Source organism: Syngnathus typhle, linkage group LG20 (assembly GCF_033458585.1).
Source record: "Syngnathus typhle isolate RoL2023-S1 ecotype Sweden linkage group LG20, RoL_Styp_1.0, whole genome shotgun sequence".
NCBI lineage: Eukaryota > Metazoa > Chordata > Actinopteri > Syngnathiformes > Syngnathidae > Syngnathus > Syngnathus typhle.
In genome coordinates this window covers 846876-975728 of record NC_083757.1, presented here as the reverse complement: position 1 = coordinate 975728, position 128853 = coordinate 846876, and the positions used below count along the sequence as shown (strand labels likewise).

Here is a 128853-nt window from a genome sequence, read left to right as displayed (position 1 = left end):
TCTCCTTCAACTTGAATGAATTCTAATTAAAATATCTCTTGATTCTAATTTTAACGAGGCAATATTTTTTAACCAACCTTTGACGGACAGGCCAACGAGTTTAAAAGTACAGATGCGTCCTCACTTTTTCTTCCCTGGCTGTTTGTCTGATTTAGCACACGGAGCTCACACTCGGAGGCCATTAGATTTTCCAGAGGCTAGAGTTTTTTTATTTGATGGCCTTACAAATCTATAGCAGTGTTCCCTTCACAGTTTCACAAATCTGCACGAGCGGCGTGCCAGGTCAGCCCCCGGAGCATGTTGAGTCTCCTGTGTTTTATTACGGAACTATTTACTGGCTTCTCATTGTTGCCGTAGCTCACATCACTTTCACCCGGTGGTGGCCGTGAACTATTTGAAACATCTGATGGACTACGTCCAACCTATTGTGAGGAATGAAATTCACACAAGCAGCTAACATTTCGAATTGGATTTTTTCCTGCACTACAAGTTCAACTCTGCAGCTATCAAAAGCGATAATGCAAATAAAGAAATTCTTTTATTTCAAAAAGCCAAACCGCGACCATGCCAGCTAGTAACTTCATTTATTGTTGAATACATTCATGGTGCTCCCTCGCCTCTCAATTTCAAATTTAGAAACAATGGCGACGCTATTATTATCGTTTCCTGTTTCAGCTTGATGGGAAAGAGACAAAAGGTCCGTGTATGTATGTGGATCTGCTGGAATAGTAGCATCAAGTTTACGCACTTTGCTATTGTTTTTTTTTAGCTCAACCGATGATTTACCCAGCTTCAGAAGACAATTCCGTAAAGAATGGAGTCTGAAGTGTGCATGGTGACATTTCAAACCATATCTTTTGAGCAAGTCCAATCGGTTACAAAGCAGTGGCCGACAGAAAGTGGAAGGTCAAAGTCACGAGGTGTCGCTTTCATGATCACCTCGCTGAGCTTTTGGCACACTCTGCCACCTGGGGAACAACAATACCTCCCGTGCTGCCTCCTGGGAAACAATTCTTCCACTAATGTCAGGATACCATTCAATACGCACTTGGCCGTGCTCCTGATCCCTGCGACGCAACGTCACTAATCCGTCGAAATGGTGAATGGAGCTGAGATTTGAGCCAGTGCGTTGCCACAGGCAATGCATTGTTGATGGGGGCCACCACGTGTCTTGTCCTTTGTCGTCTTGAGAAGTGGAGACGGACAGACAAGCAGAAAAAAACCCCCACTTTGGACTCTCCACTTCAACAAAAACTTCCAAAATACTATTTTATAGGGTGTGTGTCAGTCATGGTACCTTGGAATCATCATCACTCCCTTATGGCAGCGCTAACAGATGGACAGAGCATATAGTATAGATATATACGTATAGTATACATATCTACATATATCCACATATACGTATGTACTTATATATCCCCACACCTGGCATTATTCATTTATTTAGAGTGTTTGTGTGTGAGAAAGCGCAATAGCTATAACTCATTGTGCTCTGGTAAAATTGACAGTTGCCCAGACTTGCAAATTTTACAAGCATTCATTTTATCTGTGAAAGCATATCATTCACCAGTTGTTGTTTTTTTTTCTGCTCTCAAAAAGCACTGCCTGATGTGAACCAGGGGCTCTCAGAATATTCCGTCAAATATTGTAGACGTGCACGAGGCTCACAGAGATGTTTCTGAAAGACTGAAAATGGAGACCATTCACCTCTGCATATATACTTTAAATATAATACACGCATATTGAGGTGATTCAGAAACCAGGCCTGTGCGTTTCATTTCATTATAGTATGTCGAGCACGGCAATGCCGGCAGAGTCCCACTTGGGTTAATTAGGACTCTTTTAGTGCTGTATAAGCTAATAAGGGAGCACCAGGTGTCTGTTTGCTTGCTGACTAGCGCAGATTGTTGATTGAATCCCAAAAAGTGCTTACACGGCGTACACGGACGTTCCACAAATACACGCATATATAGTAAACATACATGCACTTATAGTATACGTATGTATTTACATATAGAATGTATACGGTACACTACATGTGCATGAATAATCAATATTATATATAACCAGCAAGCTCAGGCAAGTATGGGATGTAGTTGTCTTCATATACTGGTATAAGCTTCGGCCAAGATTTGCCATCAACTAACACCAGGTTCTCGCTTTGTTAATCCTACACACGAACAAGTCGATTGTCGTATTTGTACAGCAAGGAAGGAGGGTATATACTACGTATGTACACATGCTTGCTTCTCAATCAATATACGGAAGCATTCAGCAGATGGCAAACGCTGGACGTGGAGATGTTCTGGATCGGTACCCAGCTGTGGTTGGAGTGTTCTGTTTTCAGCTCGACCCAAAGATAACATCAGTGTTGGTATGCTGCACCCTTGTGGTGCTCTGCTCTGCTACAGCTCTCCAACCTGATAAAACAGCTATTAGGCTCCAGAGGAGTGAGACGGAATTTGGGGAATTTATCTCACATTGGAAAGCCATGTCGTTGAGAAGACGGCAAGAAGGGGATATGGAAAGATTAGGAGGAGTTGACAAGGGCATGAGACGGACAGATACGGGCTCTTGCTGATGATCGATGCATTTCGTAGCCTCTTCAACATAACATGTTTCATACATTTCAAAAAGAGAACATTCAGAAGACAGTAATAGACGGTAAAAGACCGTTGGATATACGTATCGTATTACATGAGGTGTGATCTGTTTATTTTAAGTGGGACTTCAGTAGTCACTATAGTATGAGAAATATCTATATCTCGTATATATTGCTATAGACGTAGATATAGAGTTATTAGAGGCGTGCATCTCTCGAATAAAACACCATATGATCCCTTGATGTACCGTATTTTCCGGACTATAAGGCGCACCTAAAAGCCTAAAATTTTCTCAAAAGCCGACAGTGCCCCGTATAGTCCAGTGCGGCTTATATATGGACCAAATTCCTCAATTTAAACTGGCCCGAAGCATTGTGTCATGAAATCAATCATAAGTGGCCCGCTGAAGACTATGAATCATGAATCGAAAAGACTATGGATCACTATTTTGTGATTATAAAGTAATTGGTTGCATCTGAAGTTGAAATAAAAAAGATAAAATGGAGAATGATTTGATTTGGATTAAAAATGATGACATGATGCATTAATGGTGCGCCTTATAGTCCGGTGCGCCTTATAGTCCGGAAAATACGGTACTTGAAAGGGTTTAAATTGCTGATCGGTAGTTATTGCCGCACGTTTCTGGTCTCAAGAATATACATACGTACATAGTATATCTACCTCGAGGAGGTTGTTTGGCTTCAAAGAGCTCTAAGAACCAGATGGTGGCATCACTATTGGGTTGGCTCAAGATACGTCTTCCTTCCATCCTGACACGTTTGAGAGCATGTACGCATTCATTCAATCCATCCATTTCAAGGAGTCAATTGTTCCCTATTAAGATGTCCTTCGTCCCCCTCATTACGTTCATCTTGCTGGGGGAAGACGCTCTCAGGCAAGCGGCGACTGCATCCGCCCGTATCGACTGTACAGGCGGTGACAAGGACGCCGATTGATTGGGTTTAAATAAGAGCCAAGAGGAAGATTGATCGCCATCGATCGGCTCGCCAACCACCGGGATGCTCCTCCATCTTTGATCATGACCACTTTACGCCCAATCAAGTACGCTTGAGCTGTGATCGGGGGTAATCCCATCAAGGGGGAGGTTCTCCATTTGCCGAGGCTCTAATTATGAGTCGGATGTTGAGATACAAGGTCAAGCGTGTAGCAGGTGCCATCAAGCACGGCCATAATAACGGGGCTTCCACTGCAGATATGGAAAAGATAACACGTGGTCCTCTGAGATGAGAATGACGGGAGTTGTTGCATCACGAACGCTTCCATAAATACCCACATGATGCAAATTGAATGATAACAGCAGTCTTTGGTGCTTTTTGACAGGTTTTTTTTTTAATTGAAAGCTTCATCAGAGAGAGGAAAAAAAAAGACTCATTAAATCCAAGTTCACATCCACAGATGTACAGATAGCTTCTCAAAGATCACACACACTGAGCAGCATGTGCGAGGCGTGAACACGTCCTGCTTGCCTTCCTGCCTGGTGCTGAAGACAAGTGAAGTAAAAAAATAAACGTAAAAAAAAAAAAGCAATAGAAAGCAACAGAAAAGAAAAGTCACTCTGCTGTCCAAGTAGCACTTTTCTTTTTTCCCTCTTCTACCTACGGCGGGCGCTTCATAACAACAACAACAACAACCTGGTCAGCCTTTTTTCTAGTGATTGATGCATGGTGTATTTCACAAGGAGCTGATTTAACTCATGACTGCGCTCTGAGCCCTGTGTGGCCAATCAATAGCTTTCATCAAAAGTCAACCAAAGCATCAATTAAAAAGCAGGAGGTCCCTGTTCTTGCTGGGTTTTGTTTGTGTGTGTGTGTTTTGGCCAGGGCACTCGGAGCAATTTTCTTGCTGCATTATGCGAGTGTGTGTGTGTGTGTGTGTTAGCCTGGCATGTGATGAGCTATTGAACCACGTCTCTCGCTTCCACCCGATGGTGAAAGTAAGTGAACCAATAGGAGCAGCCTCGTTCGTGTGCATTGAGAGTGACGCACTTAACGCACTTAAGGAGAGCTGAAGAGATTCTGAGAGAGGACTGACAGACTGAAAAGAAGAAAAAAATAGCACATTATTTTAAAACTGTGAGGGGAAAACAGAATGATGATACAAAACCTTTTATGTCATTTTTTTTGGTTCTAATCAAATCTCTCAGTATATACGTACATGCGCAAAACATCCAGTTAGGGTTGTCCTAGATTTCATTTCGGTAGTATCGTTCGAAAATATGAAAAGGCTTGATGTGACAAACAAATGAGGGTCATTACTGCAGGATATTGTCAACAAACTGACCAAATTCACCCCAATGGCGGAGCTAGAAGAGGGTCTGTGGGGGCACTGACCCCCCCCCCCCCCTCTTAAATATGCTTGGACTGAAAAGTGTTTTTTTTTTTTTTTTTACTTGTCACTACATTAGAGTACCAGGAAAATTACAAAGCGTCACGATCAACAGTGAACTGCAAAAAATGTTGTCATTGTCCTGGCTGCTCAGTACAATCTGGCTAATTTTGTAATTTTTTTTTCCCCCTGGAGCCATCGTGTGTGGCAACCTTCCAGCACTTCAATTTAGTGTTACTTTTATTTGAATGTAAGACTAACATACAAGACAAACAATTGCACTGAGATTCTTTTTGGACCCAGCCACACTCCCTTGAATGCAAAATGGTCCACCTGCAGAGGGCAGTGAGTGAACACATTTCAAAGCCAAGCCAGCGACTCCAGCGTCAATTGCCTGGGTTCAAACGATGCACCAATGATGCTGCTGATGGTGCCACAAACGGATGGAAATGAGACACAATTTGCAGCAAGCACCCGGACGGCGCGCCATTACGAAAACTCCACTTCTGTTGGTTTAGCTCGCTCATATTTCAGATCTATGGGGAACTATAATAAATGTGTACTAGGAGCAAACCCATGCCTCTTTCCCCGCATTGATTCTCCATTAGCAAAAATGATGCATGTCTTCCTATTTGTGGTGTTTTTCTTCCCTCTCTCATAATTCCATTACTATTGAATCTCAGGCCATTTCTGGGAATGGCTACAGTCGCCAACGTGCACATTCTGCATTATGAGTTCTATTTGGATAATTAATGTCAGGAGAACTTTATAGCTACGCGCGTTGAGAAACAGAATTGCTCCGTAAAACAACCCCTTGCGCGTACAGGGGATGAAGAAATGACAGGAAGGAAATAAAAGTGGGACCAGACCAGGCAGTTGTAATGTGCCAGAATTTTAGAAGCTGCAAAGCCCGGGTAGGGTCGGCTGAGTGGCAGGTCAAAGTCAAGAGAGCGCCGGTTGATTTGATTGAACGTTACGAGGATGACTGTCGTGAAGGAAGCTCTTACAGGTTGGACCTCTGGAGCTATTAAAAGTCAGCACGGGGGGAAATAAAATGGTGATTGTTTCAAATATGGCTGGGGCATATATGAAACGGGGTTGAAGGCACAAGCCAGTGACAGCCAATCCTTTAGCACCATATCGAAGCCATCATGTTAGGTTTTCAAGCAAGCTCCTTAATGTGCTTTACTTCTTAAATACAGAATGATATGAAAGCTCAGTTAAAAGGCACTACATGCACCGTTTGATTGTGAGAACATAAGCCAAACATAACCATCACAGTCCAAGTCAACCTGGATTAAATCCCGTTCCAATGCTATCGCACAATGGTGAATTAGGTTCACCGCCTCATGTTGTGCAAAGGAGAAGCAAGTAGCACCCTTCCGCCTGTGGCCCATTTTGATGCGCCTGGGCCAGGTTAGCTGTGGCTTTTAACGCAGTGTCAAGCATGTGGAGGAGCTACCAAGCTAGCAGACCAGGAAGGCAACAACGTAGCAGAATAGAAGGACCTGGATATCTTGAGCACTGCCAATGACTCCTTGCGGTCCACTCAAGTGCATGCGTGTGCTTAAACGGTCAGGAACAGACTCCATGAGGGTGGCGTATTCATCCAAAATCCACAAGTGGGGCTTGTGCTCACAGCCTGGCACCAAGCAGAGAGCATCAGATAGCCCTGTTTGCTTTGCAAACGAGAGCAGGCTGGCACAGAATAGAACACAGACAAGAGGGAGTCTGGAAAAGCTGTGGAGAACACCAACTGCTCCAGGAGGAGATTCTCAGATCCAATGTCAGATCATGTGCTGGTGGATGGTCTGTCCCCCAGACTTCAACCCAATCAAGGACCTCGGATTTCATTTCTTGATTTTTCCATTGCCATCAGGCAGTAACACTGGACTTGGATTTGCATGCTTTGGTGACCAACTCCATCTTAATTACAATCATCACAGAACACAAAGCTTTCCCTTTTTCTGGAAGAAATAGTTATCGTGAGGGACACAGGAGTGGAGACTATCGTCCCACAGGGAGACGAATTGGAGCCGTCAAGCCTCATTGGGAGGATGACTGAAATTGGTTTGTGGTTCTGCTTCTGCACTACCAACTTACCGTTTCACACCGGTCGCAGGTTCGGCAGCTCGTGTAACAACATACGATGATAAATAGGTCAACCGTGCGTGGGCTTTCGATCTCTGAAATTTCTATTTCAAATATAATTGACCTAAAGAATTCACTAATAACCCTCATTTGTTTTATTTTGGTCACAAATCACTTCGGAGTGTCTTTAAAACACGACAGACAAGTTCATCATTTTGTATACAAAGAGAGAGTTGATTTAGAGCAAAAAAAATAAAAAATAGAAGCTAAAAAATAAGAGCAGGGCTTAGTAAGCAACATTCCTTGATCACTTTACACAAATTCCCCCCTGTGTGATGTTATTAAAAAAAAAAGGTGTAAATTTCACTCGGGCTGTTTGATCAACAATGGGACATGAAAAGAAAATAAGGAAACTGCCACTGGTGCCACATCATGCATCAAAGTACGGTTTGACGTGTGCGTGTGTGTGCGTGTCTAATGAAGGATCCTTAAGGACTGGTCCGGCCGTCAAGGTCAAATAAAAGAAAAAACAACAACGAGAGCAACAACATCAACAACGAGAACAACAGCAATATCAACATCAACACCATCATCAACATCAACAACAACCAACAGAAAGTAAAAATGAGACGGGGAAAAGAAAAACAACAACAACAACAACCTCTGGTTCAGAGTGTATCTTCATCTTTGGTATAAAAATGGCCGTCCATGGGCTGCATTTGATCCACAACTAGGAAAGACTACAGAAATTGTCAACAATTTCCTCTATTGCTTTTGCACTGATTGATCTCAACCATAAGCTCCTATACTCTACTGTTTTTGTTTCACTGCCATTTTTTGTTGTTGTATTTTTGTACGTTTTATACTTTTTTTTTTTTTTTTTTTCTCGTGGTTTTTTCTTTTTAAGATTTGCAGTGTGACAAGCAAAGCGGGCTAAAAACATCTTAAAGCTCATAAAAAAATGTAAAATGTGGCAGATAAAAAGCTGTAATGTCATTGACAGCAACATTGCTTGGTAAATAATATTGATGACCATAAAAAAAAGCGAGTTCAGCGTTTTGCTGACAGACTGCATCCGAGACGCAGGACGTTTCCTTATAGTTTTCTTTTTTTTTTCTTCTTCTTCTTCTTCCTCCTCATGGTGAAAAAATCTCTTCAGAGCTCAAGTCTTTCCGCAACAGGCATTTAGTTCTTTTAACACATTGTTACATCTGACATAATCATTATCAAAGCATTCTTCTTGTGAAGAAAAGAAAAGAAAAGAAAAAAAAAGCTCTTCTCTATTAAATCTGTACAGCTTATGTGATAGATTCTGTTTCCTCTTTAAATGACACATCCAGTTTCTCCAACCTTCCAAGTGGTCCAAAATACTGATTGGTTTCTGTTTCTGTTGTGTGTTGCCCCCCCCCCCGACCAGACGTCAGACTTGAACTTGGAAAAAAGTCACTGGCGCCCTTCAAATTAAGGCCATGAAGATTCAAGAAAGAAACAACAAAAAACAAACAAACACTTTTTTTCTCATATATATCTAGAAAAGTAAAATTTAACACTAGAACATAAAAAATATTGAAAACAACGTTTAGCTTAGTATCTGAGGAAGACAATCTCTGTGTGTATCTCAAACACGACTCCCTCTTTCTAATTACAAAATAAACTTCACATTCAACCTTTTTTTTGTCTTTATCTGTCTTTTTTTGTTGTTTTTGCTTTTTTTGTTGTTGTTAAATTGGATGAGAATTTTCTTTGAGAAAATTCCCTTCCTTCCTTCCTTCCTTCCTTCCTTCCTTCCTTCCTTCCTTCCTTCCTTCCTTCCTTCCTTCCTTCCTTCCTTCCTTCCTTCCTTCCTTCCTTCCTTCCTTCCTTCCTTCCTTCCGGCCCTTTGGGCAGGTAAAATTCCATTTCTTTGCACTGTGCCCCCACAATATCCCAAAGCCTTTTTCTCAGCATCCAATGCTTCCTTGTTTTTTTTTGTTTTTTCTCCTAGTTGACCAGGTAGAAAATGAAAAAAGTGTCTCTTTTTGGTGCCTGGGCAATCTGGAAGCAATCTCCTCTTTTCTTTTTTTTCTTTTTTTCTTCTCTTTCCTTCCCCTACATTCGCCCCTCACATTCACAGTGCAGCCACCTTATGTCTCAAGGCAACGCTGTCACAGGAACATTCTCTCAGGCCGTTGCTATCTGATGGGAAAGGAGAAGACATGGAGAGAGAAAAGATACAGTTGCAATCAAAATAGAGCAAGCCAAAAAGCAATAAAGATGACCTTCCAGGCTGGGGACTAAGAACAGAATCAGAAAAGTTCCAAATGCTGCTGCCAGAGGCATGCAAGTCGCAAGCAAGTCTCAACTCGTAACCTTCACGTGTCACTAAAGTCCGAACTGAAGCATGTTGGAATGTCCTCCAGCAAGATACTGAACCCCAAGTTGCTCCTGACCTTGTGTCATCACTATGTGAAGACGTAGTAGCTCAAAGTTCAAATAGAGCTAGTCAATTTCATAGAGTAATAATTAAGTCGAGCTTAATCCACTTTAATAATACATACTATCTGTGTTATTGTATTATTGTAATTTGAGTCAGTATATTAAATTCAAATAAAAGCCATTTCCCTTTATAGTCACAATAAATAAATAAGACAACCAAATTCAAATGCTTTGGGCCATATCAAAAAGATCTTTTTTTGGCCCTAAATTCTCAGTTTAAAATGACATCAATAACAACCATTGATCATAGTCACACATGCATTCCACAAGCCTATACGATATTGCGACTCATTATTTCTGTTACACAACATCATCTGGCCGATTGAGTCGTGCAGCGGTCGGAAACGACAAACAGAAGGAATACAGTAACTGCCCTTTCCACATTCGACTTACTTGGACTGGTACGAGTAAGCAGAAATGTGGTCGGCGCCGCCGTCCACTTGAATCTGTTGCTGCTGGCCGCTCACCTCCTGTGATGAGGGAGTCTGAGGGGAGCCATCCGTCACCACTCCCTGAGAACCCACATTGAGGTCAAGGGTCAACTTCAGAATAATAATATATATTATATACATATATATAATATATATATATAATGATAATAAATATGGGATTAAAGTGGCCATCGAGCTTTAGAATTTGATTGGGTGCTTCATAAGCAGGTATGGCTGTCTTGAATTTGAACATTTCATTGGCAGCGGAAGCCAGTTCATTTAAGCAGTGAACAACATTTCCATTTCCAAATGCCATTTATCTTATAATGAAGCTAATAAGGAAATTGGGACGACAAACAGACATAATGGAAAAACGTACAGTGCAGACGCACCAGTGTGCATATCGTTATTTGGAAAACAAATGGAAATAACACACAGACTCTGGCCATTCATTTTCCGGCGAGCGAGTGAGCCATCAGATTTTCTTTTTAATAAATGCACAAAGCTAAAGAGGATATTTCCCCCCCCCCCCTCACTGAATTGTTCACAACAACCTGTTTTATATTCCAACTATGTTTGGCCGCATCATGCCAATCACTTTTAACAAGCTCTCAAAGATACTGTCTATATATCAGCCCCCCAGACACCACATGATGCATGGATATCCGCTGGGACGCTAATGCCGCCACTGAGTGGACACTGGTGAGGAAGATGGAAACGGTAAACAGGGGCCCGAGGCGACGCTACGACTACATCTCTCTGCCGCCCGCTTTCGGAGAAGAGAGGAGAAACTAATGTGTCTGTCAAGGGGAAACTGTCATTGTCTGTGCTTGCGGCGCTAGCCAGAGCGCTGTGGCTGATAGATGTGTGTGTTTCGGCTACCTACAATCCCTAAGCATGTGTGTGCGTGTGTGCGTGTGTAGGGAGACAGCGGCGGCTGCACTGCATCTCACTTGAGCTCCTGTCATCTGACACACGACTGATAGTCCATCTAAATACGACCACAGTGTCAGCTGCCAGACAGCTTTCCCACTCTTCCGTGTTCATGATTTGTCATATGCTCCACAAGCTACTTAAATGTAAAATACTAGGGAGTAGGGTGTTTTGGATATTATATGCCGAGATAGCAATTCTATTTGCTGCCCCTAGATTCCATCCTAGGAAAACTCTGATTTACTATGTCCCGCTAAGTATAAAAGGATGTCACGGAATTTTTGAAATCTCAAAGAAAACTGAAATGATGGTTTTGGGTCCTAAAGATGGTCTCTATAAGAGAAATAAATAAATAAAATGCATTGGAAAATTGCATGCCAGCCAAATGAATGAATACTAAGTTATTTCAAAGTCCAGGCAAAAGAGGACATCAGGTAAAAGTTTTTGCCTTAGTCAGCACGCTGAGTAAGGTAATAACATCCTGGACAATTTTAAAGTTATGGCGATAGAGGGTTTCTCGTAAAACCTCTGAGTCAGCTCGCTTGGCTTGTGCTTTTTTATTTTTATTTATTGGTAGTGGGCCAGCGCATTTATTTGTAAAAGAAGAGCAATTGAAAGTCCGCTTTCAAAAATGTGTTTGTTAAGAGGCTATTTGTGAGTTGGTTCAGAAATGGTTCATGTTATGGCAGCGTAAGTGATTGGCCTGTCAGGAGTAATGAAGTAAGTCTTTTGGTAAATTGTCTGGCCATTATTGATTCTAAGCACACGCTGCCTGGAAGTCTTACTTCGACAGGGACGGCTGTTGGAGGCACAGGAGTGTACTGGGGAATGTAGGTCCCTTGCATAGGCGCTGCTGCGGCGGCGGCGGCGGCGGCAGTCATATACTGAAACACACACACAAATGACATGCATTAGCATCCCTGCAAACAATCACTCAAAAAATGATCTGAAGAGTCAAGAGGACTCTATTTTTAGTTTCCTACCACCAACATGTGGCTTAAAAGCAAAGAGTCAAGAGGACTACCGTAATTTTCGGACTATAAATCGCGTTTCTTTTCATAGTTTGGGTGGAGGGGGGGCGATTTATACTCAGGAGCAACTTATATACATATATATGTTTTTTTTTTCGCTTTTTTGGGCATTTTACGGCTGGTGCGACTTATACTCCGGTGCGACTTATAGTCTGAAAATTACGGTATATTTTTCGTTTCACACTAACATGTGGCTAAAAGGCCAAGAGTCTCTGTTGTCTTTGCGTTCTTATTTTATAGCCACAATTGTGGAGGTGGATTTTGGCGAGCTGCATAAAAGTCCCGTTTTAATTGTCACAAGGAAATGACCGGAGACAAGGAAATGCAGAATTGAAAGGTGCTTTGTCATAGTTGATTTTGTTATCAATGATTTGTTTTTATTCCTATTCATGCACTGTGTATTATATGTTATGAGCAATATATGTATATGAAGGTAATGATAAAACCGCTGTCGGAATATTGATGATTGCTTTTTTATTGTGGCTCATAATGATGGTACTTGTGTGTTACTGTGAACTCAATTTTGTTCACCCAATGTCCTTTGGAGGGCGCCAAAAGAATACCAGTGCACTCTAGATGAGAGCCAAACGGAGGAGCATGTGAGGTAAACTAGCAAAAAAGGAGACGGCGGAGGAGGAGGAGGAGGAGGAAGAGGAAATGCCCCGCTGTATCATCAAGACTTCACAGGCAGGCAAATATGCAAGGCCACAACTGAGAAAAAGACGGAAAATAGAAAAAAGCCGCTGCTACAGGGAATGAAAGGAGGAGCAAAAAGAGAAGAAAGGGAAGGCCCCCTTACTTGTGGCGTCCATTCCTTTCGTCACGCTTCTTCCCCCATGCCCCTTTTAACTGGCTCTTAGCTCGCACCATGATGGACGTTTTACAGATGTGCCACAGGTTTGGTTACACTTTCACATGCAACATGACAGGCATGATTTGTCTGTGTGTTTTAATGACAACATGCCTGCATCTAAAGAATGCCTTGTCTGCTGTGTGGCCTCGATTATTTTTATGATGGACTATTTGGACCTCCCCCACCAATGCATAATAATTGTTCCTATTGTGTAAGACAAGGAAGCGTGGATGATAACACTGCTGCAATACAGTCCAAACGGATGTGGAATCAGATAAAAGCCACCGGGCTTCCTCTTTACCTCCGCACTCTAGCTCAGAAAAAGGAAGTGTAATTCTTTGCTTAATTCTCCCCCCTCCCCCTTACCGATGGTAAGAATTTGTGACAGCAGTCCAATGGAGGATGTAGTAATAGCATTATTTGGCTGCAGGCCCGGCGGTGCCGGTGAAGTGTCATTACGAGCGGTGTTGCTAATGGATCGGGTATGGCTCCACCGCTCGCTGCTAATGAGAGAAGCGAAAGGCCATAGACATGGATGATTAACTCCCCCCTCACCCCCACCCCCCCAACGTAGCTGCTATACACGGCCAGGAGGATGCCCCGAGACGGGAAGTTGTTATGCGAGAGTGACTCTCGGTGACTTTAAGGTTATCTCACTGTCTCCATTGTCCCGCTCACAAAGGGCTGAGGTGGAATAGCCAGACTTGGTGACACATTACCACGAGCCTTCTTCTCGTGCACCTTCCTGTCACTTCCTCTCATCCTGCCATCATCTAAAAGGGCCTCCTATGAGATTGTTCAAGTGACCTTCTCCTTGGCAAATCAGAATCATGCATACCAATTTCTCCCTCTCTCTCTCTCGCTCTCTCTCTCAGTCTCTTTTTTTATCTCCTCCTTCCCATTTACCCATTCAGCCGACTCACTTGTGAAGGCTGCATGAAAGCAAATGAAGTGAAGGAAGAGGTAATTAGCAATATCGGAATGTACCTGTCAAAAGGGGACTGTCCGTTTGAAACGTTATATTTGGCCGCAGAACTCCATATTGAATTTAATTTCGCTTTAACAAGAAGATTCAATACAATTATCCCTTTAACCATAAGCATTAGTTAAGCTATTTAAGCAGCACTAACAATATAATATAATATAATATAATATAATATAATATAATATAATATAATATAATATAATATAATATAATATAATATAATATAATATAATATAATATAATATAATATAATATAATATAATATAATATAATATAATCAATAAAGGAACCTGGCCGGTACCTCACACAAATCTGTCTTCTGTGGACATTGAAGCTGTCAATTACCAGTGTCACCATGACAACAGAAACATGGCTTGTATATAGGATGACAGAAAAAGGATAGATAGATACGGTGGATGGAGTGAAGGTCACCTCTTGTCATGTCAAACACTGTCGCCTCCACTCAAACACGCACGCAAAGCCAAACAAAAGAGAATGGAGCGAATAAGCGCCATCCACTCTGTAATCCAAACGCATGACTGATAGACTCTTGCTAAGTGTTGAGACCTCGCTGGCGGTAAATAAATGAGCGAGGGAATAGGCGACACAATGAATCACCCAGATCTTTGTCATCCATAACTAGCGCGTGCGCCTAAGGTGCCTTAGTATTCCGCAATCATCTTGCTCAAAATGAGCAAAGAAAATGGAGTTGTTGTTTGAGGCCATACTGGTTAAGAAGTAACTGACAGTCAACACACACAACTCATGCAGGTTGTGTTTTGGCAACTATTTGATTGAGCGCGACCCGACACCGACCGGCCAGGGAGCGCCGTTTTGCATCTATATGAGATTTAGTGAGCTGTGAAAAAACTAACAGACGCTCGGGCGACATTGTTCTTTTATCGTTTACAAGCAATAAAGCCTGGTGTGAACACATTAAGGGAGGAAGTCAGAAGAAATGACATTCACACCGACGGTGTTCTAAAGAGAACGTTTTTTGATATTTGACACTTTTAAAGTCTTTCAATATACCAAGGGAAGACAATGCGATTCAATTTCCTGGCCCCAAATTACACACAGATCATGACAATGAGCGTACGTCCATATTCTCTTCAATACGTAACTGGGGGTGTCGTTTGCAATCCATCAGATATTTCCACCATCTTGAGGTGGGTTAAAAAAAAAAAAAAAAAAAGCCACATTCCAACGCAGTGACCAACAGACGAGCACTGAGTCACACTTTCTTGACGTTTTCCTTACTTGTCCTTCACAACAGAGCAAACAACAACAAGACAGGTTTCTCGGAAAGCTCCGCTCACCAAACCAGGGCCGTCGGATTCTTTTCTCCACGGGAGGAGGAAAGCCGCAACCATACACAGTTTGCGGATCAGCCAAGAGTATTCTGAGGTGTGGCGCCTGGCCTTCACAGTTCAACCACATTTTCACCAAGCGCTACGGTTCAATGATCAACTGATTTCGTTTACACCACTGCCTGTGTTTTCCAGATAAGGTGCTTGCCTTATATGGTTGCTGGATGATCCCCCAGATTTCACCTCTAATATTCACCGATGGAGCAGACAGAAAAGTGGTGAAGCAAAGACAATTCAAGACTGCCTTTACCTTGTTCCTCTTGTACAAATGATCAGATATCAAAAGCCATCATTGTGGATGAGCTTCGAGTATGTCTAATCCTGGCTGTTAGCACAGCTGGGGCAGATTATGCTTGGTCATTCGGGACAGGACAGGACCATCACGATCACGGACACGTCGCTAAACGCTCAGTATTGTTTCACTCGCACGTTGTGGTTCAACGTTAAGGCCTTTGTACCTCCTACGGTTCATTTTTTTTCTCATCTAATGAGATTCAATACAAACATTTGACACTCATTTCAAAGTCATAGGAACACAATATTGTCACCTCTCTGACAATGTCAACCAATATTGACCAAGGATATATTTCACGGAAAGATTGAAATCGAATTCTTTTTCAAATCCTAATAGAAGATATAGATTCCAGTCTATCCGCAATTTAATAATGTAAAAGAAGATGATCAGTCCACATGCAAGGGCTACTCACACTTCCTGTAGTGCCCAGGGACAGATGGTTCATCTGTTGGGTGAGGGGACCCATCATGCTGGCAGGCTGCATGGACATAGTGTGGTCCATGGCTGGCGTGATCACTGCACCCTGGATCAACAAACCAAACGGAGCACAACGTCTTAGTGCATGCAAGAAATTGAAAGGAAGAAAGACAAGGTACTGCAGATGCAGAACTAATACTAGCCGGTGCGGCTCATTGATTGCTAAGCAGCTATCTTTTCTTGGATGCTCGGCATATCTTTCCCTAATGGATGGGTGAGAATGCTGGAAGCGTTCGCACTGCCAAGGAACACAAGGGAAACATGTTGCTCTTTCTTTCCCTGTCACCGGAGTACTTCATTCCAAATGCCGATGCTCCGTGAGGAACGTAAAGCCTTCAAGCCATTTTCCACAGCTCAGCTTGTGTCGCTTCTCACTTTGTGTGTGGGCAAATTCAACACAATGGAGGATTTTCAGCAGAGTGGCGTCTAATAGTACAAGGGGGGCCTCGCTTTCCGACTGAGTTTTGGAGCTACACTAACCTACACTTGAGTAAATATGCGAATGAACGATATATAAAATGATGTCAATGATATTGTAACGTATGTTGACACGGCTAGCAGATGAATGCACACTACGGGCCTCGGGTTTGACACCTATGATTATCTGATTTTCCAGGTCCCCGGTAAAAAGCCTCATAGAAGCGATTGAAGGACTCGTACCCGGCGGTACATTTGAAACGCTGTACAACCTTCCTATTTATTTCTTGTTTTGATTTGGACATCAATGATTATGGGCAGCACAAGAAAGTCAAGATGGAGAGGAGGAGAGCTGGGAAGGAAGGAAGGAAGTAGCACCTGTAACCGATTCAGCCGCTGACAATGCCTTCATAACGGCGATGGGAGAGCAACGGAAGGGCTTAATTCACCGCCGTGTCAGGGTAGAGTTAATCCGATTTGTGATTTCGATTTCCCGTGTTTGTGAGAGGGAGTGTCTGAGCGAGAGAGAAAATGGTGGTGGCGTCACTTTGTGTGCGTGCATGTGTCTGTATGGTTTTATGTCCCTGAACAGACAGACTATAAAAGAAAAGACATGAATGCCAAGGTACATTTCGACGTCTCTCTTTTGTGTGCGTACATATGTGCCTTTCGGGGGGGAAAAGCTGTCACCATTAAGATGATATTGATCACCGCCGTAGCGGGCCCTGGGCTCTTACAAGCACTGATACACTCAAGCGCCCAAGACAATGTACAGTAAATAAGACATTTTACAACCCGCAGTGTTTTTTCTAATGGGCGCCAATTAAAAGTGAAAAGCGTTTTCAAGGACTGATGGATTGCTGATCAGTATCGGATGCTTTGCACACTCTGTCACCGCACGCTCAATAGAGCAGATAAATGTCACGCACACAGCAGGTGTTTTGCCTGACTGATTCATTTATGAGCACGAGCTCTACCTACACCTCGTGAAAAAGACTCGCCGCCGTATGTTACTTAGAGAAGTGCTTCTCAATTATTTTCTCTCATGCCCTCCTAGGAAGAAGAGGATATTTCACGACGCCCCCCCAACTCTCCTCACTGACTATAAATAGTATCATTTGTCTATAAAATAAGTAGAGCTCTGCATGATATTGTAGTCTAATTAACATTATCTTGCAAATATGATTAAAGGACAGTAAATGGGAAAAAAGAAAAAAGCTATCTATGCAAAACATTCCTAATAACTCCAATTATACCTCAAGAAAATGTCAGAGCGGTGACCTCATAAAAAATACATCTTGTTCTCATTCGATCCTATTTGATCACTATCTAAAATGCTGGAGGTGAGCATCCAATCATTTTGATCTATCTGCTCCTTTGCTGTAGGTGAACACATCCAACATGATGCCTTGGGCATATCTACTCTATCATGGCTTCAAATGTTTCCTGGCATCTTGCTGCTTGCTAGAGGTGATCATTTCCTCACACTCGCTTCGATCGCCCGAGGCAACGGAGACCGGACACCGGTCTTCAGACAGGAAAAACAAATTGACCCGCAGAGGCAGCTGGAAAATCTTTCACAACACATGCGAGGAATGCGTTACAGTCAAATCCTCCCAAACGTCGAGTCTTAGTCAAACAATGCGTCACTTGTAATCGACATGAAAGAGAAGCCTGACTTCTCTCAACACGTTTTTCTGAATGACTTTTTCAGCGTGCGCTTCGGAGCCCGATGTCGGCGGATGGGTGCGTGTGAAGGTGGCACGCACATGTCTGCAAACATCACTCCCTCAGAACCAATGTCTACTTGATTCCTCTAACTGATTGATTATTAAATATTTTGCCAGATTGGATGCCAAGAGTGCAATGTTGTCTACCTGAAAGCTTCATCATATTTGCCAAAACAACTCGTGTGTGTGTGTACATTCACATCCTTTGTGTGTTTTATTCATGCAGTGTTAAAAAAAAAAAGAAATCGCTCATAACCACCTTTGTCTGCTGACTGTGGACAGAGAAACCACCCTCAGGCGCATTTCTATTCATGTAAGTCCCGAAAAAAGAAGCAGCATGTGGGGGGCTTTTCACTCTAATCCGCAGCATGAATCCCCCCTCGGAGCAAATGGCTGTTCCACGACGAGCAACGTTGTAGGAGACACACACACACAAGTTATTTCCAAATCGCTCCACTGACACTTGAGAAATTGAGGGTTCACATCAAATAGCTCATGACTGCTTGGAAGGTGGCCTGCAATATACTGGGGAGAAGTCAAAAATAGGACAAATAGATCATTTGTGGACGATGAGATGTACGTATACCATATGTCTGCTATGTACTACGTCGCAGTTTTTTAAATTCCCTTTTAAGGGGATTTCGCCTTTGGTGGTTTTTTTAGCTTTTGGTCAAGGTGAGACAACGTCTTTTCTGTGGAAAAACATCTAAGAGTAACAATAAGCCAGGCTGAATAATAACATCAAGCGAGACCTTCAAACTGTATTTTCCAAACCTTGTCATTTCAATTTGAATATTTGAAGAAAAAGCACATTTGAAGCAGACCGACATTTTACAATGACTAATTGGATCAGATTAAAAGATATCATCGGCTCAGTCTGAACCTGCCTGCTCAAAAAAGGCCAAGACAGTCCGAAGTCGACATTTGACGACTGTCCAGGTATTTGTCCTCAACAAATTTGAAAGAGATCAGTCGCCACCCATTGATTCGGCAATATCTCAGGGAATGCAATTTCAAATCGCGCAACATTGTCAATTGTAACGTACTGCTGGCTACAATTCCAATTCCGGTGACATATTGCAGTTGGAAGCAATAGCTTAACGGTGATAGTTTGTGTTCAAACACATTCCATTAATCAAACCAAAGTGCTCATGGTAATGAGGTCATTATCAAAGCCCTCTTACTGGGGAGAATACGCCATTTGGATGGATGCATAGTCATGTGTGCGTGTGAGAGGATCAAGGTGTTATGCATGCAAGATGAAGCGTGTAACACTATGTCTTTGCAGGAGGATCTATTTCTCCACGGGCTTCGACTCTCTGATGGAAGTTTTCCTCCAACTTCCATATATGGACAAAAAGCAGATTCAGACACAATAAGCCAATGGTGGGTGATTTTATAGAAGGGTCATTGAACCATGCGCACTTTTTGGGTTGGTAGCCTAATGGGCGGAGTCTTAAGCCGTGCAAAATGAACGATGAAATGATGGATGGCTCCCACTCGTGCCGCCCTTTTTTGGTATCGTGTCAGATCTTGTGCGGAATGATCAAAAAAAAAAAAAAGTCAGCTTTATTGTCAATCTCTCCACATGTCACAACACACAAAGAGACCGAAATTACGTTTTTCTCTATCCCACGGTGACGAGACACCTAACACGATAGACATACATGTACGCGACACAATATAAAAACAAGAAGGCAAAAATTCTAACAATCAATAGTAAGAGTGATGAATAAATAATAAATAAACAGATAACACAATAAATAACATGAAGATGATCAAGATTATAGCGCTGAGGTTATTTATTGATAGTCATGCAATAGCTGCACTTGAAATAGTGATGAGAGAGAAGCAGAGTAGTCAAATCCTCCAGCAATGTTCCTCCCTCTATCCCCGCGGTGTCTTTTTAATGTCAAGCACCGAGAGGGGTCTCTCACAGTGCACTGATTCTCTCCGTCTGATTAGAGGAGATAGTTACGGTCTGATTCCAAGAGGCCCCGGCAAGCATCTAACTGGCACTGAGAACTGGTCGGGGCGGGGCGGAGGAATTCAATACTTCACCTAGGGCATGTAAGGGCCGATGCACTCCAGCAAATGCGCAAACGCTTCTTAGAGATGGGGAAGGAAAAAAAACAAGAAAAAAAACGGGGTCCGGCTAAGTCATGGGGAAAGACAGCGATGCTGCGCTTGGTTGGCGTCGTGGCTACGCTTTGCTCTTTGGAAGTGGGAGAATTTGTGTGTGACTGCTGATCTGGACGGAATGGAGATTTAGCCCTATGGATGCGTTTCGAGCAGTATGTGTGTTTTGTGCACTCCATTTGTCTTTTTTTGCTTGCAAGTTCTGCTGACTGACAACAACAACAACAAAACACATGTTACAAAAAGGGAGACAAGTGGAGCAGTGGCGTAGACAAGCCGGGGCGAGCCGGGGCCCCGGTTAGGACTCCCTGCGCCCCGGTGGAAAAAAAAAAAATCGAGCTTTTTCGCTTCTTCATTTTCATGCCGTTTTTTTCTTTCGGTCTCGCGCCAATGTGCTTGCGCTATTGGATGTGGGCGATGTTATCCATTCACCGTTTGCCTCCCGGACCCGGATGTTGTTTTAACGATCAGCCAACGGCGTGGGTGATGTTCGATTTTTTTTTTCCTGTGGCCCCTACTGGAAAACTTCCTGGCTACGCCACTGAACCCTAACCCAAAAGTCGTACAATGAAGAATTGAACCTTATTGTTACAGTTACTACCGCCTGTAGAATGCGGTGGGTGTATTTGTCAAAACAAAAATGCCCATTTAAAAGCATCATCGCAAAAGAACAACGGTTCCGGTTGTCATGCAAAACAAAACTAAACCTAATCTTCCCCGTGTTATTTTGATTTAAAAAACAAACCATTTAACACAATACAATAGAACCTGAGCAGAAGCTAATTAGCAAGGTTTTTAATTCATGAATTACCTTTCCTTCCTTCGGGTAAACAACCAACCTGCTAAGCTTAATTTAATAGACACGTTTAATGAAAGTAAATGATGCTTATTTGGGCCGAGATAATTTATTCATTAAGATGAAATGAAAACAAAGACCTTTAGCGGACGTTTTAAATGTTCGTCTAACAATTGTATATATTTAAGGCTTTTCAACATTGCAGCCCGGTCAAGTCAGGAGGAAATACTTTGAGTAGCCCTGTGAGCTCCAATGCTCGGCTAATTTGCTGTGATTCAATGAGATGCTGGCAAGCTTTGTGTGTAAGGGGCCTTTCACAGTTCAGGGGGCTGGGAGCAGACATACTGTAAAGCCTGGGCCATAAAGCCAGACAGCTTGCTAGCTATCATGCACTGATGCTTCGCGATAGCCAGGGTGAGCGCCGAGCAGCCGTTTGGTGTCGGCGAAGTCATAGCAACACAATGGGGGAGTGGCCATGGGGACGGATATGGACACATGGCTGTTTTCCTGCTGGCACAAAAAGCGGTGCAGAAGATGCAACATGCCAATGTGCCAACGCTTTCAGGAGGTCTCACGACATATTGTTGGATGATGGACAACAGACAGTCAAACAGGCTGGATGGGAATAACTGGCATGTGATGAATCACGCATATGGTCATGCATCAACACAACAATAAAAATGACGACGTCATCAATCAATGGAGGGCTTTTTTTAAATTCATGGCTGAGTGGCCGGCTGATAAATTGCACTGCATCGCTCGTGACTGTCAACACGTGGGTCGGGACCTAAAAGCCCATTTTGGGTAGGTTGTTGAGAGCTCATAGAAAAATACATGGCAGTATTTGAGTGCGCTGTACCAAGTTAGCCACATAAAAGATGCAATATTATTGGAGGTAAACTTCACCTATAAAACAGCCCTTCAAAATTTACTCTACATGTATTTTCAGAGGTACGTAGTTTCATTGTTCTTCTCTTCTATTAAATGGGTTGCTACTTTGCAGTGACAAAAAAATACGGGTCCCAGAGTGGCAATTGTTGAGACCTGACCTAGAAATCATTTTGGTTGTATTTTTGATCTGGTGCACATGAACGCAAGCCACTGACTAGAGTTGTTGGGATTTTCCAAATTTGGAGCTACATGGCGGTTAGAGGAAAAAGCCACTTAACGTGATTGTGACACACCGATGGTCTATCCTCATCTGGGTCATGTACTAAGTGCTATTCCAATCTTCAAAACAAGCACATTTTGCAACGGTAGCTCTCTGCTGACTACAATAATTGTCCAAAAAAAAAAACCAGAGCATGATGCAAGCAGGCTCAGACGCTCTGACGCAGCGGAGACAGAGTGAGTTAAGACAAAGAAGTCAGGAGTTCATGCGCATTGAAGGTAGCGAGAGAGCGGATTGGAGGGCAGCGGCTGCTGAGAGTATGTTGGTCGGCCGGCCGCTTTGGTGACATGCTGGGTCCAGATTACATGTTCACTGTCCCACAGCAGGAGTGGGAGTGAGAAGGATAGGTCTGAGTGGTAAATGACCACAGCAGGCAGCATCATGTGACTGCTTGAAAGCACTCATGGACTTAGTGCTGGACCAGCAACCCATTTTCTCGGAGGCTTTGCTAACATTGAATGCGATTGACACATTGAATCAATGCCCAGGTTTAAAAAGAGAGTCATTCAAGTCAAAAAACGAGTTTTACTCATAAAACATGTCATCTGATCTGCTAAGCATGACTGGAAACTACAATTTAGACCAACTAAAAACAGGTCTATATTGTGGCGCGTGGGGTGTATTTTTAAAAAAAAAAAAAGATTGACTACATGTATTCTTTTGACATAATGTATGTGGGAAAAAATCCTGAAGCGTCATTGTTCATTGCCAGGGTAAGTAACCCTAACCTTGAACATCTACACCGCAGACTGACAAAGTTTCTGCCAAAACCAAACGATCCTGCACCACTGCTTGGACAAAAGACTGCAGTTGATAAGGGAGGTCCTTCAAAATGAGCCACGCGACGTTTACGTTCACACTGCTAAAAGTTTATCGGCATAGCGGGGCTCTCCGAAGTGTGATGGTTTGCATCTGTACTTAAAATCAAGGAAGTCAAAGAGGGGTGACTCAGGTAGAAGTTGAGGAGCGGAGAGCTCCTCTGAGGAACGTTTCCTTCAATACCGCTAGCTCCACACTGCGCTTTAACAAAGGCATCTATTATGGTAATCATTTTCTGTGATAGAGTTAAGAGGATATTAAGGAATCAAACGTGAAGCTATTACTGATTCCCACTCACATTCAATGAATGAAGTGAGAGAAGAGGAGAACAAAGTGCACTAGATGTGCTTCAGGGGACACAAAAAGCCCCAAGCAAAGCCTCTGGCAGAAGGATTTAAAACCTTTATCGAGCTAAACAACAACACTTATGCCGCTAGGATCAATTAAAAGGTGCAACCTAAAAATACTTTGCCGCTGAGGTCTTATTTTCTTCACCATTAGCAATCTTGCGTGACCTCCAAGTGACCTTACACTCTTGACCCAAAGTTGAATGTTCATTTAAATCGACCCCGGTGGCCATTCATGGGAAGCTACTGAATACAAATAAATCATTGATGACTTACTGTAGGTTGCATAACATATTGGTGATGAGGCATCCATGATGTACTCTGGACCTAGAGAGAGGAACATACAGTTTACAATGAGACACTATAAGTACCTAAACCGAGATTCAGAAATTGTCTGGGGATTAAACAATTCAATTGCTTAAAAGTTGAAATGACTCACAACAGTACCTCAGGTGGTTGAGACAATAGACCTCATTATTATGAACGTTGTGACTGGTGCATAGACTTCATTAATTAGAGCCTTTCTCTATTATGATAATACCATGAATTCCAAATGAAGTCATGGGACAACACTCCATGATGGAAAAGACCATTTTCTTCTTTTCCAGATAAAGTTTTAAAGAGATGCCAAGCATCACAACATGCAATGTCACCAATATACGGCCACTGACAGCAACAAGCACATTTTGAGATGCACTGCAGAGAATTAGACAGCTTGGAGCAGACAAACACACAGGCGGGCCACTGATCCTGCTAAAATGATTTGATTAAACAAAGACAAACACAGAATAATCTGCTCCAAGAGCAATAAATCCTCTGAGTCAACCCAAAATCGTGATTTGGACTGGCATCTAAACAAGCATGATGCTCAACAAAATTAAGCCAAATCTATTGATTTAGAGAGGCAATGTTTGTTCTCCACGGCTCTACCTAACTAAGACAGGCAGAGTTCATTTGAAAATGGAAATGTCGGGATATTTCTGACAATATATGTCAGGCAGTAGACAACAAAAACAAACAAAATAATTTTGGAAGATTTCCACCACTCTAGGGTAAAAGATGGCTTTAAACAATTACTCGATTATTTTGATAATCAATTATTTGTCGATGAATTGATTCTTTTGACACCTCTAAGGCTTTAGATCAATTGTTAGACGTTGATCTAAAGCGGATGGACGGAACAAATATCAGGTTATGCACTTCCATGCAATCTTCCTTTGATAGTCCATCTGCAAATGTCCACTCCAAGATTGGCTTTCTACGTGTCCACATTCAATCACTTGAGGTCAACAAAAAGCAGCTTATAAAAGAAAAAGCTTATCAATGACCCTGATGAGTAATAGCTCCTCACAGAAAATTGTGGCAGGGAGCGGGGAAAAAAAAAAAACAGCAAGAAAGAAAATTTAGTGTCAGAAATGGAGGCGCTTAGGGGTGAGGAGGAGATTAGAAGTTATTGTTTGGTGTTCAAAGGATTGATGTATAAAAATAAAATAACAACGCCTGTGGCAACATGTCGCTGATAAAGTGCTTGGATATAAAGCTGGAAGGAAAAACACTTGTATCACTTAGATGAAAGCATATGTGTCACCGGCAGGGGTAATGACACTTCATTTTTTTTTCGTAGGGAAACACAATGCATGGACTATTAATGGCATCCAAGATGGCTGGCACCACTGTGCTTATGAACAGACCACAAAACACAATTGTTCCCCAAATGACTGCATTTATTAATTCCTGCCGTATCCCTCGAATGTAAACTAGAGTGCGATATTGCCGAGAAGGTTTTTATTCAAGGATTTCCGAGATTAATGCTGATGACAATGATGAGGAGAAATTTCCCAGTCTGCGGTGGCTGGGGACTGCGAGAATTGATTCAATATTGAGCTGACTCATCTATTTAGGTCAGGAGATGGCTGGTGTCTTCTTTTAAAATGGAATGATTGGTTGGAGCTCATCTTTGCTAGCCACCTGCTATGAAAAGTGATGGACAAATAAAGAGGGATTGATTATGTGCTAGCATGACATGTCTGCTTTTCTTGTGATGGGGATCAATGATTTATTTAGGTTTGATATGATTACATTTACAGTCAGTGAGTCATTTGGTTTCATTTGATCAGGTACGAGGTGAGGTTGTGTCCGTGGATGAACCTCCTTCAACCATCTTGGATGGATGGATGGATGGATGGATGGATGGATGGATGGATGGATGGATGGATGGATGGATGGATGATGGATGGATTGGTGGGTGGATGGAGGATTGATAGACGGACTGATGGATGGATGGATGGATTGGTAGGTGGATGGAGGATAGACGGACTGATGGATGGATGGATGGATGGATGGATGGATGGATGGATGGATGGATGAATGATGGATGGATTGGTGGGTGGATGGAGGATAGATAGACGGACTGATGGAGGGACTGATGCATGTCAGATGAATAAATGGACATTTTTGTACTCCTTCAACTAATCATTAGAGAGTATCATTGATCTTGCGGGGTGCGTATAAGGCAGCTTGAAATGTCTTTGTCTTTCCTTTCTGTCTGGCTTTTCAGAAGATGAAGGAGCCGCCGTGACTGGCTGAAGGGCAAAACCACTGGCGAGGTGGCGGAGCCGCCGCAAGGATTAATATTCCTCAAAAGCCCGGCCATTGTTTTTGATAAATCAATTTGGGAAGCCTTCCGATGGCGGATTACAGACGCGCACTGGCCCACTTTTCTCCTCCCCCTCCCGTCTCCCCATCCTTCTACCGCAGACCCTTGACGGGTTTTAATCAAGTGAGCCGCCGCCGCCGCAAAGACGGAGGGGGCGCAGCAACCTTCAGCAACACCATCCCGCCGACTTGTAGCACTGGAGCTCCCGCCGCCACTGCCGCAACCACCGGCCGGCCGGCTGCCCCCGACGTTCCTGTCTCTCCATCTGTCGCCCCCGTTGTTCCACCTATCCTTCATCCCCTTCTCTCTGTCGCACTATTCTCGCGCATACCAAGCAGCACTAATGTTAAGCGATAGTGGCGATGGCGCTGCATGTTTAGATTTTGCTAAGGCTGTTGCGTGAAATGCGGGCTGACAGAAAACTGTTAACACTCCTGACATCTTAGCGAGGCAATTTTCACGATCCTGTTCTGTTCTGTTTCATTAGCCTCACAGATCACAGCGATGAGGAATATGGAGCTTCACCGTGCAAGTGCTCGCAATTGTACTGCTGTGCAAAATGAACAAATCCTTCACCGTATTAACTTAGAGAGTGCGGAAGAGGTCACGCAACGAGATGGGAGGAGAGTTTGTTTTTCCGCGCTACTTGATAGGTGATTTTCTCTCCTTTTCTCTCCTTTTTTTGTTTAGACGCCTGTTGTGCTTTGCGCCTATGAAACAGATGTCATTGTGCACAGCTGGAGCAGGCAAAGAAATAATCAGAGAACGCACGCTGTTTTGCAACCTGTCCCCTTTTCCCTATCTCCACAGACAAATAAAGCCCCGGCAATTTCACGTACATACAATCTGCGGCCATTTTCCGTAATGCAGTGTAGTATTAAGGCCCACCTGATATGTGGAAACGGGCGAAGCAGCGATGAAGGGCGTGATGGAGGTCTGTGCGATCATGCGGTTGGTGGCGATGCTGTAAGGCGAGGAGTAGAACCTGACAAGAGTCAAAGAGGGATGTTAAGAAGAGTGCAGCACCACAAAAGCAAACAGGATCTGCAAGGTTCAAATAAACTTCACTTGACTGGATGGCAAACTGGATTATAAATCAGTATTGCTGGGTGGAAACACACACAGTGTAGTTTAACCCTGGATATAGTCAACATATTTTAGATTACGCTTCACACTGTCCCTTGAAGTGCCTTATGGTGTTTGCCAGCGATTTCTTTTCTTTTTTTCCCGACATCAAATGGAGCTTTGTCATTGGAGAACGATTTTTTCTTTAACACGCCATAGCACCATGCTGCGGCTGTCTGGATTAAGGAGCAAGCTTGGAGAAAAGTCCATGCATTTAAAGGAGACAAGGTTTAGCTTCAGAGAAGGGTGGGGAGGGGGGGCACTGATATGCTGCTTTATTTCATTCCTAAGATTCGGAGACTTTGTGATTCCAGTCCAACAGTCTCCATTCGCCTAACCTGAAGTCTGCACTGTATTCCGTAGCCCTCTTTGTAGCCAGGTAAAAAAAAAAAAGAAGAAAGCTTCGGTGCTCTCTTTCTGGTTGAAAGTATGATAGGGTACATTTCAACATGTTGCTGGGACATTCCTTTATCCAAGAGCATTATATCTTGGCAGGGTGACAAAGTGAGAACACGCACGCACGACGCAAACCTATTTAAACACCTTCTCCTTCCGTGCCCCTCTGCCATTCTTTAGTTGACCCTTTCAAAGAAAAACTTACTATATTACAGCTGGGTATTGATTACCTTAATCAAACAAGCAGTTGGAGGCACTACATTAATCTTTATGTATGGCAGGAGTATTGATTTGGCTCCCATTTGGAAGAACGTGAGTGTATTAAAAGATGCCAAGGTCAGACTCTTACCCATTCTGCATTGCAGCAGGATCATATGTTAACGCCATGCCAGTCTAGAAGAGAACACAAAGGAGAAGTGACAAATGGATCACAAATAGATGGCCCATTGAAACGGAGCGCTGCACTGAATGATGTCATCATTATGGTCAATTACTCGTTTGTCTTTTCAATAACGAGCTCTTTCATACACGCTATCTTCTGATCATTTCTATTCTGTATACCAAAGATATGTTTGTCTAAAGCAAACGGTCCTTTGCACAAGAAACAAGACAAAAAACAGTTGCATGAGCATCAACGCAACGTAGCAGCGGCTGCTACAGTTTGCAAGACTTGCTGCAGATTCTGCTGCAGGATTTATTTCACACAAATCTTTTCCAGACCTGACCGAGTGGGACCAAAATAGCGAGTCTGTACAGGTCTTTGAAATAGCTCAAATATATATCGATATTTCATGAATGAATTTATTTATTTTTCCATCATGTACAATTCACTTTTTATGAATGAAATAATAAAATGCCCTTGGGTGGCTAACAAAACCGTGTGTGTGTGTGTGTGTGTTTGTGTATGCAAGGCTCTCTGTGAGGCCGGTTGAGAAACCTGCACAGCGCAATCCGTCATCTGCATTCCTGAAGGTTCTCTCCCAGAGGAGAGCTAATCCGATTTCTTTTTAACCAGAGGTTGCTGAGGACGGCACATTTCATCAACATAAACACACACACATCACAGGTGAACTCGCACACGTTGACTTCCTCCAGTTCTGTTTTTTTTTTTTCTTCTTCTCAACTATTTCTCCCATCTTTCTGTACAAATCTTTTGGCCTTTTTCTCACTCAGCTATAGTGGTTGAGGGAATAGTTGCAGCGAGGGGGCGGGATTAGCCAACCAGGACCAATTCCACAAGTGAGGGGATCTTGAACACCTAAGTATGCCTTTGGAGTACTTGCCCCACCCACCATTGTCAACAACATCTAACGCCTTCAGCCCATTATTATTTAGCGTGGCAGCTTCAGCTACAAGCAAATTCGCAATCCATGCGTATCTTTCTGCTTCTTGTGTGTTCACATGCTCACTAATAGCAGCGGGAGAACATGAGCAGCTGTCTGGCGCACACGAAGCCTCCCCTAAGTGCTGCCCTTGGTTTGATGTGCTGATGAATTCCACAGCAAAGCATCTCCTGACCAGGGACTCAGCATGGCCAATGAGGGATTACCGATGCAGTCAGCTTCTGGCTCTGCTGCCGCAATGAGGATAAAGGGAGGGAGGGAGGGAGGCACCATGACAGGCTGCGTATGCTGCGGTTTGACCCCCAAAACTTTCAAAAGTGAACTGTTGAAAAAAAGTGATTTAATACTAACGACGCAATTCCTCTTAAGGTAGTCAGGAGTGGTTGACGTTTTATTTCACTTGTGTGACTGCTGAGACGGGATGTGTGAAGCAATTGTCAATCAAGTAAGGACAGCTTATCAGAAGACAGGAGATGAATGAATTAGAATAGTATTGAGTTGAATGGGCATTTGTTTGAGAAGGCCACAGCCAGAGGTTGAGTCCATTCATTCCTGTAGTGGCGGGCAAGCCGGGAATTAGAGCTGATGTGCAGCTGCTATCCCCGACTTTAGCCCTCAAGAAGCAGACACAGATTGGTCTGGAGCCTCAAGCAGGAATTACCAACGACTGGATAAAGTGCTCCAGTTGAAAAGGCACTTTAAAAGTTCAAATGAATTTGAATTTAGAAGTTTGAGTCTTGGGAATAGTGCCAGCTCAAAATGCGGAGAAATGTGGCACTTGGTTCAAATTAGCATTGATTTGAAATAGTAGCCTGATGGGAAAATTTGGAGTAATATTGTGATAAAAGCGAAAATCCTGATCATTGTGGTCATAAAGTGGACTTTTATCTTGGGGGCCAATCGTATAAAAATCTCCAGAAAAACCCAAACATCAAAAAAGTCTTTTTTTGGAAAATGAGAAACAATCTGGCCTTGCACCTTAGGGGCCTTGCACCTTAGGGGCAGTGCCCCCACTGACCCCCCTCTAGCTCTGCCAGTGCATAAGAATCCTGAGTCAACTCATGGAAAGCTTTGCAAACCCACAAATTGATCACGTTGTCCTTTTTTTGAGGTGTAAGCATTTTACACAAAGACAAAGACATCCACTGTCAGCTTTGTTTGTTGTTTTTTTGTTTGGGGAAAATTATATGTGGCAGAACAAATCTGTAGCAAATAAACTGGGCTCAGACCGTAAGAAGCTGTTTTCATCTCACGGATGACAGAAAGGGTGGGGGATAAATACAGAAAAATGACAGTGGGGTTATTTTTCTTCCCCATTTGGCCACTGCTGGGTGCCTGATTGCACACCGCCTGGGCGAGTCCACACTCGGGCCTGACCCTGTCAATGTATAGAGCCGGAAGCTTTGGGCTGGGAGCGATGTGATTTACGTTAAACACGCTTCAGCGGTGTTCGAGGGCTGCTAAGCATATGATTGATGGATAGACACGCGCACGCACACACATTCAAAGAGCCTGCTGGAGAAATCATCTCCCCAAGTCCCCACCTTGCTGTTTGATGGCAAGTGTGACACTCACCTCGCCTTCTCTGTGCCATGGCCTCCCATTCTGAGGGTACTTGCTCTGACTCTGCCGCTTCTTTTGGCCTCCGTCGGCAAATTTACACAGCAACGGCTCGCTGGGAGCTGCAGAAGCACAAAGAGAGAGGACAAAGGCACGTTAGAGAAGATCCTGTGACCCCAGCGTGGCCCTTTGAACTGCACTCCAAATCTCTTCCTCCTCCTCCTCCTCCTCCTCTCTGGCCTTGTACGGAGCTCTCAGGCAAAATTCCCAGATGGCTGATGTTGGCAGGCTCAGCCGACCGAGCCCATCCCAAGCTGGCTGGCAGCGCATGAAGGCACGTTGGCGGCGGCTATTGTTGAAATAATATAGTAATCGCTCCTGTAAATACCTCTGAGATGGTTATGTGGGACCGATCTGTCAGTGGAAGCTTATTTCGACAAGGCGTTCCTCTTTGCTGTAATCCCGTTGTGTTTTACTTAAACAGCCACGGTGTCTTTTATTTGAAACGTGATGCCTTTTCTTTCTCCCTCGCTGAGAAGCCATCATAGCAATCATCTGACTGAGCTGTGTCATTAATGTGAAATGAGCGTGTTACGTGATTTAAAAAAAAAACAATGCTTCCATCTACCCTTTATAATTACTCGGCATTAAAGAAAAATGATTTGCACAGTGATTCGAAATGGTCATGATTCGTCACAATTGCTTATTGTATCTGCAGCCTAAAGGGCCTTCCATATGTTGTGGAAATAAAGAACACACGAGCCAAGCAAACGTTTCTGTAGAACCTTTTTAAATGATTAGGTGCAATATATCTTTTCAGAAATTCAATTCACCCAGTTTTCCCAAATGAAGGATTAAATCATTACTCTTTCAATTATGGTATATATACATATATATAATGATATGTGTAACATTAAATCAATATTAAAATGTTGAGTCAATAAATATCCTTAAATAGCATTTTTCTATGCATTATAAAAAAATACAGGATAGTATATGATTGTTTTTCAAATGTTCTCTTCCTCAGTGGAGTTATAAAAACACACCTATGAGTAAAATTGTATACAACTGCAAACCACAAGCACAATAATAAACATTTTGTCAAGACTTTCTAAAATACTGCAATAGCTTTTACTGGATGATTTCGACCACTACATGAGAGCACCTGAGCTCCAGGCCAGCACACATTGAGTCAGTGATCTTATCCAAACAGTCCTGCGGTGCACCTGTTGGCCTGTAAGGGACCTGACAGCTCTCCTGTCATCACATTCGCATTACGAGCCTGGCGACTCGTGACAACGCGGCCTGCCTGCCTGCGGGCCGGGCCGGCCAGGTGACACGGCTGCCAGGAGACGTTTTATTGTGCTTGTGCCACAGATGACACCAACAAAAAGAACTGCTGACTCTTTAATCTCCACTCGCAGACGTTACGAGGCCTTCATAGTCATAACGTATCACATTTCTGAAGCTAAAAATGATGCCGTATAAATTGAGGACAATAAATCACCAATAAAAGCCATGAGAGCACATGACAAGGGACCGGTGCAGCTTAATGAAATGATTTGGGCATTAATGAGCTAACGTGATTTGTGCATGAATTCATTTTTCCTGACGTCATTTCGGCTCGTGCAGACTGTATTGAACTGCTGCAAGCCGTTGATTTAAATTGGTTAACCCTGATCAAGTTTGATCGAGCAGGTGAAGTGAAGCTTCGTCGTACGGCAACACTCACAGAGTTGGATATATCATCTTTCTCAATGTCTCGTTAGAGTCAATAATTAGGATTCGGGAAGATCTGAGATGGTTTGTCTAACCCCCGATTAATTAAGGAATTGATTAAGAGGCATGTCTCGTTACCTTTGTCCATGTAATGTATTTCACACGCGCATTGCGGCTGTTTAAAAGGTTGAGCTAAGAATCAATCTGCAAAAATGTCAACAACATCCACTAACAAGGTTGTCAAGAGGAGAGAGAGAGAAAAAACAGTTTTCAAGTTGATGCCAAAGATAACACGTGCAGATGTGTGTGTGTGTGTGTGCTGAGATGAAGCCATGCAAAACAACACATGGTTCAATACTGAAGATACAGCAATGGATTTTGGCTCATTAGCAGACACTTTAGCTCACAGTAAATTGCGCCAATAAATACGTGCGGATGTACTAAAGATGAGTCTTTGAAATGAAAACTTTGCAAATGTCACTTATTAGCGCTGTTTTTTTCTTTTAACTAAAGCAGAAGACTTTTTCCAAAATCAATTCCAATCATATTTTGAAGCTTATTTTTCAATAAGCAATGCACTTGATTCATTTTCAAGCGGAGGAAATCCAGGTATTACTTGACTTCTCAAATTCGCTCACGTAAGTTCTACGAGGCAATTAAGTCAAAAGCTGTCGTTAAAAAATCTAGCTCGGTTCCGTTAAAGGTGTCTAGCGGTCCTTGGCTCAAATTGATACCAGTTAAGCATCTCCGAGAAGCCAGCCGCTTGGACATCTTGAGGCGTCTTTATTGCGAGGACGTGTTGGAGAGCACAAGGAGAAGACATTGTTTGATTGGAATTCAGATGTTCTCTGACGCTGCTCCGGGGTATCTCTAATTGGATCAACAACTGTCTGATTCCCATCAGCCAGCTTGACCTGTCTGCCCACATTGGGAAGGCAGTATTTATGGGAAAGAAGGAGGGAGGGAGGGCGAGCGAGCGAGACGGGCGGATGGGCGGACCAAAGAAGAAACAACACATTTCGAGAAATAGCTTCTAATCCAGCAAGTAGCTTACACCAGAGCGGTCACGCACGGCGGCCTTTTAAACGAAAATTAACACGGCACCAAACCACTAACAATAAACGACGGTACACTTGCTAAGTGTCTAATGTGTTTTTATTACAGCCAATATCCTTTACAGAATCAATATACTAAACCACTCGGACGGCAAATAGTCAACATGATTCATTAAAAAAAAAAAATCACAATTAAATTGAAATGGCTTGAAATAGCAGCGGCAGCATTTCCCGCCTGGCAGTGTTGGAGAAGCACAATCGTTAGTGCCCCGGAGGCAGATTAATAAATTGCACATGGCAACCATGCCAAGTCCACTGTTTGACTGCGCAGACAGCATTGTTCTCCAAGACAGAACAAGATGAAACACATGGGATTTTTGCTCTGAAGAATTACGACCTGTTTATTTAGACATCCGCTTCTGTGGCAATATTTTCTGCATTTTTACATTGCTGCAATGAACAAAGGGGGAAAGAAAGAAAAAAAGAGGAGACACAGCACACAACGTGGTATACTCGCTCGCTCTTCTGACTAACACAGCAGCTGCTGCTGTCCCACTTGGAGCAAACATCAAGCGCAAACATGAAATTGTTTCCACTTGCTTGGAGAGTGACATATTTATATTTCTGCACGCATACTAAGTTCACTCAATTTGTCATTGGACATTTTCATCCCAAGGTATAGCAGAACAAATGGAACCAAAATGAAAGCGCTGCCATCATTCGGTCGCAATGCCGTGATCTGTTTAAAAGGACAGAACAGTTCCCAAGTAGGGAAGGAAGGAAGGAAGGAAGACAACAGCCGGAGCCCTAAAGGTGCACCACTGACAGATCACAGTCGATACTGCTCACAAGGGCCGCACTGTCCTCGCATCCTTCAGCATGGAAATTAAAAGAGTCCGCAAGAGGTTTTGCTGACGGGGATGGCATGGCGCGCAAGGCCTGATAAATGGAATGCGGCGCTGAGAGGAGAGCATGGCAAAAAAAACGAGAGATGCTGAGACTATATCGATGGGAGTCGTGGTCTGCCTCACAGCGGAAAGATCTTGCTTCAAATCCCATGTTGGGTTTTCTCGAATAGAAGTGTCGTTTGTGTCTACGCTACGCTGCCGCCTGCCGACCAATCAAACGCGTACTTGTCGCCCAGAGTCGGCCGTGCTAGGCTCGGGCTCACCGTAATGAGGACAAAACGACGGAGTCTATTGATCTGCCATTACGCCGCATTTCCCATAGAGGGCCCCTACACCACTCCAAGCCTGAGATGAGATTATGGATTAGAGCCAGGGAAGAGCCGTGAACGTGGGTGGCAGAGGCCTGATCGATGAGCTGTTGCAACACTTGAAGAGTGATGTGATGTAGGTTACCGCTGACGTGCTAATCCATCTATACTGAAGTCTCTTTTCGGTCTCCCACAATTGCATCCGTCCAGAGCCATATAGTATACAAAAAAAAAAAAAAAAAAAACGATTTGGTGACTACCGTAATTTTCGGACTATAAGTCGCGTTTTTTTTTCATCGTTTGGGTGGGGGGGCGACTTATACTCAGGAGCGATTTATATACATATATATGTTTTATTTCACTTTTTTGGGCATTTTATGGCTGGTGTGACTTATACTCCGGTGCGACTCATAGTCCGAAAATTACGGTATCTCTTCCATGTGTGGTCAACTGGATTTTTTCCCATTCAGCATGTCACACTCCCATGGCGATGACACACAAACAAGAGTTATGTGAATGTTCATGGCCACCAATCCGGAAAATGTGATGTACAAATGAACATTTCGAGCAGAATGTGCCAAGGCCATTTCATTCAACAGAGCAGTTTGGTGTAGTTTGATGGTTTTCTGTTGTCAGTTGCTCTTTTTAAAAGGGGGCATAATTTATGGCTAGCGCCACACGCGGTGGCCCATAACACTAACATCTTGTTTCCAGTCAAATGACACAACTGCCCAGTGCGGCAATTACATGTGACCACAATGTACTTGGCTCAACATTAGCATACGATGAGAATGGTGGAGACAAAATAACATCCTGGTTAAAGAAAACAACAACAACGCAATTGACATCCAGCATTTAAACATGAATCTGGTGGAGCTTTGCCAGTAAACCCGGGATTACTCCTTGAAAGGTGTCACACTAATGCATTTGAATATTTCTTAGCAGCAAAATCTTGGCTTCTCTTACACACACACATTAAGTGTCAAGTTCTCCTAAAAAGTCCACAATTTAATTTGAAATGATGCCATAACACTTTCAAAAAATCTCACGCTACTGGTCTTGTTTTTCTTTGCTCCTTTAAGTCGAAAAGTGCACTCTTTTTTTGCTTCTCAGACACTTTTAGCTGTGGTGAACAGACTCCGCCTGTGGGCTTCTCTCCCGTCCGTCTGTGTCACTGTCTGTGTGGGTTGACGCTGAAACTAACCCTGTCCCTGTTAGCCCGGTATTCTAAGAGTGCCAACGCCTCCGGTGACCTGCGAAAGCACAGACCGATGAATCAGACCCATTGTAATTCAGTGGAACTGCCCATCCACCTGACCCACAGCAAACATTTATCACATTATTGATGGCATCGTTGCAGAAAGAGAAGAAATCCGTTTTGCAGGTAAACCATACAAATGAGCTTGACACTTAAACGGCAGAAGACCGAGACGGATTCCTTTTCTGTATTTCCATCCAACATGTCTGTTTTGAGGGTCAGGGTTCAAATCTCGGCAGGCAAGAAAGTCAAGCGGGATAAGGCCTTTTGATGAGACAACGAGGTCCAGGATAAGGAAGCTGATTGGTCGGCTCCATGGGTGTATTGAAAGAGCGTCATCCGTGCTATTTTCGGGGCGCCGCTGCTTGACCTTTAAAGAGTTACGCAAATTCACACCCAAGGTGCATTTCAAACAGCCCACTATTGTTGGCCAAAGAGGAAATCAAACGAAACATTGGATTTTAGGGCCCTATCTAAATGGTACCGTGCTTCCCATTTATTATGGGTGCTGGTCCAGGGATTTAAAAGGACTTTTCACTTAACCTTTAGGCTACCACTGCCTGTAAATTGATTATGACAGCTCAACAGGCAGGAAATATGCTTGAAAAGGGAATGGGAGAAGAAGCAGGAGAATGGTGTATTCAAAAAAGAAAAAATCAGAAAGGCCCTGCGGGATAACTCCGTTTCCTTCCATTCTGCGTCCAGTAAGAATGATATACTACGTAGAGAGTCAAGAAAATGAAATTACAGTCTGATAAATGAATTTCCAATAAAGATCCCTCAAAACAAAATCCAGAAGTGATCAATAAACCAGAGTCAGACACCAGCGCGGGCTGAAGCCGCCGCACAAGCAGTCGGATCAATTAGGATACTGCTGATTGACGGTCAATACCGAGCGTGTCGTTGATTTACGGAAAGCCGAATATTAAAACGGGAACATTCTGGATGTGTGCGCACAGGTCACCCCTTTATTAGAAGGATCGGGGATCGATGGAGTTGCGGCGTGGCTGATTGGGGATCAGGTGACTTTGTGACAAGCCGCAAGAGAAGATTTGCTTGGCTGCACTCACACTGTCCCAGCTGGCAGAGCCCGTCATTAAAATCCACCAGTTGAGAGAAGCTGCAGATACATCTTCTAAAAGGCGAAACAAAATGAACCTCGACACAGACGTCTCCGATCTGGATCCGATCGATATTTTGCATTTCGTGCACATTTGATGTGTCTTTCATTTGTCGCTGATCAATGACATCGTTGAATCAAGCATTTCAGGTGCTATGTTTCACGTTCATCTGCGACGGACGGGCCCACCACAAATGAATTTTGGCCGTGACTAAAAGACTTTGGCGCACCCTGTCAATAAGTAATTGTTGTAATAAATTGCATTGCTGCGCCTTGCTGCCAAAGCTATACTACCACTCTTTGATCATAGTTCCCTGTCAAAAAGCAAATCATCAATCCATCTTTGGTTCGAAAACACGCAAAAGAGTCGAGAGAGCACGGCCCTCTCCCATTCGACGTAAAGCCTTGGAAACGGCGTGGCATACCCGGCCTTATCAGTCAATGAAAGGTGTGGCTTAGCTTTAGAAGAATACATCTACTCCCCTGTCCCATCTGGAAAGTGTGTTCCACCCTATTACGTACTGTCAGCCTGAGTTATGTCCGCAAATGCCGACAAGGTTTCTTATCCGCACCGTGACTGGCGTGGCAGATGTTTTGACAACTTAAGCAAAGGTCCGGGCACACGCGGTAATCACAGCTTGGCCCATCGCATCCCGAGCGGTCTCTCATGACTTTCCTGTTTTATCCAGAGTGGCCTGAAATGGCCTGAGTGTAAACATAGCCTCAAACGGCGTTTCATTTATGAAGTGTATTGAGCGAGTAAGGAAAAATCGTTGCAAATCTGAACTAGGCGTAGAGACGTGTTCTAGAAGACATCGTGTTCAAACTTGGAGGTTCCATGCTTAAATGACAAAAAGAGTGGGGCTCATCAACAGAGAAACAAGGAGGTGGGAGTAACGTCACGAGGTGTCAAGAAGTTGGAAAGCATCCACTTTGTCCTCCTTTTGTCAGCTAGAAGATGTGCTTCTCAACTTCAAACAGTGCATTAGAAATCCTCAAGAGTAATCATTTATTCATTTTGAGGTATTCTCTTTGTTCTAAAAACAAAAAAAACACTTGACACCAAGCTCACTTTCCAAAATCCACATAGCTCTTGTGTCAGACATTCATCACCAGATGATTACACCGCCATCCCATATTTGCACGTCAGTCTTAGGAAACATGATGCCGAGTCGGCCATCTTAATTCCACAATATCACGAGTTTTGCCGGTTGATTAGAAGCACCTGTGGCTAAAAGCAAACAGTCACACGCTTTCTACTTTTTGGATTTCAATTTAAAGACCATAGGAACATATTCATGCGGGAGATTAGGGCAAAATCTCCCATTGTCTCCTCTTCTACTCCTGTTATTCGTTTGACTATATTAAAACAACTCAAACATACGGGGCTGTGCATTTCCATTCCAAGATTTCAGTAGCATTTATTTATCCATCAGCTTTAGCAGCCACGCATCACGATAAAAATACAAATCAGGGCAGGTTTCACAGACAGAAAAGCTTATTTTGAGTCTGCCTGAATCTCTCAGACGTAATGAAAGGCTTTGTTTTTCTCAGCCGGCATTGATGGAGGCTAATCAATATGGAAGAGCCATGTTCTCCACGTGTCCTGACCCTTGGGAAAACACTGAGCGCTAATGCAACATCGATATCTCGCGTAGCTTCCCAAACCCCGAGCCCAAGCGTAGCCTCTGCATCTTCCTGCAAAGTTGAAGGGAATGAAGCTCGGGAATTGTCAAAGCGGGCTTCGCTTTCATGATCGTGCACTCCCACATCTGAATGCGATGGTGAGCGCACGGCGGAATCGGCTCTCATCTGTCACCAACGGCAACCGACCCAGCAGCCGCGGCGACGAGCAGCCTAATTGGGGGAGCTGATGAGGTCTGATGAGGCCGGTACTTATTGAATTCCCCGGCCTGTTATTTAGATAATGCTGAAGAGGAACGCTCTCCTCTCATCTTTCCCATTCGCCGTCTCAGCAGGGGTCTCTTGGCTAATCCACTCTTGTTTGTAATGGCTGTGGGAACACTGAGGATTTGGACATGCTTTCTCCTTTCCAGCAAATACATATCTAACACTCCCCACGGTTGATTTTACCCCATTATGCGCCAATTTCCCCTTACTAGATCTCAACACTCGCCGGAATCCCTTTTATCCAGTCGATTTTGTGTGGGGGAATTGGTGATTGAAAAAAAATCAACTCAACTAGAAATAGAAGGTAGGTAGGAAGGGATTACCTCAGAGTTACGTTTGATGTGACCAGCAGTTGGCAGTCTGAAATATCCATCCATCCATCCATCCATCCATCCATCCATCCATCCATCCATCCATCCATCCATCCATCCACTTTTTGGACCCTATACAGTAGTGTTTGAGTTCCCATGTAAGAACATAGAAAGTCCATCCAAGGTCACGGTCAGACGTGGAAGAACAGATGGCTGAATAACAGGACACAAACTAATTTGCTGGGAAGGGAGAAGGAGAGAATGCATGCAAGCAAGCACAGAGGGGTGCCAAGAATCGGACTGGGCTACTACAGAAGATCAAAAAGTGATCAAATATAATATTGCTTCTGCTGGCTGATGACCAATTGTACGGGTAAAATGTTGATGAAGGAAACGGTTTGAATGGTTGACACGAAGAAGGACAAAAGGGTCATTTAGCGTGGCGCTGCGGCTTTCAAGCGGGGTGGGTGGATACTTCCGTTTAAAAGCTTACATGAAGAAGCTACAATGAGGAGTTCACCAGGGGCAGCGTGAATCAATAGCAGCTCGACTTGGAAATCTGCTGCATAATCCTTGATCTCCAAGGCCATTTACTTTGCAGCATGAAATTGGATACACCCTGACGACATGGCTCCTCAGCCCCTCCTAACCAGAGCCGGCCGGCAGCTCACTCAACAAATAAGACATCCTGAAAAATTGATCTGGATGAATCTGCGGTTAGATTATGTCTGTGGCTAAAAAGATATGACTGGCTCCATGTTGGTCTTAAATCTGTTTGTGCATGCCTAACAGCATCAGGAGCGGCTCTGTTGAACGGGGTAACATATTGCCTCTCAAATCAAAACTGCGTGTTTGGGGAAGAGAAGAGTCAAATGGAATTAGGGCACCGCCAAGTGTTGAATATCACTGGCGAGACATTTCAATTGAACAATTCTACTAGCATAGAGTCATGCTTACTTGACATCCCGCCCAAGCAATATTGCAATATGTCAACCTATGTATTATTTTGTGACTGACCTTGTTTTACAAAACGGACATCACTGAAGAAAATCTCGAGATCAATGAATATTGCGTAGCAACTATATTTGGACTTGGCTTTGCGCCCTTAACTGGTGCCTGATTGGGGCCGGACGGTTGTAGTCAGATTCATACTTTCCACCTGGCTGGCGCACAGGCGAGTAGTGGCAATTACCAGACTTCTCCGCCTAGATGCTGCAAACTGGGCCAGCTCTGCTCTGCTGTACTTCACTCCGAAGGCTGTCTTAGGGCCAAACCGGAGGTAATGAAAGCAACACACTTCTAATGGACTATTGATGTGTGCCTGTGTGTGTGTGTGTGTGTGTGTGTGTGTGTGTGTGTGTGTGTGTGAAAGTGCTACAAAGCAAGTAGCAAGGGACAAATATTTTTCTTCTGCTGCTGCTGGGATTTTTAGATTTTCTCTGCTTTTTGCAACACATCAGTGATGGATAGATGGATGGATGGATGGATGGATGGATGGATGGATGGATGGATGGATGGATGGATGGATGGATGGATGGATGGATGGATGGATGGATGGATGGATGGATGGATGGATGGACGGACGGACGGACGGACGGACGGATGGATGGGGAGCTTAATGATAACGAGAGCCACATATGCTTTATACAACAGCAGCCTCCACGAGCTGAGCAAAAACAAGGGAAATGATACCGCAGTCTCCACGAGGCTACTTATCAATAACATACTGAAGATTTATCCTCTAAAACCGGTGGACTGCTCCGATATTACTCCAGCCGTAAAGAACAGTAAAAACTCATCTTTATGCATCGTCTTCATGTGGTGCCATGTTGCTCTGCTAAATAAAGTCTGTCTAAGTCTAAGTCTAAATAGTGAGCCGGCCATATTTAAAGGGAATGACAGGAAGCGCTTTAATTAGCAGTGAGCCGTGTTGGCCGTAAAAACCCCCACAGTGGCGCAGCCCGCCCACTGTCAGATCCCCCAACCTACCAAACGATCAATATTGATCGAACCTACGTCGCAAATTTGCACCGCCCACTCCAAAGAATTAACGCCACGCTATCGGCCACAGATGCGCTCAACTAGTCCTCCATGCTTATATTATGCTGAAGCTGTATCAGATATATTGCCTTTTTTGCTTCCTACTATTATAGTCATAGTTTGCAATTTCTAATCTGATCAAAGCGCACAACAGTGTTTTGAGAAACAGCAATTATTGAGCCACGCTATACTAGATTTAGTGCGAGTAGACCTGCAGCTGTGCTGAGAGAGAAAATGACAAAAATAGCCTTAGGTGAGAAGAAAACAAAACGTTGACAAAGCAGGTGTCATTTCCGTCCTCATATGTGAAACTTCCTCGCCTCACGGTTTGGTTCATACACACCTTTCTGTGTGTGTGTGTGTTTGCCTCCTACCATGCTGGCAGAGTGTCGGATGAATGAATGGCTGTCCGTTCCTGCAGGTCTGTTGATGCGACGGAAATAACTCGGCTGACTAGCGTGACCTCTGCTTGTTCCCACACCGCCTGTGTCCCGTTCTAATGGAGGTTTGCACGCTATTTTTGGGGAGGAAGCAGCTTGATTTATCTCACTGCCCTCTGCCATCCTCGCACGCTGACATTGACATGGCCAAGTGCAACTGATACCTGCCTCTTTTTTTTTTTTTCTTCCCGATACGCACGACAGGATACAATCTGTCTTGAGGTCATTATTTCTCCTAGCTTTATATATATATATAAAAAAAAAAAAGTTGACATCTTCAGAGTCATAACTGTATATCAAATTGCATCTGTGTCTATGAGTGGTCATAAAACAAAGAAATGGAAAAATACAAGGCCCTCCAGATCAAACTTTGTGACAAGTTTGACAAGTGCAATGGCATGGAAATATCTCAATAGTTTCAATCATATAATGAACTCTGACCAATCCCGTACGGTTTACCGTCTCCGCCTCCCATGTAATGTGCTCAAATAGCACGGCCAAGACCAACTTCGCCTGACTCACATTCATTCAACAAGCCTTATACACAGCGACATTTGCAAAAGAAATGCATTATTAATCAGATTTATTATGAATTTATGGACATTTTACATTCCGTGGCCTTGTTGCACTCGACCCGACCTCATAACTGCATCACTTGAAAGTCTAACGGCTTCTTGAAAACGGAGTACGTGAAAGTAAGAGAAAAAGAAAATGGAAGTTGTTGAGAAATAAGAGCAGCCTCCGGTTGCTTGCGCTGAAATTGAGGGCACTCAACGTCTCAATAGCGAGAAAAGCTTCAGGCCACGGCAGTTGTTTCATTCACTTGCAGCGCTACTTTTATTACATGACACCTTTGTATCAAGTCAGTTAGTGAATATTTGGCCCTCCTTCCACAAGAAACTTTTGTTATTGCAAACTTTTCGGAAAGCGAGCAAGGTACTGTGAAATAGAGCGCCAGTCAGGGGAAATAAAACGACATGGGGGGAAAAAAAAACATATCGAACATTTCATAGATCAATGTGAAGATGGGTTGGACATTTAGTTACGGTAAAGAAAAAAAAGGCTTCATTTTAATTTTTAATAAGAATAATAATATTATTTTGGGTTCCATTTTTGTGTGTGTGTGAATATTTCAAAAGCAGTCGTGATGCAAGTATGCAGAGAGAAAGAGTCGGCGATGAAAGACAACAGCAGCAGAAGATAAGAGAGGGAGCGACAGATGAGAAGGAAAAGCTAGGACAACAAAAGGTGCTAAGAGAATCGCTACAGCAGGCGGAGAGATAAAGGGGATCAACGGCGGCAGACAGCTGGGCCAGCGGCACGCGGGTCAAGCTCAGGAAGCAGCTGAAAAGTCAATGTCACGCTTTTCATCTCGCCTGCTGCAGATGCAACGGGCCTAAACTTTCCTCAAACGTAACCTTGCGAAAGCACGGCTCCATCCAACTTTCTCCTCTGTTTCGCAACAGCGCCCATCACTTCTTCCCCCCTCGTTGCCCTTTCCCATCTGTTCTCGCTGGCCTTCCTCTCCTCTCCTCTCCAGTCCCGTCACGTTTATTCATCTCGGTCCGCCCCAACACACCATCTTTCTCATTTACTCAACTTTATGTATCTTGCGCTCACGTTCATCCTGCCTTTCTCTTCATTAGATGTGGATGAGTGGAGAGTCAAGTCCATCATAAGAGCCAAAACCTGGCAAAGCATCTCCTCTCCTCTCCTCTCCTCTCCTCTCCTCTCCTCTCCTCTCCTCTCCTCTCCTCTCCTCTCCTCTCCTCTCCTCTCCTCTCCTCTCCTCTCCTCTCCTCTCCTCTCCTCGTTCATATTCCATTCTGTGGTGAAAAGTTTTCCCATTTGAGTGACACATCCTCACACGGCCGCTCAATTTCTTTCCTTCTGCTCTTCTCCCGGCTAATTCACGACTTCCGTGGCGAAACAAACAAAGCGTGACAAATCCAGATTATTGTCTGCGGCCGAGATAAGGTTATAATGAGAAAGTGCATCAAGGGAAATTGATCGTTTTTCAGGAAGCCGTCTGACTTACTAGGGTTGCCAATAATAACTTCTCGTGTCCCCCGACTCTTAATGGGGGAGCCTGGGGAAATGCTTGAAAGGACGCTATTCATTCGAATATTTTTATCCATGGAGGTTAAGTGTCTTACCTGTGGCAATAATCCACAAGGAAATGAAGGAATGGATTCATTCTATTCAATTATATGATTTGAAAACCATGCTTATTTTATTTTATTTATTGAATGTATTTATTTTGTGCTATATATATATATATATATATATACCGTATTTTCCACCCTATAAGGCGCTCCTAAAAACCTAAAATTTTCTCAAAAACCAACAGTGCGCCTTATAGCCCGGTGCGCCTTATATATGGACCAAATTCCTAAATTTAAACTGGGCCAAAGCATTGTGTCATGAAATCAATCATAAGTGGCCCGCTGAAGACTATGAATCATGACTCAAAAAGACTATGGATCATTATTTTATGATTATAAAGTAATTTGTTTCCGTCTGAAGTTGAAATAAAAAAGATAAAATGGAGAATGATTTGATTTGGATTAAAAATCTGACATGATGCATTAAGGGTGCGCTTTATAGTCCGGTGCGCCTTATATAAGGATAAAGTTTTAAAATGGGCCATTCATTGAAGGTGCGCCTTATAGTCCGGTGCGCCTTATAGGCCGGAAAATACGGTACTATATTTTTCTTTTTTTCTAGTTGTTCTTCTTAAATCACACCTAGTTTAGCTGTTGCTTGACTGTTGACAGCAACACCTATAGATTAAAGATTAAAGATTAAAGTCCCAATGATCGTCACACACACACCTGGGTGTGGTGAAATTTGTCCTCTGCATTTAACCCATCCCCGTGTGATTTTAATCCATCCCCTGGGGGAGAGGGGAGCAGTGAGCAGCAGCGGTGCCGCGCTCGGGAATCAGTTGGTGATCTAACCCCCCAATTCCAACCCTTAATGCTGAGTGCCAAGCAGGGAGGCAATGGGTCCCATTTTTATAGTCTTTGGTATGACCCGGCCAGGGTTTGAACCCACATGCTATAGAGCATATTTTCAATTTCCTCTCCGCCAACGTCGGACAATGGCAGGAGATGCACAAGCGATTAGTCCCTGCCAAAACACGGCAAGGGCTAATGTATCTCCGGTTTGAATTACATTAAGCGTAAGGTGTCGTCTCTAAGCTGTTTAATGCATTGTGGGATGACAGGCTTTAATCAGGCTCAGCGGAGCAGGCGGATTAAATCACTTTTATCTGCACTTCCTTTGACTTTCCCATTGCTCAGGGTTGCAATGTAAATCATAATGTGTCCCTGTTGGTCTCACTTCACTGTGGTTTATTGCTGTCGTCACATTTCATAGATTTCATTTATTTTGTCTATTGAGTAAATCCGCATGCTCGGGAAAAACAAGAATAACTCTTTGTGCTCACCTTAAAATAACAAATGGATCATTTTTCGAAACAGAGATTGTTCCGTCTGCATGAGACCATCAATCAGTTTACAATGCAAGCCAGTATTAGGAGCATACATGCTCAAGAGATTGAATCTGTGGGAAAGTAGATGCACCATCATGGTTGGACAACGGCGACGGCGGCGGCTGCCGGATTGCACGGAATTGCTAAACAGCTGTAGCGCTCCATCGCGGCTATCGATCATGTCCCTCTCTCGGAATCCAAATCAGACGTGGGCAGAGCAGAGCAGAGCAGAGCTGCCGGCGTGGGGCGACGCAGTGCTCATATCAACCAGGCATCGGTGAACAAAGCCGACCTGGATAGCTGATTACATGCACCTACACGTGAGCGACGTTCAACTTGAATGTACGTATGGGCAACTATTTAGAGGAGACCCTTTTTTTTTTTTAGCAGTAGCTTGTATGGCCTTGTATACAAAACACATACTATTGTATATCACTTTCCCTTCTTCTTTTATATTATTATTATGATTAATAATTAAATGATATAGACTTATTTATAATTAAATGAAACAATTAAATCAAAGAACGAAAAATTGTATATCACTTTCCCTTCTTCTTTTATATTATTATTATGATTAATAATTAAATTATATAGACTTATTTATAATTAAATGAAACAATTAAATCAAAGAAGGAAAAACAGACATCCAGTATTTTGCTGACTGCACACAATTTCAGCGGTGAACTCATATTTTAACAAATGTATTGATTTCAAATGAGATTGATTATGTGTATGAGCAAACGTGTGCAGCAGTTCTGCATCTACTTTTTGCTCTTTCGAATGCTAAATGGTGGCAAAAGCATTTCTATTACAGCGTGAGCCACATTGACATTCCAGCGGAGTCAACGTTAGCGGAGCTTGACTGTATTTATGCCGGTGCGGTTTCTATGCTGGTCCAGACCAGCGGTCTTGGCTGTCACACAAGTTGGTGTCGTGCTACGGCCTTCTCAGGACTTGCAATGGACTTGTCAGAAGACAATGGCTGAAGGAGCTGCCTTGTGGAGCAAGGGGAAACACCACCACTGCCAAAACACACACACACAAATGCCGTATGTGACAGTAGGCGTTCCAAATAGGAAGAAGCTGAAGGTGCAAATTACGAGACCGCGCGCAAACATTGCGGCGAAGCCACTTGCGCAATACTCTTGACAAAACTATTGGAAGCAGCTGCAGCAGCAGCAGCAGCAGCAGCGTGAGAAGTCCAGTCACAGTGGGATGTCAACACACCAGGAGAGACAATAAAGTGAATTACATTTACTTTGCCAACTATCAGGAACCTTGTAACCCCAAATAAAAAACAACCCAATGTCAGTGACAGTAATTGTAATTCCACCAAACGGCTTCCTTAAATCAAGACGGTCGTATCCATCCGAACCATCCATTAACAATCATAAAGTCTGAGCCGCTGACAGATGAAGCCTTAAAGGCGAAGGTCAGTGTGATATTACAGCTTTAAAGGTTCCCTATTATGGCTCAACTTCAATGTAACTACTCACCTTGCCTTTAATAGCTGCTGGCTATGCAGCGGCTGAGCATATATGGAGATTTGAAATTCCAGACTGGCGGATATTACTGGCGAGTGGAAAGCAATTTATGGATGGGTGTGTTTCTGTGATACTGGTTGGAGCTGTGAGTATTCTTAATGAAATTGCCCCAGGGGTGAAGGAGAGCTTCTCGCTGAGGCCTTGTGCGGCTGCCACTTCATGCTGGGATGCACAAGAGACTTTAAGCACAGCAGTACCTGGCAACCAAACTGCTTAGGCAGCACTTTTATCCCTTCCTTGAGGCCTTGGCCTCTGCTTCTTCCTTCTTCTACCTTGACTCGGTCTTCGCTTAGTCCATCATTGCTGTCGTTTTGCTTCCAGCATATTGAGTAGTAATGATGACTTTGAACAGAGAAGGCCACTTCACACACACAAAAACTACCAAAAGGTAGCCATATTTGAGCTTTTTTTTCTTTTCTCTCTTGTCTGCTCTTCCCTTGCTCAGCTTGAGAGAGGACATGGCAATGGTAAGCAGGGGAGAAAAGAGAAGAGAGTGCAAGCTCTTAGGAAGATTGCAAAGAACATCACAAAGGCATGAGGGGGAATATTAAGTGCTCTCTCTCTCACACGCACATTTGAGAAGTTGCAGTCTACAGAAGTAGCCAAACCAAAGAAGAAGAGAGATGGTGACAGAGAAAAGATGAGAGGAATGATCGAAGGTACGTATGTATCTTCAGCTATTTAAAGAGCTACGTAGCCATGGAGAATGCCGTCCAGCCAATCAGACATGAGGAATGATCATAAGTCAATTAGGATGAAGGGGCAAAAAGGTCTCACTTGGAATTCCTGGTGGGGTCTTCAGGTATTTCCCATTGAAGTGCTGGATCACTACTTCACATTTCTCTGTGGACTCCATCCTGTAATGAAAAGGATACATTCAAAAAGAAATCGTTTCACTCAACACATTTTATTGAAATGAAAATTGGAGTACAGTGCGTCAAATAATTGCAGGTTAGATCAATTCTACACTCAATTGGTGTTTTGTAGGTGGTCATTGATTGGCTGGCACCAAGTCCAAGGTGTCTCCCTAGTTAGCTGTGACCCTGAACAGGATAAAATGCATCGATCGTAGAGCACAGTGTGCCGTTCAGGAACCCCCGCTCATTGTGTTTGTACTGCCACGGTTCCATTACGCAACAAGCGTCAAGCCAAGTGAGCATTGGCGGCAGGTCAAAGCCAAAATGCTCATCGATCGTGACTTTAGCATAATAAATGTGGATAATTGTCTTATTTGCAATCAGCAGAGTGTCTTAATTGTAAGTTGAACTTGGCCGTTGTCAAGGGAGTGCCTGAGCAAAACAATTAGAAGAGCAATTACTTCTTGCTGCTATACTTTGGTTTTCCCCGCAGAAAAAGTTGCAACCAAAGTGTGTCATCTAAAATGATCTGAGAGATTAGCAGAGATTACAACCAATTGGGTTTGATTCACCAAGTGAGAAGTTCAGAGAGAAACTCGGGGTTTAATAAAAAATATTTTTATGACATTCACCCTGCCAAACAGAAAACGAGAGCCTCCAAATGCAAGCAGGAGTGAGACATTCATGGTAATATACTTTTGCAAAATTCATTGCTTTGTAGATTCTCGTGCTTTATTCGCTCTCCCTGCCGAGAATACTCTTATCATTCTGTCAGCCGCCCACTTCTCTGTCCTCTTTCTCTCATATCTCTCCCGTCATCCCTCTTTTCTCTTTTTAACAGAGCTTCTTTATCGCTCTCTCCGTCCCATCCATCTTACTCCCGGCCCGTCTGAACCTCTTCCTTTTGACGGCTCTCTCATTCCTCCCTGTCTTTCAACCTTGCTTATTTCCAACATCTCTTACCGTTTCACCGCTCAGTCCTTGCCCTCCTTTCTTTGCCTCGCCGCTCGCTCGTCCCTTTTGTTTCTCTGCTCCGGCGTACATCATCTGCCATTTGGCTACAGCTCTTTCTCTACATTTAGAATATGTCATCTTTCACACTTGCTCGCGCCGTCCGTCTTTAGCTTATCGGCGGCATCCATTATTTCATGCCGCTGTAATGACACTTCGGCAGATAGGGCAAAAGTGCTTTCGTTGTCCTCGAATGCACTTTTAGCAGCGTTGAGTCCGATTTAGTTATTAGCGTGTAAAAAAAAACATGATCGTTTTATAAGATTCGAATGACAGTCATCGGTCGTAAATGACTGGTTGGGATCACAAAGTAAGACAATGGATGAGAACATAATCGCAAAATCAAAAGGGAGGTCATCAGTATTTAACAGGAATAAATAAAGTCACAACTGAGTCGTGATTACGGTTTACGTCCTCTCGTCGGTATCCATTTTTCGCCCGGGATTGAAATCTTAACATTGAACACTCTACTCTGTGTGTTGCTCGTGTCTGGAGAGAGACGTTCTTATAAAGCAATGATTTATGTGGTGGAGTCTCTCCCATTTCATAAAAACAAATTCCCTTTCGCGTATCGCTGTGTGGGATGTGTTCAGTGCCCATGAAAATGTGTCTGCATCCATTACTTTTCACTCCAATTTTCAGTGATTTTCTCAGCCAGCGCGGGCTATTCCCGTGCATTCTTTTATTCATGGTCGTTCTCCGCCTCCGCTTCTCGTTTTACAGCAGCAGAGCACGCAGGTAGACAGAAAACAGGTGGGTAGATGTGGAGTCAATGAGGCCGACAGGTGCTTTTGTTTCATGGGGCCAGACAGTGTCTGGCGGCCGCTAAGGATGTCGAGCTAGCCACCTCGCCTGCTCGCTGGCCTCACGGTAGGCCGACGGGCCGTGAGGCGGGCGGCCGCTTCCCTGTGTGCTGCTGGTTAATGGCATCAAGTGCTGCTGTCTGCAGTGATTAGTGCTCAGGCTGGAGTAATGGGCTCTGATAACAGTAATGGATCAGCCCACAAACACTTAGCTCAGTTTACTCTCTAATGCCCCTCGTGGTCCAACCTCCAGCAGCTGGCTGTTGACACGGTGGATCGCAAATGTATATATAGTGGAGACGCCAAAGGAGAATGCTCCAAAGGTTTTTAGGAGAAAAATGATGTCCCTCTGTGAGAGGTCAGCGTATCCTGCAGGACTGGCTCGGTTTAGCAAATGGACATCAAAGATATGAAGAGTTAAGGGCAGACGGTGAGAACGCTGATTTCGCATATCGCAGTGTTTCTCAAAGTCCGCTACTCACGCCACTAGTAGAAATTCAGATTATCGTAGTCGCCGTCAACTTAAACTGCAGACGCAATGACGGATATCGGATTTCTATCCGCATATAATAGAGGCCCGACTCAGCACAATCTGCATTTATAGTATGCATTATCCTGTCTATATCGTATGTATTATTCATATACAATTGCCATATATGGCTCTGCTCTGATTCCGCTCAGTCTCTGATGTTGTAAATATGTGCATACACCTTTTCGGTTTTCGGCTCTTCAATATTCTTTTTTTTCGACAATCTTTGCAGCAGAAACAAATCTGCTACTTCTATTTTATCCCGTTTATGTGTGCATACGCTTCGATTCACATTTAATTGCCCGTTAGGTAAAGCAAGTGATTATATCAATAAAATAAAATCAAAATCTCAGACACTGGGCTCCCCCGTTGGCTGCAATTGATAACCATGGCAGAGAGGTTGCTGGAGGCAAAGTGACAAGCATAGGACAGCTATTAAACTACTTTGGGAGGTGCTATGGCGATGATGCAATAGGACCTTTTCTTCCACAGATGTGCAATCTGAGAAGCATGAGATGTTGTACGTGTATTCCAAACATTCAGGTCTTGAATCAATTCAGATTTCACACAGATGAACCGCTGTGTACCTGGCAAAGCCGACTCCCCTGCTGACTCCGTTGGCATCCCTCAATATCCTGGTGGAGATGACGTGACCCAGAGGTTTCAACATGTTCTCCAGCTCCTGCTCGTCCATGGAGATGGGCAGATTGGAGATGTACAGGTTGGTGGGGTCCTGCTCTTGTTGCTGCGGGGCCAGAAAGCCAGGCGCAAAATAGAAAAGAGAGAAGAATGTGGATGAGAAGTATGGAACGACACAATCACGTGCGGAAAGCGTCAAATATCCATCTGTGTCACCAGCAATCTGTAGTAAAAATGATTTCAGATTCACCAGCCGTCTTTGTGTTGAGAGACACTTTTTGTCCAACTTCAACTAATAGCTCAGTCCACATGTTCTACTTTGCTGCGCCGTGACTCGGAACCTTTTAATTACCGCTTTCCTTCACGGTCTGATTGGACTGTCATGGGATGGCTTATGAGGCGCTGTTAATGCAATCATTGGTTGGCCTCAGACACACAGTGTTTTTGTATGAATCAATATTGCCGTGGGCTGATCCAAAGTGCTCCCTTACCCGCGGTAGGATTAAGTCACTTTTGACTTTTTGACATCTCAAGTACAGTAAAAACTGTATTCAAGGACTAGAAAGAGGTCATTTGTCATCGTTACAGATTGTTTCATTAATTGGAACTTGAGATCTGTTGGATCGATAATGTAAATGTAGTTTTAAGTGCAGTGCCTGGAGGTTGCTGCGAGCTCGGTAAAAGTGCACAGCTGGTTGAGGCTTGGGCCCGAGGAAACAGAGGGCCCGGTGAGTCCGACTGCTGAACAGCTGGGCCCTGCAGTGCAGCCAGACAAGTCAATCAGTTACCCAGCCCTCAAGACCAAAGTCCCAAAGACAGTCAAGTCAGTCAAACTGACTACAAACTTGAACTAAACAAGGGAAAGTGAACTTTCGATACGTCTTGAGATTATTAACAGTGAAAAAGAGGAGATCATGTGATCATGTGAGACTTAAAATGGTTGAAGGTTATAAAATGGTGCCAAAAAATGGCAATGAAGGAGAGTTGAGCGAGTACTAATCACATCAGAATAAAGCCAGCAGTAGACAGCTTGCACCTTTTCGTTTCACCGGGTGTCTTCTTCTGTTTGTGGACCTTTTAAGATTTATTGTCGTGATGATTACAATAGCGCAGATCATATACAGTTATTTTGTCCATTTGTTTCGACTTCCTAATTCCACTCTCACAAGCAGCTTCTCACTTTGCAGCAATACTGAGGGCAAATTTAGAAAGAAAAACTTTCCAGGGTCTTCTTTCACCATCACATACACAATATCAGATGTTGACTTCTCCAGAGTTGTTGGAAAAGACATCTGAAACTTTTGACAGCACAAGAAGAGGTTACGCAGGAGAGAAAGTCCCTCCATCAGACACATGAGAAAAGTGGCCCCTCTCCTGATTAATGAGACGTTTTATGTGACAGGACACGTTTGATCAGATTAAAGTCCTGCCTGTCACTGCCTGTTGTGAAAATGGGGGCTGCTCCTTTTGTCTTCAGCAGATTTATCACATTTATGCAGAATCCCAAAAACCTCGAGTTTGTACGACACCCGATTCGGGCACTGAATGATGCCACATTTCTACTTGGTTTCGTTTTCCAGTTGTGTTTTTTTCAAGATGATGTCAATCCAATGTTGGGTTAAGATTGGCTATATCACAGTTTAGGTGCATTTGAATGAATCATATGCAGGGAAAAGCATGCTTTGACCAAAATGCCTTAATAGCGCTGCTCGTCTTCCGGGTGGAGCGAGCCTGCTCTAAGCACGGCCGCCGCGCTCAAGTCTCCCTTTGATGACGTTCCCTCGTCACCGTGGGATGGAGGAAACGGAATTTGGGTTTCTTTGTGTGTCTTGACATATGAAGGGATTGACAATAAAGCTGACTTTGACTTTGACAAAGCCCTTAACACCCAGATGAGTCGATTATGGGTGGCGCTGGTGGAAATGGGAGCGTCTTAACCGGAGGTGAGACGGGCTGGCACATTCCACCAGGAGATTTCATTTCCTTTAATGTCAGCCTTGCTGTCAGGCTATGAATGAAACAGTAATTGAGGTGTGTGTGTGTGTGTGTGTGTGTGTGTGTGCGCCAATGTGAAAGTAATTATGCATTATGCCTATTCTACCGAATGTATATAAAGAGGCATTTGCGTCTATTCCTTCCTTCTCCCCGAAGGAGCTCATCCCTTGTCTGGCCCCTTGCCATTGACCACCATTGTAGAAGGTTAATGGAAAGGCTCTAGGCTGAACTGGGCCTTTGATGGGCATAATTCCGTCACCTTGCCATCAGGAGAAGAACGGGCGCTTGTGGAGATGTGTCATTTAACGCTGACGAATAGCCCCCCCACCAAAGAGCTCATTTCGACACCCTGCGCTCTTTAGACCTGGCTGCAAGGCCTAGTGGTTTTTGTCCTATAAGGCAGACTTAGAATCTTTTCATCATCTCAAAACTTGAGATGCATGATGCAGTCTTTTCTTCTTTTTTTTTTAAGACTCCCATGTCCATGGTATACGTACTGTAAAACGCAAAACGATATGCTTTATATTGAGTTTTGAAGCTTTGAGGCGATGGTGAAGTTGGTCCATATTGACTGGTTAGAAGTGTACATGAAAAGAATGACAAACCAAGGAGGCGGTTGACATGACAGGCAGACAGAAGACATTAAAGGAATCCATTGTTGCTTTTGCTTTGCTTGAGGGAGTCGGTCGGCTTCAGTTGTGTGAAGTCTCCTGTTCTGCCAACGGGGATGTCGAGCCGGTATCCGCTCAGCTGATAAAAGCTAGATGGAAATAAGTCATGACGAGGGCACGCATTGAATGCTGCATTCAAACTCTTGCTCTTCAGCTTGCTCTTCATACCACTGACCTTTCACTTTTCAACTTTCCTTGCTGTCAACAATTTGACTAGACACTTCTCCCCATCCCGTGATCAATCCACGACCTCCATTCGTTCCATTTTTCTCGTCTGTTCTCTCACTTCCATCAATACAGATTAGCTGGATGTATAATTAGCTCTACAGGGCTGCGAGTACACGCGTCGGATGTTCAACCTATGGACTCGCTTCAAGTGCGTTAAAGAAAAGATCATTCGTTTTTGTAGATTTGTACATCCTTGCACAGACCAGTCATATGATTCAATGGATGGCGGGAATTGTTTTTGGGCCAAATGTCCTTGACTGACCATGAGCAAACACTTCAAATACTCTAAAGCAAATGTGGTCATTCAGTACGCAAAAAAAACGAAGGTGTGCATTTTGTTTTTGTTTTTTAATCGAGCAGACACATTACCTTAAAGACTCGATGATACAATTTTACACACGGCAGCGTAAGGAAATTGTATATGGGCTCTTTAGCTGCTCCCGTGGCGGCTGAAAACATTAACATTCCTGATAGCAATCTTCTGCTGTGAGATGAAGATGTAGTCGATCACTTTTAATATACTCTGCTTCATATTATATTGTCATTGTGACATTGCTTGAACAGTAAATTCATTAGTGACTACTAGCAGGAATTTATGACAGGACAATTAAGAGGTTTTAACAAATGTGTTTTTTTTTTCCTATATTTTTCCAATCAACTAGGCAGACACCAAAATGGGTGAAGTGGTCTTTTTGGGAGTCCTTTTTGTCAAAAAAATGAGAAGATAAGGCTCCCCTGAAAATCCGCTGCCCCAAAATGTACGTAAATAGGTCATAAAAAGAACTGGTACTTTTACTATTACTCATGTCGATGACTTGCTTTTGTCAAAACATCGCAGAAAATATGAGAAATACATCCCAGGGATCTGTACTTGGCCCTCTACTGTTGCGCTCCTTCCCTTAAGCTCGATAAAGTTGTGCATATGAACCACAAGTTTGTCCTCATCAAAGTGCCTTGTGGAAAGGTAGAATTGAATGACAAGCAATTTCTTCAACTTGTACTCAAAGTGACATGCCAGTCAGTCCTTGGCTCTCAGGGCTTGTGAGGCAAGCTTTCCAATGACACAGCAGCTCAGAAGTGCTTTGTGCTCACCTCCAGCAGGAACGTCGGCGTGCCCTTTTTGTCAGGATTTATCATTCGACGCCCATGTCTGACAAATGTCAAGGACATCATTTTTTCCAACAAAAATATCATACATTACTTCCCACTCGCTGATGCTGGGAAACTATGACATGCTTTATGTGACCTCCAGGCTGGATTAGGTTCTAAAGACTGTCTTTTCATTTTTTGCCAGCTGTTGCTACACCGCATATAGAAATGTGGGTTGTTTCCCTTTATTTTGTGTTAAGAGTTGTTTCATTGCGGTGTTCTTGCGACACACCCAAAGGCGCCAGAAACAACCAGGATTCCACTTTTGGGCGGATTCTAGTCAAGAAATGCCATTTTAAACTTCAAAAAAATCTAATGTTTTCATTGAAGGGGAGAATCTGTTGACATCCCTCCAAAGCATGACACCATGCAGTTGATGTCACCCTTGGTCGTGCTCTTCATGTTCGCAAATTCCCATCTCCATTTCCAACTTGTTTGTGCAGCAACCAACTACCGGTCCCTCAAAGGTCATATTTGTCGAAATGATTGGTCGACACTTAATTGAAAGCCGCGACACGGATCAAGGATGATGAATCTTTGTCGCTGCAACAAGGTCAGACACTCCTCTCTTTATGAATAGCTCCTAGCGCAGATGGTGGCTGAGTCGGTTCACCAAGTAACCTTCCTGCCACTCTCTAACACTTTGTCAAAGGCATTCGTCACAATTTTAAAAAGACACCTATCTGACGCTCCGCTCAAATACAATGATTAAATAAAAATGGTACAAATGGCCAGATGTTGCTGCGGAGCGATAAACATTATGCATCGCTTTATCCGGCAACAGCATTCTCCCCAGGAGTGCAATAGACGTATGCTAATGGCAACGACTAGAAGTGTGTCTTTGCAGTCCAGAGGCACTGAGGCTCTCTGGCTATCAACATTCACACTCATTCACTTGCATAATGACACGGCACCTCACAAGCTCACTTGATGTTGTGTTTTTGTACACACATTGGAATAATCACTCACCCGGTGTCATATTACGGCTTAAGGAAAAAGACTTTTCGGAGTAGCTCTGCATTATGCTGTGATGATAGATGCAACATAAGGGACAATTACAGATGATGCATTATTGAGCCCGGGGCTTTTCCAACATGCTTATACTGCATCGTTGCTTTTTTGTCCTGATATTTGGGTCTGCAGTCTGCTGACGTACTTTGTCAAATTTTGAAGGATGACTTTAATATGCAGATGCTACTGCGCTCGTCATTTGTCGCGAATGGCATCGGGTCATTTCGTATTGTGGTGATAGCTCTCAATGGAGTAGAAGTGCATTTGCTAAGGCGCTGGATGTAAATAAATATATATGAGGAATTCATTCTTTAACTAATTAACTCGGTGTGGAAGCGACTTTTTTTTAACATTACTTCATGAAGGTATGTTTCACAGGAACTATTCATGAATTTCAACAAACATTTGTTGCATTGGAAGTTTTTTTTGTAACTTTAACATTTAAATAATATTTTAAATGACATTTTAAATACGTTTATCGAGCAGTAATAATTTTCTCAGTCGAGCATGAGGTCAAGGGCATGCAAATATAGGAGCCTTTTTTATAGAGACAATTGCTATTTAATGGTACATTAAACTTACTACATGAGGTTAGAAGTTAATTGCATTGTTTTTATTCGTAGTAACTTTACAAGCGCATGTTTTTTTTTCTTTTCATGTCTTTTGACATTTACAATCGAGGTAATTGTCTCATTCACTTTGTTGAATGTGCGGAAACAATCCTGTCGTTACTTAGTAAAACAGACACAAGAGCAATAAATTAGGGTGCCATCAATGTCACGGCTCATACATTTTGATGCGGGGTTAATGTGAATTTAAATGGGTTGATATGCGCTTCGGCCGATTAATCACGACCCCCCTGATTTGATTTTCTATCTCCCTTGGTGAGCTAATATTCCAAAGATTAAAGTTTCATGTGGCGCTATAATAAAAATGTATTATTAACGTTGAAAACGGGGATGCTGGCCTTACCTCTGTTCCCGAGTAAGCTTTTCGCCTCGCATATATAATATGCGTAGCGTACATGCGGAGCTTTATATTAGAGGTGCAAAGAAAAAAAAAATCATCAAAGCAGCTGCCTCAGTGAAGACAACATTCACAAATGTCTTCCCACTTTCATAATCCATTTTCATCTCCCTAACCTTTGTATTTTTCCATTAGTCTGTTTGCATCAACTGCTCATTGTATTGTTGCTGGGGTAAATGTGTTTTTCTCTCTTATAAATCATTCATGATATAATTTCTGAGATGGAATCTTTTTTTCTTTCCTCCCCTGACTGAGATCATGGCATGGCACATAGTACTGCTGAGAGTTCTGAGGAGGAGGAGGAAGGGAAGCATTAAAAAGAAATGCTGATGAGCAATTGGATTTCCACTTTGAACCTATGTGGAAACTCTCATAGACTGAATCGAAACTAGATTGTATCATCAACACATCATTTAAATACTCAATGGGAAGGCTGAAAACGCAAAGAAATTCCAACAGATCACTCTGCTGGATGATTTGGACATAATCATTGCAGGTTTACTTCAATGTGGGTAGTTGATGTAGTGATTTTTGAGCCAGGACTGTATCAAATGGTTTCATAAAGGCTCTTAAGAATCTCTTTGTGCAAAAAGTTGTCCTTGTTTAGCTTGCATCTTGTATTGTATTGGCTTACTCTGCCGAAAACTATAGTACGTGAGGTCTTACGTAAGTAACTTTATGAAAGAGGTCATGTCGGGGGTAAAGGAACTTGGCAGTATTGTATTTGTCAAAATCCAGATGGCTTTAGGAATTGTTTGTATTCATTTTAGAGCTTCATTTGCATACCATCGTGCAGGGCAAAAAAATAATAATGCCGCTATCAGGGATTGGCCGGCATCCAGACCAGGTTGTATCGCTGCTGGATGATGGAGAAGTGTGTCTAGGAAGAAAATCTGCACCAGCAGCATTTGAATCTTTTCTCTTCAGAGATGTGTCCTTTTCAAAAGTCATCCACCATGAGTTCAGCACATCATCAATTCACCATGCAAGCTCAGTTCGTGGTCCATGGGTCAGATGAGCCATAGCAGTGACTCCGCTCATATGAGGAATTTGCTCAGACAACTTGCATTGAAGTCAAACTTGACGGTCACACGCGTCGGCTCGAATCTACATTGGGCAATCTACATTATTGTCAACGATAAGGCCACGAGAAGCGGGAACTCGGTTTCCTCGACGTCACTCGCTGTCCAAATAAAAGCACGATGCAATTTTCACTTGTGCGTCGAGTGCAAAGTAAATAGCGTAGGCTGTCTGCGTGCTTCACAAACACACTAGGAATAACTACCCGAGGCCACAGACTCATTTGTTATTCCTTAATGTGCCACTGCTCGCCAGGGAACAGTAAGCCCGCTGTGTTTTCCAAACGACACCGCGATGTGAGCGTGGCAGCAGGAATACTTGGCCCCGGTTCTGTCACATCAGCGCAGAGAAATAAAGCACCGAAAGGCGAGTGCGGCGGAAATATTGAAATACATATTAAAGAATTATTTCTCAATGGGAAACCGCAACAACAAAAGTAATAAAAAAGCAATATTGGAAGGAAGCATTGTGCAGGGAAAGCAACTCTGAGCAAATCAACATTTATGTGGCATCAGTCAAGTTCAGTGGCGGAAGGAAGCCAGACAATGATTTTCAATTACCAAATGTTGAGGTAGAGTATTAGTCCGCAATTCAATAACACAAACTACTAACAAACAAAACACAATCACACTGTGTATGCATACAAATGAAAATTCTGTACACTATTATCTTTTGTAGACTGCATTGGATATAGAAGTCTTATATATTTATCTTTTACAGTTATGCATTTGCAGTTCTTTGTATCTTTCTGCTGCTCATTTCCTTTGAAATCTATTTATACAACACCAGCATACTCAATGTACTATGGACACCTACGCCGTTACTATAGCAACATATCCAGACAAGTAAGTACAGAGCACGGATGGGCCAATGTAACAATCAGGTCAGTTGGAACCAAAAACAATTGAAGTGACTTACTGTGTGAAAACCAAACGTGCATATGCGTGTTCAGTCGGGGCATGAAAACGGACATCGCGTTAAAAAAGGTTGGAGGCTCGCTTCTTCAAAAAGTCATTCAAGTCAAAAGAGAAAGAAGATCCATATTCGGAAGTACACACACACACGGGCAGCTAAAATGAAACTAAGAATGAAATGAGGTTCCACCACGTGTTAACAGTTACGCAAACACTTTAAGCGACGTTAATGACACATGAGAGAAAATCTGACAATTGAGTCAAATCACCGAATAATAACCCTATCAACTGCACGTCATTTTTTTTTTCACTATTTGACAGCTTGCCGTTGGCATAAGGCCACATGTATTCAATCTGGAAAATGAATCGGCGTGCTTGCTGTCTAAATGACACCACAGTATTCAATTTAAAGTAGGATACTAAAAATAAAAGCAAATGCGGGATTACGTGTATACAGTATATGCACATTCATTATTATCATTTATGGAATGACATACAATCCACTTTCTGTTCCTTACACAAAACTCTATTCGCACAAAGAATTGTATATGATTGTGGACCCAAACTCCTCCGAGTGTATTTTAGTAAAGGCGTGCGAGGATGGCTGCTTGTTACACTCTAATGATCACCCTAAATGGTCTGGAAGAAGGGAGGTCCGGCAGGACACGTGTTTCTTATGGACACTAGTGAGACTGTGGAACAAAATAACGACCCACACAAAGTGTCCCACTAAATTCAATGGCCTGATCGTTCCCACTCCATAAAAAAATCATACACCAATGCAATTGGACTGAGAGAATATCTTTTTGGGACTTCATTCGAATATCCGGGAAAGGGTCAAATGACAGAGGAGACCGAATCCCAATAAGGCTTTTGCACACCATTAGCCGAGACTTGTTGTCAAGAAAACATTTGAGGACTAGTGACGCAGATTGTAAAATAAGGGTCACCTTATCCAGAGGTGACGGTGACTCGGGAGTTAAGCGTCGGAGGAGAACCACGGCGAGTGACATTCAGCAAACATTCGTCCTTTGACGTCAACACCTGCTGTAAGACTCCAGATAATTAACTGTCATACGCACCTCAGCGGGGTTTAGCATTTCCATAATCATGCCATTTATCACTGCCACACAAAACACAATATCACTCTGTCACAGTTTCACTCCATTATTCAAGATCTGTTGTTTGAATGTCAAAGAGTGCAAGTGAATGGAGACGCCGTCCGTCGAACAGGACCGCACGATAAACACGGAGAAACTCGGCAACTTTACAAATCATCCAACAAACTATCTGGCTGGTGTGTTATCCGCACGGAAACTAACGAGCGCTTTAATCTCGGGGTCTGGATCATTAAAAGAGCTCGGCGTTTGATGCCCAAATTGACTTTCATCTCGGTGCGGCGACGGCTGATTAGCTCGCCCAGGTTAACATGCGCGGCTGTGGAAAATGCTGCAAGATCATTAGATGTAATGAGTGGACATCAAGCTGCAAATTCCAGCTTTCCCTAATCTCTGACGGTTGTTGTGGACAATTTGGTAGAAGCGGGCCATCAATGGCGTGTGACGGCGGCAGGAAAGTCCCTCTAAGGTTATTCCCATTCAGATCACGTCTGCCTGCTTGATTGATTAAGGCGCAGGCAGGCACGCGGATTTGGAGCTTGGCGGAAATGTGTGTTGGATTCCAGATGGATTTCATTCCGAAATGGGAAAAGTGGGAATCAACGCTTAGGAATCGTTGTAGAAATCAATTCGGTGAATTATTATTGTTCGATTTCACCCCACAAGTTGATACATTATTTAAGTGTGTTGCAAGATTGCTGTCATACATGTCATACATTCTCACCAAGGCCCATTTCTAGATGTTTTCAAACTTTATTTACATCCTTGAAAATACGGTGAAAGATGAGAGAATGGACCGAAAGCTAAGTATGACTTTCAATGGATTGACATGTCCATGTCACGGTATTGATTTCCAATCGGATACTTTCCCCAGAGAGGCTAATAATCCGTCACAGTGCGATTAAAGTATTTACATGTATTTGAAAAGCTTAGCGTCAATCAATGAAATGTAATTGCTTTTTTGGAGGGAAGTGCTTATACGCACGTATGTATTGAATGTCGAAAGAAATGAAACGGGGGACGGGAGGCGTCAAAAGATACATTTGAAGAGAAGGAAGGGAATTGTTTGTCCTTTTATGAGACAAACCAAGGGGATTAAGGTTGATCACGTCATAGTGTGATTAACAACGCCTCCGTCCCGCCATTAGGCTGACCTTGTTAAGTGTGTGAGGTGATTACATGGTGTGTCACCATCAAGCACTTCCACGCCATTTACAGCTGTTTTTATTTTTTTATCTGGATGTTCTTAAGGGCACAACAACATCCCCTCGCTCAGTATTTGGCGCAGTATTTGACTTTGTACTTCATTTTGTTAGCGCTCACCTCCCTGGTTGCTGTGCTTGGAGTAATTAGAAGCAGACGATTCTAGCTTAATTGGAAAGGAATGCAGAAGGGGGCTACGGGGCACGAGGAAATCACAACACCAGACAGTAGGTAAACACGGCAGAGGGCGGATCGTGAATTACCGCACGAGCGGAATCTGTGATAAACATATTGCAAGGCTTGGTCGAGTCTAAAAAAAAAAATCCAACGAGGCCTTGGATGAAATTCATGCCACTTTTCACGCAGTAACTTTCAGCTCTGCAATGACTTCATCGTGAGGAGGATAGACTGAGAGCAATACATATTGCATGATGAAAGTTTGATATAGACTTGACAACAGAGGGACAGAATATTAAAGGTTAGAATCCATTGGTAAGAGGGCAAGTTTCATTTAAACTGTGCCAGAAGCCAATTCCAAGTTGAAAGCAACTGCAAGAGAGCAAGGGAAAGCCAATGAGAGTGAGGAGAAGAAGAAGGAGGGGCTGCTTTTCATTCCACGGAAAGTCACAGCTGAAAGTCAGGCCTGATTGTTTGCTGTTTGGATGCTGCTTTCGCTGATGCGTGGGAAGAGTGGAAGATTCCCTGGAGGCGCTGGAGGGAGGCTTAATGAAGGCAACAGACACACACCCACTCAAGAGCAGGGACTTCCTCATTTACTCCATACCCACAAGGGGGGTGTTCTATGTAGCATTTGACCTCCTTAACAGGAGGGGGCACCGTTTTCAATCATTGGACTGTTTGGTTTGGACGCACAGAACATGAGCGACTTTCGTTAAAGGTGTCACAGTCGATCCTCGTGCAAAACTTCATGTACTAGCAGCGTCAAAGCTGTCTTCAATTGGAACTTGCCATTACCGATGAGGCGGCCATATTGGAAGTCGCAAAAGACAGTCTTACGGAACTTCAATATGACCATCCATCCATCCATCCATCCATCCATCCATCGATCCATCCATCCATCCATCCATCCATCCATCCATCCATCCATGCATCCATCCATCCATCCATCCCTTACTCTCTTTAGGTTTGTAGATTGTTGGTTGAAGCTCTTTTGTTTTGGCCTGCTGGCCTCCTCTTGCGATGCTCCCTAAATGTGCACGTAATTAGTGCGCTGTGACCAGGTTCCCTAGCCGACACAAAAAACTCATTAAATTCCACCGACCTGCTTTTTCTCGGGCATGGTCTCCTTGCCCCATATTAATCTTCCTTCCAACCCTGGCTCTAATTCTGAGCATTTTATTTCTTTTTTTATAGGAATAATGGCTTCTACCATACGATAACATGCATCATGTATATTCCCCCCCTCATTCAACACTTCCAATGCGGTGATCCAAGGTCAGGTCTAATGAGTATCTGAATGATAAGACACCACCACGCGGTACAGTTCCCCGATGAGTGTAGCAGGTTGGGAGTGAGATGAGTGCATTTGCTACTCGCCCCTCCCCTTCTGTCTTTGTCACTTCTCGCTGTACTTGCCTTCATTTCGAGACAATGGCCTTGCTCATTTCCGGACTCCCTCCCGCAGTCTTCCTCGCGACAAACAGGGCCACACAAACAAGGTCATTGAGACTGCTGTGAGAGGAAGATGTATCATTTACCGGGAGATGGATGACATGATGTCTCGGCGAAAAGCTTTTATTTTGACCAGAAGTATTACTGCAAGCCTCCGGCTCGCTCCCCACCCTCTTCCCTAATTGAACAAGGAGGCAAAAGACAACTAGCACTTGCGCTGCAAAGGAAATTGCCTCTTCAGTGGTGTGAAAAATACACAATTTATTGCTGAAACATTGCTGCGTTCTTTCAACAGCCTGGCCTAAGAGGGCTCACCATCGAGTGAGCAAATTGGCAAGGGGACAACCTCGATGGCCTGCAAAGCACCCACAATTGACTTGTATTGGCTTGTATTTGACAGGTTGCTCAAGATTGCTGTGGGATGAAATGTTCCTTTCTCTCCACTGTCTTGGTGCTAAATGGTCACAACATATTACTTTGGTCCTAGCAGTAAGGGTAGAAAATAATTCTCCAACCTTTCCATCACAACCTTAGCTGGGATATTTGACACGAAAAGAACTCATGAAGAATATAATTATTCAATAAGATGAGCATAGTTGTTATTCTTGAGTGACAGCATTGTGAAAGAGCGTTAAGTGGCGGATACGTACGACGTGCCCGACTTCAAAGTCGACCGACACTGCGAGTGCGGAGGAAAGAGCGGTAATGTAGCCCCATCACGGCTCAAGTGACAGCTCCTGCAGGGCTCTTGGACCAGACAAGTGCAGCCGTTGATCCCGTGGGCTCCACAGCACAGCTGCCAGATACGGCGGGATGTGAGTGTGTGACAGCAGGATATCAAAAGCGCCATCCCGGGAAGACAAAGCTCACAAGGCTTTGGCAGAGGAGCAGCGACTGCAGCATTTGCGCCTATAGCATTTATTTAACCTCTCACATGGCTGAGTGCTTGCATTAGAAAGAAAGACCCAATGATTGTCACACACACATCTGACATTTGCCTCTGGCTGCTCGCTGCTGTCGAATTAGCAGGACTAGTCCTGCTTTTATAGAATGTATGATTTCATTTAGCCTTGAATTTGTTTGCTACCCCTGTGCTGTCCGGATTTCACGCATGGGCTCGAGAAGAAGCAACAAATGAGTTTCACGTGGTTTCAAATGAAATGGAAGGAAAATAATACAAAGCTTTATCATGCTATTTTGTGATGGCCGTCCTGAACCTTTCCTGACACGCACATTATATCTATATATATTTCTAGATATGAATCTTCTATTTTATATATTCTATTTGATAGATTTAAAGTGTAAATCAACAACAACTACAACCACCGGTCTAAACTCGCTACAACATGTAAAAATCTTTGAGTTGACGTCTAATAGTCACGGATGTCAACATGTTTCATTAAATTGCAGTATGCTAACGCAGCTATCACCCCCGGATGGTGCAAATGCAAACCATCATTACATCACCGTGGCAACCCAAAATGAACCGGTGGGAATGTGTCTTGTCAGCCCTGTAATTTAAAAATAATTTCTCCATCAGAAACATAATTAAGTGCATTAGTAGCTGTGACTATGAAAGGACGCAGTGTAAAAAAGCCCAAAGCTGGGAAAAAAAAAAAAGAAAGAGAGTAAATGTTACGCAGAGCCTATTAAAAAAGCCCCAAATGATCTACAGCTGGGACACCAAAGCGCATATTGAAGCAAGACAAGTTCAAACTGCAGGATATGGACTTTTCTAGCTCCCATGGCTCTTGTTCCCGTGTTAAGTCCATTCAGGCCATTAGTAATTGCCTTTTGCTAATGTCTAAAGCTAGCCAGGCAGGTAGCCATCCCCGCTTGTAGTCATGCTACACCCTTTCAGGTCTCGCTGACTGTGATGGTGACCGGAGACAGGGATTGCAGGCTAAGGCCCTCAAGGGACTCATTAGTGAGCAGAGGAGCTATTTGAGGGCAGCGTATGGAAGAGTACAGAGCGCAGTGAGGTGAGGTGTTTTTTTTTTTTTTGTAAAGTCTTTTTTCTCTATTCCAAGAGAAAACAATACCCAGAAGTGTGCAGCTACACCGGTAGAGAGTCTTGTTGCTTGTGCTTGTTATGGACATGACGTTAAATGACGTTATATGATGAAAGCATTGAAATGGGGCTTGTTGTGCATACTGATTCAAGAAATCCTTTAAGACATACGGAATGTTAAAAATCATTCTGACATTGCATTTCCTCACGTGCGCACCAGTAATTCCATCAACAAATCAACTTTCCATTCCTATTATGTGAGATGCAGAAAACAAAATCACCAAGAGCCTGAGCGTAAGTTGTTCGTTAACTGGTATGCTCTTTTAAAAAAAGAAAGAAAAAGACCTCCAGCCTTTACATTCTTCTAAAGCCATGCCTTTCATGCCAAGTCTGCTTTCAATATCAAAGCTCTTTGGGGAGAGCCTCTGGTGAGATAATAACAAAGGGAAGGGGACTTTAGCCAAAATGGAAGACCTGTAAAACGAGCGAGAGATGAGGAGAACTAGATACTGGAACAGGAGCATATCAATTGCCCCATTACCTGACATCTATTCTGAACTGAGTTATTTTATTATTTTTTATTTTATTTGATTCTCCATTATATATATATATATTTTCCCATTTATTTGTCCATCTATTTATTTAGTGATTTGGTACAAACCACACAAAATTTATAGCACCCCGAAAAATAGGACTCAAATCCGGATAAAAAGATGACAAATCAGAAAGAGGCTCAATTTCGGCCTTTTTTTGTTGCGGGTAATAATGCTGAGGATTACGTGTATACGTGCAAAGAACACCTGGATGTAGTTTTCCGCAAGCTGTGGCTAGGAAGTTTATAAATGTAGCAAGCATGCTGATCTGGATGCCCATAAGCACATTTATCTGTAACCTGCAAACCATTTAGCAAATGTAATGCATTTGAATATCCACATCAACAAGCCAGGCCATTTTTATATTACAGCCATCGGATTTCTTCTATGTTAAAGAGCTATCATCCTACCTGAGGCTTTTTTTTTTTTTGTGCCATTGCGTGAGGAGAATGCAAAAACCGACACAACAAATAATTAAGAATTGCAGCTGATGAAAAATGTTCCAGGAAGTGCATTTGAAGCACAATTTCAGTTGTGACGGACTTTCTTTTGTTAGGCTGCTGCTGCTGCTGCTGCATCATTTGGTGCATGAAGTGTCAGCTAGTGAAAATGCAAAACGGGCAGCTGTTGTCAGACAAAAGCAAAAACGTCGCCACGCCGTTCTGTTCTCGGGTGTTTTTTTTCTCACCTGATCTAATTTGCTCTCTGTCTCGAGCACATTGAAGCCATTGTGACTTATCCTGCTCAACGTACGCTATCCAATGTTAAAAGCGCTTTAGGATAAAAGAAGCTACCCACGGCAAAACATTCAAGCGGAGCATGAGACGAAGGACAATCCTTCAGGGACACACGCCAGCCACGGCAGATTGAAGTGGAAGGCCATTGGCTGACTGTGATCCCGTCTTGAACAAATTTGAGAGAGGGACGACATGTTTTTCCTCTCGCTTGCATTTTAAGCAAACAGGAGCCATGAGGGAGGCATTGACCTGCCTTCCATCCTCTCATTATCGCTCGCCGCTATGCCGTAAACAACACCCTCCAGGCAGCGACACCGAGGGGAGTCCCCAACCAACCGGCGGAAAAGGCTGTGCTCATAATTGGCATTTAATGCATCTGTGCATATTATACCGCCAGCCCTGCATCCAAAAGAAAAAAAAAGAGGAATTGGACAAAATAAATGATTGAAATTAGCATGAAGAACACAAAAGAAATTCATTCATTACGGCAAGCCTTTTTTCTTTCTTTGCAAAGAAAATGTACCTGGCTGACAATCAGTAGACTAGCTTACGGAATGAAGTCCTGAAAATGGACAACGGTAACCTTGGAAAAGATACAGTATTCAGAGCCACCCACGCTACGTAGTATATACGCACTCAGCAGTCGGAATTCAAAAACAGTCCGATGTCTGTCAGTTCCCCTTGCAGAAGAACAAAAGCTCCTGAGGCAACACAATGGCACTTTACGTCTTTTGTGTTTCTGACTGGCAGTATACACAAGAGAGAAAAAATGTGAGTTTTCCCTCCGGGAGGGAGTTCACGGCATATTGAGTGCTTTTCAAACAGAGGAGGAGGCTTGGCATATGCAACTGTAAGCAAGATGAGATGCAGGGAAGTTCAGTGAGCGAGCGAGCGATCCTGTGCAAAGCCGCTTCGACATACAGCATTACTTAACCATTGATGTGCAGGCCAACTCTGGATTCTGAACTACGCTTACACAGGAAGATGCACTCACAGCACCCACCCACCCACTCTGACAGTCCTATCAACACTATTGTCAGGGTTAGAATATTTTCTTATAGTTTTATTTTAGTAGTATATTATATCGTTTAGAAGATACATCAATTTACGACATGATTTATTTTCATTATGGTTATTTTTATTATAGCTCGTTTTTATTACGATGGATCTCTCTTTAGAGAGGTTTTTTTATTTTGTAAAATTATTGGATTCTTTTTCCTGAAGGACAAATGCAGGACATTTATCACTGTGGCAGCCAACGGGTGATGTTTTCCTCAATATCTCCTCCAGTCCACTTCGCTTCTCCACAGCCAGGAAGAGGTTTCAATTAGATGTACATATATAAAAAAACAAAACACGTGGAGCCTGCAAACCTCCGACAAGATGTCGAATGTCTTTTGCATAATGACGCTAAAGTTTGAGTATTCAGCCCGTTTCCTCCCGCTCGGCTCCGGCCCGCTTCTAATCCAAGGTAGAAGGAAACGTGTCATTTCTCTAATCAATCCGTTCAAGACAGACGAGGCCTCGGAGTATAGCTTCCTTCAAACACTCGTTTTATTTTAGCCCTGCGGTGTGACTGCTGCATCTCACTTCTCTTTTTCAACCGCACAAAGATGGAACGATGTCAGGGAACGTTACACCCTTGAGGTACGTACGCCTGAGGTAGGAAGTCGGCCTTAGATGTCTGCATAAATGGAACAACTGGCAGCTCATTCAGAGTGACAACACACCTTTTAATAGCTAAACCAATCCAGCCATTAGGACTACAATGAAGACAAACACGGCAACACAATGGGGAAGACCATTTTAAAATGGAGCCTACAATACCAGGCAATCTTCATTTGCTAGAATCACCATATGGAAATATTTGTCTTATTAATAAAGAAAGGAAAATACACAAGAAGATCGGGAAAGAGACGAAAGTATGTCACCTGACCTCCGTTTATGCCGCACTATTAGTCAGTTGAATTAGTATAGCACACTAACATTTTGCATTACCAGGACGTTTTTTAATTAGAAATACACATAATGGATTAGAAACTACCATCACTTGATGCGTGTTCTAATAATCTCAAAATGTCAATTATGGAAAAAGGTCATTAAAGGAGCTAATTGTGATTTTAGGACTTGTGTGTGTTATTTATGTATTATCTTTGATTGTTTTTTCTGAGACACATCCAAATTCATCTCAACCTAGAATCCAGTCTTCTAAAGTGCATGAAGCAAAATTGAAATATGCATTGTTTTTTTTTTCCTTTCATGCAATACTTCATTAAACACAAAGTGCGCACTTTAATCTTTATAATTCAATAGCAAGGCAATGTCGCCGCTTCAGCATCAAGGATCCAGCCGCAAAAGACTGTTTGGCACCACTGAACAATAAGAAAGCTTGCTTATGCTCGCGGAATGTATTCCAAGGTGATACAAGGGTCGAGCGATTTATACTGCCACACATTTCTAAAACGAAAACTCGACATTAAAAAGTTATCATCCTTTTAAAATCTTCTCCAAAAAAAAATTGTGTGGCGTGGAGAGAAAAAAAAAAAAAAAGGACTGTTTAATGGTTGTGCTGGCATAGTTGAGAGCAATGACCATCTGGTTTTGCTGTGTTTACTTCTCTCTGGGTTCAGTCGTAAAAAGTGGATCCAGGCTTTCACATGTAGACACCACAGAAAAGGCCTGCATTCAATCAGCTTTACTGTCTAATATGAAGAACCAACCCACGTTTGTGTTCCGTTACAAAGTGTCAACGTGCCGTGCAGTGTGTAGAGCAGAGTGTCAAATCATAGATAGGCTGGACGCAACTCCAAGAGTAAGACCTCAATTTATTCAGGAAAAAGAGGAGCTATAATATCAACAGCACCCCCGCGCCACCCCAACCCATCCAATTCCGTAAGTGGTTTAGCGCACCCACCCACCCACATACAATAATTACTGCTTTCCTTGGATTAAAACATCTTATTTTCGGTAATGAAAATAGCAGCTGTTTCCGTGGACAATCCCACCAGCCGGATACAGACTTGATCCCACAATGTCATGTGATGCTGCAACATGACAGAGAGAGGTCATGTGTGAAATTGAATCAAACTATTTCTTTCCATATGTATTATTTTGTATTCATTGTATTATTGCTTTATTTTATTTGTGTAGATTTTTGGACGATATGTCTAGAGCAAAATAAGAAAACGTCACAAATGCCACCAAGTATGAGAAGAGAGGACAACAACAACATGTAGCACCTCCGCAATGAACCTAAGATGACCATGGCCGCACAGACTAAAGTAGTTGTGCATGACTGAAGGTTGAGCCCATGCCAGTCTTCCAGTGATGAGGTCATAGCATTGAAAAGCTTGTGGGCGGCCATTTAGTCATGAACTTGATCCATCCATCATGTTGTCTGGAGGATACATTTAAAGCCAGTAGCAAAGGACATGCCATTCATTCGTCGTAAAGGCTGTCGTCCAATATTTGATCCGAGCGAGAGAGCGTCTTGGAAGTATTTTACTCCGAGCAGTAAATCCAGCTAACGACTGCCATTACCGTTGTGTTTATTTACTGGGAAAAATTAAGATAGGATTAAAAGAGTGCAGCTTGCTCTTTTTATGGGGCGTTACCATCTGCCACCTTCTAAATCAGTCCTATATTTTCCTTTTCTTCCCATTCCCGAAGGCTGTTTTCTTCTCGTCCAAACAATCGCAAATCTTCACCAACATCTCAAAGAAACAATCGCTTCCAAACTCCAATGTGTGAGAGTTCATCCATTTCTTGAAGACAATTTGTAATTTCAGTATTGACACATGAAGTCCGTGCACAATTTGTCACATAAAATGATTTGGCGGTCCATATCTGGCCCGCGGGCCTTGAGCTTAACATCTATGATTTAAACATTGTGCTGAAATATTCAAACTTCACAGGGCTATTAAAGTCGAAACAAAGGTGGCAGATTCTCAAAGGGGTCATATATATATATGTTTTTTTTTTCCTTCCAGAACTCCATGTCATCCAAGTGTTGTCTAAAATCATTTGAAGGCAAAATGGGCAGAAGTAGCTCGTGGGAATTGAACTCCAAACTTCTCTGGTAATATTCGGAAGCGCATTGCATGATGACTGCAGCACGTAGCCGACCGAAAAATGTCACCCTGCCCTTTCCTCTTGTCACAAAGATCCCGTCAGAGTCCTGGGGGCACTAACTAATTACTCTTCACTGTGCCTGCCATATAGGCGGACGTGGCCACATGTGTGTATGTCACTGTGTGTGTGTGTGTGTGTGTGATCTCTCTTGAGTGAGTGCGTGTACTTGGGAACAACAAAAACTTCTGTAAGGTCAGCCGCAACTCTGTGTATCAACTCCTGGGAGACATGACAAGTGGATGTGCAATAAACAAGCCGGGCCGGGCGGGCGGGCCTTTACTTGTCGTGAAATTGGATGTATTTGTGGAGCGACGGAGTTGGAAAACAAAGGTGTTAAGGGGCTTACTTGAACACAATGACAGAGATTTCAAACAAAGGCAGCACAAAGCCACATAATGAAAGTGGGAAGTTTGCGGCTCTGGGAAAAAATTCCATTTTAACAGTCAAACAAATAGCACCCTTCCCTTTGGTGACTGACTGAATGAATTATGAATTTTCATTTCGAAAAGATTCCAGCAGTCTTCCTTGATCTAGCAATATTCTAGACTTGAACAATGTTGTTTCTATTTATTTGGTCCAGATTCCCGCTCATTAGCGAGGCCAACCCCAGGCTACACCTGCTTCAATATTCAAATGATGTAGCAGACCTTTGTGGTAGAAGAATCCAGTCATCAGCAAGTTGTGGACAGGGAGCTTCATTAGCACAAACATTGCTTGCCAGCTAACTCGGCATAATTTTACTCCCCCGCTCGACCCATGCCCGTGTGCGAGTGTCATGGTGCAGCTAAACACAAGATCTGTGTTTTTTTGCTTTGCTATGGATCAAAAACCCATTTTTCTACATACGATTTGGAACGACCTTGCACATCTATGTAACGCCAAAAGAAAGTAAGATCTTTCTGCCAAGTATGTGTAACATTGGAAAGATCAGAGTTGAGATTTAGAGAATTCAGAAATCTGCTGATCCGTCGGAAGTTGTCACATCACCATTTATGGCGTTTTGATACTGTCCTTTTTATCGCGGCGATAACAAAAATGGAAGATTGTTGCTGTTTAAACATCAAACGAGAAGCGCAAAATATTTCCACGTCTATCTGGGAAAAACACGGAGGTCGAGCGACTCGTTTCACCAGCGGGAATTAACGCAAAGCCCTTTGGTAAATTTGTGTTATCAATTCTTTGCAGTCCCTCAAGGTTAAATTCAAGGTACAATGTACTTTCTATTTGATGTGGCACTACGCACGGAGAACGGCAGACACATTCAGAGTAAAGAGGCGTGCAAATAGTGTTCCACCACTTGAGCTGTGGGTGGGGGTGGGCGACTGACCGTGACTTTCTCAAGGGCGCCTGGACAGTAGCCAGGAAACACACTAGCAATTCTCTAACAACTAGTTGCATTTTTTTTTTTTGACACTTTGTATTTAGCCACAGTGGGACGTCAAAGCCGTGACCTCGCAGCTCCAAAGTTCTTACTGTCCTTTCCCTATGGATGGCTCGATGTTTTAATGGCGCCGCACATGTCACCTCTCCCATACTAATTATTGTGGCGTATCCAACCGCACGCATTTTTACTTAAGGAATAGAAAGAAGCGTACTCGGAAAGAAGCACGACGGTCCTTAAAGCTAGTTGGTCTATCCTCATATCTCACTTTTGACCCTTCCCTGTCTTTGTTCTTTTCAAGTACGCAGGTTCGCCGAATGGATGGCTTCCAGGATTGCGCTAGGCTGCAAGATTCTCAGATGTTATTTTGGGATTCTTTGCAATAACGTGGCGGCGAAAAAGCAAGCAGTCATTACGAGCGTATTCAAATGGCAGAGTCGACGCAGTAATTGCGTTAGCAAACGTGTGTACTATGTGTATGGATATTATCTGCTCATGTGAGTGATGGAGGGGGGGGTCATGCGCACACTTTACTGCTATATCTGTTTTACATAGAACACCAGAACAATAAATGATGGCCTCTTAAATGAAGTCATTGGCAAAGAGCTCGTTGGCATTTGGATATATTGTGTCAGTGGACGCAAAGGTGTTCTGACCTCAATCCGATTTCTTTAATTGGCCACACATTCCAACTGCGTAGAGTGAGACAAACTGTTTTGTAATAGTGGGGAATTATTTGAGATTTATAATAATCACAACTAACGCTGCGGTCTTGCTGCTCAATTTTAATAGACATATAGTCATCTAGTTTTTCCAGACTCTTTGAAAATACTACTACTATGGCCTGCAGGGTTGTTCCTCATAAGAGCTAATCTGTTCCATGAATGAATGGCCTTGTATTCTATCCAAGCAGGAGTTGGCAGAACTCGCTTGACCTTCATTAGTGGCCTGTTTTCCGTCAATGGCTTTTTGGACTCGCGTTAACTTATCTTGGTGAAGTAAAACTTTGTTGAAAGTACAACTTTTTTTTTCTTCTTTGACATTTGAAGATGAAATGAAAGCTAAGCACTTTAGTCCGAGAATATTTGGATGAACAATGGTATCAGCAAAGATCATCGAGCTGGCAAGCCACTATTTTATTGTGATTAATCACCTTTTTATTTCATCGTGAATCGCACATTTTATTTCTTGTAAACAAATCTCTTGATTTTTTTTTTCTTTTCAATGACCACCTAGTGGCATTATGGGGAAAAAATGCTACGTTTGTAGCTTTTAGCCTGCAGATGGACAAAGGACGTGCACAAGTGCGTAATGCAGATGTTTAACATTAGCAATACTTGTGCTATTTCTTCCCATGTCGCTCAAGTCTAAGTACATGCAATGTTGACATGACATAATCAAAGTGATGACTGCTACCATGAATATTATAAGCAGAGAGACTACAGTATTAGCGAAAGATGAATGAGTAATGTACAAGGTGGGTGCGCCCAGTCACTGGGAGGGGGGGTAATGATGCCGAAGCACGCTACTCCAGAAGTGCAATCAGATGATTTACTTTTTCATTTCTGATTGCCACAGCTCATCAGGGGCACAATTGCGAGGCATCTGCTTGATTATAGTCTTTAATAATTAATTTCGTTGCGTCTTATCATCTACAGCCTTGACTTCAGGGCAAATTCATTTAGAGGATTTTAATCCCATCTTCTGTCAACTTCTTCTCTACATGAGCAGCCACAATGAAAGGGAGGGAAATGTATTTGATGGCTGGCACGGACAAAGCGGCATTATTTCAGAGGTGTGCTTATGGTTGAATTAAAAGCAACTCCAAAACCCAGACAGAGCAGCAGCTGGGAGAGCAATTATGTCTTAAATGTACCTTTGTGGAGATCATTGAGATGCAAGAGAAGAGGAAATGAAAGTGGGGTGAATAGTAGCCAAAGGAGCTTGTGAATCATACACTTGGTCTTGCTCTTGCTCTCTTCCTTCCTTCCTTGCCTGCCTGCCAGCAAAAACAGTGAATGCTATTCGCTTCTGCTGCAGTAAAAGCGATTGAATCGTTTTAAAGCCATTCAAAGTCTGACAGCGGACACTCGGGTACATCTGCACAACATGTACTCGACGCAGCTAAACTGCTACTGCATTGGCTCCCTCGCTTTCTCTTTCCTCCAGAACCCAAAGCCCGCTGAGAGAAAAGGCGCTCGGCTCACGTAACAGCGAGCGCCGATCCTCTCCGTCCTCTGAAAGACAAATCGACCCATCGCTTGAGCCTAATTGATGTTGTATTGGTGAGCACAGGCTCTTGGATTATTTAATTGGACATCTAACTAGTTCCCCAGATGTGGCCTGCAGAACAAACTGGCCAGGCATAGTAGCCATACACAGTTGCATAAACCTTACCGTAAATTCCGGACTATAAACCGCGACTTTTTTCCAAAATTTTGAACCCTGCGGCTTATAGTCAGGTGCGGCTTATATAAGGATTTTTTTCGTGATTTTTGTGATGAGTTGATCACTTTTATACACTGCGGTATCTTGAAGAAAAAAAACAACAAAAATACTATTTTGAAACACTACTATGGCTGCTGCTTATTCTGGCTGTGTTGCTTGTGACTATTATGAGCTTTAGTAGGAATGCACGCTAGGTGACCTGCGTCAAAGGCAATGTTGAGAAAGACATGTTAAAGTATGTTATAAAAACTTTAAAAAGGCTTTCTCTGAACGGTCTTTCTTTGTAAAAGAAACGCGTGTGCACGTGCGGCTTATAGTCCGGTGCGGTTTATATAAGAAAAAAACTAAAATATCCCCCAATTTTAGCTGGTGCGGCTTATAGTCCGATGCGGCTTATAGTCTGGAATTTACGGTATTTCAAATCAATTTTGCATTCATAAACGATGACATGACTGACTTAATACAGAAGAATCTCTGAGGCCAATATGTGGATGTTTTGAAATACACTAACCTCATCGTTAATGGGAGCGGCGCAAACGTACTCGTTTACACGACGCACTGCGGTTTTGCATTTTTTATTCAAGGCAATCAAACGGGAATGATTTGATGAAGTTCCCTTTTTCAGAGTCCGTGCAAGAATTGCATACTATTTCCTAACTGGTTGATTTTTTCCTCAATTTATTCCTCCAGTATATTAAGTGTATTACATCATGTTGTAGCTTGACTTCATTCCCGTGATCAAGCTTGAAACGCAATCACTGTACAAATAAGAGATGGGGAGTGGCCTAGTCAATGACATCACAAGCATAACTTAAATGACATGTGAGTTTCCATCTTTTGTGTTTGTCTGTATGTATCATTCAGTATCATCATATAAAAATCTTCTCAGAAGAGAAAGACTTTTGGGGGATAAAAAATGATAACTACCATCCTTCGCAGTATAATTAGCAGGTGTCTTAGAATTTCTCCATTGAGAAGTCCGCGCTTTGATTGACAGCCGAGCTCACAAGCGCTGCACTGTTTGCGCCACTCCTGATTGGAGGGTCATACGTCTGATGTGACGAGGTTATTCATAGGTTGGAGTGTTAACCAGGAACATGGCGCTCACCTTGTCACTCCTTGTCACTTCCTGGCGCACTGAAAGGCCTTATTAGCGAGAGGGAGGGACACCTTCCATCATCCGTGCATGCTAAGTGTCAAAGCCCCATCACGAGCGTGTTTGCTTTGTGCAAGTGCTTCTATATTGGCACAACGGATTAAGTCAGCCTGCAGTGATGGGAGTCGCAATGGTTGCTGAGAATATATATGAGGCGGAACGTGGCCGGCCACATATTGTGGGAAGGAAGGCTGATTAGCAGCGCCGTGAAAAGACGGGTGATTGCTCATTTATGCGAGCGCAACAATAAGCCTTTTATGGATGCCTGACTGTCAGCCAGTCATAAGCATATGGCTTTCAACAGGAAAACAACACTCCCCAGAGGACACGCCGACACACATGGTTCGCTTCCGCTTTTCTTCTTGGTCATTTACAGCCGCAAGTTCCGGCGGCTGAATTTATTACGGGGATCAGGATGGGGAAGTCAAAGTTCAAGGGTCCAGAAGAAAAAAATAAAGTAACCTCTGGCAGGCAGGGAGGGGGAGAGATGACTTGGACTGCCTTGCCTTGCCTTTCCTCTCCTCTCGTGCAGCCTTTCCTCTCCTCTTTCCTTTTCTTTTCTTATCGCTCCCTCTCTCAGGCAAGCTGTTCCCTTGGCAGCCGTTCCCTCAATACGTGTACTCCAGCGAGTGTGTGTGTGTGTGTGTGACGAAGGGGGTTGTCGCGACAGGGTGCTTACAGAGTCAGGAACCCTCCACATGCAAATCAGCGCTAAAACATGCCAAGCTTTCGCTCTTAAGATGCTGAAGCCGAGCGTGATTAGTCCTCCGTCAAAAGCTAGAAAATCCAACCTTTCTCTCAGCCTGGCCTCCATCTTCATTTTTAGACATCCATCTATCATCCAAATGCAGTTGGGTAGGTCAAGATTTATGAGATGCCAAACCAAAGGGGATGAGTCCAATTTGTCCCAGGGGAACAAACGCATCAGAACCTTACTCGGTAATTGAGCAAATGAGAGCGATTGCCATTGGGCCATTCAGATGGCAAGAGAGAAAAACAAGCCTGCTTATTAACACAAAGTCGTCATTGTGCTGATAAATTCATTTCACCAAATGGGGATTTCTCATTTCCTCACACTTTCCACCCCGAGATTCCCCAGTGAGAATGGTCATGAAGAGCCACCCTTTGAGCCCTTAATGCCCAAGCAATCAGATTAGGGATGTCAGTGTAAGCCTTGAATTACTCATGTTATGACTTGATTGGGCAATAATTTGATTGCAGCCACATCTAGACTTCCCTCTGGTTCTTCAGATCTCATCTTTGCCTTTTGCCGCCTTCCTTGTGTATGCCTGCAACATACACACACATAGCCTCCCCCTCAACCCTGTCTACGCTTTAGGCTACACGTGGCTGTCAGTTTTTTGGGAGGCTGCAGTCCTGGGATTGTTGAAGTGGATTATCAAGAGAAAACATCTTTCCTTGCTGTAAATCTACTACAACATCTTCAAGCATCAAACACAAGCCTAGATTCTCCAGAGAAAGCCCCACCCTCTTTTATGGTGGTATTACTAGACAATGAAGCTCTCGATGAATACGGGAGAAATGAATTAAAAAAGGAGGCCGTACGGAAACCAAACAGGACGTGGAAGGACGTGTCAGATAGATACAGGAGGAATGTTGCCCGTGGGGAAAATGTTTTTTTTTTTAATGCAGCCATTTTATGAGCGGCACTTTGCTGAAGAAATAAACAATCTTCAAAACATGGACTCAGGTGTAGAACAACAGATTGCCATTGAACAGTAATTAACATGTTCTCACACTCCATCATGATGACATTATGACCAATCAGTGTTGGAGACTGAAAGCTAATTGGCTATCCCGTCCGATCAATGCCGTAGAATAATTCAATGCAGTGCCATATATTCTTGTTCATCCCAAAGTTGGACTCACTTTTCTAAAAAAAAAAATGCTACTTGTGATGAGATTTTTTAAAATCCAGGCCACATTTTTTTAGACTACCCTAAAGTCACAAGACACAAAAAGACACGATCAACTGAGTTTTCAACATTTCATGATATTAAACAAAAAGCTTTGATCCATAGACTTCTAAATGTGCTTTCATCCGTGCTTGAAACACAATCAGATCAAGTTCCTGATGCAACAATACCCCACTGGACTGCAACTTAAATTTGACGACAACATATAACCTCTCTTTTGTAGCCACTGTAACAGGCTGATGAGATTAGAAGTGATGTCGCGTAATGAACAAAAGCAACACAAAGAGACCAATCATTATTTAACATGGCAGCAACTCCTAACCCGTCTGCTTGCCGAGGTTGAGCTTTCTGTTGCGGCTGCACGCTAACCCCAAAATGATTCTTTGAGCGTGTACGGCTAAACAAACGTGCCTCGGAGACATTTCCCCCATCTCCACTATGTCGTAGCTAGAAGGGATGTCAAAGTGACTGGATGGTAATCACGCCTAGTATTTCCTCTCTTTTCTCTCTCGTCTACCATTTTCAGTATGAACTGTCTTCAGCTGTCATTCTCTTGCGGAATAAGACAGCCATCTGCTACAAATCACGCCACGAGCGCAATCCAGCCGGCGCAGGCTTTTGCCACAAAGGCAAATACAGCCATATGCAATAATGGCAGCAGACAAATCACAGTCGCTGGCTGGCGGAAACAAACCAGCTAAACATGTTTGACGCGCAAGAGTGCAACTCGGCGACAAAGTTCCAAACGCGACAAAACCCAAGAAGCTGTCGGAAGAAGCACGGGTGACGGACGCAACATTCAACGAGACTATTCCCAGGCGGCGTTGGAGGGAAAAAAAGGTCATGACCGTGATTGCGGCACGCGATAACGCGGGGGACAACCACGCACGGATAAACCACCAGATAACGCAATGATTAAAGGCGCGATGGCGGCACGATAACCCATCACGTAAACAACACTAAGATGCCATGAAGAGGACCACGATAACGCTCTTAACGCAACGTCATGTACAAACAAGCACCGGCGCAAATAGAAAGTAGGTGATGAAACAGAATATAGGATCTGAAGGATTCCCATCGTATCAGCGCAGGCTCCAGAAAAACACAAAACAGGAAATAGTTGTGAAGATAACCACAGATAGCTAGTCAGACTTTCCTTGGTCAATTCAGTTGGAACGAGAAGTCCAAACTGATCCGATATCACCTAAGAGGACACTGGAGGCTTACAACACGTGGGCTAGATACTGTACGTCAGGATGTCTCCTCGGAACTGCTGAGGTTGCTTCCATTAATTCTCCCTTCTCTGCTACTTCCCTGTGTGTGTTTACGCCACGGGGCCTGAGGTCTTGGAGGTTGTGACCGTTCAGCAAACTCCAACTGACCTTGACGTTTTAAGGCCTCAGAGAGCAGAGAAAAATGATGCCTCATCTTATCTTGTACTATGCATGAAAGGTCAGAAAAAACTTTTTGCCGATTAGAGTCAAATCATTAGTGTTTCATCAATGAGGGAATGTTCTGGAGTGCAAATTTCCATACTGGCATAAATTACGACAAAGCTGCTTTAGGGTGAAGGTATTTCAAATAATAACAGCCAATGTGCAGTCAACGATTTTTTGCTGGCATTCAAAGGGACTTAAAATAACAAGAGCACTATTAAAAAAAAAAAAAAAAAACATGACATGCACCGACTGATTTTTGATCATTAAGATCCTCATTTGAAGTCACGGCAAATCATGCAACTTGATTGGATGCGTCATTTATAAGCACTAAAGCTACTCCACCCACCTATAATCTGCAATCATTATTTTGATTTCAACACAGTCGTGCATTGGTGAAGTGGTTGAATATGTTTTATGGACTATTTTCATGTTGGCCGTATTAGCAGATACATCGATCGCCTTTGCTCACCGTTGTTAACAAGAATGAGAAACTGCGTTGTTGGTTCAGTATAAGCGAGACAGCGCTTCAGCTAAAGCCTGGACTACGTCGTCCTCCTGCGCACGACTCACGTATGATTGAAACCAGTGTACGTGGGAAGAGTCATAATAATTCAACGTGACATCCCGGGGATATAGGAAGGGGAGTGGGAGGGGGTGGATGAGCGTGTTGGACAACCCTGGCCAGCGTTAACTGCTCCAAACTAAGGCAAAGCAAACAGAATTGCAAACACTGTGAAATTTGTCACATGAAGTCAATCCTTTTAAGCATATGAATAGGTCTGGCTTGATTTTTGCAATGGTACAGTCCCCAGGTCTCCAGGCACCATTTCTCCTGAAGCTGTTTTCCTATGTAGCAGGTTCAATAGCAGTTCAATCGGGCTGTGCCCCGGTGACCACAGAGTTCATCAAATGTGAGTCACGCATGCTCTATTGATGTATTGACTGATGAATTGTGTACTATTAAGCGGAAAGCCTAGAGCGGCTGGCTATGCCTACCAAACACATCCGTCTGCATGTAGAAGAATTGTTCGTGAAATCATACCTCCAAAAACTGCCGATCCCAACATTGGCATGTCACCGTAGGTCTGTCTCTTCAGCTGAAGGCGCACCTTCTCGATGAAGAGTTACACAGATCGAGACTAATTGCCATCATCTCGCCATTGGAAAACGATGCTGCACATTTCCTTCCTTTTATAACAGCCGGACGTAAAATGCCATCATATTTCTAAGCAAAGGCAAGCAGCATAATGAAATGGATAAAAATACAGCTCTCCTGAGGAAAGAAATAAACTCACATAAAATCCAATGAAGGGAACATATTCTGGGATTACTCAAAGAGGGCTTGCGTAGCAGGCAGGTTAGATAATGGGATGCATGGAAAAGTTGGGGGAGCCGGCACGGGCAAATCTAATCGACAACTTAATTGCTACGACTGATGAAGACAAATTGAAATGGGTCAGGCAATTCAAAAAGTAAGCAGGCTAAAGGAGGCGCCTCATTGTGTGCTCATGTAGTTCAATACGTAAAGACACAAAGCAGATAAGAAGAAGTGGGAGCAAATGTGTGTCTGCTGCTTATCAGCTCCGGTGATTTTTATTTATCGCCCCCCCAACACACGAGGCTCGTCCCAGTTTGTATGCTCAGGCCGAGCGACGTAAATGAATTGAAAGCGCTTCACCTGGCCGATATGTGTCACGGTTGAGTGCGGAGGCTTTGAACGTTGTCTCCGCGGGCCGGCTAATTGAGCCGGATCAATTCGCAGAGAGTGCGAGCAGGTTGGCGCAGTTGCCACATCAAAGAGATTCTAATAAGTGCACAGTGTGGCCATTATCCAGCCTGGAAAGGCCGGCCGGCCATATTTGTGTTTGCTTCAAAGCCAGCGGTGCCGTGCTGGCAAAATAGCCACGATGCAGGCCATTGCCATTTTTATTTCATGCCTGCCAGGCCATTTGGGAAGGAAGCTAGTCATACCGACATGCACATGGGTGTGAGGATCAAAGTTCTATCCATCCATCCGTCCATCAAAATCTGTATTCAGTGATAGTTTATTTTTTCCATTAGCTCAGAGCACACATTGTCTAACGAAGACATTTTGTCTTTGTGTTGAGATTGCGTCTCCCTCAGCCCCGTTTATCTCCCAAGCCTTTCTACCTTTATCTGCCATTCGCTCCAGTTCACAACAACTTCTAGTTAGTCTCTGGGTTTCCCTCGCAAGCTCACAGCTCGGCACGGCTCTGCTCGCAGCTCGGTGAAATCATTTACCGCAAGCGGCGCTTCCGCAAATGATTGAAGTCTAATTAGGCTCAGTGGCCTAGTGGTAGAGTGTCCGCCCGGAGACTGGAAGGTTGTGGGTTCAAACCCCAGCCGGGTCATACCAAAGACTATAAAAATGGGACCCATTGCCTCCCTGCTTGGCACTCAGCATTAAGGGTTGGAATTGGGGGGTTAGATCACCAACTGATTCCCGAGCGCGGCACCGCTGCTGCTCACTGCTCCCCTCTCCCCCAGGGGATGGATTAAAATCACACGGGGATGGGTTAAATGCAGAGGACAAATTTCACCACACCCAGGTGTGTGTGTGACGATCATTGGGACTTTAAAAATTAGATGGCGTAGACAGTGGGAACCAGTGGAGGTGTTTGGGAGCCAGAGTCGTCAGATGGTCTGTCTCACTCTCGCTGGCTTTGTCCTTCAAAACTAAAAGTTCCGCAGTACGAGCGGGGAGGGCAGTTTATGCCCGTAGAAGCTAATTATGCTGCGGAAAAATGACAGCCTGAAGGATGATTATACAACTTTTTCAATAATGCAGTAGCTATTCAGTCCTGGTATGCATCCTGAAAAGTCTTTTGGTAGTTAGCCGTAGACAAGACAAAGATAGTCGGCATCGGGCAAACGAAAAGAAATAAATAATCACGCATGAGGGAGTTTTGACAGCAGATTGCAAGGAGCATGACCGCTTTCATTAATGTTGTTTAGCAGATGAGTATAAATTCAGCCCACCGTTGCCACTAAATGAGGTTTGCTTGGAGCCATTTCGTACTCAATTAATGGTGACAGTTTTATCGACATGTTTTTTTTTTTCTACCGCTTCTGTTTTTGTGCCCCTCGGAATGGCACAAAGTGTCTTTGGATTCACGGGCGCTTCTGCTAGTCTTGACTAGAGGTTAGCGCGTGGACATTATTGACTTTTTTTTTCCCAGTGACTTGTTTTTGTTTGTAATACAATCTAAAAAGTGCAATGCAGCCATTTATCTTCATTCCATTAAAACAGCGCTACGTTGTTTGAAATTACAAGCAGGCCGTTCCATTGCATTACATTACAGCAAGGTAAGGAAGGTGGAAATGAGCCAAGGGCATGGCAAAGGCTCCGCACGCAAACAGCGCAAGGGCAGGCTGAGGGGAATAAAGATGCAAGGGATAGTGCTGAGCGAGCATTTGGATTCCCAAAAATCTGTCCAATTACGACACAATATACGTCTTCCCTGAATTATCCACATAATTAGGCGGTGCCCCGAGGGTGGGAAGGAAGCAGGCTTGTGCGCAACTGATGTTGTCAGCAACCATCTGTAAGAGCACTTTTGAGCCAGAGGTCACCTGGTGTTATGTCAAACTGTGAGGGTCTACTCTCTTAATGCCGCGGAAACATCAGAGAAGTCACCTTTAAAGGAGAACGTGAAGACTGCTGACTGACTGTAGCCCACCCGCAGGGAGATTCTTTCGAATATAAATGGGATATTGACAGCAGAGATTCCCCTTGAGACAAAAGGGACGGACAAGAAGTGGAAGGACGACGTGAGAATAAACAAAAACGGGAGAAGCCAACACAGAGTTAAACCCCGCCGAGCATGTGACTAGTAGTTGATGGGCCGACGCAAGCACTGTGTTACCATAAACATTTGCAGTTCACTTTATCGAGGCACTTTAATGATGCTTTTTGCATAATTTCCCCACAGTAATGTGAAATGAAGGGCAGGCAGGCAGGCAGGCAGGCAGGCAGAGTCTTTATGTTGCTTCAGCAGTCCTATTATATAGTGGCCATTTTAATGAGGCTAGTGACAACACCGCCACACATCCTTCCTCCTAAAACCTGGGCCAGAATCAACCTCAAATGAATCATAACAAGGCCAAAGTGTGAGTATCATTTGGCTGATTTGGGCATTATTTGCAACCCATGTTGAACGCAATACATTTACGCCTGCTTGCTTGAACGACAATAATGTGGAAAATAATGGGAATCTCTTCTGGGTCCAAACTGTCACAATCATTCAACTTTTTTTTACGTCTACAGGCAATGTCTCTGCTTCTTTTCATATATAAGCACATTTAGTAGCACCGTTCTTGGGGTACATTGTGTTTTTCCATTTGTTGTTATTGGCTTAGTCCTCTGCAAGGTTTTTCTTCTTTGCTGTCACACTTTCCGCCATCATAGCAAGACCACATAGCGGAGCTGGTTCTTTATTGTGCACTAAGTCAAAGTTTCATGAGATTTGCTGTGATGTCTTTTTTTTTTTTTTTTTAACGTCAAATGATTATTGGTCAAAGTTTCACGAGATTTGCTGCGATGTCATGGTGGTCAACCGTCATTTTGGTTTTGTTAACCAGGATAAAATAGGAATGAGCCAAGATAGTTCCAAAAAAAAAACCGCTCCTGATAGAAGTCTAATTGGGAATGCTATCAGCAGAAGGCAACTTCAGCCTGAATTGGAATGATTTCCATAAAGACTAGCTGTTGTCTGAAAGCAAGCAGCTGTCAGACGGAATTACCTCTCTGACACAGACACCACAATTGAGGGTGCCCTTCCTGTAATTCACTCTGATTGGCTCAAGGGGAAAATGGCAGCCTGTGGAGAGCGAGGTGAGTGGCGGGTTGACAGGTTTGCATCTGCAAAAGCCAGACGCTGCATTTACCCCTTATCGTTGACTCTCTTCATCATTTCCTTTTTCCCCTTTCTCTGGCTGGACAAGCAGAAACAGAGAATAGACACGGCTTACTTTTACACATAAATTGGTGATAATCTCTCTTTGCAACCTTTGGAAAGGTTAATACAATTATATATATATATATTATTATTTTTGGCTGCACCATGAAACAAGACTCCCTTTGGATTTTGGATAAGGAGTTTAGCAAGAAAAAAATGCATATTATTAATGGAAATGATGGTAATTATTCATGCCCAAACGCTTGCTTTAAACGTGACATCAATGAGCGGAAGTAAGCGGTTATTAACTTAAATCTTTTCATCTTAATCCCTTCAAATTAGTATTGGAACATTTTCAGTCAATTAGAATCGCATATTATGTCAGTAGTACACATGCATCCATATATATCATCATTGTCTTTGGTGGCATTCCTGCAACCGATAAAAAGACACCAACACAACCCTCGGCCGCCAGCGATGCTAAGTGCTCTTATCTGTGACTTGTGTGAAGTGAGTGACAGGAGAGGGGGGCACAGGGGGAAGTGTCCTTTAGGTGTCTTAATTATGGCTCTTCTCCTCCCTCTCGCCGTCACCATCCCCAGGGGAGGCCAAGACAAAAGCGGGGCAATGTTTCATCTCTGGTGCATTGGTATTTCAAATTCCAAGGGGAGTAAGAAGAGAGTGACATCAGGCTGCGTATCAAGACACATTCCGCATTCCCTTTGTATCTCTCTTCCCTTCACAGCTGGCCTCCTCATAGTAAATGCAGTTTAACAACATTGGAGCAGCAGCAAAAAGAGAAAAAAATACAAATTGATTACGGAGATGGTTTCGCTTAATGAGCGCAAAAGCCCGTGGCTCTTATTTGGTCTTTATCCATTACTTTGCAGTGGAGGCGACAAAATGGAATACGAGTGTGTTAGCGAGCAATTGGAAACGACTAACAGCCAGGCAACAAGCACCTATTACAGTCGGTAGGCCTAGCATAGGTGTATTTTAAAAAAAAATTAATTCAACCCTCCCCTTCCAAAGTGTTTTGATCGATTTTCAGTGAATTGAACAGGGGTGTGTCGACTTTTTATAAAGACTGCAGTCCACATATAATGCTATCGGTGTCATACACGGCTGCTAGGCTGATCTTGTTTTCCTCTTGCTCACTTCTATCTTATCTCAGTCTGCCTCCCCTCAAACCTTGCTGTGTATGATTGCCAGTAAATACTTATATTTCAATCCAAATGATATCATACCACCCCCACAAATGCTCTACCAGCCAGCCAGCCAGCCAGACCGTCTTGTTTCATTTGCCATGGTGGGAAAGTGTCTAAAGTACTACTCCAGTTGTTTTCAAATTCACATGCAAATTGTAGGATTAATAGCCTCCGGGCTAAAGTCAGCGCCGTGATTTGTGTGGGTCTGCCCTAGCATAGGCGCAATGAGTCAATGCAGTGAAATGCTGCAGAAAAACAAATCATCATCGCAGTTTTTGCTTGTACATTTCGAAAAAAGGTGGGTCAGTGGAGTCTGACGAGTGAAGGCACAGATAGCTGCTAGAGAGATGCAGAGGGAGTCTATAAAAGCAAACTACTCCTTAATGTCTCTCGCAAGTGTGATAAAAGCAGAGAGCTGTTGCACAGAACATTCGCTCCCATCGTTTGTATGAACCCGACACACGTGCAAACTTCTTTTTTTCTTTCTTTCAAATTGTCAGTGCTGTTGTGTTGGAGGGCAAAGGACCTCTGCCCTGAAAAGTATTGACTCATAAAAGAAGAGCAATGCAAAAGTGTGGTCTTAAAATGAGAAAGGTAAAGAGTGAGGCTTCTTATCAGTATTCCGGGAGCATGGCCTCTTATAAATATTGAAAGAAGGACACTGGTGGGGAGACGCAAGAGCCAAATGGTGCATTTGAGAAATGGCACACCTGAGCTCCACCAGAGAATATCATCTCCTGCTGTCACATCCCATCCCATTTGATACAAATAATTGCCACCCTCATCGTTATCATCAAGTCTGTCATCTGCGGCGCCATCTCATCAGCGCTTCTTTGCCTTCCGTAAGGAAATGGCTGAGGATTTGTGGATCAGATCAAATACGACACAACGTCTCCAGTAAGGAAAGAAATCACTCCCAGCCATCATGGTATTCATTGCTTTAGCGCGAGCGACATTGAAACACTCAACCGCCGAAAAATAGCTTGATTTAGCTTGTGCAGGCTCCTCAAAGATGAGTGGTGGCCCTGCTGAGCGATTGCTGATTTTACCTTCAGTCAAAAAAGGCAAAAGACATGAACCTTTGGATGAAACAAATTTTCAAATACACGGCTCATGAAGACAGAGAGAGAGAGAGAGAGAGAGAGAGAGAGATAGAGAGAGAGAGAGAGAGAGAGAGAGAGAGAGAGAGAGAGAGAGAGAGACAGAGAGACAGAGAGACAGAGAGAGAGAGAGACAGAGAGACAGAGAGACAGAGAGACAGAGAGAGAGAGAGAGACAGAGAGAGACAGAGAGACAGACAGACAGAGAGAGACAGAGAGACAGACAGACAGAGAGAGACAGAGAGACAGACAGAGAGAGAGACACAGAGAGAGAGACACAGAGAGAGACACAGAGAGAGACACAGAGAGAGACAGAGAGAGACAGAGAGAGACAGAGAGAGAGACAGAGAGAGAGACAGAGAGAGACAGAGAGAGACAGAGAGAGACAGAGAGAGACAGATGTAATGCAACAGTCAAGATGAAATATTGAAAAGACAGCGGAACCTCAGAGCTTGAACCAGACGTTTTGCACAAGAATCCTGAGGAAGCAATACTAAAATGGCTAAAAAAAAAAAAATATCATAAAGTGAAACAATGTTAAATTTAAGATACAACAACATATTCATTCAAAACGGATGAATTCCGCTTATTATTATTTTAATATAAATGTTACCAAAAGAAAAACACACTCAGATTCAACATGGATGGTTGCTGAACTGAGGTCATGTGAGGATGCTGTGATTTGTTTGCAGTGACGCTGTGCATTAGCGTGATTCCAAAAGCCTATTTTTCTTAATTGCGTCCCTAATCGTACAATGAACTGTACCGAGTCACGCTTCCAAATGATACGCCCACTCAATCCAAACAATGCCACTCCAGTGAAAAGAGTATTCATTCTCTACCACTGTTTTCCCTCCATGTAAAAAAAGCATCACCAAATAGCTTGCATCACCTGTGCGACCTGAGCTCCTCCAATCTAATAATACTGCAGACATATAATTAACCACTTGTCAAACACACAAATAGGCATTATCCAAGCGCCCGTGTCTGCTAATAAAGGTGACAGCACGTTTATCGCTTCAATCAAAATGAAATGAAATCAAACAAATAAAGAAATCAAATGAAATGCCATTGTGCACAAAGTGTGGAAAAAAAGTCATTTGAAGGCAGACTGCATGGCAACATGCCTTAAGTTTGAAAACATATTTAAGAAGGCCTATGTGTGACAATTGGGCCAGTGGAAGCAAAACAAGAGCCTACCTTGGCCATTTGCGCCTGCACTCCGGTGGCTTTGAGAGACGACACGGCTTTCTGTGCTGCAGCTGGGCTGTCAAAATCAACAAAGCCATAGCCTGGAGAGAGAGAGAGAGAGAGAGAGAGAAAGAAAAAGAAGAAATGCAAAAGAGGGAGAAAATAAATAAAGGCAGACATTAGGAAATGGGAAACAAAAAACATGGCTAACAAGGAGAATGACAGACGCTTGGTAATTGGAGCACTAATAGGTTAGTAACATGACTACGGAGGCTGCCACTTCTTATATCTACTGAGCACTACATTGTTTGATAATTAGCGCCGCTGACGTTTAGGGGGGCGCTATGCATCTTAATTAGCCGCACGGATGAGTGCTTTTCTAATAACAAACTCGCCTCACCTCAACCTCCACACAAAACACGCGTGCATTGGAAAAGGCAAACATCCTTTTTGTCCTTAAGAGCGCAGGATTCTTCGCCCAACTTTAAAATCCATATCAATAAATACATTGGGTGATATGGCAGAGTAGTTTGAGATGTCATAAAAGGAGAGTGGGACTCAACTGCCCACACTTGGCAAGACTGTCAACAAGATGTTGGCAGTTAAAAGAAGGCCGGGAAATCCAGGACGGAAGCGTGACCATGTGATCATCTGTAACACCGGGGTAACGGCGGCGGCGGCGGCGGCAACCCCCCCCCAACTCACACCCATTATCCTTTTGTAATTACACTTTCTTTCAGAAACAGTGGATCAGAGGGCACCATTGACTGCTTTTAATCCGCCACCAAATTTTAATTAACACGGACGTGACCCCCCCCCCCCCTCGTCTCCGATACATCCCGGAGAACGTCGGGATGGCAATAACTCATAAATCACAGCCGTGGGTTTCATTCCCTCAGCTTTCCTCTGTGTGATGAATTTCCACATGGGCTGTAGCTGTTAATGTCAGGGAAAATATGAGTGAGAGAGGGAAAGGGAAGAAATACAGAGTGAGAAGGAAGGGGGGCGGCCGTGTGGATAGACAGAATTGCTATATTTGCGAGAAATATAAATGCGAGTTTACGTGTGCGTAAGAAAATGGGAGAGAGGAAAAATGGCAGCCGCTCTGGTATGCTGTCAACCTTTGAGAGATTTGTTACTGTGGAGAGGATTATGGAGGCTGTGAAATGGGCTTGTGTTAATATGCTGTGTGTTGAGCGGCGTGATGCTGGCTGGCTGGCCGGCCACATTCACCGACTTCTGAAAAATCAAAAGCCCCAATGAGTGAAAAGGGAGAATAATTTTGCTAGCAGCGTACTCTCCAGTCCAGTCTTTGCTCGTCCGAGCGGCTGCTATTTAAAATCTTGCGTGTCAAACCTAAATAGCGTTCTATTCTTTTCAAATATATTACAGACGTGGAGTAACAAGCCGCCTCCAGCCTATGAGTGTTTTCAAGAGGAAGCCTGAAATGACACATTTAATATTCACCCCAACCACCAAGAGTGCACTTATCAAACTTTCAGGGAGTGTTTTAAAGAATGCTGACCTAAATTTAAGCAAACCTGAATGGAGAGAGATGGCTGTGTGTGTGTGTGTGTGTGTGTGTACGTGCAAGGCATTGGAAGAGGAGGTTTTCTTGAGGTCAGCTGAATCAACAGTAAATGATTGAATTGACAGTAAACTGCCTCCAGGAATAAAAACGTTTTGGCTCCGGTGTGCAGTTACGTGAAGTGATATGCATGCAAACTGAAATGTGTGATCTTGAGGCTCAAACTATTTATGGAGCACGTTGGAAGCGAGAGCACAGAGGTATCTACTCTTTGTTTCTTCTTTTAGGAACACAATTGGAAAAATAAGGACAATTAAAATCACTGATTACAATCGATTTTTTTTCTATTTGAATGGTAATATAGATTGAGATTATTTTTGAGGACAGTAGGACTTCAAGAATTATTTATATATTATATAATTAGGTGGGGGGGAGGTCGTAACAATAAGCAATATGGAAATGGCTGCATTGACCTGATACTAGCCATTTAAAACACGCTCTGATTTTACAGATGCCGTTCCAATGAAAGCAAAACGTTTTACACCCATCCAAAAACACCCGCACAATCCCCTTGAAGTCGAATAAAAGAGGGAGAAAGAAAATCTGTTGTGTGGCTGTGTTCACTGCAGCTCTTCTAAAGTTACTAGCGCGAGGGGAATGCACAGGCCGCTGTGAGCTCCGCTTCTGTAATAACACGAGCATCAACTTTGTACCTGTCACTTAAAAAGCTGACTGACTAGATGGATGCTTGTTTTCTGCTAAAAGCAGCATGCAAAGGAACGAATAAAGCTCCTCAAATGTATTGAAGCAAACACACACACACACGGGCGAAGGAGTAACGGCAACATGAGCCGTCATATCGTATTTTCTGGCCTGGCTCCAAGACGGAGCCTGTCAAGATAAAAGGACTATCGTCAATCAGCTACTAGCGGACGCCGCTTGCCTTCCTGTGTTACTTAAAGCAGTGCCCGTGTCGCGTTTGCGTGTGGATGGATGACACTGGGGGGGGGGGGGGGGGGGACACACTTTTTGACACGGTCTCCCGCAAGGGGTCGACGGTGATAGAAGATGCCGTCTTCCTCGGAGAGCCCAGATAAGAGCGTCATTAGGACGCACGTATCGATGAATCAATCATCCACGCATGCATCATTCATGGCGTTGCTATCAAATTATGCAAATCCTAATTACCCCTGGGGAATATGACCCTTCTTTATCTGTTAATAGACTGGATTCTTTGGAGTTCCCTGCATTCCATATTCCCCAGCAATATTTCCATTTTTCACATTCTCATATTCAGCACTAATGACCCCATTTTGCACAGCATACAATAGAATAACAACAGCCTAAGTATGAATAATGAATCAAGTAAACGGCATGTAGCGTGGCGGCGCAAACAGACCAATTGTTTACGTCCTTCACCAAGAGTTGTATGACTAACACGAGCGATCCATCATCTATGTTAACAATTGATTTGGCATCTTCTAATACCCATTTCATTACTAGGGAAGATAAATGCCCAAATATGCATGACAATACCAAAATAGGAGCGCTTTAGTTCACTGTAAAAGTGACTTTCTTTGAGTTGCACTTGAATGTGTGACGCTTCAAGTCATCTATGAATGATGTCATCTAAAAAAAAAATATATAAACTTTATAATATTCAACCCAATGCCTTTTTTTAAATGAGTATTTTATATTGTTACTATTTGAGTTAGCTAAAAGCACTCAAGACAAACATCCCTTGTACTTGTTTGGAGTCGCCATCTGATTCATCTTATGAATGCAGTCGATTAGCAGCAAAATAAGCCTCAGACACTTCCTTTGTATATGACAATTCAATTGCGCTTTGAGCAATTAAGCCATCAACCGTGCAACACGGATTTATAATGACGCCATTAATCTCTGGGTAAGGAAGCCCATTGGCCGTAATGTAGTTCTTGTCATCTTTCCTGGCAGGTGGAGAAGTGTCCTTGTCCAAGAGATGCACTCCACATCTGCAGAGGGCAAAGTGCCATGGATAGATAGATGGATAGATAGGGAGGGAGGGGACAAGTGGGCCAGGGGCAATTCATTGTCTTGCAATTTTCCCTCAGCCATACTGCCTTCACTTGATCATTATAAACCAGCTACGCTCTCAATTGAGCGGAAACATTCAGTGTGTTCAGTGCACAAAACAAGGTCCATAAGGACATGCTTGGGTGAGTTTTGCGTGGAACAACTACACCAAACGGCACATTGGAGATGAAAATCGTCAGTGACCTCTCACAAACTATTCTGGATGAGTGGGCAAAATTCCCACAGACACATGTGAATGTTTTTTTTTTTATTTGAGATGATTGGAAGCTGTTTAAAGAGTGCACATGAACAAATGCCATTTCAATTCATTCTGCCATTTTGGCGCTCACCGCATCAAAGCGACACACCAAGTTTGGAATAAGCAAAGTAAGCACATCAGGTTGCAGGCCTGAAAGATTGGCAGCAAGGTGAGAGAGCAGGTTAAATATTTGAACAGAGGCCGATCAATGGAATTCAAGGGCTCTGGGAACATGGATAAAATCTCTAGACAGAGCAAACATTCAAATGTGGATAAATAAAAAGTGGCCCATTCATCTGAACAGCTCCACTGCCTGACACTGTCACTGGCCTACACCACCATAAGCAACTATTTGTTTGAAGGCAAATTGTCCCAAATCCTAATGGATCGGTTCTATTCTGAGCTGAGATTCTTTATGTATGGATGTCGCCTCAACGTGACCTTTATATACACGCAATCACATCCTGCCTAGCATGTATAATAGCACAGGAAGAGGAAGGTCAGAGCTTGAGGAACGTGGACGGACGGACCTGATGGCCTGATTTGCTTCTATTTACGACAAACTTGGAAAATCAGACGCCTACTCGGTGAGAGGCCAACTTACTGGAGTAGAGAAGCAAGGAAGTAGTCGAGGGGGGGAAGGGTAGAGCTGAGAAAAGGGATTGTGCCTTTGTGTGATTAGAGGGTGCTAACAAAGGCTGTGGGTGTTATCCACCGAGGTTTTGCATACACAATCCAGCCAAATCAATACGATTATCCCTGAGCAATTGCTAATTAGTACAATCGTTAATACGCAACGAAAGCAGCAAGCGTTGACTGCCCATCTCCTTTTGACAATCCTGACACTTTGTCAGGCATGTGGGGAAAATGTGGGTCCACTTGGGTTAGAAAAGGGCAGTTTGCGCCGTAGTGGGCGTGAACACAGCCGACTAAATATAGAACCAAGATGGTGGTAATTAATTAATTGATTAGTACAGTAATTAAGAGGGCTCCGTGAACACAAACCTGAAAGAGTAACATACCAAAGACTAAAAAGGAAAATAATAAATCTCCCCTGCTATAGACTGAAAATGTAAAGTCCTCCTGTTACCCTCTGCGCTATTATTCTTTAATTGTTGTCTATTATAGAATGATTTGGTAAAAAGGTCAGTTTGGGTCCCAACTTCGAATAAGATTGTTATGTGCACATAATTCACTTTCAAAGGGCAGGGGAGGGGGGGGAGTCCGTAATTGCACCTGCACGATGTGCAACATAGACAAATGTTTATATCTCAGCCCTCTAATGAGAAACCAATAACGCATGCAGAAAGCTTTCTTTGCCCCCCACCACACACACACACACACACACACACCTCCTGCCTCCCCAAAAAGCACACAGCAAACAGGCTCTTCTTGAGAGCTCCACCTCGTTGATCAATAGACCCAATGCTCAAAGGCTCCACTCGGCCACTGATGCAGCAATAAATCTTTTCTTTTTTTTTTTAATAAAAGGTCCATTGCCTATATTTCTCCATTAGATGAGTCTGTGGTGAGGGGGAAGTGACTGCAGTGGTCAAGCATCTGACAGGCCTTTAAATTGCGTCATAAAAACCACTCCGTGTGCTAACACACAACTGGTATAAATTCATCAGCGCAACATGCATCAGCAACAAAATGACGGCTGGTAGATATTTCAGCAGATTTGGAAGCTAAGTTTCAGTTTGGTAACAAGGCTTTCCATCAGAGCGCGCTTCTGCTGAACATCCCGCTGACTGAAAAGGAATGGCAAGTTAAGGAGCAAAAAAAAAAAAAAAACTATGATCAACAGGCTACTGTCAAAAGAGCCTCAAGAGACTCCACATCTCATCTGTTTCCCACAATTCAGTGCAACGGAGCAATGTCGCGCAGCATCAGTCAGACTGTTGAATTTTTTTCAGAGCTTTATCTCGGCAAGCGGAGGTCCTTTAAAGGGTTGAGGTCATTTCCTCAGTCTCCAGGCCCTGGCGAGGAGAAGAAAATGTCTCCATTTGGTTGGCCCTGCTTTCTTTCAAACACTGGCCGCCTTTTCAAGAGGCGCTTATGGCTACCGATGGCAAATGAGCAGTTGGAGCGAGTAACAATGGCTTCCTTTTCCTCTCCTCACTCATCTCTAGTCCAACCCAGATGCACTATTATGGGGGAAAGGAAAGTGGCACGAGAAACAAAATATGACCTTTTATTCCCTGCTCTTGCATCAATGAGATTTCCAAGGGTGTTTGATACAACCACGCCAACCCTCACCTCAATGTCTGTCAGACGGATTCGAGTGAAGCAAGCTAAAGATGAGGATAGTAGAACATGAGCAAGTTTTTTGTTTTGTTTTTCATATTATAGTTTTTATTTTTTTATTATTTGTATTGTTATTATTCTATTCTCATGATTGTAGTGTTATTTTTTTTCAAATGTTGCTCCCAGGGTGAACTTCCGCTTCGCCCGACCTTCTTCCCTCCACGCTGAATCATCTTTGAAACGTACCCTTGAAAGAGTGCTCGTGAATCTCTTGTTTTGCGTGTGTGTGTGTGTGTGTGTGTGTGTGACAAAGGTAGGGAGAGCGGTAGTGTGTCAGTGCTGTCAAAAGAAAGAAGGTGAAGTTCATGGAAACATGGGGTAATGGAGGAGGAGGAGGAGGAGGAGGAGAGAGGCCAGAGGAGGTAGACAAGCTGTGATGTTAGCAGGAGGATTGATAGATCTGTTGCATGGCCACTACTCCTGCCAGAGCACAGTACACCTCAGGCAGTGCGGGGGTATGATTAGTCCCTGTGTGTGTGCGTGTGCACGCTCTTTGTGTTTGAGTGCGTGGGAGAATTGTATTACATGGTCTTGATGTGCAGTTTTTGTGATGCCGTACTTCAAGCTGGGCTTCAAACTCTGCTGCAGTAAACGTCAGCCTGAAATAAAATGTCCGGTAAAAAGGTGCGCACATGGATGTGAGTAGGAAATTTTAGCAGATTTATCTTGATATATATTCAAATGAATTGAATTACTCGATACAGTGTAGTGACCCTGTAGTTGTATTTTATGAATCGTTGTCATTTTAATGCTGAACGTGCGTTTGTTATTCTCCTAAGACTCAGCTGAGCATTGAGGAAATGGAGTTGGAACTGCTTCAGTCGCTGGAGATGACTGTCAAGGGCTATGAAATTTCGGACACGCCGTAAATTCATCCGAGGGTCTTAGCACCAGCCAGGAGGGCCAATCGCTCCCCGAGAGACACTAACGAGGCTCGCAGAAGCCCTAACGAGTGAATCGGACAACTCTGACTTAACTGTCGGTAGAGTTAAAAAGCAACTTTGAGCAAAAAAAAAAAAAAGAAAACAAGCACACTACTCTCCCTTTACATCATCTCACCTCTGTCTGCCCACTACCCGCTCTCGGTCGACGTTATCCATCCTGTGGCCTCATACAATATGCGTGCTTATCGTTTTGCTTCCTGTCATCTCAGCGGTCTTGCATTCTGGGAGGGTGACTCATGGGAAAGCAGCACACAGTGCAAAGCAGAGAGGAGTAAAACTTAGGTCAGCTTGAAATGGAGAAGGCTAACCTGTGATCGAGAACAAGCCATTACCTCATCCTGGAAATAAGTCTACTTCACCTCTTCTATCCCTTTTTTTTGCCAGTAAAATTCCACACTGCATCTGAAATTGTCCTTCTTCTTTTTTCCAAGGCATTTCCCCCATTTTCTTGTCTCCTAAAAGGCAGCGGTTCTTTTCAACAACATTTTGACCCCCAAGAACACATGGTTAGATAAACTCAAGAGTGGGTTGAAGTTCACTTTTGGAAGGCCGCCCTTTTGAGACACGCACACATAAAGCAATTATAGAATGATAGAACGTCAGTTGCTCTTAAACAGTGGCGCTCGATACCTCAGGGCAAGTAGCAAAGCCGTGCACTCACCCCAATCACTTTTTTTTTTTTTTTTTTTTATCCCCCCCTCAGCCCTCAAGACCAAGCAGACTTGCTAGCAGCTAAACACAAGATGAGAAAAAGCCAATAGCTACAGTGCACGGTAACCATGGCGGCCATTTAGTTTGTTTGCTCATTAATTGGTCTTGTACTTGAATATGTTGAAGCATACGTATCTGTGTGTACACTGTCTGCTCCAGAAACAATTAACCATGAGGGACAACTATTAGAAGTGTATGTACACACCATTAAATGTGCAAACCCTCATGGAAAATCCCACTGTCAGCTAAATGAGATGTTACAAAAGAAGTCAGGGAGCGTGACAGTAATATATATTATACGTATTAGTTCCGAAAATGGCGGTGAGATTTGGGTATAGCACAATGACCTACCTTTGCACTGGTTGGTGTTCTTATCCAGAATGGCCTTTGTTGACACTATCTTTCCATACCTGCAAAGACAAAAAAACAAGATGTCAACCCTGAATGAGCAAAAAGCAACATTTGTTGGTCTCACAATTGCAAATTTCACACGATTTGAAGGCAACCTCCAAACTGTGAGGCAGCTGTTGGAAGCTTGTGACCACTGTGCCCTATTTTCCTTTTGTTTGTTTTTGTGTGTGAAACCGGGGCTCAAGCGGCTATCCCTATTATGTCTCACAATAAAGGGCGGCCATTCAATGCCTCCGAGCCCATGCTGCTAATTGAAGAAGCTTGCTACGACAACAATATGGTGCCGGAGTGACTGGGGTCGTGTTTACAGTCATTTCTTTAGGAACCGGAATTTGTAATGGAGCACTACTGTTAAAGGCCACTGAGAGAAGCCGCTCGGGGTTAATAAGCTCAAGTATGGATGACTTCAAATGCACACGCTGCTCAATGACATTTCTGAGAGTCACTGAACACTTTTCAAAAGGTCTTATACCATACAGGTCATAGTATACAAGTTAAGTGGTTATATTAGGACAAGGCATTGTGATCCAAATATTGTTTTAAATGCTGGACCTGATAGAGGTTCAAAAAAAAAAAAAAAAAGGTTACATTTCACATTTTGACTTCCAGAGAGTAACAATACGACTCCTCGGAGTCCTGCAGCTGCAAGGGCAGAACGCCAGGATGCTTTTTAAAATCCAAGATTTTACCTTGTGCTCACATGATTGTGAAAGCAGACGGATCATGTTTGGGATTGCAAGAATTGATGCCTCCGCTAGATTGGCCATCGCAACTTTGTAGCAAGGTCAACTGTGACTTTGAGCTGGAACAAAGTCATCATTCCGGATGCGCTTGCTTCGTTTGCAAAACTTGCTGCTGAGCCTTTGCCAAGACACACATTCAGCTCTTCTAGGCTGTTGGAGTTGTTTATTGCAGGTCCAAAGAAAGTGAACTTGCCAACTCTTGCCAAGCTATTTATTTATTTATGTTGATGCACAGGGATATCAATGTTTGTTGGGCAAAATGACTTTTCTTGCTCTTTCTTGTTTTGATCTGGACATTCTCATTTTGTCTATCAATTGAACTTGTTTGAATCATAAAATGGAGGAAAACCTTGAGCAAGTCTTGCATCCTAGATTGCTTGACCTTAGAAAGTTTCTATCCTGCTTGAGATGGAGTTGAATATAACAAGAGGTTTTTAGATTTCCCATCACTGTTGCCAATTTGTTTTTATAACCTTAGCTAGCAGACAAAGTGTACCGTTAATTAATAGAGCATATTCCAAATAAGCTGGTAATCAACCACAAATATGTTTCCGTGTAGGCCAACCTTGACAGGCATACTCGGAATAGTTCCATTTTTGCTCACCATAATGTGACTTTGGAAACACATCTACAATATGTCCCCATAATGCGATGAATACACTCACACACACACACACACACACACACGTTGTGTGTGGAAAGAGCAGTGGTGCATCCGGGCCCATATTTCTGCAGTAGGGGATAATTGTGCCATTTCTCAACGAGTGGCGGGGACTCTATTTACTGCATGCTGCGGTGGGGTGGCTGGTGTCTCTCAACTGATGAGCTGCGAGAGCGAAAACTACCACTTCCTACAAATTCAGATACTGCATACGTACACACACACACAATCAGGGAATTGTCACTCTTCAGTAGATAAACAGGCCATCTTGGTAAGAGGCATCTGTATTTAGTATGGCAACACAACAGAAAATACAGGGTGCTACATGTTCCCAGACACTTGCGCAATTCAGTGTACGTGCTTTTTTTGCCGAGGTCATCTGGGATAGATTCCAGCTCCCCCTTGACCTCAATTCTTCTTGATCAAAATGCCTCGACTGTGTTCGAGGTTAGTAGCAGCCTAGAATAGTGCATGATATTTAATTTCCGGAATGATTTTTAAAATGCAGAATATGTTTCGTTCATATTTATAAATACGGCATAGCCACTTCTTTGTGTCATTCCAAATCGGAATACATCCGTCCAACAAATGCCATTTTAAATCCACGTTTAACCAGGGTATGAATAATTTGTATACGTTTCAGCACGAGGATGCGCTTGTCATCCATTTGGCCACAGTATTTCAAATGCCAACTCATTGTTCCTTGCCCCACTGAATTTTAAGAGATGGCCCATCCATTTGGTCTGACAAGAGCACGGCTATGGGATGAAAAGGCAAGTGGAAGTAGGCAGCGGCCTCCTGGAGCCTGATAATGGAGACATACAGGTAAGAGGGCGATATGCACGGATGCGGCGGTGTGCTGCTGCCGATGACCTTGCCAGCCGGCCGGCCGCTCGGTGGCCCGGGTGGCAGGCGGGCGGTCGGGCGGGCGGGCAGGCCTGGGGGAAGCTTTGATGTGACAGAGACAGTCCCTGTGAAGCGGAGCTTTAACACTGTGATGCTGCGGCCTGCATCCCGGCCGGCCAAGTGCAGGGCCTGTCTGAGCTAATCCTATTTCAATCACTCTCACGGCCTCTTATCTCTGACTCTGCTGGCCCTCAGCCCTCCCCCTCCTCATCCATCTTCTCCTATCTCCTGCTTCTACTCCTCTCTGTCTCTTTCTTATTATCTCTGTAAAATCGAGCATCGCTCCTTCCTGTTCGCCATCCTGGCCATTTCTCCTCGTGTCCGGCCGGGGGCAATCCGTGCGATGCAATCGTGGATTAACCCCAAGATGGCACAATTGGCTGGGTGTGAAACGTAACGTTTGTTCGACAGCTGTCTGAATATTTCAAAATAGAACCTAAGTTTAGCCGTCTGCTGTGGTGTGGTGTTGTGTTGAGGGCAGCTGGGATGCCACACGCAATTACTGGATGGAGAAGAAATGGTACAGGCTTACTCGATTTCCAGCGTCAGGGTAGAAAGAGTGGCTGGCTTTTTGCTTTCCGTGGGCAGGAGGAGGGCTAGATAGAATTACAACTTGCTACTAGGTCATCGCTGCATGCAGAAAAGTCCAAATTTGGACAGCTAGAAGGAGCGGAATACTCAAAAGGGACAGAAAAAAAAAAAGGCAGACCTTATCTAGCTATCTGTCCCTCAAGCTATCCAGCGACCACAGTCTAAGCAAATTCACATTGTTCACATTGTTAATGAGCAAAAATGGAATTTGAGAATATTCATGTACAAACATTTTATGTGCATCTCCACAATTGCAATACATAATTGCGTCCATTTCATCACCAAAACTGACTGTATTGAAAATAATATCATATATATATTTAGATATAAAAGCTGCTGTTGTAGTAATGGGGGGAAAAAAAACTGTCAATAAGAAAATAGCCTTAAGCATTTCAAGAATAAGAGTAGAAGAGAAGTGATGAAAGTAAAGTTTCAAGTACAAATAGAGAGGCAGCTGGACACAATGGCACAAAGACAAATAAGGCGAGATGTTGGACACCTGGCAGAAGGCAGAGCAGCTGTTCACTCCACCGAGAAGAGCAGAGCTGACGTCATGAGTGCACCACCGAGTACTTCACATGGCCATTCATCCTCAGACATAACTCAGCGTGAGATCTTAATACCATCATGTTTGTGTGTTCTCAATACAATTAGCCACCAAACAAACCAAAAACTACTGTTGAACAGAACTCATGGTCTTGAATCTTACTTCTGCATCAAAACTTACCAAAGTAAAAGCTTATGGAAGATAGATTTCAAATATCAGCCCGAAGCTAAATCCGTCGCTCCGCTTAGCCACAATCGACTGTCGGAAAGAAGGCTCGGGCGTTTCGGCTGCGTTTGTCCAATAAAATGTTGCTTCCGATAAATGGAGAGATAAACTTCAGAAAGAAGAGGAAATGGATGATGGAAGGTGAGAGAGAAGGTGGCAAGGAGAGTGAGGATGGAAGTGACAAAGAGTGCTCTGTGTGGGAGAGTGAAATGAAAAAAAGGAAGGTTGTCAGGGGAAGAAAATTAAAAAAAATTAACACGTAAAATGGTTCGGTTCCAAGGAGAACAGATGCTTCTGCTCAGCATGTTGCAATCTGCACATTCCTCCAGCTATTTGTTGTATGTTTCCGCAACATTTAAAGAAATAATAATAATAAAACATCCTGATAAGTAACCAAGAAAAACAGAAAGTAAGGCTTCAAAAATTAATAAAAACAAAAAAGGTCATACAATAAGATGTATGCTAAATTCATATCGGGTCAAATCTTAAATGAAGCCATCATGCATATTTTGGAGCAAAGTATGAAGAAAATCCACCCAAGCACGGGGAGAACATCAAAGTCTTCAAGCCGCAGCCAAGATTCCTCCCAATTGTGAGACAGATGTGCTAACCACAAACCACCATGCTGCTAAAATAATAAACTCACAAAATATCACTTCAATTGGTTATTTTTACAAACCGCTCCGTTCTAATCTCAAAGTTGCTATTACATTCTAAGCACTAAGACTCATCGAATTGTCTCAAACATACAGCACCTAAACAAATCCCGTGAGAAAAACTGCAACACCACTTTCAAAGTCATAATTCAACTTTAGGAATGTAAGTGTGTGCGTGTGTGGTCCAGTGTTTGTGTTTGAGTCAGGCCCAGAACACCTTTTGCACGCACGCACATCTCCCACTCTGTGGTTTTGTTTTGAAACACAACCCACACGAGGCATCTCTGATTACCAAGCAGCAAGTGTCAACAGTGGACCTTGGAGAGTCATTAGGAATAATGTGACGCCGCTGTTGAGGATGCGGCTCCCCCAAAACAGGTGGTCCCAGGGTCACCCCTTCCATTCCTACTTAGCATACCTCCGCCATTTGTTGTCCAAACGTCATTCCGCCAACACACGCGGGCGGGAGAGCTTATCTGGGCAATTGATGATGATTAGCCCTGGCTTTGGCTCACCTAGCAACTTGGATCAGCAAAAAGTTGGAAATTAGCTGAGGGGAAGCAGACGGAGAGGTGGGAGGAGCCCAATGAGAAGTAATGAGCATGTTCCGAGACGGAGAAAGTCAAATGTGGCGGGTGTGTTCATCCAGAAGAGAGCAAACTAAAATCCTTCTCCTTTGAACTTTCAAGATTTTGTCCAACAATCTGATTAAAAGCATGTTTAGATTCCACAACCCCCCCAAAAAAACAAGCCTCTTTGATCAGTGGAGGATTTAATGGCTTGTAAAGTCTGCTTTACCCCGCAGAGTTTTGGGTTGTGCAGTCTGAGTTGTACACTTTGGCATCCAAACACATTGGTTCTGATGTGGAGCTTTGGTTTGGCCCTGGGCCTCAACCTGGCTGGATGAGGCCAAGACATTTTTCTCACAGAAGTGCTTGTTCCGTAGCTCCTCGCTCAATCGTAGCCAGGCAAGTGAGCGGACCTCTGGCTATTTGGCTGTACAGTCCCACTTTCCATTTCCATTCCTTTGGCTTGTTTCTCCACCAATATATCAGACTGGTGGCTGTGAAGAATCTCAAATCCATCCAGGTGCATAAGCACCAACCCATTCCATTTAATCACTGGCTCAACCGCCATCGAGTCATTCCAAACATTGCGGGGAAGGTTTCAATCATTCTATATACAAACACGGCTGGCTAACCTCAGCTCAAGACATTTCTAGCGGAGATATCTCCTTATGCAGATTATTCCCTTTGAATTAATATCCACAGTTCAAACTATTTCAGTTTGAAGCAAGTGTCACTCCATTTCAGCGTATAATGCCTACAATAAGAGCGCACTCAGTAGAGACCAGACCCAGGTCAAGGTTGAATTGTTAACTGTTCCCTTTTCAGCCCACAATCGAACATTTGGATTTTGCGTGGAGTGGGAATGACTCCATCATGACTTTTTTTTCCAACATGATGGCTTTGGGTAAATTGAAATGATGATACCGTGCTAAGTAAACAACGCATACTTTAATGAGGAGTGTTGGATTGAATACATCATTTAGAAATTGAAAGGTCTTTTCTTCCGAGAAGAAAATGTGAACTTTAGGAGGCTAATGAAAATGTGCCAAGATTGTGGCAGTGAAAAATGACACTTTGTAACAGAAGGGTGGGTGTGTGTTGGTAGTGGGGAAGGGGGGGGGGGGGGGGGGGGGGTCCAACCGCAGTTTAAATGTTTTTCTTGGCACCTTACAAAGCCTTCGAGAGCAACAACATGGTCCGCTGTCAAAAATGCATCACCGGCGTCGAGATAGTAGCAAACGAGCACGCCCGTGTCTTTCCTTCGCTGCTTCGAAAATTTCCCTTCGCTCTCCTTTAAACACGCGCATTTTTCCAAATGGCCAGGACGCTGATAATAGCTAACTCGTTTAATGGAAAGATTTGAATATCCAAAAAGCTCAATGCCATTTTTAGTCAGCATTAATGTTTAACATGGCAGAGCTGACAGTCTGGATATGTAGGCTGTTAGAGGGGCCACGAGTGGGCCTTACTCCGGATTCTGACCTTTAGTCGAATGCTACAATCCGCCTGTCGCTGGAACACTGCATGGGTAATTAGTTTCAGCGGCATTGAATTTTTACTGGCACAGCACACCTCGGGCAACCTCGGGGCCACTTTGATAGAAAACACACACAGACAGAAAATGATGGGCTGGGGAAAAGATGAGGGGTCCAGTGGAGGGCAGGAAGACACATCCGTGTCAGACTTGGAGGATAAGTTGGAATGCAAACTGCCATCAATTCCTGATGGATTTTTTTTTTTTTTTGCATTATAACATATTGGCCGGCAGAGTTCAGAACTCTGATACGGAGGTGGGCAATCAGGCTAAAGGACTTTTAATAAAATATTGCTTGACTTCTAACATGGACAACATGATCTCCTCTCAAAATAATGGCTGAATCATTGACCACATGAACTTCCTGAATTTCTTTTTCCGGAAAGCATTATGCAACAAGTCATTTTGCCTCCTGGATTTCACAATGGGCAGGTGTCAGCCTCGCCTTCCATTAATGATCTCGACCCTCTTCTTTTTCTTAAATGTGAAAAAGCCTAATGGCGCTGAAGAAAGCTACTTGTGTTCACTTTTATGTGCGTGTGTGAAAAAGAGAGAATTTCATAGAGTGCCAATAACAGTCTAACAGTGTGTTTGAGCTTGATGAGGTCTTGGTCTGCAATTCCTCAGGGGAGGTGGTCCAATCGAGGATTTATTAGGCTTTATTGCGCTTTGTGCAGGCAGGCCTGTGCGATTTGTCAATCCGGAACATTTTTGGTGCACAACTGTAAGAGTACCCTTGTCGCTCACTAAAATTCACCGCAAATACTTGATGGCAGCGTAATTGGGTGCACACAGGACCGAACATGACCTTTCGTACAAAAGTCTGCATTGTGCACGACCTTTTGCAACTGTGTTGCTTGGTAATTGCGTTTTAGTTTGATCAAATTGGCATTTTGAAAGCTTAATTACATCTGGTGATGGAAACACAAATGCCTTTCTAGTACGGGGACAACTGTAGGGGGTGAAAAGGCAAAAGGGATCGTGCGATCACATTCATTCGATACATCTCGTTAATATTTGAGACAACTCTGTGATTAAGGGCTAGATCAATAAATTGGACTTGAACTAGGCTGATGGTCTTTGCTTAAGCAAATGTACCTGACAAGGCCAACTTGAATCCTTCATAATTACCGCTCACATTTTCTAGCCACGGTGTGGGCTGCACTCGCAGAGTGACTTATTTTAAGAGCTGTATAAAATATGCTGAATTGATCAGGTCTCGGTATTATGCGGTGCAGTCCTAAATAGGCGCAAATGTCAAACACAATCATAAACACAATGTATTCAAAGGTGAGCACAAATATGATTGTGTTTTGCCTGATGAAATGGTACAAGTGTGCCGTATTTAATTTCATGGCTCCGATACTGTGTTTAATTAGAAAACGGAGGCGCTCTATCGACTCCATCTGTTTAAATTGAAAGTATACATTGCAAAGCACAGCGGCGAGAAACATAACCAAGACAAACGGGTGCATAGACTATCTGCGGAGATCTTTCCATAGAAGTGGAAGTGTTCCCATGCAGTACTTACGGTTGACAGAGCTTGATGAGGTCCTGGTCGGTGGTCCCAGGTGGCAGGCCTCGGATGTACAGGTTGGTCTTGCTCAGCTGCTCTGTCGCTCCCTGGCTGCAGCTGTTGGTGCTGGGGCTGGGAGGAGCCATGGGATGAGGGGGTGGAGCATAGGGCTGCTGGCAACACAAGGCGACAAAAGAGACAATCTCAACAAATAGGAATCACAATACATGTGCATGAAGAAGAAAAAAAAAAAAGGCTCTGATAAATTCATCATAACCTGACTTCTTTACCAAGTATACATTCTCTTGGACTGACTTTTCTTTTTGGCTTGCCATCACTGGTACCCATCTGTAGTGGCTTTTGGGGAAGAAGAAAAAACAAAAATCGACCATGCAACTTCCAGATGGCTGAACTTAAGAATGACAAAAAGGTTTTTGTGTTTAGGGTCACGATGACGGCTCAAATCTGCTTCTGTTTATGTCTTCTAAAGTCTTATTTTTGCATGATGTGTTTTGGTTGAGTCTGCCCTTGGGGACTTGTCTCCATACCAAGAATACACACGAAAAACATTTGGCGAATCGATTTCTTTTCCCGGTAAAAGCCGAATGGTCTTTACCTTGTTTACGGTTTTGGATGTCACTCCAGCCTTGAGAAAGGGCAAGTGTGTTTTGCCGCAGCGCCTCGTGTCCTAGCCCTTTCCCTTAGCCCCGTCTCAAGGCTGGAGTGTCAGTCAAAAGTGGCAGCAAAGTAACTGAGTTTTCTCTTTGTTGGGGAAAAAAATGCTTTCTAAAGAAGACATGATGAATGCCATAGAGCCATATTCATCTTGTTTTTTTTTTGGTTGACTTACGACTTTCTATTTTATTCCTTGTTCTGAAAATACCACTGTATTGGTGGAAGCCCACTCATCGGCCTCTGGGAATTTACGATCACGCTTCCTCTCAGTCTTGCCTCAAGTGACGTTCCGGTCGACGCACTCGGTCCACGCTCCCGCTTTCCCGAACTAGCAACCGATGTGAAAACTGCCACTAAACCGACTGTTACTGGGGTCACCCTGAGTTCACTGCTGCGAGTGCAATTTTTACTTTCATTTTTGAAAAAGTTTCCATCCTGACACTTTGCCAGCTGTAGGAGCTGAGATTGCATGAAACATGGCAAGTTTCGAGAGAACCGCTAAAATGGGAATCGGCGCGCAGTCAATGTGTGAAGCTCCCGAGACCGTTTCTGTTCTTCTTTGTGGGGAAAAGTGTCCTCCTGATGTCGAATATTGGTTTGGGATTTATTGTCCTTTTTGTTTTGCCGTACACATTGAATTGGACAATATTATTGCACGTGGCCTGACCAACTTCAATAGATCAAGCCAACCTGTAGGAGTAAGATTTCCCAGCTCATTGCCAGTCATACCTGTGCAGGAACACTGCACATACTGTCGTCACCTAAGGGCAATTGGTGGGCACCAACGATCAAAAGAGTGAGTAAATGAAGAAGAAGATAGTAAGAAACAAACCCTACTCTAGAATGATGGATGGCTAGGGGAGAGAAAACGGAGGGGAGTGCACATGACTAAATATCACCTCTAGTTAACCAAGTTAGCCCATTGCCCTCCCCAGAGAGAAGCTTAGTAACCCACTGACTTGCGAACACACACACAGTTTAACACACACATAAAGTCACACACACCATTAGCTTGCCATTCTTCCCCACATGTTAGCAGCGTTTGCTGAAGCATGGCTGATTTGATGCGCTATTTTAAGAGTGTGCGCCAGCCACGCCAGCATGTCGCCTCCAAGTCCTCAGACAAAGCGCCGACCGGGGTCCGTGAAGAGGGAGCCACGTCCATCAATGGATGGCCAATTACCATGCTGAGCTAAGTGGAACTAATAGTCAGCTTCTCACAGGGCACAAACACACACACACACACACACACACACACACTGGACCAATATGTAAGGTCAAGAGATAAGAGAGAAATACACAAGGTACAAGGAACTTGAGACATTTTGTCTTGGGATGAAGTTGAATACTTTAACCTTGCATATCTGAAAATAAATCATTTTTGTATTTATTTACTTTGTGTCGTATTTTTCAGACTTATGATGCTTTGTAATTTACTTTGTCCCATATGTTTCAGACTATAAGGCACTCTATTATTTTTCTCATATTAAATGAAATAAAATTCAGACAAAATTAAAAAAATATATCATTCAATGAATGAAATTAAAATGAATGAAACACAAGTTTGATGTGTTCATTGAAACTGCAGTGCACCTTATAATCTGATCTATGAATTGATTGATCCATTTCTAGCACCTTTCCCCCTGGCAAAAAAAATCCACCAGCCCAGCCGCCACTGGTTGGTTTTGCTGCTCACTCAATTCCTCATATCGACTCCAAACAACGGGGCCCAAGTGTCTTCTTTTAAACATTTAGTCACTAATAGTCAATAATGTGTTGAACAGGTTGCAATCACTTTTAATTCCAGAGCCATACCAGAGCATTACTTTAAATGACTTGTATAAATACAGCACAGCGCTCTCCACAGATTGCACCAAATATACGGACGGACACATCAAAGCTCAAACACAAGACTACTCCTCACAAATTGCAACAGACTGCCAACCCAGAAAAAAGGCGTAACAGTGCTGACTTTTACAGGCAGTGTAAAAGGAGCCTAAAGGTGCATGTAATCACGTTAGCATGCATAAAGTGTACCTAGATTGTCCACTGTAGCTTATATTAGCCTGAAGATATGATACAGCGTGACACAAACATAGAGCAGATCCCGCACAAAGTTGCCGTTGGTGCTGAAGGTTAATTGAAAGCTTTTGCCTGGTTCTCACGCTTTCTTTGTTTTAGGCCCTCTTCCTCCTCCTTCTCCTCCACCTCTTCCTCCCTAGGCTCCAGTCTTGGCTTGCATCCTGGGCTTTGGAATTCACGTGTCCCCCGCCCTATCGGTTTGCTTTCATTTTTTGTTTAAGGTCACAAGCTGATTCTTACACAATGAGGCAGTGAGGCTCAAGTCAAGCCCACTACTTATATTGTTGGATGCGAGGGAAAGAGTAAGGTTATCATAGGTTAAGGGGGGGGGGGGGGGGGGGAAAAAAAAAGTCCAATGGGATTAGGAATGCATGTCGGTGGAATATGAACACATGGGACATGCATACATAAAGAACAGCATTTTTTTTTTACCTTTGCCTTTGGTTGAATATTTAACAGACCTTGTGTTACTGCAGCCCCCCCCCCCCCCCCCACCTCACACACACACACACACCATATACATGAAAATTGTAAATCACTCAGTGGCAAAGGTTAAAAGAAAATGCACTCCTTCTTCAAGTGTGACTGTGAATATACAAGTCAGCCAATACATAGCGCACACTAGATTTATCATACTCACTTAAGGCACTCATAAATATTTCGGAGTATGTGACACAAGCTCTGAAGCTCTCCTGCATTGCCGGCTCACTAAATTAGGGCCGTGTAAAGCATTGCGTCGCTTCCAAATACAGTGCGGCAAATTGGATCCCCAGTAAGCCTCCTTTGCGGCATGTCACAACTGGGTAGGGCCAAGAGAGAGAATGGAGCTTTTTCTCATTTACCTCCTGGAGAGTTTTGAAGTGTCATAACTGGCAATTCTCTCACACTTCTCACTCTCGCTCTCCAAATCTCTTATTCCTTTCTCTGGCTCTCCCTCCACTTTAGTCTCCAAAATCAATCACCTCGCTTGCAGAAATGACCACTATAACGTGCTGCATCAATTGATGCATGCGAGACCTTTATTTATTCAATACATTTACTAACTGGATTGGAATCCAGGGCTGGTCAACCGCTGGTCCGCGGCCCGTTTCCTCGAAATTGGAAATGGAAAATAATTGTTCAAAATACATTACGATTTCGACTTGATTTACTTCCCAGCTAATTGTGCATGCAGCGGAGATTCCCAAAACAGACATGGACAAAAGGTACGATTGCAGTAGCTGGTGTAGAAGATGGGATGTAGCTTGCATTTCTCCCTTCCTCCCTCCCTGTACAGTTCTAGCTCGGGGAGAGTCGAGTGAGCATCAGCTTTGTAATTGGCCGTGATTTATAGGCGGCCATAGAAAGCCTGCGAGACCTCGCGCAGCGCAAGCATCAGGTCAGACAGGGCCACGCAGTCAATCGCACCAAAGTGACCACGACATTCCTCCTCTAATCCAAAGCACCAATTATGACCCATTTGCCGTCTAATGTCTCATTTCTTCGGCGCACGCGTGCTTGTTTACGCACGTACGTACGAGCGTAAAATATGACAGGCGGGATCCTTAAATGGAAGTGAAAAAATGGCCTCTTTGCTCATGCTAAATGAATTCATTCTGGCAAAGTCTGTGCAAAGACTCTTAAAAGACAAGCATATTCCCAGAGGCATCCCTTCCAAACTGCCAGAACTAACAGCTCGCACTGCGCTCGGCTGCATTCACAGCAGCTCGGAAACACAGGCAGAAGACAAATCCCCCCCATCCATCCTGGAGAGCTGCTTGCAAACCTTTAGCCCTTAAACACGTGTTTTGAAAATCCCAACCGCATCTGAAAAAGCAGAAGATGAGGGAGGGGCGCTGAAAGACAGGCAAACTGGCGCTATTGTCTTATCCCTTTGTCTCCAGTTTTTATGCCATTGTTGAGGTAAAGCCCATTGCTCCAGGCGCGGATGGTAAATCATTCCAGAGTCACCGGGGAACACTATGCTTCTGCTTCTATGACCAAATGTTCTCCATCAGGAAGAGACACCGAGCTCATAGCGTGGAAAAATGAGGATCAGACGACGAAAAAAAAGCAGCTGAAGGTGCAAATAAACACAAAAATGAACAACACAACAAGGTGGGTAGGGATTTAAAAATAGATATAGTCTTGTAGTCTTCTTTTAGCAAAAAACAAAAATACCATAAATGGATTTGAGGCACCGGTAGACCAACAAAACAGAGGACAATAGTTCAGGAGGCCAATTATAAAAGTGCTGATACACATTCAAAAACCCACATTTGTGCGCCCGTGTGTGTGTGTGTGTGTTGTACTTTTGTTGTTGTTTTTCTCCTTTTCCTCTTCCTCAAGCTTTGGAGGAGATAAGAGCAAGACGTTATGTTCCATGTCAAGACCCATGTATCTGGATACAAAGCCTCAGAGTTGTAATAGAAAGCATTTCTCTCCCAAGGGGACACGGATAGGATGCAATTCATTTTATCCAACGTCAAATCAGAGTGTGAACAGCTTTTGGAGGTGAAACGAAAAATAGGGGTCTGGAACATATCAATTCAAAACATTGTCGTTGGACAACAAGTCAAAGAGTCGATTCTCAAAGTCATGGGCGGGAGACGTAATCGTCAGCCAATCACAGGGCACCGCCGTTCTCCAAGTCAAGAAGCACAAATGTTAATCAGTGCACTTTGTATAATAAGAGTGGCTTTGTCACGTTCGATGGCAATGTCGCATCTTTTGTTCAAGTTCACAGCTGCATGTACCGAGATTTTTTTTTCGCTATGTGGCTGCTGATTCATTTTCCTGCACACCTGCGTTGCGTACGTTGTACAATGTTTTTAAATATGTTATATTGATGATTTATTGCTTCTTTTTGTGCTGTTGCACTGTCAACTTCACTATGAGTTAAACAAATCCTGCTGGGTGTCCAATAACTATTCCTTTGAATTCGATTAATTAGAAAAAACATCGTTCCCTCCATGACAGTTAAACATGGGCCAAAAAGAGGAAGATTTTAATTAACTTTCAGATTTTTTTTTTCTAATAGATGTCACGTTTCTCCTGCTCTGGCCTAATTACATGAATCTGATTATTTCAATGATTACTTTTAATGCTACACAACTAGAATAATCAATCTACATTGGTCAAACATGTCGTGTTCATATTTTATTTATTTGATATATTTGTTATTTTTATTGACTAAGCTTTGAAGATGTTTAATGCATCCGATCCCGCTGTAGTTTCTCAAAACAGACGGACATCCGGCAAGAACCAGAACCTCAAACAGAGATGGTTCCAAATAAAATCCCATATAAGCACACCAGCAACCTTATTTACACCGGACCTTTGATAGCCATAAACACGGGTTATGGACAGACATTCACAACCGCTCCGCCGGTGTTTAGGTGACATAAAAGAAGCTCAAGTGTACTTGTGGGGAGTGATTAGAACAATTTGGCTGCATAGGCAATGGCAGGCATACGGAATAAAAAAAAAAGAAAATGCATGCAGCGTGAGCTGCTGCGGGCAGAGCCAAATTGAAACTCTACCGAGGTAAATATTTGGGTTGATTTGTCATCATTACAGCCAGCTGGTTCATTTTGCGTGCTAGTCAGCGTGTGAGTAGAGAGTGCACGATAGAGAGATAGATAGAGAGATAGATAGATAGATAGAGATAGAGAGATAGATGGGATAGATACTAGATGGAGTGAGAAAGATAATGGGGGGACAGACAATTTACTTAGTGGCGTGCAAGCTCTAAATGAAGGTCTCTACAGATGAGCCAGTGAAATCTCCAATTCCACAACATCATGGTGTTAGCGATCCCTCATGTTTTTTGTTTTTCTGTGGTTATTTTGATCACGGACGACGTGAGTTTCAGAACTTGTTGATGTGGTCACCCCCTGGCCATTGGGAAATGAAGATGACGATCAATAAATCAAATTGATACAAAGTAGGGTCATATTCCGGTGAAGATACTTGATGTCGTGTGCGTATGTCTGCGCAGTTTTAGGAGTGTTCTATTCAAAAAAATCTTCAAATAACAAAAAAAATGAGGCACAGTTTAGTTTGCGGTTCCTATTTTCGATTTGTAGATAAAAAAGCATTGGCAGTATTGGATCTTATCAGACTGTGCATGTACTTGAAAGAATGCCATGGAGAGAATGATACCTTTATTTAAAATAGTGCTTTGACGTTATACGAGATGTGCCGCTGCCCACCTCCACACTTGCTCAAGGGCGGCTTGATGCATTTGGCTGCTTCCATTGTCTTCCAAAGGATTCATCTTGGCTGAAAAAAGACAATGCGAAGAATGCGGTTTTCTGCTTCCGAGAGACGCAGAGGCACAATTGTCATTTTCCAGCTATCTTAAGACGTGCTTGTGATGTGTAAATGAATGAAAAAGTTTCAAACGCATCTTCACCACGCACGGTAGGAAACCAACCCGAAAATCCTCCCCAATTCCGGCACCGTGGTTCAAATTGTCACCTGGTTTTGTTATCTTTTTAATCGACATTATATTTTCGGATGGATCTATAAATTGTACAGCATCCGTGAAAATGAAGCAAACTCATTTGTGAGCAGGAGGCCCAGCAGTCATGAGTGAGTGCTCCAGCTGACCAGGTGAGGAGAGTTATGGCTGGAATGTGAAGCCTGTCGGGAAGGGGGCCAAGAGAGACAAGGGACAGATTGATAGAAAGAGCAAGTTGCAAGGAGCTGTGGCAGAATGCTATTTGTTACTCCCTTTGCCAGACAAACAAATTGATGTCTTCTCTTCCAGAAGGTCAGCGGTGCTCGCATTCATAAATAAGGCCGTAATTGGGAAGAGACAAGCAAAGAGTTACTGCCATACTTAAGGATGCGTGTCATCATGTCCATACAATATATAGACGCTTAAATTCTTCACGGATAGGCTTCATCGTCTGGCGCCGGTATATTAGCCAAACGAACGAGTCACTGCAAGTTGCGTGTAATAGCACCCTAGTGTGAACTCCTCTTATTTTAGCACAATCTTAATCACGGGGCACACAAGACCATTATCATAACCTGGCTACATCATTATTCCATTGTGTCGAATAGTGTTCATACTGTAAATGCGGGTATCATAAAAGCATTTTATTGCTACTATTTTATCTTCACTTGAGGGCAATGGCACGCTGCTAAATGTGTTGCCTTTAATTAGGAGTGCCTGAGTGTAATATCAAGAGACTGTGAGTGCAAGAATCTTGCCCATGACCTTGGAAAAATGCAAAGTAGAGACTCTTTGTGTTTGGACGACACCGGGTGAGATGGAATTGGCCACCACAGGGCTGAATAGTAAGCTAGTAAGGTAATGGGACTTGCTATGGGCTGCATTGATTTGTTTTTACAATTGAGTCCAAGCAGTAAAACAATAATAAAAGTCCCTGATTTGTTCAAGGCTGTTTCAATCCCAATACAAGTCTAGTGTGGAGCGTTTGCCTCAGTCTAACCCTCCGTAAGGAAATTCATCCTCGGCAAGTCCTCCAACCACCCTCGCTTTACCTTCCCAATCCCTTCAGTCAGCTCTCATCTGTCTCTAAATCCACTCCAATCCTCATCTGCCTGCTCGTCCTCTATTTCTCCTTTCCGTCTCCCTCCACCCCCTTTCTACAAGCCGTCGGGGAGTTTTTGCATCGTGTTGAGCAGAGTTTAGTAGGGCAAGGAAGACGGCGTGCCAGATTCCGCATGGCGTGTTAAGCAACGACCCCCCCTTGAAGCAACAGCAGCATTACTCAACAGAAAATTCTTGCAGCCTCCCAAATCTGCTGTCAGCAGCAAAAAGAAAGCATTGCTATGCAGAGGATTGCTTCACGTGGACGCCGCTGTCATTTACCGCCGGAATAAAGACAACAATGAACATCGCTATATTGATCACTTTGTCTTAATTCATCCATCCATTTAAAATGTTCATTTTATTCACACGCAAACAAAAACACTCAACAAGTCTTAATAATGTCTTGCATTTGAGGCTCCTCAACGGCGTGCGTCAGGGTTACTTTCGAATTCTTTTGTGTGGAATAAAGTCGGCGAGTTTGCATAGCACTTTCAAGAGAACATGGCTCCACTTCCTATTCCGGTATTAGTCTGGCGTATTGGCATCAACGTTGCATTAGTGGCCCTTCGGAGGCGCCCGCGTGAGTGATTTAAAAGAAGCGAGTCGGCCACTCGTTGGCAGACCGTCTCCGCTTGTCAATCCCATGACTTACGGGAAAGCAAAGGAGAATGATCTGTGCTTCCGAGGAGCCTTCAATCACCCAAAAAGTCTCACAATTGTGTAATATATCAAACGAGCACTGTTGGGCGGCCGAGTATGAGGGGGAGGAAGGTGCAAGAATGTCGGGGGGAAAAAAGTTCCAGGTATGAAGGCGGTGAAAGACGAATAGAAACGTTGACATCTGCCAAAGGATAGAAGTTGGTGTCGAGTAGTCGAGACCTTGGTAGCCTGATTTATTCATGAGATAAGTCACCGTGATTACGGAGCAGGTGAGTGTATAATGGTGTAATGTTTCCTTCTTGCCTGGCTGACTCCAGCCTGATGTGTTCTTGTCTGGAGAAGTTCACGCCATGCAACACTTTGATCAAGTAAGGCAGCAGGCACATTTGAGAAACACGGGGCGCTTTCCAAATAGCTCACTTGCCGTCAAACTAAATGTTGGGAAAGTTATTTCCAAAACGGAATTCGTGACGTAGAATTTTACCGTGACGGAAAATGTAAAAAGAAAATATTTGCTCGATAGTTTGTACCAACAGGCCGCCGAATACCAAGCCTAAGACAACTCAAGCATTAACGGGTCAATATGAACGCCTAATATGACTGCATAGAGAAGAAAAATATCGTCACGTTCGTTCCCCCGGCGAAAAAAAACATTGCTTTCGCACATTGCAGTGCATAATCAAATGTGACCATATCTGTTCATTAATTCCAGCAGGAGGATCATTGAGCATCACAGTGATAGCTGAATGGCCAGACCATTTCAACTCAATTGTTTCATATCAATATTCATGTTGGAAATTTTTGCCATTATGCTTGCGCTACAATAAAGTCTGTTCAAAGATAGTACCTTCCTGAGACGCACGCGCCGACCTTTCAAATACGCCCAACAGATAAGCTGGTGAAAATCAAGAGCGGCAAAATGAACTAAGGCCTTTTTCACAAGGCTATCCGGACTCTCACTATTTTTATATCTTTTCAAGATGTGACCCTTGAGTCTGATATGCACCGCGCAATTGAAGAATAGTGACTGGAACATCGAATTTATACTCTGGACTCCTCACTCAGATCATGAATCTGACAATAAAATGGGACTTGGTTTCAGTTTGAAATCTTTTCATGATGAAAATGTTTTTATTCATAACTCCAAATACTCTCATGGATAGCCCTCGAGGTAAAGTAGAATTTATTGAAAAGATTCTTTTCAGAGCCGTCTAAGAGTAGCCAAGGCACAAGTAACAAGATGAAGACATTAAAGATGAAAATCAGCCATGGCCTGCTCCCTCAAAGATTTATTTAGCATTCAACCGAGACTTTTCATAGCAGCTGACTGTTATTGTGCTTCCATTCTCTGGCTGAATATGTCGGGCCGGGCTTTGGGAGACGCATCCCCGTTCTATTGTATGGCCATGGCGCACATTTCCACATGAACAAGAAGCTTCTCAGCCGAGTCGCCCACCAGTCCACTAGCAGACCGCCTCTTGAATAGCCAAGACAGGAGAGTCATTGTGGGGCTGAATAGGAACCAGTCTACTCACATCCACCGAGGCACCGTTTTCCTTACAATGAACCTCAAGCGTTTTGGTTTTTTTTGTGTGCGTGCGAGCGACTATTTTAAACATCCCCAAGTTGACAGCGAGGTGAAGCTATGCACAGGAAGCAGTCGTCGGGCCAGCGTGGCATTCCTTCACCGTGAGATGCTGGAAATGCATAATTCATTTGTTACAGGATACTTCACATCCCAAAGGCGCGGCAACCTTGCTTGCTACAATTTCATCAGACACAAAATCCGCTCAAGCATATTTTAAGACTGCTCTACTTCTAATGAGCGACAATAAAGTGATTTGATAGGACTCGACACGTTTTGACTCGGACTCGCGTTGGACTCACATTGACTCGGACTTGGCCTTTTCACTGGGAATAACATTTTGTCGACTCAATCCAGTCCAACCGTCAGACAATGGCATCTTTCAAAAGAAATCTGAACTACTTCTTTAGAGCAACAAAATAGCTAGTATAGTATTTTAATGTCTTAAGCTTTACTCTTGATCTCATCTGGAGAATGGGACTTGACTCACATACTTGACTAGAGGCGGTCTGCTCGTGTTTTGGTTCAGAGACAGCTTTGACAGAGCAATTACAGCTAGGTTGCTCAAAGAGGGATGGATCCTCCCACAAAGCATCATAGGTAGTGTCAATCACTGTTTGACGGGCACATCGTTTACAGACTTCCTGTCATTCTTCATGAGTTACGGTCCGTAGGCGTTGTAGATTTACAATGTTTATGATCAGGCTGATGGTCCCATGGAACATTAACTCGGTGTTCTCCAAAACAGCGGGAACATGAGCAGGCCTTGGCCAACAACGCGATCATGTTTCAAGCAACCGAGTTGGCTCCGGCTCAGAAAGGAGAGTTAACAAGCAGTAGACCCCCCCCCCCCCCCCCCCCCTCGCCGTGGTATACGGCCGGGAAGACCTTCTATATAGACATGAGCTCAAGGATCACAGCACCTCATTGCCTTAGCTACGACCGGGCAATAAATTCTCCTCCAGAAATGAATTGGTTGACCTTGAGGTGAGTCAGTGTTGCAATCTAATACTATACATTATCCTAAATGCCTCATGTTTTTTTTTTCCACCGCATGTTGTTGTTGAATAAATGTTGCATTTAGTTGCTAGCATGAGAATCATTTAGACACCGAAGCTCGTTTGAGAGCAGAATGGGTGTTATCACAGGCACTGTACGATTTAACCAAATAAAACCTTCCTCTCTGCCACCTCCGTCCGTCACTGCTTCCAGTTGATGGCTGACACTTCATAATTTATGGGCAGTAAGAATCGCTGTGGCCTAATTGGTGGCCAAGCTCACACTGTCAACACTGCAGGGACCAAATTGAAAAAGCAGAACAATGTGATTCCTCTTGTCCTGAATGTCTGTTAGCTTTCCAGTTAAGCCTGGTAGAAATAAATGGATTCTTCCAGAAAAAAAACATAGCACATGTAAAGCTTTTCTTAGTGTACAGTAGTAGGTGTGGTGTGTTCTATTCTCAACACAGATTTTCCAAACAAGGGAGAAATCTTGCACAATCCCGTCATCTCTCAGCTACTCCTGGATATGGAGCATTGTAAAATGTCAGTATTGTTAACAAAAGACTTACTGTGGAAAAGATTTTTCGCAGTCCGGGGAACCCACTTTTAAAACAAAACAACAAGATCGGGTAAGGTATTTTGTTTTATTTACCGCCGCTTCCTTCCTTGCTTGTCAGTCTTCGATTGGCAACAACCGCTGACTCGGGAGACGTCGGCTTGCTTATTTCGTCCCCGAGATCCTTCTACTTTCTTTGCATTTTTAAAATGTAATCCACAGAATTGACCAGATGCATAAGTAGACATTAAGGTGCCATAATGTATATTGTCTGTTAATGTGTCTGTATATTCTCCCGTTAGTGCCCGTTGAGGAAAATTCTACTTTGTGGAAATAAAACCAGGCAGATGGTCTAGTAATGCGATATTCCAGGTGTTCCATTCAACAAGTTAACCTAATGCCCATATGATTAGTTCACTAAGCTCAGTTGAATTCCCACTATCCATGCAAAGTAAAAATATCAACGCTATAGAATTACAAAGCATGTCATCCATACGACACAAGCCTGTTTTCCATATGTGCCATTTCCTTGGTCATGTATCAATGCACTGAAAAGAGCGGAAGAGTCCAGAAAGAGTCATTTCATTTCCCCCAGTCGAGTCGTCGTACGCAATAAAATGACCATTCAGTCCTCGTTAGAATTAAAGGCTGTTTACACAAAACGGTGCCATTTTGTTACAGATATGGGAAGCGGGCTATACGTACATGTGTCCAAGTGGATTTTTTTTTTAAAACTCCCGTCTCGGGATTCCCATGGAAACAGAAAATGCATCACACACGGACGGCTCTTGTGCGTGTGTGTGTGTGGGCTACTCAACAGGGGCAAGCTTGATAAGGCTTCAACTCTAAACACACATACGTATATGCCGCTTCGTCTTAGTAGCCACGTTTTGAATCCAATCCAAGATTGTAAAATGCAAATGAATTCATACTTCTCCAGGCATTTTGGCTGTTCCATGTGGCTGGAAATGGAGCCGTTTTGAGGCCTACTTTTTCTTTTCAAGCTCGGTTGACCTACGAATTAAACGGCCTCGGCCGTGTTGAACTTTAGAGATCCCAACCTTACGGAGGGTCAACCCAGAAAGTGCGTCACGTTTAAATTTCCACCAAAGTCATTTATCTCATTGCGAGCTGGGGTTGCTGTGTCACTGCCAGTGTGCTCGAGACAATTAGCAGCACAGTGGAGGGCAAAATGCCCAACAAGGAAACAAATAGCAGCGGAGAGGCCCTCTTTTCAATGACTCATTAAGCACGCTGGCTATCGGGCCCCATGGGGTTTTAATGGGCCTTAAAATGCCTTAAAACTCCCACTTCCCTGTGCCAATCACTTACTCACTTCCCGGATTCAAAATGTCAAGAAAATAAGATGGGAAGTGCTATCTGCCCTTTCGACGTATTTTTTGATGAGCAATCCATCAATCTATTTTTTTTTCTACTCTTTGTGCTCATAGGTTTTGTGGAACCTTCACTTGATTCTGTGGACATATTTTTGCATAAGACTACATCAATCTAAAATTGAATTAGTCTCACATTCATCTTAAAAGTTATTCAACCAGAAAACCTTGTGTACTGCACAATCTGTCTTCTGTCTTGCAAGTTGAAAAATTAGTTCCACAAGAAAATCATTCTGGCATTCACATGGCTCTCATTTAAACATGGAAGCAGATAAGATGGTTAAAACAATCTTCCAACCACTGTTGCCCAGGAGCCCCTCCCATCACTGAAGAAAACACGTCAGCCTCGGTTCGACGACTTGATGGGCACGTCGGAAAAGGCGGCGGGGCAAAGTTATCAAAGCGGACGGCTAAAACATGCAGCGTATCCCCGGCGAGGAGATTGGATTCCGAGCTCAGGGCAGCACCACCGGGGTCACCTGACAATCTGCACGGGTCAGAGCCAAGGCAGCGCAACAAGCTGCTTTCAAGCGCTGTCCATGAACTCAATCCTTTTCACCCACAACACAAATCTTAGCTGCTAAAGAGAATTGAACCCAAAGGATTTGCAAATGAAAAATGCCTTTTGACTTGTGCAAAACATTTGGTGCGGACGTCTACTGTAAATTAAAAAAAATATTTCACTTAGATGGAAGTCAGGCAACTGCACCGCGACAGAATCAAGAACCGTTACTTTTCCTCTCAAACATTTGGAGGTTGACCGACACCCGGTTTTAAACTCGACAAAGAATGACAGCTCCTGTGTAGGGTTGAATTTCAAAAATATGATTCTAATGATATGATTAGTCAAATTACAAAAACAAACCAGCACACAATGAGACCTCACAGGCGCAAAAAAAGAGCTTTGTATTGTGGTTTCTTTCTCACTTGCGTCAATTGCCAAAAACATCAATAAACCTCGCCAGTGTAATAATGCATGTTCCTTTTAACATAATATGGCGGGGAGAACATGAGATGCGTGGGAGCGCTTATGATGACCACCAAGGGCTGGACCACTTGGGAATACGCGCGTTTGCATGGCTATCTCCGAGACGTGGGTGTCCGTGCTGCTACGAGGGAACTTGAACACAGACACATCTAACACACATATGTTTGGATTGCTTTTGAAAAACAATGCTGCGGAGTGACTTTTGTTTTGCTTGGGAGCACAAAGGCTGAAAAGATACATGTTGAGATTTCAAGTTGAGTGTAGGATGGTGGAGTGAGCAGAGGATGATTTTTTTTTCGTCTGAGATACAATCTTTTAGTGTGACAGCAGTGGGTGCTGGGAGGCAGGCAGGCAAGATCAGTCAGTCAGGGTGACCTCATGTGTTTGGCAGCGGGAATGCCTATCAAGTTTCCCTGTGTGCAGATTCCAGCTCGTTGGCAGCACATCAGCCTGGGACTAAACTCTTGTGTTGTGTTCTTTTACTTGTGTGTTGCGGGCATGCACTTATTCAGTAGGGTGAATGCTATGGAGAAGTGCAAAGGTGAATGAAGCAATTTCAATCTTTCAGTTCCAGCGGGGCTTCACAGAGAAGGGAAGTGTCAGTCCCCTGGAGTGAAGTGGACAGGAGTCCCGCCCTTCCTCACTTCCAGCCCCCCGCCGCTTTCCTCGACAACTCTATCACGTTTCCTCTCAGGCTAGCCCAGGATAATGCGTGTTCAACTTACGGACGTGAATGAACTTTCTCAAACTGGCCACTGAGAGTAAGCAGCCTATTGCAGGAGGTCCAACTCAATTTCTCTTTTGTCTTTTATGATGTGATTTTTCATTTCAATGTTCTATTCATTTTAAAATAGTTTTAGAAACCTCCTATTTATTTGATCGATATATTTGCTCTGTAATCAAATGTTTCCATGCAATCTCGACTGGCCCACTGCTCACCTTGACTCCAGTGTATAAATGATAAGCTAAAAACGCTAGCATTACGACTTTGTCAAAACTAAGCGGCGGCTGAAATCCCACGGTGCAGTCGTTCCCCTACAGCCGCGTGATTGACTCTCAAACGAGACATCGCTTGGCACACGCAACTGGCAACCATCACTATGGCAACGATACAGCGCACATTGACAGGCATCCTCCTAATAAAGCCTCCGAGGATTCCCATTTTACAAATGACTCTAGCGACTGCCGTCCTGTCACACAAGCAATACCGTGCAGGCAAAATTCGACAAAAGTTAGCAATGCAAATACATGTCAGACTGGCTTTTTTCCATTGCAACCTGTAACTGAATAGATCAACAGATCTGCAGAAGTGGAGCAGAGTTTCAAGAGCGCTCTCTCTCTCTCTTTGGGGAACAAGCGTCAACAGACATCTTAACGATAACACCAGATTTGTGGCAGCCGACACGGCCTCGACGTTGCCACTGTTTATTCAGTGTTTGCAGGAAGGTAGGCTAATGTCAGCCGGGTGATTAATTGCGGCCGCAAAGTGCTGCGCACACAGAAGCTTCTCCGAATGAGGCCGGCCCGCCGGCCCGCCGGCAAACTGCATCTCCTACAAGGCTTTATTGCTTTATCGGCTGAATCCTAATGCGACCCTCTTTCCCCTACTGCCCCTCAGACAATTCCACCGATGCCGGAAACACAGTGGCCCTGCTTAATTGCTCGGGGTACTTTCATTTCTGTTTTGGCCAGTTTATAATGTAAAGCCCAGTCGATCTTTGGCGGTTAGGTGGATTGATCCCCGATTTGTATCTGAACTAGGAGAACATGGAACTCGGGCAGATAGGAAGGAGTCAGGCTAGTTTGGACCTCGCGACCGCCGTCCGGACTGTAAGTCAAACATTTGAACCACTACAGCCTCAAACTGCTCTGTTGCCATGAATGTTTAAAAACTGGTGTAAAGTGGTAAAAACACTCAAGTGTCTCATTTACGTATCTACCCAAGCCTCCATTTACTCTGCTAGGCTCACTAGACTCGAGACTTTAGCCTAGCTAGAGTCTAGGCTCGGGTCACGAGGGCAGCAGCTTTAGCAGGGAAGCCCAGATTTCACATCTTCGGGTTCTGCTTGGGGGATCGAGGATGCCTATAGCGTCTTCTCCTTATTTACAAAATGTATTCTCAAGCAAAATAAAAAAATAATAAATAAAGAAAATATACATTGTGTAGAGTGTGTGTCAAAAAAGTTTCTCAAGTAAAATAAAACTAATAAAAAAAACAAACACCTTGACTTTTAGAACAGATGGTGAGGCCTGCGCACGGAATGAGGGTTTGCTCACTTCAAATAAACCTCTGATGGGTATTCGTGTTACAGTATTCTACTCTTCTCGCCAAAGCTGCTCTTTGGTTTTCGAATAAGCTGTAAAACATGAACAAAAACAACAGCAAATCAAACCACACTTTAGAAGCGCCAATTTGAAAAGCAGTTTGTAGGACCTCAAGAGCCTTTTCCAAGGATAGAGTGGAAAACATAACATTTGGCGAATAATTTGGGAGCAGCATGTCCGCAGAGGGCTTGTTATACATCTCCGCGGGCTGATCCAAAGTTCCCTATACAGCACAAATATGTTGAGAATAACACAACATATGGCAGCTACACAAGCTTGCAGCTGTTGTTTGGGGGGGCTACGGATAAATAATGAATACGAGGCTTCCGCAGGGGTACTCAAGACGGCTAATCAGAGGCACAAAACAGATAGGAAATGAGCGACTAACTGTTTTTCAAAGCCACCAACATTTTCCAAAAAAGGCCCAAGGACAAAACAACACAGGGCGATAAAAACATTGCTATTTATCAACTGCATAAGTAGTTTGACGCTAACATTAGCATTTATTCAAAGCTTGTTTTTCAAATTTGAGCACATTTACAGAAAGCGGTGTTTCTGAGCAATCCTTGCTTAAAAGCGCTTTTGACCTTCATACTTGAAAAGTGGAGTTAAGCAGAATAAAGATGGAAAGCACATTTACAGTTCTCCATTCAAATAGCAGTATTTGTTTGCATTTATATTAACCGGATTTTTGAGTAGGAACAAAAGTAGTACAAATACACAAATCAATTTGGGGTTAAAAATGTGTTGTTGTTTTTTTTGTTTTGTTATTTTCATGGGTCTGAAACAATTTGGCTTTGAGAAGAGGTTGCTAAAAAAAGGTGGTTGTTTTTTCCATTACAGTTTTACAAAAATCCCATGACCAAAATGCATGCCTATTTTATAAATATGCCTATTAAATATTCTTCAATTTTCTGCCAGGATCCTTTGACAAATCCTTAAAACAATGACCAAGGTTTCCAAAACATCTGTGCTTTCTAACGAGTGAGCTAATTTAATGTGGAGCTGAATCAAAAGAGGCACTTGGTTGCAATTCTAAATGAACATGGAAAAAATCTAACAGCAGTTGATTGTGATTTTTTGGAGTCAAATCCAGAAAATCTTTTGAACAGAGCAAAATGTAAACATTTTTGTCCTTGGCCACCACTCTTGCAACGCTTTGCACATTCACAAAAGTTTTGTTAAACTTAAGTTCACGTTTCCTGCCAAAGAAACGACATCCGCAAGCAGCCCACATATAAAGCCAAGATTTTGTTCATTGCGTTGCCAATAGTCTGCTTATGTGCTACTAATTACTTTTGAAGAATTACACCCCCCCCCCCCCCCCCCTCCATCACGCCGTGGGCTTGCTCCTTGATCCATTACGCCTGCTTTGCGGCTCAGCTAAAGTGTCCTTGCCATCTAATTCTCATCGCCTACCTGACACTCAGTTTTTCCATACACTGACTAATGTGCATGTGTTAAGGCCTCCAAGGCGACAGGAGAATGGGAAAAAGTCTGTCGAACAAAAAAAAAAACAGGGGCAAAATCGAAGAGGGTGGTGTGAGTCAGTTAACTCAAATAAAGCCAGGAGAAAAGCCTGTTTGCTCACGGTAATCCCCCACTTGCTCAACAAGGCTTCACAAGGTTCATCTGCTGCACTAAATTGGTGCACGTATCCGTATTTGTACAGAAGCTCATTGTGACTGGATGAGAGGGCGAGGGGCGGCATTGGTGTTGGGGCTCCGACATGACTGGCAGCCATTCAAGCGCTCATGCCTATTTGCTTATCCTCATTCGGGGCAGAATTGGCTTTTTCCCGAAGCATTTTTCAAGCTGCGCCCGACACGGTGTTTTTATTGCGCTTGCCGCAACTAATGCAGCAGCGGAGAGTCAATGTTGCAGGCACTATATGCCATGTGGGAGGCGGTAACCATGGCTGCCTGCAGTCTGCTGAGACGGCGCTGCAATTTGCATGTCTGCGCCTGCTCTTCCCACTTGACTCTGTGAGCTACCAAAGGCTTTCTATTGACCAAATTCAAGAAATACGGCTTCAAATTGCATCTCATTCAGTCTTGCGGCCCCAATATGATCATTTCCGTGCTAACTCATCGTGACTTTGGCACTGCCGAAATGTACGATATTATTGCCATGCATTTGTATCTGTTCTGAAGGACATTTCCATGTTCAAGATGATTTTCTTCCCACATTTCCAGAGCCAGCTGAGAGTGACCCGGCAGGGTCCAAAGAAAGAGTGACGTATTTAGCCAAAGGCAAGTCAACAAGCGGTGATTAGATGAAACCGGATAAGGATAATTATCTGTGCAGCCAAGCGGTACAATTGCATTTGCATTCACGCTTCTTTTTGTTAACATTCCAAAGTCACCGCATCACCTATTGCAATGATGACATGCTAAAGTATTCTTCTCATTCCGGACGTGGGGAGAAAAAAAAAAGGCCTATTCCACTGCCATGCCGGCCGGGATCTTCAGGCACGCCGCTTCCGCAAAGTGCACAACGCAGCCACTCGTTAAAAATTCAGGAGCAATTATCCCGGCCGGATCGGAGTCAGCGAGCAGCGCTAAGCTAAGAGGAGCTTCCAAGTCGTCCTACCTTGGTGCCTCACAAGCAGAGCGTTTCAACCTGAGTGCCAAAAGGTAGGGCAACAGACATGCTGAGAGCCTTCCTTAACAAAGGGAAGCAACAAAAGGCCTTTCAATTAGTGCACTTTGCTTTTTCAAAGCTCCCTCCCATCCAACTCGATGGAGAGGAAACGGATAAATCCTTCTGAATTTCAGCTGTGCAAATCAATCATTTGATATCCATCCTCATTTTCGGAACGGCGCCATTTTCCAGAAGGTCTATTCAAAACAAATATTGCTAAAGCGTTATCAGAAACTAAAGCTAATATTAGTTTGTGCAAAACTGTTTTGAGTTGAAATGAATTCCTCGACGAGCATCAAATGCACCGATTGGCCACACGCACGTCATAAGAGTGACGATATAAGAAATCCCGCCTTTCGAAAACTCATCACATTCAGTTTGGATTGACACATTGACACTAAAGCACGATCTTATTATTGCGGTGTACTCCGCTGCATCAAAATAAGATTTGTTTGTTGGTTGGTTCGGGGGTCAGGCAAAGACTCCAGGCTATGTTTTCTTAATGGTAAGGCTCAAATGTCGGGTAGGTTCTGGATGGTGGAGCCCCGGCGAGGGTCCACTTAGCGTAATCCACGGTGACTTCTTTCATACGATTCTCATTAGGTTGAGCTGCTATGGCAAAGGAGTGTAGTCAATGTTGGCCTTACGGATTGGATTGTTTTACCCCAGAAAAAAAAATTTCTAGCCAAATTGGGGGCTCTACTGTAAGGCTTTGCTGTCCATAAAGATGCCCCCACGCCGGGCGGCGCACTTCGCTATGCGCTTCAGGGTAGGGATTTTCGGACTTAACCTGCGGGTTATCCAGTTGAACTCTGGCTATTCCAACAAGCTCACCGCCTGCACAGTGCGGAATAAAGAAATGTCTTACTGTGTTTCCAAAAGTCCGAGTAAGATGCTGTCAACATCCCCACGGGGCAAGACTCCCTCCCACATGATTGTGTATTCCGACCATTTATCTGTGCTACTTCTTTTCCCCCCCACAGCAACCTGTAATGAGTAAGCTTCTACTTTGTGTTCACTGTGCCAAGTGCTCAAGGACACCCAAAGTGGAAAGTGGAGCCCGCTTTTAAAAGCTTCATTTAATCACTTTCCAGCCAAAGCGCTTTCTCTCTCTCTCTCACTCACACATGCACGCAAGTAATTAAACTTTTTAAACTTTATATGGTAACACCGACTATACTGTGTTTTTATACTCTTAGGATATTAACCTGTTGGCTTCATCACACATAGGCGGATATGAACGAAGGTGGGCTGCGTCGCTGTGGGAGTGCCAAACAAAGCAGCACAATAATAATAATATGTTCAATATTTGAGTTCTCCAATGATTCAGATGTCTAACCTATGCCTGCTCAGTATGTTTAGATTGATTCGATGCCAGGTGCTTCCCTCTACTGCGCCAGCCAGCCCAGCAGTCTGCCAAAGTGGCAAATATGCACATAATGCAAAAATCAGGATCCGCCGACATTTGCACCGAGTTGCTGTGGAAAACCAGAGAGCCTTCCGTCGTTTAGACTCCGACGATAGAAGGCTTGACTGATTTCTTTCAATGCTGAATAGCGCAACCTCGTGGCTTTTCTCGAACAAGTTCCACTAAATGGCCACAAGTATTGCTGCAGAATTAAAATGAATGTTGTCTTCTGCAGCACAGACCTAAGGCCAAATCCTTTTTAACCTCCAGTCTCCTCCATAATTCTATATACGTCTCTTTCGTCGTTCTGCAAACATAAAAGCCCCTTTCCTCCTCATTTGATAACGACTTTTACGGCAGGCAGTCACAAAGCCTTTCAAAAGGGCTTCATTTGCCTGATGTTTGTTCATGTCCCTCGATTTAGGTTATGTCAGGGCTTGAGATGGTCACACCGAGTTAACAATAGCAAACACTAATCACTACTTGAATTTCTCACGGGCTCAGGCTCAGGTGAGATGGCGCAATCCGATATTTAAAATGCAAATGATTCACCTTTCACAAATGTCACTAAACATCACATTCCCAGGCTTGATAAAGGCTGCAAAAAGATAGATCCAGGGGATTTAATTAATCACCTCGTCAAAACAAGGGCTTGGCGGTGTAGTGGCCACTGTTCCTTCCGAGTCCGCTTATACTAAAAAAAAAGTGTGTGTGTGTGTTTTGCCAGGAAGGGCATCCAGCGTAAAAACTCTGCAAACTAAAGTTTGTGCGAGTGACTTCATGTAGTGACCCCGTTTGGTATGAGCCGGCTGTCCAAACAACAACAACAACAACTTCATCAAAACAAGAGTCAAGAGAATCATAACTTTATATAAAATCCACATGGACGCATCCACACACACAGAATCAATAATTCCGCTAAGGAGGAGCACATGCAACGCCCCGCTGCACTAATCAATAGAAAGACAAATGTTATTGTTTTATCTCATTCCCTGACTTTCACATTCTAATGTGGGTTAACAAGCACTCGGCGGCCGGCACCAGAGAATCCCGTTAAATGAGAATATTGATGCACAGTACATCCACAGCAACCACAAAATGCAAAGGCCATTAAGACAGCACATTTCACATTTCTTTACCACGTACTCATCTGCTCCGAGCAAATACAGATGTTAATCATCGGGGGGGGGGTTTTGCACAAACATCTAAACTATATTCCACAAAATGGAAGCAAGCCTGTGAAAAGGCTGAACTTTGGAAAGATTGATGCCAAGCATTACCCTTTTTTTATTCATTGCGGATGTGTACACCCCCCCACCCACAGACTATGAGACTATAGCTTAGGAATGCAGCAGTGAAGGCAAGCGGATTCTAAACGGAATTGAACACCCACGAATGACCTATACCAAGGCGTCTGAGGTTGTATAAAGCCTACACTCACTTTTGCATGACGTCATAATGATTAAGACTTCAATCGACTTCACAATACCACTGACCTAAACAGAACCTCAAGCCTAAATCGGGTTGTGACAAAGAAGAATGGAAAATATGAAGATTCACATTCAAAGCATGACTTAGCATTTTTACCTGACATCAAACTTAACACGCAATGCCTTGTTTTTTTCAAATTATGATTAACTTGTTTTGATATCAAACGGACCAACCTTCCATACCACCTAAGCAGGAAATGTATTATGGATGTAAATTGAAACGGATGCTTTCCTCTGCGTAGGTCTCGTTTGCATGGCACGCGACCCCGGCGGCTCCGTCAAAGATAAATCAATCGCTGACGGTGGCAAGATCGGATTTCCCCTGACCTTGGGAGTGAACTGCAGCATAGGTAGAGGAGGCAGGGCTTGGAGCCCCTGTTGCAACAGAGTGGATGAGGGAGGAGGAAGAGATCGAGGGGGCATACCCTGACTGAGAGGCCACCGAGATGAGCAGCTCCGAGATAGGCCAAGTGGGGAGGGAGAGAGAGAGGGAGGCAGAGGCGGATGATGGAAGGAGCAGGGGATGGGGAGGGAAGCCATATGGCAGCAGCACAAATGTATTAAACTATAAATCAGAAGGGAGTGCTGGCTGGTGGACTGCCAGGTGGGGCTGCAGCCAGGTCCACCCTGTTGGGAGCTCGCTGCGCACCAATCGCATTCTTCTCACAAAGATCTCCCTTCGATACAATTTGAGCCACCTCAACATTTTACTGTACATTTGCATATTTCCTGCAATCAGGCAGCAAAATGTTTCAAAAGTACCAGACAGCTAATGTGCTGCACGTAAAGAGCACTGTCGTATTGCAAGTAATAGGGGCTGTGCCATATCATATACGTACATTCAAGCCATAAATATGCCTCAGAGAACATTGGCAGCAATTGATTTCACTGTCCCTGTCACTGTCGGGTCTCTGGACTCCTGAGCTTGGGTTCAGTTCCTGCTAAGTATGGCTTTTTATCTTTATGGACCCTGTAAGTGACTGGCCACGATCCAGGGTATATAGGCTGAGATATTGGTGCATCATGACAGAAAAATGCATAACAACAACCCATTGGAACCATTGTGCCAACATAATAAGCCATCTTGGTGAATCATTCTCGCTCATATCGTCCACCCAGCCATCTTCCTCCACTTATCTGTGGCAGGGTCACATCCCAGACTTCCTTCTCCTCTCCAACTCTGTCCAGCTCTTCGGGGGGTATATCCTGAAGTGTTCCCGACCATCCAACCACCTAACCTTATTAGGGTCATTTGGAACTCTAAGAAAGCAGGTGCACCATACCAAAGTGTCCTAGTCCTTTTCTTACTCATATGACAAGTGTGTGGTTTGACTGGGTAGGTCATAACAACAACAAGAACAACAAGAGCTGTGGTAGTACATTCGCACAAACCTCTGCGATAACACAACTGCTTCAGGCAGGGTTGTTCTGCGACAATACTGGCGAGAACACGGCAGTTAATTAAAGATTCATTTTGCTCATTGTCGATCAAGGGTGCTGACAAATGTCCATCTTCCGTTCTGAGTGACGCTAATATCTAAAGATAGAACACTTAACGAGGCAAAAAAAGAACAAGCGAAGAAGAAAAAACAAAAAAAAGAATCTAGCTAGCTATATTTATTACACACGTCCCCGTTTTGGACACATTTAGGTCATTCAACAAAGAATATGGATGTTCAAAGACACGGTTTCATTATGTACTTATCGATTGGTCTAGAATATGATAACCACAATATTAAAAAGAACATTCGGTCCTAAAATGGAAAAGAAGAGTTTACAAACAGCACTATCATACTATCAATAAATTGGTACTCATCTTCGCTAGCTTGGTCCTTTCAATTTAAGGGCATCCATACCAAACAAAGTCGACAGATCCTATGGAGAGGCTTGAAAATCAGAACGTGCTTTTAATTAAAGACGTTAGTAGTAAATCAGCTCGGGGTCCTAAGAGTTTTATTAATCCCGAGTGCTTGATCTATTCCTTTCTGGTGCTATCTGCGAGGCTCATTGGTGTGTAGATGAGCAATGCGTGAAGGTTATTGAATTGCTCCCAGTATAAATTTTGAAGGCTGGCCAAGCAGATGACAGCCATCGGCCTTGATCCCTGACACACGGGCACATACTGATATAGACATCCCAAGTCCGACAAGGTATCCGTCCCATGAAAGCATCACGACCAAGGCCGGCTATCAATCAAATGCCATCTCCAGTCAAGGATGTGAGGGGGGGATGAATTGGGGGCGGAGGAGGTGAGGGTTTAAGGGTTAGTCAGACGGGGTAGGAGTGTGGGAGTTAGACGAGCATGCTCGAGGAATGCGAGAGGAGTGGCGTACCTTAGTCTGGAGATAATTGGGGTAGTAGTAGGTGTACTGAGGGTACATTGGCTGCTGCTCCAATCGCTTGCCCATGTAGCTGGAATCCTTAGCACTGAGGCAGGGAATGGTGACACAGGGAAAGGGGCGAGGGAGGGAGCCGCTCAGTAGCAAACACTGATAGCTTGTAGGAATCCTTTCTTTCTTTCTTCCTTGGCCACACTTCTGGATCCAAAGCCGTGTATGTGTGAGATGCCTCTGATGGCAAATGCGGTCCGGACCTTCTGTCGAAAGGAGATATTCCCTCAAGTTCAGATCCGAGAGTAGCGTCCGCCGTGGGTTTCGGATGGGGATGGAGAGGGAAGAGAAGTTGCCAAAGAGAAGCAAGCGGTCCTGTGAATGTTTGGAGAACGGGAGAGGAACAACAGGAGGAGGAGGAGGAGGAGAGGAATGGCAGAGGAACACAGGGAGAGGAGATACGGGTTCCCGTCTCTATTGGAGCTGGATTACTTTTGCCTCGGCTTGCTCCCTCTCATCCGATCCGAACGCTCTGCTCTGCTCTGCTCTGCTCTGCTCTGCTCTGCTCTCTCACTGTGCCGTACACACAGGCTCCCTCTCCTCTCTGTAGTCGGATCCGACGGCGTCGGGAGATATCCTCAGCACCGATTGCCGACAGATGCACTTTGCGCCCACGGCAGACCACACCGAGATGCGAGCGCAGACGCAGACAGTCCTCTCACTTTGCACAAAGGAATGGCTCCAGTTTCCTAAGGATGCAGCGCAAACGACTAGTCCGAATCCATCAATTGGTTAGTCCATCCAGTCCACTAGAAGTCAAGTGGATAAAAGTGACTGTGCCCCTTGTGGCTAGAAGAGAAAGAGTCCGTTTTGCGTTCCTCCCTCTTCCTGCTCTGGTTCCTTATTTCCTGCTTTCTGCTCTCTCACTTTTCTAAGCAGCCTGCTTGGTTCTCTTTGCCTCTGTCACACAGTTGCTCTCTCATTCTCTCGATCAGGCACCCCTCTCTCTCTCTCTCTCTCTCTCTCTCTCTCTCTCTCTTTCTTCCCTTCTCCTCGACACTGACAGGGCGGTAAAAGGGGGCTCGTCCAAGGCTTGCAAGCACAGTGCCGCCTCTTTTTTCAGCCCAGCTGGTAGGAGGGTCTTAAAGCACCCAAGCAGACGCAGACCATTGGGCTGCAGCGTTTCCACAACCTGGGAATATGCATGGGAGGAGGGCTGACTGCATGGAGATTGAGAGGCAGATGGCAACAGAGCGTGCAGTCGATCCCCCCTACCGGATGCAAGTGAACCTACTGCCTGGAACAAAACCTAGTTCAAATTGCGGGGATTGGAGGAAACCAATACCAGACCAGTATGTGGTCAGTAGCGGTGATAAAAAGAATAACAAG

General features: G+C 43.6%; 1 protein-coding gene across 4 annotated transcripts; it reads right to left on the bottom strand.

Moving 5' to 3' along the window:
* Nucleotides 1-7898: 7898 nt before the first annotated feature.
* On the bottom strand, nucleotides 7899-128590 carry rbms3 (RNA binding motif, single stranded interacting protein). Of its 4 annotated transcripts, none has more exons than XM_061267421.1 (14): nucleotides 127468-128590; nucleotides 102795-102949; nucleotides 94772-94830; nucleotides 86626-86717; nucleotides 50287-50444; nucleotides 47277-47356; nucleotides 30405-30511; nucleotides 27836-27879; nucleotides 26854-26950; nucleotides 23586-23636; nucleotides 15826-15936; nucleotides 11665-11763; nucleotides 9909-10027; nucleotides 7899-9215 (listed from the first exon to the last, which is right to left on the bottom strand). In XM_061267421.1, exons 1-14 carry the CDS (start codon nucleotides 127540-127542, stop codon nucleotides 9212-9214), a joined length of 1251 nt encoding a protein of 416 aa, XP_061123405.1. In that variant the 5' UTR covers nucleotides 127543-128590; the 3' UTR covers nucleotides 7899-9211. The 4 variants fall into 4 exon arrangements, with proteins under 4 accessions (XP_061123405.1, XP_061123407.1, XP_061123404.1 ...); XM_061267423.1 differs by having other exon boundaries at nucleotides 7899-9211; nucleotides 102795-102952; nucleotides 127468-128589; XM_061267420.1 differs by having other exon boundaries at nucleotides 102795-102952; nucleotides 127468-128586.
* Between the last annotated feature and the right edge of the window lie 263 nt (nucleotides 128591-128853).

What these genes read in the sequence shown, in the direction of transcription:
- rbms3 (XM_061267423.1), bottom strand. Translation starts at nt 127,542, where the DNA reads ATGGGCAAGCGATTGGAGCAGCAGCCAATGTACCCTCAGTACACCTAC. An exon ending in CCAATTATCTCCAGACTAAG is followed by an intron (nt 102,953 to 127,467) that starts GTACGCCACTCC and finishes TTGTGTTGCCAG; the next exon opens with CAGCCCTATGCTCCACCCCC. An exon ending in CGCCCGTTTCCACATATCAG is followed by an intron (nt 23,637 to 26,853) that starts GTGGGCCTTAAT and finishes TCCTCTCTCTAG; the next exon opens with GTCCAGAGTACATCATGGAT.